We start from the raw sequence: 112,251 nt of genomic DNA on the forward strand, positions 1-112,251 counted from the left end.
GTGAGACTCGGTATTCAAAATAAAGAATAAAAAATAGGGCAGGAGGTATAGCTCAGAGGTCGAATGCCCCTGGGTTCCATCCCCAGACCCGCAAAAAAAAAAAAAAAAAAAAAAAAGGCGCAGGCCTGCAGGGGCCACAGGTGATTAGTCTGGGTGCTGGGTGAGAGCCCCGGGGAGGGTCCTTTGAAAAGAGTTTTCTTAGAAGGGATGTGGGGTGTTTAAAACTTCCTTTTTCCTCCTTTTAGTGGGGTAAAGAGGAGAATTTTAAACTTAAATAAAGGATAAAGAAGCCCATAGGAAGTCTTGCTTGTTTAAGCATGGATGTTATACGAAGGTTTTATTTTGCTTTTTGACACCTAGTTTTTAAGGGACTATCGCAAGAGGTGTTTTTGGTTATTTATTTAACAGGAATATTTGCACCTATGTGGCAAAGAGGGTGATTATGAATATTTTCTAGAAGGCTAAGTCACCTCCTCACCTTGGTTGTTACAGTTGGGTTATCAGAAGAAGTTCTGCTGTAGAGCTCTGACATAAATCCAGAGACAAGCCGGGCGTGGTGGCGCAAGCTTGTAATCCCAGCATTTGGGAGGCTGAAACAGGAGGACCATGGTTTGCAGACAGCCTCAGCTACTACTTAGGCCCTTTGCAACTCAGTGAGACCCTGTTTCGAAATAAATTAAAAAAAAATAGGGCTGGGGGTATAGCTCGGAGGTAGAATGCCCCTGGGTTCCATACCCAGTACTGAAAAAAAAAAAAAAAATCCAGAGACTACCCCCTTTTGTGGTGCTGGTGATAGCTTTTATTTTTTAAAATATTTTAATGCATTATTTTACACACAGAAGTTCATGGCTACTTTGACTTAAACAGTGCTCAAAGAGGTACCATCAGACATTATTCTAATGTATTCATCAGACATTAAAAATAAAAGTTCTGGTGTCCCAAGCACTGGGATATTTGTGGCTGAGGGAGGGATATTTTTACTGGCAGTTGTTTTCCTGGTGTTATACTCTCATCCTTAGAAGGCAACATCAGGGCAGGACCTCGTGCCCATCCAGGGAATGCTATAGAGAAGTGCTATGAGTTCATTGTCTTTTTAAGTCAGTAGCTTAATTGTTTTATCATTCTAGGCTTTTTGTCTTGTTCAAAGATACACAGATGCCTCATTTGAATTACTTGGACTTAAACAACAAATTGGTTGAAAAGCCTCTACAGTTGCTTTTTTGGGATCTGGGATCCCACCTGTGAAACATTTTAGGAGATACGGTCTCACTAAGTTGCCTAGGCTGGCCTTGAACTTGCAATGCACCTGCCTCAGCCTCCCTAGTAGCTGAAAAGTGGCACTGATTACATCAACCTTCTTCATGGCTCCAATAGCACTGACAAGGGCAAAAGGAATTCCTATCTTATTACCTAGCCAGCCAAGCCCTTTTCTTTCACTTAAAACAAATTTCTAGCTTTTTTTTTTTTTTTTTTTTTTTTTTTGGTGGTACTGGGGTTCCTGGAAACCCTTCTACCTCCGGGCTACACTCCCAGACCTATTTTAAATATTTTTTTGGAAACAGGGTCTCTTAAGCCAGAGAGGCTGACTTTGAACCAGCTCAATCCTCCTGTCTCCGCCTCCCAAGTACAGGGATTATAAGCGTGCACCACTACACCCAGCTATTTTTAGCTTTAATTATATAAGTCATGTATAAATATATTTTCCATGCCAGGCATGGTGGCACATGCCTATAATCCCAGTACTTGGGAGGCTAAGACAGGAGGATTGCAGGTTCAAGGCCAGCACCAGCAACTTAGCAAGATCCTGTTTCAAAATATAAGAAAGGTTCAGTGTTGAATTTCAGAGGTAGAATACCCCTGGGGTTCAATCCCAGTACACACATACCTGTATACATACATACACACACTCACACACACATATATTTCTTACAAAAATTAAAATATGGCAGATCACAAATCTTTTCTATGATCTTGATATTAGCTCCCTTGCTGAACACTCCAGTTCTAATAATTGAGTCTTGATTTTCTAGGGAAATATCATGTACAGGTAATGATAGTTTTGTTTCTTCTTTTTTCTTATCATTTTGCATTGTCTAGGCCCGCCGGTGGGTTTTTTTTTTTTTTTTTTTTTTGGTGGTGCTGGGGTTCCTGGAAGCCCTTCTACCTCCAGGCTATACTCCCAGACCTATTTTATATTTTTATTTGGAAACAGGGTCTCTTAAGCCAGCGCGGCTGGCTTCGAACCTGCGCGATCCTCCTGTGTCTGCCTCCCAGGCTCGGGGATTACAAGCGCGCGCCACCACACCTGGCTGCTGGTGTGTTTTTTAAAGTAGCGGTAATAACATATATCCGGGTCTGGTTCATTGACTGAAAGAACTTTATCACCATTATAGTCATAATGGATGTATTTCCCATGGGTCAGTCTATCAGGTTAGAAACGCTTATTTCTATTTCTAGATCTCTAAGAATGGTTGCTATAATGTTCAGATTTATGGTTAGCTTTTTCTACTTCGAGAAAAAGGTTTTTTCCTATTTTAATCTGTTATTGTAATAAATTACTTATGCATACAATTTCAATCACCAAACTGCTCTTTTAACTCCTAAACTCTATTTGGTCACACTACATCATTTTTTAAACACTGCTAGATTTCATTTGCCAATATCTTATTTATGATTTTTTTGTATGTATGTTCAAAAGTGATTTGCTTCTCTACAAGTTTTGTATATCAGAGAAATATTAACTTTATCATAGAAAACCCATATTTCTAACCGGCGTGGTGGCACACGCTTGTAATCCCGGAGCTTGGGAGGCGGAGATAGGAGGATTGCGCAGGTTCGAAGCCAGCCGCGCTGGCTTAAGAGACCCTGTTTCCAAATAAAATATAAAATAGGTAGAAGGGTTCCATCCCCAGTACCACAAGAAAAAGAAAAGAAAACCCATATTTCTCAAACGTTCACATTGCTCTCTTCATAGTATTTTCTTATAATTAAAAAAAAAAACACCTCATCAGATAGCTGGGCGTGGTGATGCACACTTGTAATCTCAGTACTTGGGAGGCTGAATCAGAAGGATCACAAGTTTGAGACCAGCCTCAGCTACTTAGGCCCTCTACAACTTAGTGAGGCCCTGTTTCAAAATAAAAAATAGGGTTGGAGGTGTAGCTTGAAGGCAGAATGCCCCTGGGTTCAATCCCCAGTGCTGCAAAACAAAGCGCCGTGCTAGTAGCTGTGCTGAAGGCCTCCTTTTCAGTCAGTTCTGCTATTTTAAATCAGCTTAGGTTTCTTTTCATTGCATTAGTCCTTTTAATGAGCCAGAATTTGGTTTTGTCATTTTTCAAATAGACACATTTATGCTATGAAATTCCTAAATTACTACTTAGGCAACCTAAGTATTGGTATTTTCTTTTTCCTGTGAATTATTTAGGAGTCTATTTAACTTCTCAGTATTGATTTTCATTTTTCTGTACACAATCAGTTTCTATAGATGCCTCTGATGCATTTAGTACATTAATTATATATTACAATCCTCTTTCAGCCCTACCTAGTTACTTGACGTAAGGAGGGCTCAGGTCTCCTGCTAGGATCATACCGTGTGAGTCTACCTGTTTTTATTATACAGATTTTGAAGTTCAGTGTGTTAATAACAGAGACATTTTGCCCTGCAGATAATTTTGCCAAGCGATTCCATGAAATAAAAGGAAAATCCAAAATACAAAGAACATTTTAATAAAAAAATTTAATTTTTTTAACCACTGGGTAAAGGTCACCAAGTGTCTATGACATACGGAAATAAATGCCCTGGGATTAGAAAGACAATACAAATTTGTAAAAGACCTTTTCCCCTCAGGAACCATTGTTAGAGAATCCCCAGAAATGAAGAGGGGTGACAGATGAAATGTTTCAACCTGTGTTAACAAACAGTGCCATTGCGGGAAAAGAGAAAACAGCACAAAAAACAGCACTGCCAGTTTAAGAGAAGAGGGACGTGGCCCCAACCCCAGGTCACCACTTCATCTTGCAAGGGACGGACGGATGTTAGAACAGGACCGGACTTCAAACAGGGACCGAGAACATTAAATAACTCTCCCCTTAAAAATGGTCTGACCACAGGAGTGAATCTGTAAACACAGGGTAATTTTTTTTTTCTACAGTCATATAAAAAGTCAGTTAAATCTCAGAAGTTTTTCACTGGCCCTAAGTGACAAGATTCTAAACACTTTTTTTAAAGACCTATATAATACAGCATTACTTACAATTTTATTTAAAGGCAATTGATTCAGGCCTGCCTTAACTGGGAAAAAGGTCCTTAACCTAGTGGGATCAGTGCTTCAGCTAAGTCCCAAATATTTTTTCCTGTTGAGGTTTTTCAAATTCCTGTCTTAGGTGGTGGGTGGTACAGAGGAGCTGCTGATCTGTTTAAAATCACCAAAGACTGGTTAGTTGGGCCCAGTAATCCTGGAGAGGACAAACTTGAAGGCAAGGACAGCTTAACCCCCGACACAGCTAGGCATGGAAGAGAGATGATGGTCAGGGGCTTGAGTTTTTCTCAGTCACCAAAGCCACGTGGCCAGTGGAACAGGGCCCTGCGACCTCTATTTCTCTTCCAAAGGCTAAACATCGGAGGCTTTTCACTACTTAAAAAGCTTGATAGAAAAATTGATGCAAACTTCAAAAAGGAAACAGAACACCCCTAGGTACAACACTGTCCCGATGACAGTCCAAAGCCTTCGGTGTCCAAGAATCCTTTTTTGGTTTTTGTTGTATTGTTTCCTTCCGGACAGAGCCAACTCATAGCGGAAGCTCCCCAGTCCTTGCTTTTTCTTCTAAACAGACTCACCCTTTCTGAGTTGCTGTTTGAACGAAGACTTTACTGAAGCAGGATTGTCACCAAGGTCCGCGCTGGAGTGAGAGTCTTTAGCTGCTGCCTGTTTCTTAACTTGCCCCTTTCTTCTCCCATTCCTAGAGCACCATTCAAATACCACCACCCACCCCACCCCAAAAAACAAAGTTAGTCTCCATAGCAACCTTTATACACATAGGGAAAAAAAGTCCCAAATACTTTAGGCACAGATGCAGTTGGGGATCGAGAGGTCAAGAGTGCTTCTAACCCTGTGTGTTGGTGCCTGCATGGAGCACCCATTAAGAGATGTTGAGCTCTCACATACAGAGAATGCTGCTGGGGATTCGGGTGTCTGGCAGGGGAGGCTCACGGGGATTCGTATGGTGCCTCCAGCGCTAGGCGGGCCGGGAACAACACTCAGCGTCTGCCCCAAAGGCAGCTCCTGGCATGTTCCTTATTGTACAACTGAGTTAAGGACTAATAACACTTCCTGTGCAGCCCTCAGGGAGAGAAACAGCCACAGGATCCAGCCCCTTGTTGGCGCCTTTTGCCACCAGCTGGTTGGGTGACTTTGGACAAACCACATCACCGGTCTGAATCTGTTCCTTTGGTTTTCATAGTTGAAGTCCTTTTTGAAGTCTCTGCCTCTTTTCTTTCTTCCTTCCTTTCTTTCTTTCTTTCTTTCTTTCTTTCTTTCTTTCTTTCTTTCTTTCTTTCTTTCTTTCTTTCTTTCTTTTTTTTTTTTGTACTTTGAAAACTAATCTGTCCCTGAGCCGCAGCTACCCCCGCATAATCTGATTGTGAATGTGGGCAGGATAAGGACCTATGTATCCTCGGGCTCAGTGGTAAGAACACTCCAGTCAAGGGCAATCATTATTGGTTCTGACTCTTCAGGGCCAAAGACACTGTCCCAGGACTGGCACCAAAAGCCACAAAGTGCCACTTGCATTCACAGAGGGGTCCTGGTTCCGCTGGGCCCGAGGGAAGCCAGGAGTGGCGCTTACCTTGGCTTTCTGGAGGACGGTCCCTTTGCCCGTGACCATGACCGAGAGGGGCCTGCTTTTGAGTGCGGTTGCGGAGTTGACCGGGGTGCAGTCTGGGGCAGAAGTGGGGGCGGCAGCTTTGGGCTGTGGTTACAGGAGGAGAGCGAGGGTTGGGCGGAGGGGAGGGAAACACAGCCGCATCCCCCAGCCCTGTCCCCGTGGCCCTGCGGGCAGCTCCACGGGGCCGGCACTCACGCGGGGGCTCGTGTCCAGGTGGGTGGTATCCACGGTGGTGCCCAGGGTCACGGGCCCGGCCTCGGCCTTCCTCAGGCCCTCCTTCACCTCCACGATGTGGAGCTCCAGGTCCACACGTCTGCTCTCCTCGACCCGGCACTCCTCCTCAATCTCCTTCAGCTTTTGCTCCAAGCTGGCCAGGACGCCCCTGTCTGGAGAAAGAATTAAGCCACTGCAGATAAAAGCCTTTCAGCCAAGGCCTGGGGGCCTCACTGTGGAGAGGCAGGCTTTTTACAAACCTGGCTAGAGAGGAGCCCAGGTCCAGGTGGACCACAGGCCTGGCTCTGCCCCTTGGCTGGATGGGCCTGTCTGTGCTCAGGGAGCGCCTCACAGCCCAAATCTGGTGTTATCATTCTGCAAAGGCTGGGGAGGTCCCAGGGAAGAGCGCCCTGCCTTCACAGGAAGGCACGATTCCGAGGCCCAAGTCTTTTCTGGTGGGTTCTGGGAGGCCCTTGATTGTTCTAATATCTGTTACTGTTCCAGCAACCCAGAAGCATCAGAGCAGAGGCCCTTGGGAGTGGCTGGACTGCTCTGATCGCCCCACACAGCTCCCTCCAAGCCTCGAACTGGGACCTTCGAGCCCTGTTTCTCACACCCCAGGGTTTAAGAAGTGACAGTGGGCCCCAGGAGTCCATCGCCAGGGGGAGGCACGACACCATGCGTCTTCTAGAGTCAAGCACATCAGAAAACCTCCTGCTGACTCCAAGCTTTATGGCGACAGTTATCCATCAGCCCCAGCCAGAGGACAGGCAGCAAGGGGGCCCATTGTTGCAAAAAGAATCATAGAGAAAAAGGAAGTTGAGGACATCTGTTAATGATGTTTTTTGGTGCTAGGATAGGTAATAGACACAGTTCATATTTAGTGGTCAGTATCAGTACTTGAAGAGGCTGTGTGGTATCTGATCTACAGGACTCATTTGCCAAGGGAATAAACCGTACAGTCCCTCTTCACCCACGTAGGCTATCAGTGTTGGAGAAAGGGTGGGAACCTCTGGCCCCGTCCTCACACCCCAGCCCAGCACCTTCCGGGGTTTTCAAGGACTGTCACAGATGAGTCTCTGGTCACCTTCAGCAGCTCATGTTCCCACACTCTAGTCTCAGCTGGGCAAAAAAGGAAGCCCAGCCACTGTCTCCTCACCGCTTGCAGCAGCAGTGTCCAAGGACACTAGGCCCTCCACACCAGAGGACACCCACGTATAGCAACAAGGCTGGTCAGTGCTTGCCTAGGGCTGGGTTTGTGGGAAGTGGGGAGCGACTGGTAAAGGGTACAGGCTTTCTTTGGGGTCTAAACATTGATAGTGAAGATGACTGCACAATTCTGATTATACTAAAATCACGGACTCCTACACTTTAAATGGTTCTATTGCATGAGGACCGTATTGCAATAAAGCAGCTATTAAAACATGGGTGACTCTGTACCACCTCCCCCACCAGACTTCCTTCACCAGGAACCAGCTACATTTATCCCTAAACCTGCTACACCAGTTGAGCTTCCCAGGAACCAGCTACATTTATCCCTAAACCTGCTACACCAGTTGTGCCTCAGTACAACCCTGCAATTTATTAAATGAACACAAAGCTACTGGAACAAAATCCAAGCCCAGTGTTTTGGAAAAGTTCTACAAGAGATGTGTTGCAAGAAGCAGCTGTCAAATGACAGGATGATTTGGAAGAACACCTCAGGTTTCTTTGCACAGGTCTTAAACCTCCGTTCACTTTAAAGGGGATGGAGCTGGGAATGAAGGAGGACCCTCTTCAGGTATGGCTGATGTGAGCCGGTTGCCATAGGATGCCAGTCAGCTGACCCGGACCATAGACCAAGGCCATGGCATGACATTAATAGGTGGGCCCAGGAATGTACTCAGTTTTTAACTAAAAAACATCTTAGGCCTAAATTGTTAAAAGACGCCGCTTTTGCCTAGCCTAGCTACCTGCTGGTCCTGCTGACATGGGCCAGGGGGCTCTCTGTGCAGGTATCAGCCTTTCTGACAGAGTCAGAGGGGCTAGGCCAAGGTGGTGGGGCTTGGGCCCGGGGTCTGGAGGCCAGAGACAGATCTAGGTCCTCGCCCCACAAAGCGCGTATGTCCCTGAGCAGGGGGCCTGCCCTCGCCCCCTCCCTGCCCCCACCACCGGAGGTCACTCACCAGTACATCTTAGCAGGGTCTCCTTCAGCTCCCGCTTCTCTTTTCGGAGCTGAGCCAGATGTCCCCGGATCTCCTCCTTCTTCTTCTCCAGTCTCTCCTTCTCCTCTGTGTACCGTTTCACCTCGGCCTCTGTCCGATTCTTGCCCAGTTTGATCTCTGCAGACCCAGGGAGAGGAATACCCAAGTCAGCTGCACTGGATCATGAGGGCTGTCCCCAACGACCCACTCCGAGGCTCAGAACCCAGGGCTGGGCCAGGAAATCAGAGCTGGATGCCAGGATAGGCCAGTCCAGCCCATACTTTCTTCACTGTGTAACCGTGGGTAAGTCCCTTCACCTCTCTGAACCTCTATTTCCTCATATGAAAGGGAGGGACTTCACTTCTCCAAGCCATGTCCGAAACATTAAGCTCTGATCTAGCATAGGCACCTGCGCTGGGCACCCGTGGCCTGTCCTTCACGAGTGGGCTGGTGCCCATGGGGACGAGAGCCACGGTGTCGGGGCAGTTTTGAGGGAAGGAAATCCTCTGCTGCTCAGTCTGGAGCTTGATGGTGGTGGTTCTTTGGCTCGGCTCCTCGGGCTCCCAGCTCTCTGGTGGTCTCTATATGGGGAGAAAGCACAGAACTTGGACAGCTGGATCCTGGGGGTGGGGACTGGCTCCCCGCTGAGGGACTGGCCTGTACCTGCTGCTCGGGGTTCTCCGGCTGCTCCTCTGGGGCAGGACCTGGGCCTGGGTCTGCAGGGGGGCCCTCGTCGTCAAGGAGTGGCGCCTGGCCCTGTGCTCCGCTGGGGCTGTGCAGGAAGGACTTGACCGGCGTGAGGTCCAGGTACACGCGGTCGGGCTCCTTCTCACTAGGGGCGGCCAGGGCAGGGGCGGCTTCTTCCTCAGGTTCTGCCTGTAAGAGAAAGAGAGAGAGGTGACATTTACCGTTATGCCCGCTCCTTTGGCTGTGGATGGGCTCCAGCCCTGCCTCAGATCTCAGATCTGTCCCCACCCCTGCTGGGGCCTCCCTCCTTCCTTCCGGAGCTCCCAGGCCCCAGTCCTGGCTGTGACACGTAAGAGGTAGAAGATCCAGAAAGTGAGATCCAACTTCCATGACCTTTATTTACTTGTCTACACAGAGAAAAACTGCAGTGTCTTCCTGTGGGGTGGGCAGGACTGAAATCATCTGTGAAGCCACAGCACAGCACGGCTCAATGCCCAAACCAGGGGCCTTCTATGGGTAGGATCGTCCCACCCAGCCATCAATGTGAACCTCAAGACCCAACCCTGTCGCCCCTCCCGGTCCCTGCACCACACTCACACCCCAGCACTGACCAGGGCAGCCAACCAGCTGCTTTACCTGGACAGCTCCCCGGGCAGGTCAGCGGCACAGCCTGTGCACAGAAGATGGGCCTGCTGCACCTCGGGGTCTGCGGGCCACTCGGGGCCTGCTCAGTGCAAAGCAGACTGACCAGCTCTGGATGCAAATGTGCAGGACCGGACAGTCCCGGGCCACCGCCCACGGAGTCCTTACCACTGGCGGCGGCTCCGACATCTCCACGTCGTCGTACAGCTCCTCCTGGCAGTCCTGGCTGGGCAGGCCGTCGATGTAAGTGTTGGGCTCGGAGAACTTCCTCTGCATCAGTCTAGGAGACACAGAGGCAGTGAGCACCTGCCTCCAGGTGTCTCGGACATCTTCTCCCTTTTCTCCTGAGCCTTCTTCCTAGTGTTCCGGAGTCCTGATTCCCCTCCATGAGCATCCTGTGGCCGCCTCTCCCTTGGCGCCTCCCTTTCCAGATCCCCTTCCATGGTGGCCACAGATCCCGGCTCATTTACTCTTCACGGTACACCTGAGTAGCTCTGGCCAGACAAACCCATTTTGTACAGAGTGGGTTCTGTGTCAGTGGCTCAGCTGGCTTCCTCTAGTCCTGGCTCTAACACTTCTTCTGTAGCTCATATTTGCCCATCTGCAGGGTAGAGTGGCACCCCTGCTCAGGGAGGGGCCCTGGAGGCAGCGATGCATTGGTGGGTAAAGGGAAGGCCAGGAAAGTGCCCGCGCTGCGCTAGGGAGGTGGAAAGTTGGAAAGTGTCACCCAGAGCTGCAGCTGCCCTGGGCCTGGCTCAGCTCCAAGCTTGTGGCTGTGGCTTCTTGAGGGCTGCCCCTTGGCCTCAGACTTTGCATCTTCCTGCTGCTGGACAGAGCAGGGCTGCACCCCAAGCTCTAAGTGGCCGACCTGCTTGGGCTAGGCTCAGGGTCTTAAAAGCTGGGCTGGGAATGGGAGCGTGCACACAGAGGGTCCTGTCATACTTACAGGAGGGAGGTTTTGGCTGCGCTCACGATACAGGAAACTCTGTCTGCATCTACGTAGTCATAGGTGAACTCTTCCGGGTCTGTCTTGGAGCCGGACTCGGAGAGCAGGAGGCCCAGCCAGTGGCCCATCTCCTCGGAAGACTTGGCCTGGAAGCAGGCCGGGAGAGGCCAGTGGGAGCCCGGCCAGCATGTGCTGCCGTGTCCATCCTCCCGCTGCTCGATCCCAGCTGTCATCACCCGAGACAGCCTGTCCCGGGCTCTCTCACCATCAATGGCATATCCCACCCCAGCCCCGGGGCCTCCAAATAGCATTTCCCACCAGGGACATCTTGATGCTACTTCAGGGACACCCTGCATACTAGTTCCAAGTTTCTCAAATGACTCACACACATGTCCTTCTAGAAGGGGACCAACTACTATTAGCTATCACATGGTAATAGCTATCAACGGCTCTTAACTTATCACTGGTTAATAGTTATTACAATCAAAATGCTAAACTGAAATTAAATGTGTTAAGTGCTTAAATTAAATCCTAGCTATTAAAAGTTGCCTGTATTGTAGGTTGCCACTTCTATTTCAGGAAGAATCACCTGTCGGTTTACATTTCTAATCCAGTCTAATCTAAGACTGCCTAGTTCCTTGCTAAGAAATGACAGTCAAATTCATTTTTGTTTGTCTTCAGTAAAGTCAAGGTGTCTTAGGGTTAAGGAGGTCTGCTTAGTTATCAACAAAATTCCAGTATATGTGATACTTGTGTTTTTCTAGGGTAGAATGCATTTTAATCAAATGCATACATTGGCTATCTCTATTAAAATGCCAACACTGTTTCTTGCCCTTATGTGAGAAAAGGCCTGGGATTCCTATAAATGCTACACGTTTACTTTTGTGGGGAAACCAGTTCTCCAGTGGCCTCATACCTTTACCGCCATCACTGCTACTTTCTCTTTAAATCCAAGGGGCTGTGGCAGGATGAATTTGACCTCCTGTTGATTTCCTTTATCCACTTATTTTCAACTGAATTTCTTAGTCCTGATTTCCTTCCTTCCTTCCTTCCTTCCTTCCTTCCTTCCTTCCTTCCTTCCTTCCTTCCTCTTACTTCTTTTTTTGTAGTGCTGGGGATGGAACTCAGGGGCATTCTACCTCGAGCCACACCCCCAGTCCAATTTTTTAATTATTTTGAAACAGGGTCTCACTAAGTTGCAGAGAGCCTCACTAAGTAGCTGAGGCTGGCCACGAACTGCAATCCTCCTGTCTCAGCCTGCTAAGTACTGGGATTACAAGCGTGTTCCACCACACCTGGCTAAATCCTGATTTTCATGGGCGTCCCCTAGGCTGGAGGAAGCATCTTAACATCCAAATCTGAGCATCCCACCTCCTTTGAGACCCTCCAGGGTTCCACTGCCCCTAGGATACCTAGTAGCCCTGACTACTCCCAACTTTATGCCAACCACCATCAAATATTCATAGCAGCCTCCTGCTCTTTTCTAGCAACTAGAACTAAGCGAGTAACTGGGAAATTAGCCAAATGTCATCACATCCTCAAACTAGAATATAATGTGTATGAGGACAGGGAACCCCTCTCTCTCTCTCTCTCTCTCTCCCTACACACACACACACACACACACACACACACACACACACACACACACACACATTATGGTTCTGAGTAGATAATTTGCCTAAATACAAGCTTGTTTGGGGGAAGTGGGTGTGATGTGGCCTTTTAGCCACCAGAGAGCAGTATCAGAGCAAAATTTGGAGGAAGTTCCTGGGATAAAGGACTAAGGGAGCCTGGAGTTCACAGGGCAGAGTTCTGCTTCTGTGTGCAGAGACCATGGGCTCCGCCTATGGGGCCGTGGCAAGGCATTATGTCACCTCTTATTTTTGTAAATGTCACATCAAACAGGGTGGGGAGTGGGAGAAATACTTGTGTCACAGAGTGAATCCTGCCCTCCAGATAAGCTCTGATTATCGTCATTTTTATGTACCGGGCCTCCAGGCTCTCTGGGCGGGAGACACACAAACTAAACTGCACCCATGTGAGTCTCAGAAGCCTTTCTGGCAGCACCGGGAGTTATAAATACTCCGACTGCCTTAAGTACAGGAAGTAGCTCATAGCCTCACTCCCATAACACAACCACCCTAAGGTCAGAACAGGAATGGACAATTTTTTTTAAAAATGCAAATAATCACAGGCAAAAGAGGTAAAAATAACAGGAGGCAGCCGAGCGTGGTGGCGCACGCTTGTAATCCCAGCCTTTGGGAGGCTGAGACAGGAGGATCACAAGTTCGCGGCCAGCCTCAGCTACTTAGTGAGGTCTTTTGCAACTCAGTGAGACCCTGTTTCAAAATAAAAAATAAAAAAATAGGGCTGGGGGTATAGCTCAGAGGTAGACTGCCTCTGGGTTCCACCCCTAGTACTCCAATAAAATAACATAAAAATAAATAATAAATAATAGAAGGCTATGAGGCTACACTGATTCTCCCTGGGTAGGATTAGGACACCCAAGACTCCCCCAGCCGCCAGCGGTCAGTGACCACGGTACCTCGAGCTTGGCCAGCTCCTCCCCGCCGTGGAGGATGCGGAAGGAGTAGAGGTGGTCGGGGCTGGGGTCCGGGATCACCTCGCAGCCCAGCAGGCTGAGGGGCTGCTGGGCCACCTTGCTCCGGTTCCGGTCCTGGTAGAAGTGCAGGTGACTGTCCTTCACGCAGCACCAGCGGGATTTCCAGTGGCTGTTCACCAGCACGTTCAGGTAACCTGCGGGAGGAGATGCAGGTGCGGGGGGCTGAGGCTGCAGAGGGGACACACCTGCGGGAGGGGACACGCCTGAAGGGGGACCAGGCCAGCCAGGGTGTCTAGGGCTGGCACCGGCTCTGGGTCCCGTGAGTCTCCTCAGGCCTCTGTTTTCCGATGTCTCATGCCTTTCTGATTGCGTGAAAGCTGCGAGTCTCAGTCCAGGTTTTCCTTCCTATTTATGAGTAGCTGGTCCCTTCGAAGGTGGGCAGCACCCCAGCAACCCTCTCACGCCTCCAGTCATCCAGGCCACCAAGGTCCCCTGGGCGGGAAGCTCCCTGCCCGAGGCCCCTGGATACAGGTGCAGTCTGGCTGCTTCTGCAGCTGTAGCACCGTCAGCGGCCCTGCCAGCCTGCCCATCCCCGGGCTGTTCAGCAGGCCCCAGCTGGGCTCCTCTTCCCAGAAACCACTGCCTGCAGCCTGCCCTGGGTCCCCTTCTCCTTGCTCTGCCTTTTGTTAGAACACCTGGATCCTGGTATGATGAACTCTGCCTCCACGTTGGCCTCCCCACTGGACACATGCTTCCTAAGGGCAGGAGCTGCACCTTGTCCTAAGGTCCTGGTCCTCTACACCAGGGTCCCCACATCCTCTAAGGCACACAGCAGATGCAGGCACCAGCACCAGCATGCTGTCCTTTCTTGTTCTCAAATGGCCACAAGTGTCACACTCAGCATCCTAAGGAGAGGACAAGCCTTTTCTCACATGAGCTGATGCCACCTGCCACAGTCAGCCTTGTCCCTAGGATGACAAAGATGAGCAGAACCCAGTGCCAGGACCATGTGTATGCAGCAGGTTGATTTCTGCGCACCATCCTATCACATGCGGGTTGAACTCTCCGCCTCACCCTCTCACATGCACTGGCTGACAGGCCCCGTCCCTGCTACAGCTGCTCTGAAGCTTAGCCAGCAGAGCCCCCAGTGGGTGATAGTACATGGACCTTCCTGCCCTGCGTAGCGCTGGACACGGGGGATCACGAGGGGTCACATTAGCATCATGTCACTGTAGCAAGTGACGGAACCAGAGACCACAGCCTGAAACTCTGGCCCATCCAAGCAGAGAGGCCACCCTGACTATCACCACCCTCTGGACTAAAAGAAATTTGGGTCAAGAGAGAAGTGATAACTTAGTTCTAAGCACCCAAGCCCTGGGAAGGAGAGCAACTGTGTCCTTTTAGGGTTGTTCTCAGGGGATGGGAGGCTTGGCTGCAGAGAAGATTTCCAGTAATAACTCAGCCGTATCTCCCAGAAGTGACGCATTGTGACCAGGCTCCCGGGTCACGCATCCTGCCTCCCAAGGCTGCAGGGACAGGGGGAATGGGGCTGCTACTCAGCACCCCAGCAGAGAAGCAGGAGGTCCTAAACGGGACCACTCTCCAGCACCCTGCCAGAGAAGAAGGAGGTCCCAAAGCTAAGTCTCTGTGGGCTACCTTCCCATGCCAACCTGCCAGCCTTGAGCAACAGGAAAAGAGCCCAGGGATGGGACATGGTCCCATAAAGAAGAGGAAAAGGCCCAAAGGCAGGCAGCGATGGCCTCCAGGCCCAAGGGAGGGCAGTAGCCCAGCCTGGAAAACAAGATACCTCACACCAGGCAAGGCCATCTCTCCTCCTGTTCTCCATTTCCTCACGTATGACAGAGTGCAGTGGAGACTACCTCTAACAACCTACTAGCACCCACCCACGTGTCCTCTGACCCAGGCACACGGGTTTCTTGTTTCCCCCTTGCTGGCCCACCAAGTCAAGTCCGAGCAGAGAGCGAGAAAGGTTCTTCCTGCTCCTGAATCCAGACACCCATGAAAATGACCCAGTGTACATAAGGGACAAAGCCCTGTCTCTCTGGGGCTGAGGCTTTCAGGACCATGCTCTGCATCTGCCTGAGTCACTGTCTCACACCTGTCATACCCCACAGTGCAGACCACAGGAGCATCCTTTTTTTTTTTTTTTTTTGTGGTACTAGGGGTGGAACCCAGAGGCTTTCTACCTCTGGGCTATACTCCAAGACCTATTTTTTTATATTTTATTTGGAAACAGGGTCTCACTAAGTTACTGAGAGCCTTACTAAGTAGCTGAGGCTGGTTTCGAACCTGTGCGATCCTCCTGTCTCAGCCTCCCAAGCGCGGGGATTACAAGTGTGCGCCACCACACCCGGCTGTGACCATCTTTTTTTAAGACACCCACTGGTCACCCCTCACCTTCACAGAAGACCTGACTTCACGGCAAGACCTGAGTCTGGTTAGGGGTAAAGTAACTTCCCACAGTGGAAAGAAACAGAAGCCTGGGGACTGCACATCCCCTCTCCCTCCAGATATCTGGGCTCGCCTTCCTAGAGACAGACCCCAGCCCAGGCTCCCGGAGGCGACTACGATTCTTACTGGATGTCTCTAGGGACCTCTCCGAGGGCTCCAGCGAGGTGGATTTCTTCCTGCCCAGGCTCATTAAGTTACTCAGTTTGAGGCCGGCAGATGATTTCTTCTTGACTGTAAGAAAGAGAAAGAGGACCATCAACGCTGCACGCAGCCCACCCGTGTGCAAACTCAGCCCTGCCGAACCCCATCCCCCTGCTGACACATGCACGCACACACAATCTGCTCCCCCAGGCAAGGATCCGCAGGCCAGAATCTGCTGTCCCAAAGTCACCTGCTCGAGGGGGTACACAGACTTCGCCTAAGAACAGGTAGACACTCGAGAGTCTTTATGGGCTGTGTGGCTCAAAGGGATTTGAAATAGAGCTGGCAAACAAGAGACAGAGGAAACCTCTGTCCCCAGCCTTTCCTGAAACTTGGCTTCAGCTTGGCCACCTCCCCTTTTCCCCAGGACCTCTCAGCTCTAGTTATTTTCAAATCATTCGTAAGCTGGAGGCCATGTTAGAATTAGCTGCTAAAGCCCATTAGTGCTGAGCCAAGCAGCCAAGCCTCTCACCCACCGGGGAGCAGGTCACCCTCCCGCCCCGACCCCAGGCCGAGCCACCGCTCCGTTACCGTCTTTGGTCTCTGGGACCTCGGGGTGGCCATCTGTGGAGCTCCCATATTCCAAAGGTGACAGGTACTTCTCCACTATATCTGGCTGCTGCCAAAAGAAGAGATGAATGGGGGCCACTGGCTGGGGACGATCACATAGGGAACAATTTATGAGAAAATAGATGAATCCTGAGCGTAGACCAGAGGTCACAAGACAAACCCAGTGGGGGGTTTTCCCCTCCCGACAAGAATCCCAGGGACTGGCCAGACGCTGGGGAGCTTCTCTGGGGACGCTCGGAGCACCTGCCTCCACCCTCCTTCCTGAGCTCCCCGCTCCCCTGAGCGCCTTCCCTGACTTCAGGCCCCACCCATCCTCCATTGCAAGTTCTCCAAATGGCTGTTCAACCAAAAGGGTCAATGGCCCCATAGTGGGGAAAGAGTAGCTGAGGATGCTGAAGGCTGTTGAGCTGGGAACCACCCACATGGGTGTGTGTGTGTGTGTGTGTGTGTGTGTGTGTGTGTGTGTGTTTTACGGAGGAATGGAATAAGGAATGGGTTGAAAGTCTCCCTTTATTGCTGAGGCTCAAACCTGCAATCCTCTTGTCTCAGCTTCCCAACTACTGGGATTACAGGTATGCGCCCTCATGCCCAGCCGGGGTAAATCTTTTGAGACCTGATCATCCTAGCAACGTGCGGGCTTCAGGGAAGACCCGGTTCATCAGCACGGTATTATTTTTCCTTTCTTTTTTTTATTTTTTATTTTTTGGTGGTACTGGGGTTCCTGGAAGTCCTTCTACTTCCGGGCTACACTCCCAGACCTATTTTATATTTTTGAAACAGGGTCTCTTACGCCAGCGCGGCTGGCTTCGAACCTGCGCGATCCTCCTGTTTCTGCCTCCCAAGCGCGGGGATTACAAGCGTGCGCCACCATGCCTGGCTATCAGCACGGTATTAAACATGGTCGAGCATTCTAAAGCCAGAGCGGTCAGCGCCTGCCTGAAAGGAGCTGTCTTAACCTCGCTCTGTACATGGGTCAGAGAGGGATAATATCCCCGTGTGCATTCGTGGGGCTGGTGGGGACCGGGGATGACCTCTAGGAAAGTGTAGCTGCTGTTGGCCAGACATGAAGCTCTCAGAAGCTTCCATCAAGCTTCTAGAAAACCACCTGCTCCAAGTGGCTGGAAAGCAAGCTGATACCCTGGGGCGGCGGATCCTGGCCAGGGAAGGGCAGAGAGGGCTCTCCATTCACACTGGGTGGGAAGGAACTCAAATTCATTCCAACCTTTGTTTCCCTCTCAGTGGCCAAGGAATGAGTGAGACCATGAAAACAGCTCCTCCAGGCACTGTGAGGCTATGGCGCTTCTCTAAGAGGCTGCGCCCCCACCCCAGAGAAGAGAGGGCCTTTCTCCTGCCCAAGCCCTCCCCGAGCCCTATCGCTTTCCTCTCTGCTGGGGTGGAAATGAGACCTGGTGCCCTTTGGCAGCTCTGTGCATGCCCAGCATTGGGGCTACCTACCTGCAGATCTGTAGGGATGTGGTGCACGACCCCTCACCCCAACTTCTTCAACCTGACCCTTAAGCCTAAAACTCTCTGCAGAAGAGCTCTGGAGCCCTCTGGGGAGACCAGCATTGAGACAGCCGGAAGAGACACATAAAATAAACCTCCCGGCTTAAGAATGTAGGGCAGAGTGACTTTTGCTCCAATAACACTTCCCTCTCCTCAAGCAAGAAAATATTTTAGATCTGTATCCATTTAGTTCAGTTTCCTGCCAAGCCAAAGTCGCTGCTCTTATCCAAGCATTGCATGTTTCTTATTAATTGGGCTGAAATACAAAAAAACAAAGCTCCCAATTTTACACTTTACATTTTTACAGAGAAAAGATGACAGACTGGGCCCTTCTCCAGCGGGGCGGGGCCTTACTTTCTGACAGTTCAGGCGCTGGGCATCTGGGGTGTACTGGTTTCCCTCGGACGCGCCTTCCGAAGGCAGGCCGCTTACCTCCTGGATAACCTGCGGCAAGAGGAGGGCTATCAGCCATGGCCAGGGTCCCCGAGATGCCCTTCCTGCCTGCACACACAAGTGGGGGCCCCAAGATCGGGGACAGCAAGTGGGTGGAGGTGAGAGAGAAGACCCGCAACTGCCAAGGAGCAGAGAAGCACCTCTCCCCCGGCCCCCGTGGTCTGGGTGTACAGAAGGGCAGGCAGCGGAGGGGAAGCGGGGTGCTCAGGCCCTTCCTGCTGGACCCCGCAGGTTCCAGGCGGGCGAGGGGGCTCTTGCATCAAAGCCCAAAGACAGACAGAGCCGCAGTCAGCTCCATGAGCTCCTTCCTGCTGCCATTCCGAACAGGGGCGTGGACCTGCCATGGGGACGACCAATAGTGGCATTTGATGGAAGGTCCCTGGCATCTAGGGGCCACACGCCTACTACGGAGTCTCCACGTCACTTGGGAGCAGGCCTGCCGCTTGCCTGGATCTGACTATGGGCTCTCTGGACTTGCTGGCTACTGTGCGCCCCACCCTCCCCAGGGAAGGAGCCTTTTAACTGCACCCAGAGCCTGGGCTGGGATACACAAAGGGGGTCAGAGGTGGCTCTGACTTCACAGGACAGCAATGCGCAGCATCCTTCTGACCAGGGGCCACTTCGGGGATTCCCAGAGGGGAACAGTCAGGCGTGTGCACACACACACACACACACACACACACACACACACGCACACATGCACATACATACACACACGCACACACACACACACACACTGCCCATCCAGAAGCCGTTTGGAGAATTAGCGAGAGCAATTCCAAGGACTCTCCTTTTTTCAGTCTCTCCCTGAGCAGTTTGTGGAAATGGGTTTAAAATCAGAAGAGCCAATGAACAAAAGGAAGAGTGGCCGTGGGGGGCTACAGGCTCTTTTCCCCGACAGACCGCCTCCAGTTAGGGGCTTCGGTCCACGAGGACTATCCAGTGTGCTGGGAAGAGGGCAGCTGCTGGAGTGAGTGGACTAGCTGCGTGAGCGTGGTCCTGAGCCCCGGCGGTGGCCTCTAAGAGACGGGTCGACTTCATGTGAAGCTGGGAGACCTGTGTGTCAAGCACCGGCGCAGGGCAGGCTGGTTTATCCCTGTCCCTGCTGGGCCTGAACGTGCCATGATAGGATTATGCAGACTCGGGGGACAGAGGTCCAGGGAAGGGGGCAGGTGCCAAGTAGGCAGGCGGAGCTGTCCCGTGCACCACAAGAGGGGCTTCCCACAGTCAGACTCACATGGCCAAGCCCACCTCTGCCCTCTCCATGCAGGCTAGACACAGGCAGGCTGTGCCTTCTGAAAGCCCCCTTGTCTTTGAAGCCACCAAGAGGGATTGTGGGGGCTGGAGGTCTTAGGAGAGAGTGTGGGAGCCTGGGGAGAGAGGCTGGGGGCCAGGGGAGCAGAGGTGGGCTTGAGCAGTCACAAGAACAGCGCTGGGAACTGGGCACTAGAGCAGGAGTGTGTGTGTGTGTGTGTGTGTGTGTGTGTGTGTGTGTGTGTGTGTTAGCACATACCCATAAATGTGTGTGCACATGCAGTCCACGTGTGTGTGTGTGTGTGTGTGTGTGTGTGTGTGTGTGTGTGTGTGTGTACATCATGATGGGGAAGGAGAGGAAAGGCTGGTTTAGGCCATAAGGGAGCCCTGGACAAGACAAGTTTGAAATTGAACCTGCAGCTCCAGACCAGCCCCTCGGACTCTCTGGGCCTCCGTGGTCCTATCCCTGCTAGCTGGGTTTCACACACCTGGCATACATTAGGAACCTGGGTGCTGAGCACTTTGCTACATTAAGGAACCAACCCCAAGTCACTTAGCAGAAAACAGGTGAAGCCAGAGCCCTCACTCTCAAACACTGAGTTCAGCCTTTCAGAGCCAACAGACTCTCAGGAACCCAATAGCCACAAAGCTGTTATGCACAGCCCTTCCTTTCTATGTGGGTGTCTTTAACCACCTGAAAATCTTGCAGTAATGCTTGGGGTGCCTGCCAGCTCTCCTAGAAGCTTGGTTTGGGCATAAATCTCAAAACATTTAGTGGTTTCTCCAAACATTTAGTGGTTGCACGTGCAAGCACATACACACACACACACACACACACACACACACACACACACACACACACACACACACAGCTCACCTGCTTCAAATCTAGGGTACCCAACACTTGGGCGGGGCAGTGCCCGGAGGGGGCAGGCACCATTTTTGGTCAGGCTTTAGTAAGATGTCCGGGCCTGCTTCTGGCAGGCTCGCCACGGTGGTTACCTTCAGCCAGGGTGGTGGGTGGGGTGGATACAAAGCCAGGAACACGTCAATATGGCCACAACACTGGATGGGCCGCAGGAAGAAGGCCGAGGGTGGCTCTGGCCCTCCCTGACCTCACAGGGGCCCTGTGGGTCGAGACCTCTCTGGAACTATGGGCTCCTTTTAGGGAGGAATCTTTTACTTTGGGGACTGGTCAAGCTCATCTTTAATGTGGGGCAAGCAAACCTTTCCCCCGTGGCTCAGCACTGGGCATTTGTGGTGGCAGAAAACCCAAGACTGTGGTCAGACAGTCTGCAATCCAGCATTGCAACTTAGGTGACCTTGCCAGGTGACCTTGATCTGTCACCTCTGCTCTCTGAGCCTGCATCTCCACTCCTCTATATGGCAACATCCACATGGCTCAGCCGCCACCGCCAAGATTAGGTTTGCTAGAAGTCCATAGCCCATGGTGAATATGTCACAGATGCAGCGACATATGTTATTTACTGAGGAAGCCAGTGAGGTTCACAGGAGACAAAAAGACCAGTGAGATCCACCAGCGCCACAGCTTCTAGGAGGGATTCAGAGAGAGCTGGAGCTGCAGCAGAACGCTGCGTCTATTTCCACCTGGACACAGGAAGCCCTGGACATGCAAAGGACCACAGGCCCTCCGGCCTGGACTGCACCCTCCATCCCTCCAGGGAAAGCCAGGGCTCGAGTGAGCCCTGCTCGTGGCTGCGGCCGGCGCCCTCACCCGGAGCCACTGTTCGGCCTGGTCCTTGCTCTGCAGGCCCAGCACGATGACGTCAGCGTTCATCGGTACGATCTTCAGCTTGTGCTCCTTCCGCCGCACCTGCTTCCCCTTGTGGACGACGCTGCTGCCCAGCAGGTTCACGTCCAGCTGGGGGCTGTGGTCCTTGGAGGATTTGTAGCACTGCAAGAGAGAAGAGGGTACTTTGCCAGAGGTCCTGATGGGGCTGTTCAAGAGGATCACCTGAGATAACGTTTCCTCGTCCTGACTGGAGAAGAAAAGATGTTTATAATAATGCCATGGCACCTTACGTCAGGACATAAAATTATTTTTAAATTTTAAGACAGGGTCTCACTGTGTTGTGTAGGTAAGCCTTGAGCTCCTGGACCCAAGCATCCTCCTCCCTCAGCTTCCTGATTAGCTGAGCCTCCAGGTGAGAGGTTACCCTGCCCATCTCAAAACTGAATTTTAATATAAAATAAGACAATGAGACTGTTGCTAGAGGAAGATCTCTGGTTTCTTTGTGGGCCTTGTCTAACAACGAGTAATTTAAAGTATCATAGCTGCTTAGATTGGGCTTACAATTCTCATGCCACTCAGACCAGAGCAGTAGCCAGAACTGAGGCTGGGGGCTGGGCTGGGACCACTGGTTAGAATGTGACAAGGACAGAAAGATGCATCGCTCTCAAAATAAGGTGCATGGGATAAAATAGAGTTGGGCAGGTGGTGGTCACCACAGCCTCCTTTGAGAATCTGATTAAAAAAACAAAACAAAACTAGCAGATCTTTCCAGTTTGGGAAAAGCACATCCATCCACACAAAGTTCTGCATATAATTTCAGGTGAGGTTAACATCTCTGAATAGCAAAAGACTTGAAGGCCCTGGGAGCAGCCCAGGACCTTCGTGAGCACCCCATCCTCTCCCACTGTCCCCCAAGGACGGAGGCGGGAACTGACCAGCAGCCTGGTGTCCCTGATCACACAGAGTTGCTTGGCCCACTGGCCCAGCCACTTCTTGCGCCACAGGAAGGCGCAGATACGGGCGTCGCGCATCAGCTCGATGCTGGCCTCCGGGGACGGCCACTGGTACGTCGCTGCCTTGCCCTTGTTCTCCTCTTCGTCGTAGGACTCGTATGAGCTGCTCACGGCCTCTCCATCCTCTGCAAGGAAGACCCACTGGGTCAGGGCCCCGCCAGGCAGGCCGTCTCCCCAACAAGGTAGAGCACCCGCCCACCCGGTTCCCTCAAAAGAGCCCCATGGCTGCCAACCCAAGACCAGGGCCAGCTTCCCACCCCAACTCCTTTCCAGAAGCGTCTCAGATATTGCCTCGGGCCACAAAACACAAGTTAACTTTTATATCGATTAAAAAGGATGTCTCTCCCTGTCCATCCTCAACCCAGGAGCAACTGCGTGCTCCCAGGAGCTCGGCTTGACATGCTGGCCTTAAGTCAGGACCTCAGTTTCCTCAAATGAAGGATGAAGCCCATGTGCAGGATGCTTCTGGCTTCCTCTGGGCCTGACACTCTGTTATGCTTAAGGGTCAAGAGGAAGGGGTCCCCAGGGAGCTCCAGCCATGCTTTGCAGGCCTCTGGCAGCCACTGGCCAGGAACTGGTTCTGCCCCAGGTCAGGGAAAGGGTCTGTGGCTCCTCTGAGCAAGAGTGAAAGGCCACATAAACCACACACAGAAGGAAACGGCATTCTGGGGAGGCGGCGCTTCCACCGCAAAGCGCCCCATCCTGATCACATGCGTTTTAAACAAATCCACACTTACCCTTGCGACTCTACTCTCCTTCCCTCCCTGCTGAACATCCCTGACCACACTGAGCTCCTCTGTGACCTCGCTCCTACCTTATACCCTTCCTCTGCGTCCAGTGACGGCCACTCCTCGCACTCCTGTAGTGCGGACAGAGTCGACAAAGTCGCCACAGCAAAGCTGCACACGATTCCAGGAACCCTCTGCCCGCCTCGGCTTCGGTTCCTGCCCCCCACTGCCCTCAGGACTGGGTCCCTTCTCCAGGCCTCACTGTGTATTTAAGGCCAACATAAATCAACCAACCATCCATCTGTCCATTCGTCTACCCGTCCATCCATCCATCCATCCATCCATCCATCCATCCATCCACCATCCAGCCTTGAAATTCAGGGCATGGAAAAAAGACAACCCCAGGGTCTCCAGTCCAACCCCTGGCCCAGCACAGAAATCCCATGGGTTGTAACCTTGATGACTTGTCTGAATTCCCCGCGGACGGGGAGTCCACTACCTCCTGCTCACTGGGCACTCCACTCAGGAGTGGACTCAACACCTGCGTCCACATGACCTCAACACAGCAGGCCTGGCTCTGTCCCTAAGTCAGGCTAAATGACATTTCTCTCCATCTGTCCAGCGACACCCTCAGGTAAGGGAGAGGGTCCACTGGGCTCCTAAGTCTTTCCAGGAGGATCCAGAAGCCCCTGTCCTGTCTGATAGCTAGCTGGGTTCCTACAAACTAAGAAAGCAGAAATTCATTTGAATTAGAATATAGGAAAACAGATTGGGGCCACTGCACTAGTTATTCTTGCTATGGGGCCAATGAAAATATAGTTTGTTTTAATATTTCTAAAAATAACTCTTTAAAAATTTTAATACCAGTTTTCTTAAAAAGCAGTGTGGTAGCACTCTTCTTTCTAGATTGATAAAAGAAACCGCACGATTTAAAATTTTATATCTATTAAATAAGCCAAAACGGAAAAATCACAAAATTACCCAGTGGGGGTCCCTAAACTCTTATATTGCTGGTGGCAACATAAATTCACAGAGCCTCTCAGGAAGCAATCTGGCAGACTGTTGTTCAAGAGCTGTAAAAACACCTATACTTTATACTCTTTGATACAACAGTCCCAGGCCTCAGAGTTTATCCCAGGAAATGAGCTTTTTTAAACAGAGGAGGAGGGGCTGGGTTGTAGCTCAGTGGTAGAGCATTTGTCTAACATATAACAAGACCCTGGGTTCAATCCCAGCATCAAAATAAATAAACAAAAATTAAAGAGTAGAAGGAAGAATGTTACATACATAGGTATTTTCATTTGAGTGCTAACTAGCAGTTGTCGACAAAAGGAGACTAGCTATAAGAAGTATGATTTCTCCCACTTAGGAGCATTCATGTGACCAAAATCAATTAAAAGTTTGAAAGCTAGTCTGCAACTCAGTAAGCACACTAAGATACAATTAAAGGGCAGAGCGCACAATTGGAATTATATATGCCAACGGACCATTTCTCTAAGGCAGCTAAAGGACCTAAAGCAGTCGATTTGATGGGAAGGTGGAATCAAGCTAATTTAAACAATGTCCTCTCATTGTCAATATTGTATTACCTGTACAAAAAGTGAAATAAAAAGAATGATATAATCTCATTGAAATTTTTCCATCAGGAACAAAAATTAATGGAGGAAGGCTACAGGGCTTAGTGTGAAGAAGTTGGGTGAACCCCTAGATTGTGCCTTTGAGGTGGTCCCGCGTGTTTCACGGAGAATTCTGACACCAGCCCGTCCTCTTCCAGGGAATGTCCTCTTTATGGGAAGCTAACTGAGAGGTGTCAGCCAATCACAGTAGCTGGCAGCTTGGAGAAAATCTAGGGCAAATATATTAACAATTTCATTTATCCCTAAGAGGAATCAGAGCGCACCATCAATACAGCATTTTCCTAACACAGATTCTTGGTTTCCAGGAGTACAGAGGAAGCAGGAAAAAAAAAAAAAAGGCAGAAGGTTCCGATAGTTCCATCAAAATGACAACCAGCCGTTTCCTGCATAAAGTCTTCAGGAACCAAGGGTAGAATCTCCATGCAGGCTCCGAGCCTCTTATCCATGCAGTACCCATGCAGGGGAACGGGGAAAGGGCAGCGCCCCCTGGGGCATGCACCCGTCTCTGAGAGCCAGGCAGCAGGCAAGGAATCACTGGCATTCCAGCTCTAAGAACAAGCAAGTACCCAAGGTGATTGTGGCGTAAATGACTCCTTCCGGCACCTGCACCCATCTGGGGAGTCCAGCGGGGAGACATCTACCAGAATGGCCTGCGCGATGTCCAGAGGCACCAAGGCAAGAAGAGAAAGAGACAAGATGAAGAGAGGGACACACCCAGGGCCAGAGACCCGGATGTGGCAACACTCTGCCCTCCAGAGGTTAGTGGTTGCCCCTCTGAGGTGTGAGCTTGTCAGAGGAGGCCACAGGATGGCCAAGGACATCATTTCCTGGTCCTCATCCCATCCAGAGGGGACCATGGAACTACCAGTGAATGAGGGCAGAGCGATGTGCGTCAGCACTGGCTGGCACTTTTAGGGAAGATAGGGGTTCTCTGTTCTTTCTTTCCAGAAGATTCTATAGCCCTAGAGGGTGACCAAGACAAATAGGGAAGGATCCTGGATCCCTAAAACTACATGGGACTAGAACTACTCCATGGAGTGCTCTGTGAGTGTGAAGCAGATTTGTATCATCACTATAAACAGACACTGGGGAGATATTTGTTATAGCAGCAGACATTCCCTCAGCCTGAGACATCATGACTGCAGAACCTCATGTCTTGGGCAAGCAGAGAGACCTGTGTCTCCAGCACAGACCATCATGATACTCCTGAAATACATGCTCAGAGAGAGGGTTATAATGCTCTGGATCAATGTTGGGGACTCTGCTGATGGAGCAGGACAAGAAACCAAGCAGCCAGCCCTTTGCAGGACACCAGCAAATTCGCTGCTGGCTGACCAACTGGAGGAAGGGGTGGGAGCCCAAGCTCCTTCCTCCTGCTACAACCTGTGTGTCACGCTGCTCGGTCAGGTGCAGGGACAGCAAACAGGAAGAGAGGACAGGAGGGCTTGTCACGAGGTGATAGTCTCCTCAGTATAAGTATGGCTACTTCTCTGCAAGTATTCCCAACCTCATCCTGGCAGGAGACAAGGCGCCCTTCCTACCCTTGCACTTCCTCTGCCTCAGGCCTCCCTGACCCACCCATGGGTTCACACTGACCTTGTGATAACCCCTGGTCCTGGCCACCACCACCGAGGGGACTCACAGGAGAGACACAAACACCAAGAAGCTAGGTCTGCCCGACCACTTGTTTGTGTCAAGATGAAGTGTCTGCCCCACAAACAGGCCGTGGCTAGCAAGGGCCACACCCCAGACAGAGGCAGGGGCTTAAGCTGCACGCAGGAGCCCAGGGCAGTGAGTCACCGTCTCCACCTTCAGGATGTGCCCAGACAGCAACCCTGCAGCCTCAGCTCCCGTCTGAAGTCACAGCCCGGCCGGAGATTCGGCAACACCTCATGTGTTCAGTGGCTGGGACTGAGAGACATCTGCCCACAGGCCAGTCTCTTAGAATATCCTCAGGGCCAACAGTCCCTCACCTCCCACACAGTTCCTGCGACTGCGAGTAGGTACGACGTGAAGGAAGAGAAGAATCCGATGGGGCTGCGAGACATTGGTCCCACGTCATACCTGCTCCTTGCTGTTTATGGAACCAACAGTGGCCCCTCCAGCCAAGTTCAGTCCTGCTGCCAGGGACCTGGACCTTTTATGTTTACAAACTGCTTTAGGCTTTCAAAGCCCTTTCAATTACAAGCAAGGAAGAGGAGGCGTGGAGAAGGTGTAGTTTGGATGTTCACTGTCCCCCAAAGGCCCGTGTGTTGAAGGTGCTACTGGAAGGTGCTGTGGACCTTTAGGAGGGGCCTTGTGCGGGGTCCTTAGGTTGGGGGTGTGTCTTCAGAGAGAATTACGGGACCCCAGCCCCTTCTTCTTCCATTCTTTTCCTTCTTAGCCATGAGGTGAGCAGCTTGCCCAGCCAGGTGCTTCCTATCACTGTCACCCAGTATGACCAACAGAGGCCTGAAGCAACCCATCTCCCCGATCTTGGACGGGGGCTTCCAAAACTATGAGTTAAAATAACCCTTTTCACCAGGCATCATGGTGCACGCTTGTAATCCCGGCATTTGGGAGGCTGAGAGAGGAGGATCACGGTTCGTGGACAGCCTCAGCTACTTAGTGAGGCCCTTTGAAACTCAGTGAGACCATGTTACAAAATAAAGAATAAAAAAATAGGGTCTATGGGCCGGGCGTGGTGGTGCACGCTTGTAATCCCCACGCTTGGGAGGAGGAGACAGGAAGATCGCGCAAGTTCGAAGTCAGCCGTGCTGGCGTAAGAGACACTGTTTCAGAAATATAAAATAGGTCTGAGAGTGTAGCCCAGAGGTAGAAGGGCTTCCAGGAACCCCAGTACCACCAAAAAAAAAAAAAAAATAGGGTCTGGGGTGTAGCTCAGAGGTAGAATGTCCCTGGGTTCCATCCCCATACTGAAAAAAAAACCCTTTTCTCTTTATAAATTAGTTATCTCAGTTATTCCATCATAGTGAGGAAAGGTATTTTGTGTGCATATGTGTGTGGTACTGAGGACTGAATCCACTGGGCTACATCCCCATCCCTTTTTGTTTTTATTTTTTACTGTGAGACAGGATCTCAGTAAGTTGCTGAGTTTGGCCTTGACTTTGTGATCCTGGAATTTACAAGCATGTGCCACCATGCCCAGGAGGAAAGCTAACTTCTGATCCATTTTCTGTAGCTGAGAACACTGGGAAAGACCAGATGGTTCCAGCATTAAGCCCTATCTGTGTAGTCTGTTCACACAGTATTCAATACTTAAGTTAGGCCAGTCACTAATAACCCTCTAAAGTCTTCCAGATTCAGAGAAAAACAAAAGTCCTTACCAAGGCCTGCAGCCCCTTCCTCATCCACATCCTCTAACACTCTCCCCGCCTGCTCTTGCCACACTGGTCTCCTTGTTGTTCCTCAAAAAAATCATGAGCCCCGCCACCCTGCCCCAGGGCCTTTGAATACACTGTGCTCTCCCTCTTTGGAATGTTCTTCCTGCAGGTATCTGCTGGATCCATTCTCAAGGGCATTCGGGAACCTGCCCAAAGCCATGTCGTCAGAGAATACCGCTCCTCTCCTGCTGTGATGCAGCCCCCACTCCTCCCATCCTAACACTTGCTGCAGCCCAACACATTCTGGGTCTACCTGCTGTCTGTCTTCTCTACAATGACCATGTGTGTGCTCTCTCTGGCATGTAGTAGGAGCACAGCGACTATGAGGCCAGTGAGAGAATGCAGAAGCTGAGCTCATCTCAGCCTGACCCGCATTTCTGTTGCTCCCCAGGGCCTTGTGCCCTTGGCCAGCGCATCTTTCTCCATTACCACTCTGGGCTGAATGCAGCAATGTCCAGGTGGGAAGAGGTAAGCTGCTCACCACAGGCCACCCTCACCCTGCTGGAGGCTCGGCTGGGTCTCCATGCTCTGTGGCCAGTCCCCGATCTGGGCCATTTTCTCTGGTAATGACAGCTCACCCTGCCCTCTGCCTTCCAGCTGGGATGAGCCAGTTGGTCACCACCAGGTGAGTCAGTGTGGCTCCCGGGTTGGAGCAACTAGACCCCTTCGGGGCTGGCTGCTGGGACATACCATTGACAGACGTGTCGTAGGGCTCAGCCTCTTCATAGTAACCTTCTGGAGACTCAATCTTTGTGGCAGTGAGCTGTTTCTGTTCTGGAATCTGTGGCATGAACAAATAAACATCTTCAGATATGGCCCACTGGGAGTTGCTGGGACTTAATCCCTTGGGTGGAAGGAGGAGGGGGTCTAGAAGAATGGCCGCCAGGGCTTTCAGCAAGCTGGAAGAGCGTCTCAGCCTTCATTTGCACTGCTGTGGCCCTCACGTCCTGATGACAACTTAGAGGAAGAAAGATTTGCTCACAGTTCCAGAGATTTCAGGGGCTTAGTCCATGTTAGGGTGGGTTACATTGGTGAAGCTCAGGGAATGGCAAGGGGAGCAGAGAGAGAGAGAGAGGGAGAGAGCAAGGGCCTCACATCACAGAGCCCATACACAAGAGAGAGGGCACGCGAGGGGATTCAAGGACACAAACATAGTCCCCAAAGCCACACCCCAGAGGCTTGCATCCTCCTGCCACATCCCACCTCCCTGGGTTACCACCCAATAAATCCATTACAATAGAGTCATCCACGGATGAGGTAACAACCTTCATGATTTAAGTCATATCGTCTCTACATGAGCTCTTCAGAGGACAGTCTATATCTAACCACAGCGGAGGGAGGGCAGGGAATACCAGGAAGCCCAGGCTGAGCTGTGTGATGGCCTCCCTGAGCCTCACTTCTGTGCTCCATAAAATGACAGTCCTGCCAGGGCTGTTCTGAAGATGCAGTGAGACAAAATGTGATCAAGCTTTCACAGGGCCTGGCCCTTACTAACCACAAGCAGGCAACTGTCATCATGGTGGGGATCCATCACCCAGGGGTCTGTAGGCTGGGCAGAATGGGCAGGTGATGTGACAAGAGTCAATCTCTGGGCTGCTGTCCTGGGACCGAGGCGGGTCTCCATGAAGAGGGTTGGCAGAGGCCAGGATACAACCTGCACCAACACCTAGACCTCCTTGCTTGACCCATGGAGTTGAAACCAAACCCGGAGGAGGATCCGAGGGCCTGAGCCCTAGCAGGAGCAGGAGCAGTGCCTCCCAAGGGTGCAGCACACCATGCTGGAGGTAACAGAATCACCTGGCCATTTCCCCAGCTGACCAGGTACCACATGGCCGCAGATGTGGCCGCTGAGGGGTGCGGTGTGAAGGGCCTCACATGCAGGGTACACAGCCCAGAGCCGATGGCCTTTCTCTTGCTGCTGTTAGCCTAGCCAGAGCCTCTGCTCCCTCTACTGTCCCTGTCACCTGGCAAACTGGCAGGCTGAGAAAGAGGTGCCCCCAAGGCCTGGCTGTGGTTCTCTGGGACCCAGCTTCAGGGGCCCAAGAAGAGACTGTCCTCCCAAGGTCTCCCCAAAGCGGGTCCTGGGCTCCTCTGTCCTGAGCTGTCTCTGGCTCTAGCTTCAGCCTCTGAAAAGTCCCCAGACTCCCAGAAGGTGGTGTGGACTCTCTCCATGAGGGGGTGTAAAGAGAGGGTTCCATAGGAGAAAAATTCAGGGCACCCAAGGTCTGGCTCTGGGTCAGGATTGAGCAGTTGGAACAGGACACAGTGGGGATGAGCCATTCTACAAGGGCTCCCTGGGGGTCGGTATCCAGGGTCAGTCATTGGGGACGGCCATCCTAGCTAGGGTGCAGCACGGCGCAGCATTTCACAAGAGTCTCTCAAGAGCCTCTTTTTGAAAATCACTGTAAATGGATCGGGACAGAGAGACAGCACAGGGTAGTGGTGGAGGAACCCCGCTTCCGGGTCCAGGCTCAAATCCCAACCTCGGCACATCCTGGCTGTGTGACTCTGAGCAACCAACCAGACCTCTCTGGGCCTCAAAATAAAGTGGAGTAGAAGGATCTGCCACATGGGGTCGTCGGGAGGATTAAACTGGGCTCAGAAATATTAAGTGCTCAATACGTACTCGTTTTCATTAATCTAAGAATAAAAAAATTAATCTAGGACTATCAAAGGGAGAACGTTTCATGCATATGTGTTTGGTGGAGGATTGCCAACAGATTATGGGAAGACATAAAGGGATTCGACTGAGCCTGACCTGGCACCAACCTACTCTCTCCACTCTGCTAAAGAGGAGCAGCCCAGCATCCCAGCTGCCTAGGCTGCTGGGGCGATAGCACTAAGGTCAAGTTCAAAGGTTAAATGACTTGAGTGACAGTTCCATAGAGTCCTATCATTTCAGAGGCCAAAGGAGAGAGGTCCTGACCTAGCAGGGGTAAGGACAAGGGCTGATATTTTAAGGATCAACATCATATTTAGCCGGGTGTAGTGGCACATACTTGTAATCCCAGTACTTGGGAGGCTGAGACAGGAGGATGGCAGGTTCGTGGCCAGCCTCAGCTAATCAGTGGGGCCCTCTGCAACTTAGTATGACCCTGTTTCAAAATAAAGAATTAAAAAATAAAGCTGGGGTATAGCTTGGAGGTAGAATGCCCCTGGGTTCAATCACCCAGAACCACACACACAAAATTATATGTGTATGTATACATATACATATACATATACATGTGTGTGTGTGTGTGTGTGTGTGTGTGTGTGTGTGTGTGTGTGTACTGGGGATTTAACCTGAGGGCATTTTGCCTCTGAGCTACACCTTCAGTCTTTTTTTAGGTTTTATTTTGAAATAGGGTATCACTGGGTTGCTAATGGCCTCACGCAGTTGCTGAGGCTGGCCTTGAACCTGGTCTTAGCCTCCCAAGGACTGGGCTGACAGATTTTAGCCACCACAGCTGGGTCAACACCATTTTGAGGGTGATGATAGTGAATATTAAATAAAGCGGCAGAAGCGATTTGACTGCAATAATAGAAATAACTTTCTGACAGTTCCAAGGAAGAGATGGGGTAAGAAAGTTACCTGGCTCAGTGGATTTACCAGAGGCTCAGCTTTTTTCTCCTGCAAAGGGTGGAGTACTAAGCGAGCCATGTGGGACCTCTCATCTCAGCTGTCCAGCCCTGCAGCTGCAGCGCAAAAGCACGCGTAGCCATCCCTGCTACGCCAGCATGGCTGAGTTGCATCCACTCTGTACTGACTGAGGCAGGAGGCAGCAGCGCTGCCCGAGGGCTCTCGTGCCAATGAAGGGGAGACAGGGAAGAAGATGCGGGTGGCCCAGGTGACTTGGGACATCCTTGCAGTGCCCCCTAGACTGCTCGCCCTGCAAAAAGGCCCCAGGTGGGGGTGAGGGCCCAGCCCCCCCACCCCCAAGATGCCCATACTGACTGTGGCGACGCCCTTTAGGGGCTTAGCAGCCACTCCCAAAAGCAGCTCTCATGCGTGCTCCAGCCTCCAAGGGGAGCTGGGGTGGATATGCCTGTGCTTGCTCAAAGCCCAAACTGCAGCCAGCACACATCTGCTTCTCCTGCGGTGACCACAGCACCTGGCTGTGGACAGCATCCTGGAAAGGCCTCAGCAGCCTGAGTCACTGTCCGCACCCGAGAGGCTGCTCCAGACCTCTGGCTGCCCTTCCCTGGCTGGACAGGCCTGCTCTCCCTTGAGTCCGTGAGGCCTGGGGTGAGGACCTCCAACCGTGGAGGGAGTCCAGGCGTGTGGCTGACAAGCATCTTGGTCCAGCCCCTAGTACTAGGAACCCCACACACGTGGACATCCAGCTTCTGCCATGGTCCCCAGTGGGTGGCAGTGCCATGGGGCCCCTGTGTTCAGGTAGACCAGCCCCCGTGGCACCTGGATGCTCTAGCCAGGCTCGGAAGGGAGGGCCTCTCTGCGCAAGGAAGGCTGTGGGGTGGAGCTGCCACCTCCCTTGCAAACTCGGGTTCTCCGCCTCCTCTGAGGACCTTGGACTAATAGGGATGGCCACTTCAGGCCAGGCTGGACAAGAGAGGCCTGTGGGAATCAGGACATGCACACGCTCCTGGGCAGGAGCCAGAGTCCCAGCCGTCACCCCCAGGCCACATCTGGAGCCCTGGGGGACAGCAGGCACCTAGGATAGAACTAGGAGCAGCAGTCCAAGCCCCTCTTCCTTCAGCAGAGATGGTCCACATGGGCAGGAAGTGTGCCTTGCACGGTAAACTCACTGGCGCGGCCAGGACTGTCCCAGGCCTGGACTTTGTATGATTGTCACACCTCAGAAGGCTCCCAGAGCCTGCATTTAACACCAGGTTTCTCTAACAGCCACAAGTGACTAAGCATAGCAGCACATGTCTGTAATCACAATACTTTGGAGGCTGAGAAAGGAGGATTGAAAGTTTGAGACCAATCTCAGCAATTTAGCAAGACTATCAGCAGCCTAGCAAGACCCTGTTTCAAAACAAAACAAAATAATAATAATAATAATTATAATAATAATAATAATTAAAAAGGGGGGCTAAGGGTGTAGCTTGGAGATAGAATGCCCCAGGGTTCAAACCACAGAAACACACACACACTACCCCAGGGTTCAAACCACACACATGCACCACAGTGACTGAACAGTCCCAGTCACAGACCACAGGAAGTCTCTCTGGAGGGGCCACTTGCCTCTCTGTCCTCTCCTCCCGGCTCACCTCACTCAGAGGAACCGTCCTGCCCTGCAGTGGGCAGAGGAGACAGCAATGGGACACAAAAAATCTGCACTAGGCTCCCAGGGGCCACCAGGCTCACCATGATTCTATTAGAATAAAACTAACACGGTCCCAGACCCTGAGTATCCCACCATGGGTACCATGGGTGTAAAACACAGATGTTGGCTGGACACAGAAGCATGGGCCTGTAATCCCAGCGATTAGGAAGCTGAGTCAGGAGGATCACAAGTTTGAGGCCAGCCTGGGAAACATAGCGAGATCCTGTCTAGAAATCAAAAAGGCTGGGGTGTAGCTCAGTGGTAGAGTACCCCTGGCTTGTATCCTTTCTTTTCTTTTTTTTTTTTTTAACCAAATCCAACGAGCCAACAAAACCTCAGAATACTCAAAATCACAAGCAGCTTCCCAGGGCATGGCAATGGGCACTTCATTCTGCAAACAGCAAGGGCATCTGTGTCAGAATCAAATGCAGGATTAAAAGAGAGGAAAGAGAGAGAGAGCGAGGGCATGTGTGTGAGGGGGTACTAGGGATTGAACTCATGGTGCTTGACCACTGAGTTACATCTCCAGCTCTCTTTATTTTAAGACAAGTTCTCACCAAGTTGCCCAGGCTGGTCTCAAACCTGTGACCCTCTCTCCTTAGCCCCTGTAGTTGCTGGGATTACAGGTGTGCACCAATGCATCCAACCTGGACTCAGGATGGGCAAGTTCAGCCCTGGCTCTGGGCCACCAAGTTCCATCCACCTCTAGCCTGGGACATACCAGAAAACCTTTCATCAGAGAACCACGGCTTCTTTTGTCTGGTTAAAGCTCTCAGCAATGGGTAGAAGAACAAAAGGGAGAGGACCCCCAGCCTCCCCCAGTACTGGGGTAAGAGTGGAGGAAGCTGCCTGACTGCTGGAGACGGCAGCAAATTGCATGCAAATCCCAGCCCTGTGCCACCAGCTGTGGGGCCCTGACTAATGCCTCTCTCTCTCTCTGAACTTGTTTCTTCACGTGAAAAACCATCATCAGAACATGCACCCTTGATGGGTGGTGGGGTTCGTGTTTGTGCGGGTGCAGTGGAGTGAAGGCTCAGGGTGGGGCAGTCACTAGCATCATCAGCATCACAAGTACACCCAAGGACCAAGGATCCATCCATCAAGCCGCACCCAGCCCCAAACAGAGTCCCACCAACTGTCCCCCAGCCTGAGGGACCTCCCGCAATGGGACAGCGTCTCAGGCACTACAGAGCTGCCCACACCCCACATGGTGGAGCTCGATCCCAGAGCCATCACGGGGTAGGATCCCTTCAGCGGAGACACGAGCCCACGGTTCTGTGAGGGGTCACCGGCTGGGGGCTCGGAGACTGTGGAGTCAGCTTCTTGCCAGGCTAACCCCAAGTTCCTTGATTCCTACACAGTCCTTTTCAGCTACAGCCCTGTACCTTCTCCAAGAAGCTTCCCCAGCCTGCACTGTGTGGGAGATGCTGGATTTGGTCCTGATGCTCTCACCTCGAGGCTGTGAGATGCTGGGCTTCTCCCGTTAAACAGCAGCCCCACTGTGGACCTCCCCGGGCCCTAGCACATGCACACACAGCGCTGTGTGGGTTATACCTGTGGCTCAGGGACTGCGACCATCTCGGGAGACAGATGCCACCATCGCTTTCACTTAAACACCAGGAAACAAAGGGCTAGAGATCTTAACTAACTTTCTCAGGGTTAAAGAACCAATACCTGGAAGAGTTGGGCTCAGCACCCAGGTCTGGATGATTCTCTAATTCTACATATCCACCAACCAAATGAATGGTATTTTTGTATGGCTTCCTGTGCAGGAGTAGACCAAAGACACAGTCTCTGCCCTGGGGGGCTTACATCTGCTGGAGGAGATGAATAATAAAAGACCAGTAATAAAAATCCCAGTATACTTGGGAGGCTGAGAGAAGAGGGTTGCAGGTTCACAGCTAGCCTCAGCAACTTAGTGAGGTTGCTGATCCAAAATAAAATAGGGGCTTGGAGTATAGCTCAGAGATAGAATGGCTCTGGGTTCCATCCCTAGTAAAATGCACGCATGCACACACACACACACACACACACACACACACACACTCCAAGTCCAGTGCATGGAGGGGGGCAGACAGTAGCCAGGGCAGAGCAGGAGCGAGATGGCCCACTTAGCTAGGCCAGGGAAAGTCTAAGAACCTCTGAGAGATGGAGGCAGACATCCTTGAAGAGCCCGTGGCACAGAAAGTGCAAAGCCCATGGCATCAGGAGAGCCCTGCAACCCAGGAGCAGACGAGGCCGCTGCAACATGGTTGCACCTGCAGCTGGGCAGGACCTGCAGACCCTGGGGCCACACCAAGAACAAAGTTTGTTTCCATATGAAACAAGAAGCATTGGTGGATGTCAAGCAAGGAGTGAACTGTGATACGATTTACATCTTTAAGAGGCCACAGTGGCCTGAGTGGTGATCGCAGCTGTGCCTGGCCTCCCTCAGGTGACACTGGGGAAAGAGCCTGGCGTAGTGTTAAGGCACACGGGGGCGGTCCTTAAAGGCACTTGGCAAACTCTCCCAAGCCCGTCCCCTGAGCCTGGGAGTCCGGTGGCCTGTGCAAAGGACGAGGCTCTGCTGCCCTGTCTCCCACACGCCGCCCTGCATACCAGAGGCTTGGCAGGTGGATGCCTCTGAGGACAAGTAGAAGTTCCAGGGACCTCAGTGGGGGATTCTGGGGTCCTGGGTGGACACTTACCGTCTTGGGTGGCGGGAGGGTCGGAAGGCTCTTCTGAGGGGCCGAGGCGTGCTGGCTGGGCTCCCCGTTGCTCAGCGGGCCCTGCTGCTCAGGCACTGTGGGCAGCAAGAGGAGAAGCTTCCGTGAGGGCTGCCAGCCTCTTGTAGCCAGGTCTCATTACCCAGGAATGTCTGGTCGCTTGCCCTGGCCCTGGCCTGCGAGTTCTATTTGGGCAGGTGTTAATTACCCAGGCAGGCAGTCCCGGAGCTTGAGTTGTTTTTCCTCCAAGAATAGGGCACAGCAGCACCCCGGCCATGGGCAGACTCCTTGGGAGGAACCAGCCTGGGGGTTCTGGCTGGCTCGGCACCCCCTATATGCGGCTGCCCTTTGGTCACTATATCGAGCCACTTTGAACACTACCCTGTGATTATGGCTCCTTCCTCCCACAGTCTCCCCAGAAGGCAAACGACCCTGGTCAGGGTGGCCACTGACATCTGGATGGGTTCTGCAATCCCAGGCTTGGGAGTGGTGTGTGTGTGTGAGGGATGGGGTGCCACACTGAGGAAGTAAGGCCATCACCCCTCTGTACACTTTCTTTTTTCTTTTCTTTTCTTTTCTTTTTTTTTTTTTTGCAGTACTAGGGATAAAACCCAGGGGTATTCTACCTCTGAGTGACACCCCCAGCCCATTTTTATTATTTATTTTTTGCAATGCTAGGGATGAAACCCAGAGGCATTATACCTTTGAGCTACACTCTCAACCCTTTTTTTTTAATTAATTTTTTTTTTTTTGTGGTACTGGGGTTCTACCTCTGGGCTACACTCCCAGACCTATTTTATATTTTTATTTGGAAACAGGGTCTCTTAAGCCAGAGAGGCTGGCTTTGAACCTGCGCGATCCTCCTGTCTCCACCTCCCAAGCGCAGGGATTACAAGTGTGCGCCACCACGCCCGGCTAATTTTTTTTTTTTTTGAAACAGGGTCCACGAACCGTGATCCTCCTGTCTCAGCCTCCCGAATGCTGGGATTACAAGCACGAGCCACGACATTTGTAATCCTAGTACTTAGGAGGCTGAGACAGAAGATCACCGGTTTGAGGCCAGCCTCAGCATTTTAGCAAGATTCTCAGCAACCCAGAGAGACCCTGTTTCAGAAACAAAAAATAAGAAGGGCTGGGTATAGCTCAGAGGAAGAATACCCCTGGATTAAACCCCCAGTACCCCCCAAGAAGAAAGGCTTCCAAGGCCCTTCTGAGCCTCACTATTTTGGCCATCTCTGGGACAGAAATTCAGGGGATCTGCCCCAGAGCTCTGGTGCTAACATTAGAAATATAAGGCCTAAGGAGGATACCAAGTCCCCACCTCTCTCTAAACCTTCCCATTGAGTCACAGGCCTGGGAGCTTAGAGGCAGAGATTCTCTGTCCTCTCCTCTGCACTCTGCAACGGGGCAGCTCTACAAACCTCTGCCCCCACAGGGTCCTGCCACACCCACTCTGGGGGTTTTTGAGACAAAGACAGTGACCAGAAGAGTGTGGGGAGTGGACACCACACAGGACAAATGCTCTGCTCAGGAGAGGCCTTCAGAGCATCATCCTTGAAGATCAAGGCAGTTGCTGACATCACCCCCTTTCTCCGCCCTCCTCCCCAGATTTTTATCAAAAGACGCCAAGCTGGACCTGTGGGATCAACACCAGGCACAGCTGCTCTCCTAGAATGTCTGAATTATGACTTCCTGTTTTGGGGATGGTGCTGAGAAAAAGCCACGAGATTTTAGGGACAGATTCCTCATTCAATGGGCAAGGAGGTGGCGGCCCGTGGAGACATCCGAAAATAAAGCAACCCAAAATACCACCAACCAAAAATGTGTTTTCCAAAAATACCTCCTCCAGGCCCATCTGTGTGCTGGTGAGAGAGAGAGAGAGAGAGAGAGAGAGAGAGAGAGAGGGAGAGAGAGAGAGAAAGAACACGAACCTCCCCCTCTGGAGAGCCGGCCATTCCAGAGCCGTCCAGCCCCGTACCTTTGTCCTGAGCCTCTGCATCGTGTTGCTTGTGTACAGTCACCTTGTTCATGTAAATGTACTCCTCATCCGAACCTACGGAAGGAAGATGGAAGACACAGGCTTCGTGTGACTTCAGGGAGGGACAGACCCTCCCGAGGGCAGTGGGATCCCCACCAGGGCATTTATTTTCCAGTAACAGCGCTTGGCATTTCACGTTGATTAAGAGTCCACCATAGAGAGTTGACATGTTTCCAAACAAGAAATGACAAGTTTGCTGACTGCTAGTTTTCCAGCCTGGGGTGGTGGAGGAAGGGCGAGGTACACAAGAGTAGCTTCCGGAAGAAACATCAGAAATTGAAAGGCACCCAGACCTCCTCAGCTGTTCCATGGAGAGATGCCTCGGGGTTCCCTAGCATTCCATTTAAGTTACACCTATTTCTGCCGTTCCCATCCTTGTCTGAATGACCTAAAGGGACTTATCAGAGAGATGTCTAGATAAGACAGGTCACACTGAGGACCCTGAAGTATATTTATCTTGAAGGCCCCATTGGGTGGGAGGAGCTGAACAGTTGAATTCCATGAGCTCAAAGTCTAAAGAGGCTGGAAATGGGAACCGGGAGCCACCAGTCCCTTGCTCTGCCCTGTAGATTGTACACTGCAGTGACCGCCCCCTCTTTAAAGTTACTTTCTGCAGGTCACATCACCTTTCCAGCGTCCGTGGGCAGAGCAGGTAGCCTCCTGTTACCTGGTTCCTAACCCCGGCGCCATTCTTCAGCTGCTGAGAGGGAGCTCATCGTAGCAATCCTTCTCTTCTCGATTCTCCCAGAAACTCTTTCCACCTCTATTTGCATTTCCTAGAAACTTGTGGCTGATAAATTCCAGTGGCTGGGAGTGATCCCAAGCCAAGCGGCCCAACTCAAACCCCTGGCAAAGGAGGCAATTCAGTGTGGGTCTCTCCCACGGCCACAGACCGCCCAGACTCCAGCCAAAGGCCCACAGAACAGACCCAAGGACCACGAGGGTCAGGAGGAGGCCGCGGGTCCTTGGCCATGGGCCCACGGGATGGGCTACAGGGCTCAGCTCTACCAGGAACAGTCGGTAACTGTCACCATATACCAAGGATCGCAGCAGCACATGGAAGGAAAGTCTCGGGGGCTCGGCCAAGCTCTGCCTTTGGTGGCATAATTCTGAGTAAAACACCTAACCCTGACACCTCAGTTTCCATCTGTATATTGCAGAAAACAATCACAATAAAATACTGGCTGTTTCTAAAAGTGAAGGGTCACAGGTTTCTCTAATACACAGGGGCTAGGGAGTAACGGGGACACAAGAGGCTCTAGATAATGGAGGAGAAGCCCCAGGAGGATGAGGACAGTGGTTCAGGGAAGGTGATGGGGGCAGAGAACTAATGAAGGAAACACTTCAATGGATAGTGTGTGCATATGTGAGGGTACCAACGCCAACCTCAAGGTTATGTATGGAGAAGGGGAGAAGTGGGAGGAGCTGGGGAGCTGTGCACCTGTGTCCCCATCACTCTGAACTACACTGTGATGTCAGGCTATAAACGTGCATGAAAATAAAGTTATAGCCAAACCTCCAAACTGTTAAAAACAAAACAGACTTTAAGGAATAAGGCCTATGGGAATAGAGTATCTCTGCACAAAAATAGGAAGAATTAGTTTTTTTTTTTTCTTCTGAGATAGAGAAAGGAGGGAAGAGAAATCAGTTAGAGAAAAGGATGGGGTCTTCATAGCACAGTGACCAAAGGACATTTAAGAATATAGGTTTGAAGCCGGGCATGGTGGCACATGCCTGTAATCCCAGTACTTGGGAGGCTGAGTTAGGGGGATCACAGGTTCCAGGCCAACCTCAGCAACTTAAAAAGACCCTTAAAAAAAAAAGGTAAAAAGGTAAAAAGGTCTTGGGGGTGAGGCTCAGAAGTAGAATGTCCTTGGGTTCAATACGTAGTTCCACCAATAAAAAAAATAATGTAAGAATGGGGATTATTATCATACAAATTTAGAACAGTTTGTGTTTCTGAAATGCAAAATTTATTTTACCTCCCCAAATCTTGAATAAAGTTAGCACTATACACATGCAAAAAAAAAAAAAAACCCACAGAAATATTGCTTTTTTCCCCTCTAATGTTGATATTTTTCAAGCACACAAAAATAAAAAAAATTAGGGGCTTTGAAAAAAGTAAGATAAGCTTACTTACAGTTAACAAAGATTAAAAATAATAGCCTAAAAAATGGCAAACCATTCAGAGGCTCAGCAATAAAAAAATGGTAAAAATTAACCACGGTACAGCAACATGCAGAACAGAACAGCTTGTCACCTTTAAAAATTAAATGGATCACTGGAGAATGTGTTAATTGGCACAACCATTTTGAAGGTGGTTTTGGAGGATAATTTAATTTTACATGTTCATATTTTGTCCCAGCATTTCCACTGCCAGAAATTTATCTTATTTTATTACAGATAAACTCAAGCGTATAAGTAAAAATTTATCTGAAGATGTTCACTGCAATATTGTTCGAGGTTTTTTTTTTTTAAAAGAATACAAGTTAAATAATATGCCCACTGATAGGGGGCTGGTTGAACATTAGGACTCTTCCTTCAGTGGGCGCTACCCAACTGTGAAAAATAATGAGGTAGCTTTATGCCTGCTATTTGCAAAGACAGCCAAGACTCAGAGTTAAATTAAACCATTAAGTTTCCGAACAGGGCGAAAGAAATGTTTGTGAACTGCCAGCTCATGGAAATGTACACATGCAGCAATTCTAAATGTAAAAATACTGTAGAGCAGAAATGTGGCAGCAACAGAAAAACTAAAAAAGGAGATATATTTGCTACTGTCTTAACTGTTTGATTACAAGCAGGTGCTTTTCCCCCAAGATGATGAGTTGTAAGTTACAGAGAAAACTCACACTGGCCAACTTGCAAAGCTGTTTGTTCTTGCCTTGGGCCCTCTGGACGGTGGCTGATGTGGTTTTGATTCATAGAAGGTTGCTAATCCAGGACTATCTGGGCTGGGTATAAAAGGCTCCCAAGACCCTTTGTAAACCCGGGGAAAACACAGTGGGGCTGGCCCTAAGGGTTCCCAGGTGGGACCAGCTCAATGTGGCAGCCTGGAGCTGGACAATGTCCTATCTCCCATTCAGTTTTAAGGAGTGTGTTGAGCCTCAGCAGTGTGCAAAGTGGTAGGATACAGCAGAGAACTGCTGAGAGGTTGTCTGTGCCTTAATGAAGCCAACAGCCAGGTGGGGGAAAAAGAATCTGATGGGACAGTGACTGGGCAGGTAAGAAACAAGGATGGCCACAGGTGTTATTAAAACGAGGAGCTGATGGAGCTCGGAAAAAGTGTGTCATTCCTGGGGGATCTGGCCTTATCTAGAGAGAATGGCCTTTTCTCACAGAGCTGGGGTGGACAAGAGGAGGGATATGAACCTCTGCTGCAGTTGGGTAGACAGAGCATTTGAAGTGCTTCCTGTCAGAGCCAGTGAAGCATCTGGGAGCCTCTGAGCAGGGAGATGGGGGCATGGCTCTTGCTGTCAGGCATGAACAGACCACAAGCAGCCAAGGCCCTGGCAACAGACCTCAGTCTTGACCTCACCACCCAAACAAAGAGCAAAGAGAGAAGAAAATTTGTGTTGTGCTAAGAAAATAAAAGCTCAGAGCCAGGCATGATGGCATACACGTATAATGTCAGAACTTGGATGGCTGAGAGAGAGGCAGATCACAGGTTTGAGTTCAGCTTCAGCAACTGAGTGAGACCCTGCTCCAAAATTAAAAAATAGCTGGACATGGTGGCACATGCCTGTAATCCTAGTGCTTGGGAGCCTGAGACAGGAGGATTGCAGATTCAAGGTCAGCCTCAGCAACTTAGCGAGACCCTCCTTGTTTCAAAATAAAAAATAAAATAGGGATGGCCTATTTTACCTGGGGGTATAGTTCAGAAGTAGAATGTCCATGGGTTCAATCCTCACAGAGAGGGGAGGGGAGAGTGGAGAGAGAAAAATGCTGGCAGGGTGGAGGAAGGGAGGACCAAATGTACGCGTGAGAGGATGGGTGAGTACCTAGGTCAGCAGGCTCAGAAACTCAAACAGACGATGCCATTTGAACAGTATAATGCACTTTTACACAAGCACTCACACCCTGTCCCATATATGTAAATGACAGCTCGGCCTGTGTGGCCCACAGGCTATCTTGAAATGACCAGCTGACTTTCTATAAGTCTCCCAAGATGAGCTAGGTTCCTGGTAGACACATGGTGAGGCGGGCCTGGTCAACCCCGATGGAGATGGATGCTTCAGTGTCAGGGTGTTAAGGATTTGGACCTGGGCAGCACAGTCACGAGTCTGGTGCAGCAGATCCTGAGGAGGCTCTGGGAATGTAAAGGTTAGGTCCACATGTGCTGGCTTCGCCAGGCACAGCCCTGTGCCTCTGGGCAAGTCCTTTCCAAGCCTGGATTCCTTTGTTGGTAAGACAGGGATAAGGGGAGCTCCTTACTGCGTTGAGATGAGGACCAAGTCACCTACTTTATGTCACTGGACACATCAAGCACTGTGCCAGGACACGGTATGTACACAGTCAGTACTGGCTGTGCTTCGACCCACTCTGTAGTCCAATGGGTGCGAAGAGAGCAGAAGGGAAGGTCTCTGTCAAACAGCAGCTATAACAAGTGGGCGTCACTCCTGGGAATAGTAAGTGGTGACCATGGGCCTCGGTAGGGGTGTACACACTTACCAGTGGTACACACATTGCCCACTTGTGGTGATACACGTTGAGGAACTCCCTGACCAGTTTTCGGCTGCCGCCCACCACCAACACGCTGCAGAGGCCCAGGATGGGGAAGCCTGACTTTCTTTATAAGGGCAGAACAAAGGTCCTCTAGAGGAAGCCCTGCAGCTCATCAAGCCAAAAAGTGGCCCAATCGAGGAGGCTCTGCCAGAACGCACACACAGAGAACCCTGGGTCACAAGGAGGTGTTTTCCAATCACCATCACAAGGAGGTGTTTTTCAATGCCGAACAGAGCCGGGCCTTATAATTGAACGTTCTCAGGTCGAAGCACATCTTGAAAGGTCTGGGGCGTGCTTGTAAAGGATTCCACAGATGAGACCTTGTGTCTGGTGAATCATCACTCTCTTAACTCTCCTGCCTTGTGCTGGGCAAGCCCCCTCTGCCATTCTCACGGAGCGCTTCTTTGAAGTGCAGCCGGCTACAAAGCCAGGGGGGAGCCTGGGAACTGTGGGGTAGCCCTGAGAGCACAAACGTGAAGGGGGCCCCAGGGCACCCCTGTTCAGAGTAGGGGGCAGGGATTATTCCTCCAGAGAAGGGGCTGGTGGCCATATAGCTACAGGCTTCAGCTTGACCACTTCTCTGTCATGCAAAGAATAGAAATACTTTCACCTGGGAGCCAAGCAGAAAGGGTCCTTGAAATGCAGCCTGGCAGATTCAGGTTGGATGCAGGGAGCATTTCCGGACTGTGATGGCTGAGCAGGTGGAGACTTCCCTCCCCTGGCATGGCTTGGGCTGCTCCTGCCAAGAGGCAGATGGATTCGATGCCCTCCGATGGTCCCTTAGTGTCCCCAAACAGCACTTCCAGTTTTCAAACACCTGATATGAAATTCAACTGGACTTGGCTATTTTGACTACACAAGATTTTTATTAAAAAAAAAAAAGAGAATGAAAAAAGAAAAAAAGAACCTGAATTTGCTAGAAATGAAATTATATGTCACAAGATGAACTTGTACAAGAATGCTCACAGCAGGCTTGAAGCCTGATAGCTCAAATATGTGAGCAACTCAAAGGCCCATCAAACTGGGTACCGTGCAATCAGAGAACGGAACACACACACCTCAGCAATGTAGGGAACTCCTGGCCTATCTACCAGCATGGAGGATTCTCCTGAGCAAAGGAAGCCGGCACGAAGTACACACCATATGATCCCATCCAGACAAAGCTCTAGGATGGGAGGCCAGTCTAGGGTGACAGACCTCAGAGCAAAGTTGCCTTGGGATGGGGCGGGATAGGGCAAGAGAGTACTTTCTGGATGATAGAAATGTTCTATGTTTTGCTTCAGATGCTGGCTACACGTGAATATATATAATTATCAAAACTCACTGGACTGCATTCTAAAGATCTGCCCAAATCTCTGCTGCAGTAAAAGACGAGAAATTTATGAACTTGGGATTATGTGATTTATAATCTTAAAACTATGTTTTCCTTATCTTCCCGTGGGCTGCTTACTACTATCAAGTGACTTAACTCTCTAGGGCCTCAGTTTCCTCTTCTGTAACACCAGCACCAGCCCTGTAGGGGCATCTTAAAGATAAAACAAGTTCATACGTATGTTCAGTTAGCCTTAGGTATTATTATAATAGTTTATTACCTCTTCTCGACTTTCAACCACGAAGGAAACCCACTTTGAAAATACGTCACTCTAAAACTTTCTCACGGTCTGCTGTGTCCAATGTTCAGAGACAGTTGGGCTTTCACTTAGGTCACCCCTAAACTGCTGTTATGGACTGAAATGCGCCTCCTCTAAATTCGTTATTAAATCCTAGTCCCCAAGACCTCAAAATATAACTGGATTTAGGCATGGGGTCTTTAGCTGGAGAAGAAGTTACAAGAAGATTGAGCCCTGCTCCCAGAGGAGCTGTGTCCTTACAAGAAGAGATCAGGAGCCAGAGGCATCGCCAAAGAGGACCATGTGAGGACAGCCACTGGTGAGCCCAGGAAGAGGCCTCAGAAGGAGGCAGCCCTCACAATTCCTCCATCCCACACTTCCAACCTCCAGATGTGTGGGAAATAAGTGTCTGCCATTCAAGCCATCCTATCTGTGGCCCTTGGTCCCGGCAGCCTGAGCTGACCAGCACGGGCATCTCTCCACATCCCCAGGAGCTCTCCACACCCACACTTCCCCGGGGGGCCCACACTTACTGCTGTTCTTGGTGTAGAGCCGGAGGAGCTCCGCCAGGCCGCTCTTCTTCACCACGGCCGTGCTGCTCAGGTTCTCCTGGTCCAGGATCCTGAGGAAGTCATCCAATTCCGTCAGCAGCTGCTCCAGGGCTAGACAGGAAACAAAGAAACCTTGCAATGGCTGCTTCTCTCCAAAGGTCCAGCTCAGACACACCTCTAGACCCTGCAGCGTCCCACCAAGGCCCCTTGGGTCTTTTGGTGGCACTTGGGGAGCCCCAGCCAGCTGGTGGGACGCTCAGCCTCAGGGTTACAGTAGGAGAGGAACAGAGATGGGACTTGGATGTGGACAGGTCTACCATTTGCAGGTGGAGGGACAAGTTGGCCCAATATTCTGAATGTGTCTCCTCCATCGCAAGTTCCTGCCATAGGCACGGGGCTCTGTGGGCAGATAGCACGCGGCCTCCACACTGCTCTCCGAGCTGTGGTTATAGGCAGGGTCATTCTCATCTTGATCCCTGCCAGGTGACTGGGAGACTGTAACTTAGACAAATACTTTACAAAAGTTCCTTCCAGTGCTGAACTTCTATGACTCTAAGCCTGATCTTGGTTTAGCTGCAGGGCTTTCTAAGACATAAATCTATTCATAGATACCCATGATTAAAAGCTGCTCCTGGTTCTCCTGGAGCTCTGCTGACCTGCCTGTAGACTGCTATGTCACTCCCACAAAAGTGGCTACATTCCACAGCCTAGCCGCTGGCTACACTCCTCTGGTATCCACACACCGTGGTCTTCTCTTCCCCTAGCAAATCCTACTCTTCCCTCAGGTTTGGGTTTTGATAACATTCTTACTGGGATGCCTTGTCTAGGTGTCTGGGGCAGAAAGGGCTCCTTTGACAGATAATCCCATATTACTGCCCTGCAGAAGGTTGAATGGTAGCCTCCAGAGATGTCTGTGTCCTCATCCCTAAACCTGTGAATATGCTACTTTTCGTAGCAAAAGGAACCTCACACATGTGGCTGAAGTAAGGAGCTGATTCTGCAGCATCCAGGTAATCAGAAGAGCCCTTGGGAGAGGCAAGAGGGTCAGTCAGAGACAGAAGACAGGAGGTCAGAGGCAAAGATGCTTCACTGTTGGCTCTGAGGCCAGAGGGAGCACCAGAAGCCCTGGATGCAGGTGACCTCTAGAAGCTTAAAAGGCAAGGAAATAAATTATCTTTAGGAGCTTCCAGAAGCGTCCTGGGTCCTGGATGCCCAGAATCTGATCTCCAGAACTCTAAGTTAATGAACTTAACGTAGCATGAATCACTAAGTTTGGTAATTTGTTACAGCAGCAATAAGAAACATATCCCCTCTCACAGTTCTGACTATGCTTTACTATAGCTGCTTGTATCACTATTTACCTATATGCTCCAAGGACAAGCTCTGTATCTAGCTTACATTTCCAAGGTCCAGAATAATGTCCAATAAATATCTTTTGACTAAATGAATGAACGAAAGCAAAGCCAACCCATTCACTTATCGTGTGCCCCAAAGCACTCCATGGCCAACATATACAAAAATAAATAAATTCCTGGCCTGGATCAGGCCTGAAAAGAAGTCCTCTGAAGATCCAGGTATCTGGCAGGTACCTAGCTAAAACACTGGAACAGATGGTCGCTTTGAAAAGATCCTGTCCTACTTTTCTAGTTTACATAATACACTAACGACACTGGGAACCCAAACAGTTGGTAGAAATGAAACCAACTCCTAAAATTGCCCACATTGACTAGCTGTGCTATAACTTGCCCCAGCAACTGGCCACCATCTGGAACCTCTGGTGGTTCCAGACCCCCGTGACTCAGACTGAGCCGGGCTCCTTGTCTACTGGGCAACTCCTCCTTGGCAGTGTCCTTCTGAGAGCCAGTTGATGCTGGAAGAAACAGGTGCATTGCTGGAAGTCCCTGCTGCTTTTTCTCCACCCCACCCCATTGTCTTCCTGGAATTGCTGGTCAGAGCCATAACCACAGTGAGCAGATTTATAAATAACCAGAGGGAGGGAGGCGGGAGCATTGGGCATACCACAGGACACAGCAGAAACTAAGCTCTTCCAGGTGGTTAAAGTTTGCCCAAAGAGGATGCCCACAGGGACGTCTAAGCAGACAGAGAAACAGAGGGTGTCAGTTCCCATGGGCATCATGAGAGGGTGACCCGGCATCTCGTCAGCCTCCACAGGTAGGGGCTCATGCCATCTGAGCCAGTGGGGTTTCTCTGCTGGAACCCTGACATCAGCCCTATTCCCCATTATAACCACACTGGCTCACAAAGACCAGGGACCTGGAGCCACAGTAAGAATGTCACCCTGCCCTGGTTTAAGCAATGGTGCTGTTGGGTCTGCACAACTGAGGTGGCATAGAGCAGCCCTACAGATGGCCCAGAGCTGGGGAATAGAACTGAGGGAGCGGAGGGAGAGAGATGGCAGCAGCTTTGAAGTCGTGTCTGAAATAAAGTCAGGAAGGCCTGTGACCCAGGTCCATCACCCTGAGCTCGAGTAGTTTGCGAACAAATCTTTCCTGCTATCAAGACTACACGGGTTTATTCAGGATCCACCTATCCTGGTTCCAGAGAAGGTTTAAAAGAAAATAAAACAAGGTCCCCAGACTGAAAGGCTTTCCATTGGGTCTTGCTTTGTTTTTAACAGCTATTCACGAGTTTCCTGTGGGCTGCAGGAACTCAACATGCTTTAGCAGTGAGTTTAAAGAAGCCAAAGGAGGGAAAACAATGAATCGGAGGGAAATGACTCGAGCCCTGCACTCAGCTAAGCGGACAAGGAAAAGCGAAAGGGCCTTGCAGGGCACGGGGTCTCCGCCGCCTCTCCCTGGCCAACTGGACGGTCCAGGCTGAGCCTCCGCTGGCTACTGCTGATCTAACCAAAATGAGAAGACAGCACAAAAAGGGAAAGTTCCTCTTCACTGGCACATCCGTAGCTTTTCCCCAGAGCTGCCGGATTCCTGGAAAACAGCCTTTGTTTACACTTCATGTGAGTAAATGGGTACTAAGCCAAAGGGGAAAATGTGTGCCCCTGGCTCTGGGGAGACAAGCGGCCCAGACGGATCCTCAGCCCCTGCAGGGGCCCCGAGTCTTTAGATAGGGCACCCAGTGAACACACAGGATGAGAATAAGCCTGACTCAGGAATGCCTCCATGGGCCAAGAATGCATGGAGCAAAGAGAGAGAGGGAGTCTGGGGTTGTCAGGGAGAGGGGTTTATATGCTGGCCCCTGAGGAGTGCGTAGGAGCTCACCAGGAATAAGCAGAGGCCTTCCGCAGATGGCCCTGTGTACTGGGGGGAACGGGGTACAAAGGGCAGCAGGGGTGGGCCTCAAAGCAGAGAAGATGGGCTCTTAGGCCAGAACAATAGTCTGGGCAGAAAGAAAAATGGTGGGAGCCTCATATGCTTTGCTGAGGACTTGGTGTCAAATTTTGCAGCCTATTGGACAATGTGTTGGGCAAGATCATATAAGACTGTTCTTCCAGTAGGTGAGAGACATAAGAACTCTTAAGACAGCAAGGAGGACGGCTGGGAGGGGAGGCAGGGAGGTCAGCTGCACAAGCACAGGGCAGATGAGGTGGGTATGACCTCGTCGGGCGGGTGGGCGCCAAGCCATCAGCAGTTCCCCCGCTGTTTCCAATTCTCACACCACCCTGTACATACGCAGCTGTGGGAATGGGCTGCTGAGGCCAAACTGTACCCAAACTCGGTCACATCCCTGGCCAGTGGTGGCACTGGGAGTCCAATCCAAGTACATCCAAGTTCAAGGACTTGCTGCTTGTGATCTGTGGGCCGCAGTCATGCCCAGGGAGCTGGAGAGGTCGCTGTGAGTCACAGCCTCTGCTTCTTGGTCCACAATATTTCACAAGGGAGACACAGAGAGGAGGTCTTGGGGGTTATGTGACAGGTAGAGCCATCTACATTAGTTAGATGTAGAAACTACACAAAGCCCAGATGCTTAGAGCTGCAGGCTGCCCTCAGATGTACAGCGCTGGGGAGGCCGTGGTGTGCCTGGCAGCCTGGTCCTAGACACAGGGGACCTAGCGGGCTGGGCAGACAGGTAGGGAGAATGGTACTTGGGGTTCATTCTGCTCGGGACAGTGTTGATACCTTCATTTTCCTCTAGACCAGTTGTTTTAGGTAAAGGCTAAGTACCAGGATGGAAGAAACACTAGACAGGAGACCAAGGGGCGACACCAGGGACCAGAGGGACTCATTCCCTTTCCCTCTAGACCCGTATCATTCTTCAAGGTCCAGGCAGCTCCCTCTCCAGGAAGAATGGCCAGTAGCGCCCAGGCTCCTGCCAGCTCTGCCATCTAGATTTCTTTCCGCCAAACTAATCTCTGTCAGGGCTGGGCATAAGCCCTTTCTGGCCACCGGTCAGGCCCTGTAGGTCTGGGCATCTAAGGAAGTGCCGACACCCAGGCCGCTGCCAGGGATTCCTTTGCAGAAGCATCCTCTCAGAGTGCAGCCATAGGCTCTTGGAAATAACCCCCAACACAGGCAAGCCCCAGTCTACACTGCCTCGGTAATGACATTTTCCAACCCTCAGGGCTCAGAGGGAGGAATGCGGCTACTCCATTGAGCTTCTGGAACCTGTTCATCTTGCTTCCTCTCCCCCACCCTCCCCCACACTTTTCATTTTGGTCTCTTCCTCGTCCTCCAGGGGAAGGAGAGGAAAATAAGCATGTTGTTCATTCTGGGAAACTGTGGGCCCTTGTGCGGGCTTTCCATCCCGGCTCTGTTAAAGTGCAGAGTTGTCTGCTCCGGGTCTGACAGACCATCAATAAGGTTCTTGTTTAGGTCTTCCAAGGCCCACGCAGAGCTGGCGGGCTCAACTGCTGGATTCATGGCAGGCTGCAGCGGCTGGGCCCCGCCTCCAGAGGACCTCCTCCCTGGCCTTTCTCATCCGAGGCAGCCTTGCTTCTTGCTCACTAGGTTCCCAACCATAAACGTCTTCCCGACACCCTGAGAAAACTGCACTTCACGGTTCCCCCACTGCCTCGGACACACATTTTTATTTACTCAGCTGCTTCTGCTGACGACCCACGACTGAGCAGGATTTTCCTTCCAAACATTCAACTGAGCTGACCTGTTCTTTTAGCATAAAGACAGGCATCTCCCAAACAGCTCCCAAGGCCAAGCCACTGTGCGGAGTGTCCCTAAGAACCCCACTGCGGGGGACCCACCAACACTGAGAATCCCGTGAATGGTCCTATGGGAAGCAACAGCTTCATGTGGATGCAGCAGAGATAGAAGAAGCGGGAGAGATCCCTCCTGATCAGAGGATGCCCAAGTTTTCAAGGGCTTTGGGAAAGCATGAGAAGGGAGAGTAGAGACCAAAGGCTCCTTTCTTCAGGCTCTTGCATGAATAGGAGATGGGATCTTTTCTTTCTTTTTTATGGTGGTAACATCACTTAACACTTACCATCTTCAGTGTGTGTGTGTGTGTGTGTGTGTGTGTGTGTGTGTGTGTGTGTTAGTTACTGGGAATTGAACCCAGGGGCACTCTACCTTCGAGATACACCTCGAGCCCTATTTTTTAATCTTTATTTTGAAACAGCATCTAAGTTGCATAGGGTCTCACTAAGTAGCTGAGGATGGTTGTAAATCTGCGATCCTCCTGTCTCAACCTCCCAAGCACTGGGATTACCAGCGTGTGCCACCACGCCCAGCTATCTTCCACATTTCACAATTCTGTGCCATCAAACACATTCATGATATTGTGTGACCATCATCATTATCTAGTTCCAGAACTTTCTTTTATTACCTCCAATGAAAACTCATAAACTTGTTAGGCAGTCCATTCCCACTCCTGCCTCCTCCTCCCAACCCCTGGCAACCACACATCTTTCTGTCTCTATGGATTTGCCTCTTCTGGATAGTTCATATAAATGGGATCATAGGATATGTGAATTTTGGCATCTGGCTTCTTTTGCTGCGTGCTAGGCTTTCAAGGTTCATCCGTGCCTGTTGCCGCATGCGTTCATATGTTGTTCCTTCTGGTGACAGATACAATTCCACTGCTTGGACAGACTACATTCTCTTCTCCCATTCATCATCGGTGAGGGGTGTTTTCTCTTTCACACAAAAATATTTTTATTGCAATTTAATCTATAAAGAGGCAAAGCCCCATTTTTACTGCACAGGTCTCTGTTTTAGTTGTGCTAGCCACCACCACAAGCAATATACAGAGCACATCCATCACCCCAAAATGTGTTTCTTTGTACCTTCTTAAAGTAAACCCCTTTCCCATTGCCGAGCATGGTGACCACGTGGGAGCCTTCGGAGTCTGGAAAGGTGGTCCTTTTCTTAGCTGTGTAGATTGCCACTGGATAGACAGAGGGTATGCTTTTACAGCTGCTCAGCTGGGCACTTCTGCACAGGCTCATCAGGTTCCCATGTCCCACACCAGCGTGTCCTGCTCTCGAAGGTGCCTCAGTGATCACCTTCAACGACATGCCCTGCCTGAAGTCCACTCAGTATGCGGCCACTCAGACAGGTACATAAAAGGTAAAGCAGTGGCCACACTCTGGGGTCACAGTGGGGAGCGCTGGAAACAGTCCTGATGCCGCCGCTCCCAAGATCCCGCCCTCATCGCCTGTCAAGCTTCCCGGTGACGCTAAGGTCCAGCCACGGTCAGAGACCACTGAGCTACATAGAAGTTGGATGAACCACCTTATGTGGAGTCTTTTTCTTTTATAAAAATACTTACAGGGTTCCTTTAAACTTTCAATGTGCGTCTACGCGACTCAGTTCTGATTTACATGGAGAACTTTGTAGGTTTGTGCTTATTACATGAAGGCGGATACACGTGAGAACATTCGTCCCCTCCCTGTGGACAGTAAGAGTAGGAGGCGCAGATCAAGATGTCCATGTGTTTTCCGGCCACTGAACTCAGATCCCTGTCCTGCTTCAGCAAGTGGAAACCGTCAGCAGTGCTGAGCAGCACCCGGATAGATACTCACAGTCTACCCCATAGACCTCCGGAGACCGAGCCAGAAGTGTAAATAACTTGTCCCGTGTAAATACTGCAGGAACTGCTCTTTAGCTCCAGCTCCGAGAAATGGGAGGAGGAGGAGAAGGGCTTTGTATCATTTACTAGCACTGCACAAGCTCCGCTCCCCCGCTGGGCCTGACCTTCCGGGGTCATCTTACCATCATTTTTTTTTTTTTTGCAAGATCTGCTTTTTCTCACCTATCTTTGAGTCTCATCACTTAAAACACTTTCCCCAAGAACAGCCCGCCCTCGGCATTCCCAGATGAGCTGTGTGAACGGAGGAGACAGGACAGATGCTTAGCCGCGGCTCACACTACTGAAAAAACAACTTGAGTTGTGTGCCCTGCTGACCTCTCCAATGGAACAAACCTCCCCACAAGCAGAATTCCAGCCCCAGCCAAGGAGCCAGCTGGAACCAGAGCCCCTCAGAGAGGGCCCTTCGGAAATTCACACAGTCACAGCCGAAGACACCAAACCCAGCCCGGCAAGGCAGAAAAGCCCCCAGGCCTGCCAAGGACCACCTCCACTGTGTCTCGCTGCCCAGAAGCACCGTCTGTCCACACGGTCCGACGGCACAGGGCTGTTACTCGGTGACTCATGCTGCTTCTATTTGCCCCACGAACGCTGGTCCTTTGTTCGCAATGAAACCGAGAGCACTTGTGTAGGTAGCACCGCATCTTGTGGTTTGGTTTTCCCCACTCTGCCTAAACAGAGCTCTGTTCAAATCCAGTACTTAAAAAAAATACTTGCTGAAGCTGGGCTTGGTGGCACACGCCTGCAATCCTAGCACTCAGGAGGCTGAGATAGGAAGACCACTGGTTGGAGGCCAGTCTCAGGATTTAGTGAGGCTCTCCACAACTGAGTGAGACCTGTTTCAAAGTAGAAAATAAAATAAGGCTGGGGGTGTAGCTCAGAGGTGGAAGGCCCTTGGATCCAATTCCCAGTGCCAGAACGAAATGGAATGAAATGAAATAAAATAGGGACCTGGAAGTGTGGCTCAGAGGTAGAACTCCCCTGAGCTCAATCCCTCATCAACCACCAGATGACACCTCTGGCTGCTCACCCTAATGATGGCACCTGGCCCAAGCAGGGACTGGCCAGGGAGAGACTGGTAATTCCTTTCCTTTGCCTGGGGCTATTGGCTGTCCTGACTGCATAGTAGAAGGAGCTTTCATCTGGAAGCTTCATGTTTAGCAAAAGAATAGTAATAATAATCATAATCATAATAATGAAAATAAAACACTTGCTACACATGAGAAACACACATGTGTGCACACACACACGCACACACACACTCAGAGTCTGATGAAAGCTCCTTCTACTATGCAGTCAGCAAAGGACAGTCAGTAGCCCTTAGGCAAAGGGAAGGAATTACCAGCTGCTGGCCAGAGTTCCCACCCCTGCTGGAGCCAGGTGATATCATTGGGATGGGCCCCGAGGTGTCCACTGGTGGCTGGCGGGCCGGGAGGACGTGCGGCACCTCACTCCTGGATGGCACTCTGGTGGGACGACCTCCTGCAGGGCACAGCAAGAAGGGTCTGAAGGTCACTGCTCCCTCAGGGGCTGGGAACGCAAATCTAGGGCCAGGCGGCCTTAATTCCCCAGCCCAGTAAGGACATTCCTTAAATGCAATCTGCCAGAGAGTGGCCTCATTCAGAGCCAGCGGGGACCTGTCATGCGCTGGGAGGCACAAAGGTCTAGCTGGGCGTCTCCCTGCCTGGCCAGTCTCATAAAGCTCTTGGACCACTTCAGACTCAGAACCAGAGGCTCTTGGGGGTCACTCAGGTTCACATGGGAGCTTGGGAAAGACTGTGTCTATAGGAGAAAAATTGGGTGGTGAATGCAACAGTGGTGACAGTTGGTGGAAGGGACACAGGAGAGCTGTCACTCCTTACCACACCTTCCCATGTCTCCCAGGTATTACACGGAGAGAGGGGACTGCCAGTGACACCGCACATGTAGATTGAGCTATACATTTTGGCTTGTTTCTGTTCACTTGACACTTAACACTAGAGAAAAGGACACAAACTAAAGATGTATGGTAGCCAGGCGTGGTGGTGCACACCTGTCACTCCAGTACTTGTGAGGCTGAAACAGGAGGTTTGCAGGTTCGAGGCCAGCCTCTGCAACTTAGTAAGATTCTGTTTCAAAAAAAAAAATATATATATATATATATAAAAGGCTGAGGGTGTAGCTCAGCGGTAGAATGCCCCAAGGTTCACTCCCCAATATGCCCTCAAAAAAATATGTATGGTAAGAAAAGAATCTCTGAGCTGGGTGTGATAGTGCATACCTGCAATCCACTCACTGGGAAGCTAAGACAGGAGAGCCACAGGTTCGAGGCCAGCTTCAGCAACTCAGCAGGACAGTTTCAAAACAAAATGGGGCTGGGGTTGGAGCTCAGAGGCATAGCATCTTTGGGTTCAATCTCCAGTACCACAAAAAGAAAAGAAAAATCCTGTTGTATGGTCCAGGTTTACTGTTGCTTTTCAGGCCTTGGGCAAAGTACTAAATGCCATTGAACTGGTGAGCTGCAGGATGGTCAGGACTCCGCCCCCACAGAGGTCAAAATCAGCTCAGCAATCTAGCGGTCGTGACGTTAGAATAAACCAGCGGGCTCCGATGTTAGCCGATGGCCCCGGCATCGGCCTAACCCCTCGGCAGGCTCCGGTCCAGATCTCGGAGGCCTCAGTAGTGGCCTTGCCTCACGGAAGGCTCCGATGCCGGCCAGTGGCCCCAGCACCGGCCTAACCTCTCAGCAGGCTCTGATCCCAGCCTCGGAGGCCCCAACACCGGCCTTTCCTCATGGCAGGCTCCGATCCCGGCCTCGCTGGCCCCAGCACTGGCCTAACCCCTCGGCAGGCTCCGATCCTGGCCCTCGGAGGCCCCAGCACCGGCCTTGCCTCACGGCAGGCTCCGATTCCAGCCTCGCTGGCCCCAGCACCGGCCTAACCCCTCGGCAGGCTCCGATCCCGGCCTCGCTGTGAGGAAGGCCAGAGCTGGGGCCTCTGAGGCCGGGATCGGAGCCAACTGAGGGGTTAGGCCAGTGTCGGGGCTAGCGTGGCCAGAACAGGGGCCTCCCATGAGGCAAGGCTGCTGCTTGAGCCAGCAAGGTCTGGATCAGTCCACTGGGTAGCCAGGCCACAACTAGGGCCGTCAAGAGTGGGATCGGTATTTGCAACACAGCATGCACAGAGAAATATCGCAGAAAATTAAAACCAGATGCTTCCCCTAATCAGCAATAACTAGGAGGACAGGGGCAACAGGAAGTGGTCGAGCTATAGAAAGGGCCCTATAGTGAAGCAGTTAAGGTGACCAATCAGAGGGTATGGAATAGGGGAGGATGGAGCCTCTTTAAAAAGCAGGAGGTACATAAACAAATGTATCAAAGTTAATCACCAAACAAGCATGGGATCAAGGGAGGGGGAGGGAATGGGATGGGGACTGGATGAGGGCTAATTGGATGATGTGTGCTTATATATCCTCTCAAGTCTTATATTCCAATGTGATGTATGATTACAATGCACCAATAAGAATAAATTAAAAAAAGAATAAACCAGCTGGCAACACCAGAGGCTGTCCTCCTTCCTCCGACATGACTCAGTGTCCCCCGTACCCCTGGGCAGGGGCCCTTCTTTGGAACTCCACAGAAGCCGGGAGAGAAAAACAAAGGCTTCCCTGGCCCCCTCGAGCCTCTTTGGCCTGGACCCTGGTGGCCCCAGAACCAGGAGCATCTCTCACCTGCCCTCACACTCCTCCTAAGCTGCGGGAGTGCCCTCTGGGTTGAGCTCCTCTTCCCTGGGCTCCTGATTCAAAGAGGATGGTCACCGCCATGCTCTCCCCACCTGGGCCAGGTACCAGGGTCAAAAGGCCCAAAGCTTAGTCCCAAATCTTGGTTCACTCTTGGTTTCACTACACACCTGGCTCTGTGGCTTTGGGGAGCTTGATTAACCTCTCTGCCTTGGTTTTCTTGGTGGTACAATGGAGTTAATGATAGTACCTACTTCATAAAATTGGTGTGAAGCTCGAAAAGAAGCCCCCTAAAGTGCTTCCATTAAGGTAAATGTTAGCTGCTAAATACAATCCTTCTATCACATAGATATAAAAAAAAATTCCCATGCTATCTTAAATATGCATACACATTATAATTTTAATAGGGCAGCTTCTACAAAGGGATTAGAGATAGCCCTGTTTGATTTTTGTGTGACTACTAAATTGTATCGCTGCAGAGGGCACCAGGGCAGCAGGGGTAGAATCTGGGTTAAGCCCTTCTGGGGAGATACCTTCACAGCAACACACAGCACTGGGGACCGACAAGGGAAGGCTTCCAGAGCTTCCTATGGCTCAGCCCAGGCCTCAACAGGTTAAAACCACACCAGAAACAGGTAGAGTCAGATCTAGCACTGGCTATGATTAGAGAGACAACTACCAGGTCCTCTGCTGTCTGCCTTGCCCCTGCCTGCCTTGATAACTACTGCAGCAACGATCCTTTGAGTGAAGAGATGAATTCTATGAGCAACACTGCCCAGGAGGGAAGGAAGACCCACGAGCAAGTGCGGTGCACACCTGTGACTTTTCCTCTGCCCCAGCATCCATTCACACTTATATGAAACCAATTTTCCTCTGGGAAATCCCATTTCCCCATTGTTAGTCTTTGTGGTTTGGGTAGAGCTGGAACCTTCACCATGATGCTATGGGCAGTCACATGACCTATGACTCAACCAATCAGAGCATCCCATCCCACCAGCCACAGTGATTGGCTTAGGATGAACAAGTAATCAGAGCCAGGCCAATGAATTTAGGTATTTTCATCCAGTCATGATGGTGCATGCCAATAATGCCAGTAATTGGAAGGCCGAGACGAGACAAAAGGATTGCAGGTTCAAGACCAACCTTAGTAACTTCACAAGATTCTGCTTCAAAATAAAAAATAAAAAGGGCTGGGGGAATAACTCAAACACTGGAAAAAAAAAACTCTATTTTATAAGGCCCTTGTGGGTGATGGTGAACCTACATTAGCCTTTCAATAGGTTAATGCAAAGATACAAGACCCAAGAAAGGCAGGTGGGCCACTTAACCACGCTGTTCAGATGAACTGTGCTTCTAAAAAGGGCTTACTCAGTAATCAATGGCATAGAATGAAACTGTCTAATTATTTGGCCACTGGCCCAATTTAGTGATTGAGAATGTGAGAGATATGTGCTGATTATGTTAAAGTGATGGTATTTTAGAAGTACCGAGTTAATGAAATATATTTTTAAAATAAAAATTGTGCCCTTTTTATGAGTTTTAAATTTTTATATGTGATTTGAAATTATATGTGTTTTGTACTATATTTCTGTTGGATAGCCATGGTCTAAAACATCTATTACATGCCAGGTGGAGTGGTGCATGCCAGTAATCCTAGTACTTGGGAGGTTGAGAAAGGAAGATCACAGGTTCAAGGCCAGCCTCAGAAATTTAGTGGGACTCTCAGCAACAGAGCAAGAGTCTGTTTCAAAATGTTAAAAAATTTAAAAAGGGTTGAAGGTGTACCTTAGAAGGTAGAATGTCTCTGGGTTTCATCTCCAGTACTCACATACATACGTACAATATTAATAGAGCACTTTTCTGCTGTTACGGATGCTGAAGATGGAACCCAGGACCTCATGCTTGCTAAGTGTGTGCTTTACTACCCCAGCGCCTAGACAGAACATTTTAAAAAGTCATCTTTTTTTTTTTTTGGTACTGGAGGTTAAACCCAGAGGCATTCTACCTCTGAGCTCTACACCCAGCACCATTTGATGATGATGATGATGATGATGATGATGATGAAGAAGAAGAAGAAGAAGAAGAAGAAGAAGAAGAAGAAGAAGAAGAAGAAGAAGAAGAAGAAGAAGAAAAGAAGAAACAGGGTCTCACTAAGTTGCTGAGGGATCTCGCTATGTTGCTGAGTCTGGCCTCAAACCCTCGATCCTCCTGTCTCAGCCCCCCATATACTGGGATTACAGGCATGCGCCTCAATGCCCAGTTCAAAAAGTCATCCTTCTGATAAAAAGAAAACAACATTCAGAGAGGGAAAGGGACTTAGCCCAAGCAACACAGTGAGTTTTTAAGAGACCCCAAATTTCCTTGCCCAAGATGCTCTAAACTTAATTTCAAGTAGCTCTTTAATCATAGGATCCTTTTCTAAAGCGAGTTTCTCAGGAGCAGGGAGCAGGGCTTGGAGGGGGCTTTTCAATGTGCTGGTCATGGTTGACCAAGGTGAGAAGGAGCTAAAAAGGGAGAGTTTTCTGCTCAGGAAAACAGGCCTGACCTGGATGAAGAAGCTCCGGTTACTCTGCAGGCTGAGCTCTGTTTACATGATCAACAGCCAGCCATTCACCGCAGCAAGATTCTCAATTAAACCCTCCAAGCCTGCTGCATACACATGTAAGGGTATCAGAGTTTTGAGCAGAATCATTGTTTTTGTTTAATATTTCGGCCAAAGCCCATCAAAAGAAACTGCTGATGTACAGACTCTTCCTGTGCATTTCATTTGCAGGGAATATTTTAAGTTTTCATTTGGCTCTTTGTTCAAATCTGCCTTTCTTCCTCTGGCCAACCTCAGAGGGACCCTCGGCTGCTTATCTCCCTGACCTGGCCTCCTCTCTCAGCTCCGATTTTTCCAGCAAGAGTTGTGGCCTCCAACTCAAATGCTCTGACACTGTTTTTTTAGCCCTTTCTTCTCTCTGGTGTAACTACATTTTCTAATGTAACACCACGCACGCCCCGATTCTCTGGAAACCGCTGTCCTTGTGACCCTGAGAGCTGGCTTTGCCAGCACCCCAAGGCCTGGTCAGTGTTTTAGGCAACCGACAACCCTGCCTCAATCTGACCAAATCCCACTGCAACCCTGACTGCCCATAACAATTGCTCAACACGTTCCCTGACAATTGTTTAACAAGTGTTTCTCAGGCGGGGACTGTGCGCCAGTGGTCCAGGCAGAGATGAGCCGAGCATCTACTCCCCGGCCAGGGCTGGGCTAAGCAACGCAGGGGCAAAGACAAACCAGCAAATCCCGATTCCCCTGCTTCCTGAAACCTTAGAGAAGAATGCATGTTGCAAGTCTGTCTGTATGGAAAATAGTTAATGATTTTTTGTTTCTACCTCTCAAGTGAGGGGCTGCTAACCTGAGGATAATTGCTTATAATCAGCGATAGCTTAAAACCCATCATTCTTCCATCATCTCCTTCTGATCATAGTTATCTTCTATTCTGTCACGCGCTTCCTTGTGACCGTAGGCCACTTTCTACTTGTTTTCAAGCCTCTTAAATGTTAAAATTGTGCCTGTCTCCAATCTCAAGTCAGCTTTCTACAAAACAAGCGTCAAGTCTTGGAGTTCTGCATCCCCCAAAACAATCCTAGCTCAGAATCCTGATTGAGAATTTGCTTACTTAGAAATGAAGCTGATTTTTTTTTTTAACCCTAAGAATAAGCCGAGAGTGATGTAGCACACGTGTAATCCTAGTACTTGGGAGGCTGAGACAGGAGGATTGTGGGTCCATGGCCAGCCTCTGCAAATTAGTGAGACCCTGTTCCCAAATAAAGAATAAAAATCGGGCTGGGGGTGTAACTCAGAGGTAGAATGACCCTGGATTCAATTCCCAGTACCGAATAAACAAAAGAAAAACTTAGGGATAGAGTTGGTTGTGGTAGCACATACGTGTAATCTCAATATTTGTGAGGCTGAGACAGGAGGATCACAGGTTTGAGAACAGCCTCAGCAAGTAGTGAGACTCTCATCAACCTAGTGAGACCCTGTTTCAAAATAAAAATAAAATAGGGTTAGAAGTATAGCTCGGAGGTCGAATGCCCCTGGGTTCAATCCCTAGTACCACAAACAAAAACAAACAAACAAAGAAGTAGGAATAATGGAGCCTTCTTTTGCCTTATAACTTCTGAATGCAATTTGGCTTAAAGTAAACATACAGTGAGCTTTACATTCAGACGTGACGTAAGTCTAATACATTTCATGTTGAGCAAGAATCTACTGGAAGAAACTATGAAGACACAAAATGCTATTAACAATAAGCTAGAGAAAGAAAAAGATGCAATTCAAAAGAGGAAAATGACTTTTGCTAATAATAAAGTCATTCAAAGGATGGTGGTTCTTACAAAGCTCGGGCTATTATTATAAGTCTTATAATAAGGCTGCATGATTTTATACATATAAAATCATCCCTTAGGTGAAGAGACAGACCCAGGAAGGTTGAATAACTTTCCCAAAGTCACACAGCTCTGAATTCAGCCCAGACCTGAATTCAGGTCACTCTGTCCTCTCCCGCCACCAACCCAGCTAGCCTCTCTTGTCATTTCTTCTTTCGTGTCCAAGCAGCAAAACAGAATAATCCATAATGACTTTAAAATAGAGCCCAGAAACCGGGCATGGTGGCACACGCTTGTAATCCCCGCGCTTGGGAGGCTGAGACAGGAGGATCGCACAGGTTCGAAGCCAGCCTCAGCTACGTAGTGAGGCTCTCAGCAACTTAGTGAGACCCTGTTTCCAAATAAAATATAAAATAGGTCTGGGAGTATAACCCAGAGGTAGAAAGCCTCTGGGTTCCACCCCTAGTACTACCAAAAATAAATAAATAAATAAATAAAGTAAAATAAAATAGAGCCCAGAACAGCAGGTGTCTCCAGGGGGAATATTATCTGCCCCGATTAGTACATAAACACAGAAGAATCTTGCCAGCCCGCTTCAATCCTGCTTATCAATACAAGTTGCTAGTGACCAAATCATATCCTCTGAGAATAGTAAAACAACAACAACAAAAATGGTCAAAGACGCAGGAAATACATCGCAAGAGGCGCTAAGACCACTGTTTTTACAGCTTCTGGTGGGTGGCATTGAGTTGTTCAAACACTTGACAAGTTTATCAGCGGTTCTTGCCTGGTAATTATTTTGTTTGCATAATATCTGCTAAGCATCAGCGGCCAAGTTGCAAAGCGTCCCTACATTATTACTGACTTTCAGATGACTTGCTTGGGGTATTAGCAAGACTAAATGACTTCTCACACGGTTAGTTAATTAAAAAACCCGCCACTCAAATGCATTTGGCGGGTCCTGTGTGTGAGGACGCCTTGTGCGTCTCAGCACAGCAACTGGGAAGCAGAGAGCAGAGGAAGGAGGCTGCTGAGCCGCACAGGCCAGGTGTGCTGGTGCAGACCCTCTGCTTCGCCTGGAAACGCATCTTGCTTCCTTCATACCTTGCACAGCAGGTAGCCTCTGCTGAGTGGGTTTCTGGCGATTTGGGTCTGTTAGAGGAAAGGTGTGGACTGCCTAATGCGTGATGCTGTAATGAAAGCCCACCTCTGGTTACTAGGAGTAGGTTTCCAACAAGTGCCCTCTTGGCTTCGCATAGACCTGGACAAAGCAAGCCACGCAGCTATCTGTTCTTTCATCCCTTTCAAAAAAGAGTGCTGACATGGTCAGATCAAGAGACAAAGGCAGTGGATGGAAACTCAGAAGACTAAGAAAACACCCCACCTCAAAAGTCCACTTGAATTCCTGCCTCAGCTTCTCCAATCCTGTTTCCGCTGAGTGTCACTTCATCAAGGACACCAAAGAGGGTCATGTGTAGCCGGGTGTGGTGGAGCATGCCTGTAATGCCAGTACTTGGGAGGCTGAAATAGAAGGATTGTGGGTTTGAGGCCAGCCATAGCAACTTAGCAAGCCCCTCAGCAGCTTAGTGGGACTCTGTTCCAAAATAAAAAGTGAAAAGGGCCGGGGATAGGACTTGGAGGTAGAATGCCTTGATATTGGGTTCAATCGCCAATATCAAGAAAAATAAACCAAGAAAAATAAAGGAGAGGGTCATATATGTGACACTGCTACCTTACCAGAGAGAAGAATAAACATTTGCCAGCGACTGTGATGGTTAACTACATGCACTGATTTGCGTGGGCCACGGAGTACCCGGGTGTGTCAAAGTGTAGTTGGGCAGAAAACAGTGGCAAGCTTCCGTCTGGAAAGGCATGGAGTTCTACAGCTGCGGTGACGTCTCCACCAATGCTGGTTCAGAAATATCAACAAGGGAATCTGCCCACTGTCCCCAAATTCCTAGCACCTGGCTTTCAGTAGAGACTCCTACCCAGAGGAATTCTGCCAAGCACTGAACTGAAAGCCGAGGGACAGGGTTCACTGAAGACAGCACTTCTACCTGACTCGTGAGATCACAATGGACAGGGCTGGGGTAACTTTGGGACTTTGTCGAGTTCTCTTTGGCAACTGAGACATCATATCCCATAGCAGGGCATTGTCTCTTGTGAACCTCAGCGAGTTGTGTCCCGTGTTTGGGCCCTAGTTCTTTCCATTAAAGGGAAAGTGAGGGAGAAATCACATCTATTTTGCAGAGCTGGCATGAAGAGTAAATGGATAACACAGGAAAACAAGTAGATTTGATAAATGTGGTTCTTATTCAACCCGTTATTGTGGGTCGAACTGCACTGCTCCAAAGTAGATGTCTAAGTCCTAACCCTTGGTGCTTGTGAATGACATCTGGTCTGCAACTGGGATTTTGCAGATGTAATCCAAGTCTCAAGATGAGATTAATAGGGAAGGCCCTAAACCTGAGGACCAAGGTCCTTTTTTTTTTTTTTTTTTTTTTTTTTGATGGTACGGGGTTCCTGGAAACTCTTCTACCTCCGGTCTACACTCCCAGACACCTATTTTTTTTTTAATTTGAAAAAAGGGTCTCTTAAACCAGAGAGGCTGGGTTCGAACCTGCACGATCCTCCTGTCTCCGCCTCTCAAGAGCGGGGATTATAGGCGTGTGCCACCACACCTGGCTCCGAGGTCCTTTTAAGAGAGAGACAAAGATGATTTGAGACTAGAAAACAGAGATTGGATTGATGCTAAAAAAAAAAAAAAAAGCCAATGGAACACCTGGCAAAGGTAAGGTGCTCCTTACTCAGAGCTGAAGGAGGCAAGGAGAGGCTCTCCTCTAGTGTCACTGGAGCAGGCTCGGACCTGCTGGTACCTTGGTTTTGGGCTTCTGCTCTCCAAAATTGTGCGAGTATACATTTTGGTTATTTTAACCCACCATGTAATACAGGTGCAGTGGCACACACCTGTAATCCCAGCACTTGGGAGGCTGAGGTAGGAGGATTTCAGGTTCGAGGATAGCCTCAGCAATGCAATGAGTCTCTCAGCAACCTAGCAAGACCCTACTCCAAAATTAAGAAAAATAACAAGGGCTGGGGATGTAGCTTGGAGGTAGAATGCCTCTGGGTTCAATCCCTAGTGCTGCAAAACAAACAAACACACCAAAAAGCCCCACCAAACACCCTTGTGGTCATTAGTTACAAGAGCTCTGAGGAAACAGTACCTCCCCGCTGGACTTCTGGAGTTAGGGCAGAGTGTCCAGAACGTTTTAGGTCAAAAACAAAGGGCCTCTGTAAGAAACAGGCTTCCAAAGACTAACCTGGTTGAAAAAGGTCTGCTTTACCACCAGATTATAAGAATCTGATTAGGTTTAAAACCAACACAAAAATTTTGGAATTTGAAAACATTCTCTCTAGTGGAACAAGGCCCTTCAATTTTGCAACAGATATTTGCCAACTTTCCCATAAAAGCTGAGCCAGTGTTAGGTCCCGAGCTTCCTTAGAGGAGCCTGACAGGTGCCATGGGACAGCTGCACAGAGCCCTGCGGAGAGGATGGTGCCCAGGCCTCCCACGGCCAGCCTCGGCCCCTCTGTTGGTTGTTACCATGAGATGTTAGGAGGCCCTGCTGGGCTCCCAAACTGTAACAGTGAGAGATGTAGCTGTGGGTTCTTGTTCTGAGCTATCTGTAGAAAAGAATAGCCCGAACTCTGTAAGCTTAAGCGATTTTATTATTACAAAGATGGAAAGATAGGACAGAACTCAAAGCACTGTGCCATAGAGGGTGACAGAGTGGGATGACTTGAAAAGAAGTCACCGAAGGTCTTTGGATACAGAACAGTTTTTATAGATACATGGTCCTTCATCTTGCTCTACCAATTAATCTTCTGACCCAACTAGATCCGCCCGTTCTCTGTGGCAGGTCTTTTGATGTGGGGATTCCTTCCTGTAGGCCTGCCCTGTCTCTGGTACAGACCCCAAGCCCTTTGTTCTACCCCAAAATGTGTTAATTGATTATCGAAGTCTGGGATCTCTTGAAGGCTTATGGCATCCCCCCATATCCTTGGAAAATTTAGCTTATTTTTACAATGAAAAAGGCTGTGGGCTCCCTCTATTTTCTTGCTAATCACCCTTAGTGCCTGGAACTCTACAAGGTCCCTTCCCTCTCTGAGTTCCTGCCTGCACTCAAGCTTCTGCCTTTTTTTTTTTTTTTTGTGGGTCTGGGGATGGGACCCAGGGGCATCTGACCTCCAAGCTACACCCCCTGCCCTATTTTTTATTCTTTATTTTGAAACAGGGTCTCACTGAGTTGCGGAGGGCCTCACTAAATAACCGAGGCTGTCTGCGAACCATGATCCTCAGGTCTCAGCCTCCTGAACGCTGGGATTACAAGCGTGCGCCACCATGCCCGGCTCAAGCTTCTGCCGTTCTAATACCAAAGTTATTTTCAAATACATTTTGAAGCCACTTACCAATACCGGCACATTAATACCAAAGCTATTTTCAAAAACATTTTGAAGCCATTTCCCAATACTGATACATTGGTGACAGCAGATATCCAGGGACCCAGACTCTCAAGCTCCCGTCCACTTGAAGGAGCAGGTTCTGGACACACAAACAGCAGATGGGGGAAACAAGGGCTTCTGGGAGTCAGGGAGAGGTGATTCTTGGGATGTCCCAGACTTAGAGAGTCCAATGGGCCCAGAATCAGGCTAGTTGCCTACTGCTCCAGACTGGAGGGCTGGTTCACTGGCCCCTGCAGCTCTGCAGGAGAGTGAGGCTCAGTCCTGGATCTCTGGTACCACCTCCTGCTCCTGCCAGTCTTACTATGTTCCAACTAGTGCTTACTGTTTACAAAAGTCTAGTCTGGGTGCTTGTGCAATTCATTTAATCCTCCCCAAACTTTTAAGGCAGATTTTTATTACCCAGTCTTGATATAAAGGACACTGAGGCAGTAACTTTCCTAAGGCTACAGAGATTAAAAAATGGCAGAGCTAAGCTGGGTGTGCTGGTGCACACTTGTAATCCCAGTACTTGAGAGGCTGAGACAGGAGGATCGCGGTTTGTGGACGACCTGAGGCCGCACTTAATGAGGCCCTTTGCGACTCAGTGAGATCCTGTTTCAAAGTAAAAAATAAAAAATAGGGCTGGGGGTGTTGTTCAGAGGTAGAATGCCCCTGGGTTTCATCCCCAGTGCTGAGAGAGAGGGGGGGGGGAGGGAGGGAGGGAGGGAGGGAGGGAGGGAGGGAGGGAGGGAGAGAGAGAGAGAGAGAGAGAGAGAGAGAGAGAAAGAGAGAGAGAGAGAGAGAGAAAGAAAGAAAGAAAGAAAGAAAGAAAGAAAGAAAGAAAGAAAGAAAGAAATGGCAGAGCTAAACCTAGGCCCAGCTCCACGGTCCACCCCTACCTCCTGGTCCCCAGGCACTCTCCTCCCATTACTATTGTCTCCATCCTCACTACAACCCGTCCTGAATACATTCAGCTTTATCCCTATTTTGCAGATGGGGAGACTATGGTCTTTGAAGAGAACTATGGTCCTTATGACCTTGCCTAAAGCCACAGGCTCAATGCAGAGCAGGTCCTTCTCCGTGTCCCTGGGGTGCTGCTGACTGGGTCACAAAAGCATCTTGAGCAGCTGTCGCCAGGGGGCTAATTGAAGGAAAAGGGGCCTCGAGCCAAGCTGCCACTTCCATTCGCTCTGGGAGTCCCTTTTTCCAGGCGGACATTCTCCATGCAGGCTGCTGTTTTGTGAAAACCTCAGTAAAGTCACAGCTGGGACAGCTGTAGAGTTTACCCCTGGGATCCTGCTGCAGGCTGGGCCAGGGAAGAAGAAGAGAGCTGGCAGTCACCCTTCGCGTGGGCCAATACCTTGGAGGCCTGCATGTACTTTTGAAGGCTGTTGTAATGACATTCAGGCCGGGTTGTTAAAACAACAGAAATTCATTCACAGCTCTGTCTGTGGGCTGGAAGGTCCAGGTTCCATGTCCTACAGGTTCCCAGCCATATTCCTTCTGAAGGACTGGAGAACCCTTCTTAGCCTCATCTAGCAACCGGTGGTGGCCAGCAGCCCTTAGCAGACCTCAGTTATAAGAACACCAGTCTTCTGCCAGGCATGGCAGTGCATGTCTATAATCCCAGTACTCGAAAGGCTAATATAGAAGGATCGCAGGTTTGAGCATAGCCTCAGCAATGTAGTGAGGCTCTCAGCAACCTAGCAAGACCCTATTAAAAAAAATTGAAAAAAACATAAAAAAGTGCTGGGGATATAGCTTGGAGGTAGAGTGCCCCTGGGTTCAATCCCTAGTACTACACACACACACACACACACACACACAATAAAAACATACACAAAGACACCAGCCTTTCAATAAGGACCCATCATAATCTAGTATAACATCATCTTGGCTTGATTACATCTGCAAAGACCTGATTTCCAAAAAAAGTCCTAACCCTACTCCAGGATGAAGCTCTCACTAAGACCTCCTCTTTCCCATTGGGCTGTGATCTTTGTTTTAATATCCATGCCCCAGATCGATACATCATACTCCATCTTGGGGAGTCCTGGCACCTGGAGGCTCCCCAGTTGATTCGAATGACAAGACAAGACTAAGTGCCAGGGTCCTGGGTCTAGGTTTACTAAGCCGTTGAGATAGAGGCTTCAAGAGAGGTGGCGAGTCACAAGGAATACCATCCACGTTCCAGTGCTCCTCTGCATGTGTGACGGGGTTTCCCGACTCCATCCATCACCGTCTCTGGGGCACTGAAGGTGTTGAAGGTCGGCCTCTCCTACTCCCCACCCAGCCCATCAGCTTGATGAGGAACAGCCCTTCGTGTCTGTCTGTGGTGGCGCAGACTCACGGTGCTGAATGGCACGCAGCAGCTGTTCCAGACTAGTCTATCCAATGAATGAGCAAGTGGATGAATGAGCCAAAGGGCGAGGGAAGGATGGGTGCAGGTGTTATCAAGGGTGTTCTGGAAGGAGACAAAGCCCTACCGGGAGGGGAAAAAGAGCCGTGCCATCCATCCAACGGTTCAGAACCCAGGAGGTAGGAAGAAACACACCCACAGTCCAAGTGTCCATGTGCTACATCTGCATGACTGTTGTTCTAGGCGGAGAAAGAAGAGTCACATGTAATCACTGTGCCAAAAACAGTAGCTAAATTCTCCAAGCCTCACTTGAGTCTCAATAAAGTCACCATGAAGACTGACATAGACAAAATGTCTAGGAGTGTATCTTGTCCTTTCTTACACCTAAGCCAACATGCAACCAGGAATCCCCAAATGTGGAGTCCAAGTGAGGAAGCAAACTCTTGGTCCCAGGGTGCTCATGCAGATTATCCAGAAGATGTTCAAAATAACTCTTAAAATTATTACAGAAATGAAGAATATAAAATTTTAAATTCTCAGAGGGAACTCAGACAGAAATAAATAATATCTAGGGCTCAATCAGAGAAACATCTTTATCCTCCATAGAAAACTTTCATTGGTGGCAGCCTCCAGTGAACTGGTCCCCATCGTTAACTATAGCTCCCCCAAGACTTGCAATCGTCACAAATATTTTTTCAACCCAAGTTCATCCAAATCCTATCACCACAGCCCAAATCAGTGACAGTGTCTTGGCGTATCCTTGATATTCTAGATTGTAGCCATATATTGCCTTTTTCTTTTAGCTGGGGATTGAACACAATGCATTCTATCTCCAAGGTATGCTTGCAGGCCTATTGTATTTTGTTTTATTTTACTTTTATTTTTAAACGAGGTCTCACTAGGTTGCTGAGAGCCTCTCCAGGTTGCTCAGTCTGGCCTTGAACCTGCAATCTTCCTGTCTCAGCTACCCAAGTACTGGGATTACAGGTGTGTGCCGCCTCACCTGCTATGTATTTCTAACTGTATCTTTGGGGCTGAGATTGATGGCAAGGTTAGTTAGCATGTTCCCTGGGCAAACGTTCAGTCATCACAGGGAAGCCCTGGGTCTTAATCTCCAGGAACAAGATGCTACCTCTTAGCAAAAAGGGCAGTTTCTCAAATGTTCGTGAAATATGCAAGTAAGCAGGCCTGGGCCGTGAAGAGCCAGACCTGGTGGGGATTCTGTCATTAGGATGCCCACAGCGGATCCCAGCAGGAGGGGCTGTGCGAAGTCCTCAAAACAGAGGTGGGGGCACTGTACAGGGCGGGGGGGTGGGAGCGCATTTCCTTGTGCCCTGTACACTTCTTATGGGATTTCTGAAAATCAAAACCAAAACGCAAGCCACAAGAAGGGTGAAGAGCATGACACTGAGCGCCACCTTCCAGGGCCACCAGAGCAGGAAGGGGTGCAGAAGCAATCGCTCTTATTTGCAAAAACAAACCCTCAGGAGTTCTTCAGGAGTGACCAGCTTTCCCCTGATACTGAGCGGTAAGAAGAGCTCCTTCCATCTGATGGACCAGGCGTCCCTCGTGCTTCTCCATATTAACACAAAGCCCGGGGTGGGGGTAGCTGGTCAGCTAAGGTGGCCAGGCCACATCACACCCAGGACTAAGGCCCAAATGTGGGAGGTGACAGCCCACACATCGCTTACTGGCTCTGCCTGAAGAAAAGCAGAGCTTTGGGTGACTTCCCATCTCTTCTGGGCAACAGAAGCCGTCTTCTTCTTTTTTTTTACAGGTCTGGGGATGGAACCCAGGGGCATTCAACCTCCAAGCTACACCCTCCCCTGCCCTATTTTTTATTCTTTATTTTGAAACAGAGTCTCACTAAGTTGCTAAGGCCTAAGTAGCTGAGGCTGTCCGCGAACCGCGATCCTCCAGTCTCAGCCTCCAGAATGCTGGGATTACAAGCATGCACTACCATGTCTGGCTAACAGAAGCCTTCTTGACAAAAGGCGAGAAGACCAAGAATATCTGCGAGCACCCTGCCTGTGCACACTCGGCTCTGCACAGACACACGGGGGTTTAGAGTGGCATCAGGCCAGCCTCACCACCTCTGGGAATGTGGTACAGACAGCAGGTTTCAAGGTGCATTCCATCCCCAAGATGCCAGGTCTGGGGGGCTACCCAGTGACTCGAACCATCTGTCCACGGAGTGTCCTCACTGAACACCCCTCCCCAGCTCCCACACTGCACAGCACACAAGAACAGGATGTGGTTTAAGGCAAGAGCTAAATGTGAAAAGAGCTATCTGCAGAGTAGCAAGAACTGACCAATAATGAGCCCAGACCCCGTGGCAGCCGATAGCAGGTGGCCAGAGGCCAGGCCAGAGCAACACCCCCAGTAAGTCACTGTTAATTGCCAGCCAGAGAGGAATGAAGGATCTGCTAATTGCCAGGGAGAGCAATCGGCTTCAACTTGCAAGCGTGCATTTCACGTTCTTCCAAAGCCTTCCCGGGCTCCTTGGCAAGGAGGCGGAGGCGAGCAGAGCCAGAGAGGGTGGGGTGGGGCGGGGAGAGGAAGACCACTCTCCACCCCTGTCTAACTGTGGGATAATGTTTTGCAACATCAACAGCAGCAGTCAAGGGCTGTGGGAATGCACACAATTTCAGACAAACAGAAAGTTTACTTATCCTTGCCAGGCTGGAGTATGGCATGTGGTATAATTCACTGTATGGACATGTTAATATACACCACGCACAGATAAAGTGCAGAGATAAAGGCATGAGTCACAAGAAGCATGATTCCACACTTGATCACTAAGAAGAGCAAGTGGGCGCAACACTGTCCTACTTGGCAGAGGAGATAGGAGAACTGCAAGGTAGATGAGAGAATAAAGGAGGTGTGTGGCATCTCTATACCATGGAATATTATTGAGCCAAGAAAAAAAAAAAAGGAATCCTGCCATTTGAGAAAACATGGAGGGGCCTGGGAGACATTATGGTCAGTCGACTATGCCTGATACAGACCCACAAACTATATTACTTCACTTATAAGGGAATCAAAAAAAAAAAAAAAAACTTGAATTCACACAAGCAGAGTAGAGCAATGGTTCCAAAGGCTGGGGATGGGAAAGATGGGGAGATATTGGTCAAAGGACGCAAAGTTATAAGATGGGTAAGTTCACTCGGGAGGCTGAGATGGGAGGATAACAGGCAGCCTTAGCAACTTATTGAGGCCTGGTACAAATTAGAGAGACCCTGTTTCAAAATTCAAAAAATAATTTAAAAAAATAGGGCTAAGAGTGCCGCCCAAAGGCAGAATGCCCTTTGGATAACCTACACACAAAGATGGATAAGTTTGGGGGGATCTAGTGAATATTGTGGTGATGACAATTAATAATGATGTGTGTACTAGGAATTTGCTACAACATAGTTCTCAGGTATCATCACTGCCCCCCCCCACACATGTGTGCAAACTCTAACTACATAAGATGATGGCTGTGCTAACGAGCCCCACTCACAATTACACAACATCTGCATATGCCAAATCATTGCACTGTGGCCTAAAGACATACAATTTTTGTCAATTATGCCTCAGTAGTGCTCAGTAAGGGGTCATATGGGGGCTGAGCCTGCACCTTCCCTTAAAGAGCCAGCCAGTTCCTGACCAATGCCACCATTTTAATAATCAGAACATAAGTGTGTCAGGAATTTGATCTTTCAGGAAAACTGAGGAGATTATGGGGCAACTACAGGCATTCCTCATGACAGCAGCTTTCTTGGCCTGTTTATGAGAGAAAAAAAATCCCTTCTGATTTTTAAAAACTTGACATTATGTGAATTTTCATACATACCAAGTGGAGGATATAAAATGAACTCCCATGAAGCCAGTTATAAACATTCTGCCATCCTGGTTTCATCTCTGCCCCCCCACCTTACTGAAGTATTTTATTTTATTTTATTTTATTTTATTTTATTTTATTTTATTTATGGTACTGGGGCTCCTGGAAGCCCTTCTACCTCCGGGCTACACTCCCAGACTTATTTTATACTTTTTTATTTTTGGAAACAGGGTCTCTTAAGCCAGCGGGGCTGGCTTTGAACCAGCGCGATCCTCCTGTCTCTGCCTCCCATGCGCAGAGATTACAAGCGTGTGCCACCACGCCCGGCTTGCTGAAATATTTAAAATATTTTCATTCAAAATATAGTATGTATAAGCACAATACATGTAGATACTTCAATGTGCCTCTATCAGATAAAAACCTTTTTACATGAATTCAAAGCCAATAGTCACATAAAAAAATTAGTATAACCTAATCATACTCTTCAATTTGGAGTGCACCCCACCCAAATACCGGATTCAGAGAGGAGCAGGGTAGGAAGAGAGATACCTTTAGCTAAGATACCCAGCGTTCTCCTACCTCCATCACGCAGGGTGACCCGGGGCCCTGTGCATTAACCCTCCCATTCTTAGTTTTATCTAATAGAAAATCAGAGAGATTTGTCTCTCAAGTTCTATCCCAGCTCCAAACACCACCTATGATTCACTTCAACACTCCTCTTTGAACAGTGCAATAAATATGTGCCTACAGGCCAATTTAAATCCATACCTCTGGGGTGGAGAGCTAATGTTTAAAGTTTCCTAATCAGATGGCCTGCATCAGAGACTGCTGGTGAAGTTGAAAACAATCAGAAGTCCACACCCCAAGGCAGCTACTACAAAGGCTTCAGCTATTTTTGTGGATGCTAAAAATGTTTCTTTGCTGAAATGAGTGGTATTCGGCATAGACGGAGTGACTGGAAACTCAGTTCCAGCATCTCCGCCCTCACATGACCAGGATATAAAAATCAGGTTAAGTCCATCCATCTCCACCATTTCCATTCCAAGCTCAAGGAAAAACAGTGCACGCTGTTTCCCCAGCATGGGCAGATTCTGCTGCCTGCCCCACATGGGTAGCTATATGTTGCTGCTACTGTTTTCTTGCACCTGCTGGAAGGAAGGTGCTTCTTGAGCAGAACATCTGAACACCAGAGAGCTGAGGCTTCATTGGGCCCAAAGACAACACAGCAATATGACTGTTCTTCGGCCTGCTTGCTAACAGATGTTTGGGGTGCAAGTGGGTTTAGCCTGAGGCTTGCTTTCATTTGAACACCATTTGGGAGTGAAATTGTAGAGAGGGGACCTATATACCTTACCACTGAAGGTCACCTGCGTTTGCCAAGAGCACCCCAGAATTATTATTTCCCCATTCTATTTACTCATATAACTTCTACCTGAAATTCCCTTCCCCCCACTTCTGCACAAACCGTATCCATCTGTGATAGCCCAGTTCAAGTCATGCTTGCTATAAAACCTTCTCTAGCCATGGGTTCTTAGGGCAATGAGGCCATATGCAGCTTAATTTCACATTTCCATGACCATGAAACACACACACCCGTGGGGACCACAGGACTACTGCACATGCCTCCCTAAGAAGCCAATGTCTCCCGGGCTCCTGCCTGGCCACAGATAGCGCCCAGCTCTTGGCTGTTGGGGGCCAAGCTGGAATTGTACCTTCTCTCTCATTTTTCCCCATTGGATACTGGACAGAGTGGCTAGATAATACTGCAAACTCTTCTCAGTCCAGTTGTTAGCATGCTGAGTTCTCCAAGGGGAGAGGCAGGTGGTTTGTGTGAGGATGTGGATGGGGATGGAAGGGGCTGGACTTGGATGCCATCTTGGAAAATAGAAAGTCAGCCTTCTGGCGTGGGTGGGTCTAAGTGCTGATTCTGAAGAAAGCAGACTGGAAAGGCAAAGCCTCTCATCGGAAAGACAAGATGATTTACCAAGGTCAGAATCGGGGCCATGAAAAGTTCTCTGTTTCTATCTTTATTTTTTTAACAGCACAAGAACAGAAGGAAGATTTGTGGAGGGGAGGACCCCCTTTATGGCTCATGAACCTAGTTAGCTACATAGGGCTCCAGCATGTGAGTACTATGGGTGAATCCTATCATATTTTATCAGAGAAAATGAAATGGAATGCCTCTGCCCTGGAGAACCAGGGCATTAACTCCTCCCTGGCATGTCCTGTCCTGTAGAGAGAGCAGCAACAAAACACTTTCTTTCCTTTCATTTGGATGAAACAGCCAAACGCTTGACTAAATTGTTCCAAGTGGAAGTGTCTCTCTGGCTTGAGGGCTGCTGCTGGAAGAGTTGTTGTGTGGCAGATCTCAGGATGCTGGAGTTTGACCAACAAGGACCCCTGGTCTTGTGCCTTGGTCCCTGAACAGTCACCTGAGCAGGCCCTGGGGCTGTCTTGAGACTTCTCCCTCCTCACCCAGGAGCTTCCAGCTCCATTCTGCATTCCAACAGGTTCCCAGATTTCCCTTCTGTCAACACTGAGCCCAGCCCCAGGCTGACCAGCCATTGTTTGTGGCAGAATTTATGGCTCCGATAAGGGAAGCTGAGCAGGCTTGGGTGGGGTGGGAGGGGCAGGGCTTGCCAGGAGTGAAACAGCCCAGTATTTTCTTTTGCTTTATTCTCCATATCTCAATGTCCAGAATAGGCTGAGGCCGGAAGCTTTAATGATGCCAAATACTTTCTCAATGACTTCTTTTGTGTATTTTCTTCTATTTATTAATTTAAACTTTAAATGAAAAAAGGAAGATATGTGCATGGTGAATATATATATTATATATAATTATATCAAGCAGATACAGAGGTAGGCAACAAACTCTTAGAACCTTCAACAAGCTGAGGGTGCTAGCATACACCTGAGGGATTCCTGTTCTTGGGAGGCAGGAGGATCGCAGATTCATGGTCAGCCTCAGCAACGTAGTGAGACCCTGTTTCAAACTAAAAAATAAAATAGGGCTGGGAGTATAGATCAGAGGTAGAATTCCCCTGAGTTCAATCCCAGTAACACACACACACACACACACACACACACACACACACACACACAGTCCCCTTTCTGAAAACTATTATCAGCTAACTGTAAATCCTTCTGGAAATATATACAGCATTTTGTACCTTGCTATTTCTTTTCTTTTTTTTTTTTTTTTTTTTTTTTTGCGGGTCTGGGGATGGAACCCAGGGGCATTCGACCTCTGAGCTACACCCCCTGCCCTATTTTTTATTCTTTAATTTGAAATTGGGTCTCACAGAGTTGCAGAGGGCCTCACTAAGTAGCTGAGGCTGTCCATGAACCATGATCCTCCTGTCTCAGTCTCCCAAATGCCGGGATTACAAGTGTGCGCCACCACGCCCGGCTTGTACCTTGCTATTTCCACTTGCCAATGTCTTTTGGAAGCAGCATATGATATTTTATTGAACAGATGCAATGTATGTGTTGTATTTGTTGTGGGGTGTGTGTGTGTGTGTGTGCGCGCGCCTGTGTGTGTGTGTTACTGGAGATTGAGTTCACATGCTCTATGCCACTGAGCTACATCCCCAGTCCTTTTTATTTTTTATCTTGAAACAGTCTTGCTAAATTACCACATGCTACTTGAACCTGTGATTCTCCTATCTCAGCCTCATAAGTACTGGGCCTGGCTGCAATGTATGTTTCAAAATATACAAAAAAGGTACAACATATGTCTTTGCACCTTTAAGAGCAAAGGTTATCATATGCTAACAGAATTTGAAGAAAAAAAAGTAGCTGTGTATGAAAAAAAGAGGGAGAAATTGTAAGAATATAATTAGATATTTTCTATTAAAGGAATAGTTGGACTTAGGTTCCATTTTGTAGAACCGTCATTGTGTAATCTTGTGTGCGTTTGAACTTTTTGTAAATATAGCATTTTCTGGAAACTGCGAATGCCAATCCCTCCCCTGGTAACACTTCAGCCAATGGCATAAAGATTGTGAGGCCGCATTCCCACCAATAGAAGTGCAGCACAGGGGCCTTGTGCTGAAAATAAAATACCCAGCAGTTTCCTACTACGTTGCTCCTGTCTACCTAACTTCACTGGTAGCAGGATCCCTTTTTGCAAAAAGTAAAATTTGCCTTGCTGAGCAAAAACAAAACACATCTTTGTTTATAAAATATTAAACAATTGTTATTTAAGAAAACTTGCATGACGGGAAATGCATGTAACAAGGAAAATCCCTTCCTCCTTCTCTTTTTTAAAACTTTTAATCCCAAGGGTTTGTTTAGACCTGTAAATGATGACACTCAGACGTTCACTTGGACACTAGCAGAGAGGTGACGAAGGCGTGCCTCAGAGTTTTGCCTCTATTCCTGGTCCCTCTCTTAGAAGTCCGTAGACCTCTGTCACCATGGTTACCCCCCCCCCCATCAACTCCAGGTAGCGAGATAATCTTGCCTCTTCACTGCTGGTGAAACCAGCAAGGCCTGGTGCACAGTGGATAGAAGGTGCTCACTGGGAACGTGCTCACTGGATAAGTAAGGTCCCCAAGACCCCACCTGCCTTGTGTTGATAGAGAACTCAAAAAGTGTCAGCCTTGGCCCTCATGGAGCTTACATACAATGTCTAAGAGTAACAGGACATAGTCCCATAGATTAAAACCACCTCCCACGAGGAGGAACTCTATCCGCCCGGCTCCTCCTCTGCCCTCTTAGCATCCTGGGCTTGGGAGGCTATTTTTCAATGATTTCACAGGTCTCCCCAAGCTCACTCCTTAAGTCTCCCAGGCAACGCAACTCCAAACATCGCAGCTAAAGTTACAGATTTGAAACGCCTGCACATTATCATTGGATTTTTCTGAAACTTGGTCATTCAAGCAGAAACAAAAAAAAGTGTTTCTGGAAACTTCCCCTTGAAGACAAAGAGCACAGCTGGCTGAGCCTCTGGCATGGGCCCATCATGCCAGGACAACGGGCCTGACAGTCGGAACAGCCGTGCCTGGGGAGGGGCTGAAGATGCGTGTTCTTCACTCAGGGTCTCCGTGGACACCCGGCTGTGCAGCGGAGAGCCCTATTGGGTCTCTGCAGACCCTCTTCCCTGTCCTGAAAGTAAAGCAGATGTTCCAAGCCCTGGCGCGGCAGCCTCTCTCACTGGCTTGGGAGTGGCAGCGTTTGCCCCAGATGTGTTCCCTGTCTTTAGCTGCTTAGCATTTGCATAGGAGCTGCCAGAGTCCTGAACTCACCCCCTTAGCTGGATGATTCCAGAAGAAAAAAAAAATGCAGCTGTTTCAGCTTCTCCATCCTTGGAAAGAGCTTCCAGCTAAAAGCTGGAAGCAGTCCAGGGCTGATGCTGCATCCTGAAGAGACTCTTTCCTAGACAGACGTTAGCGAATTGGACCTGCGAGGTGTGGAGGGGCTGTGTGGACGTGGTGGGGAGGGGCTGGGCTTCTGTCCCTTGGAGTCAGGGAACCCGAACATGGGTAGGTTGAAAAGGGGAGTCTGTCACTAGCCTAGACATTGTCTGTGTATCCACCCAGGTTCATTAGAGTGACCACGCTAACCTGATCACATAAGCCATGACTGCGGACATCTTTCTCAACGCCTTCAGCAGGGGTCAGCAAACTAAACCCCCCAACCCAAATCAAGACTGTCACCTGTTTTTGTATAGCCCTTAAGCCATATAAATGTGGTTATTTTTCCATTTTAAATGTTGGAAAAATCAAAAGGAATATTAGATGACATACGAAAAATATACATGAAATTCACCTCCCCGGGCATGGTGACACATGCCTGTCATCTCAGCTTCTCAGGAGGATTGCAAGTTTGAGGCCAGCTTGTACAACTTAGTAAGATATTATCTCAAGATGTTAAAAGGGCTGGGGATGTGGCTCAATAGTAGAGCATGCCTGGGTTCAATTCTGAGAGGGGGGGAGGGAGGGAGGGAGGGAGAATACTGTGTGAAATTCAAAATCTCGGTGTTCATAAATAAAGTTTTATTGGAACATAGCCATGCACATTTGTTCCCACTGAACCTATGGCTGCTTATGCAACACAAAGCCAGACTTAAGCCATTGCTACATAGACCATATGGCCACAAATCCTAAAATATTTACTGTCAGCCCTTCGTAGAAAAGTTTGCTGGTCTGTATTCCAGAGCAGGCCAGCTGGCAAAATCAAGGGTATTATGTAGGCACTACTATAACAAGAGATACCACTAAAGTCTATAAACTTGTTACTGACAAAACTGATAAAATAGTTGAAAAACCTGAAAAAATATAATAATAGTTAGGAATAATGCTCTATAGTATAGTCTACTAATGACAATGGAAATCTTTTTTTAGTGGGGTTAACATTTTGTTTAACTGGAGTTCAAGCTTAGTTTCCCTATCATCAAATCAATTGCAAATGTTTATTTGTAAAAACCATTCTTAGCTTGAAGGTCACTGGCCTATGGGATATAGTCTGCCAACTCCTGCTCTAAGATAAAAAAAGGGAGGTGGCTTTGATTTTAAAATTTCATATTTTAATCCCTGAAGAGTCTAATTAGAAACAAATGTAAATATTTTATATTGGATTTAGGACAACAGAGAATTATCCGAAACCAAAAAATGTCACCCCTGAAAGGGAATCACATACACTAGACCTTGTTCAAGAGATTGTGAGATCTTCTGTGCTCTTCCAGAAGGACCATGTTTATTCACTGCTGAAAATGGGTTCTGCTTTGTGAAATAAACTAACATAGAAGGCACATTGACCATGAACCAGACCCTGGGCTTGGGGCTGGTGGACGTGTGGTAGAGGTAGCAAGTATGATTCAGAAAAGTATGATATTTTATTGCATTTAAGGACTGTCAATTTAGAGGAGAGAGGGAATAAATGCCAGTTAAATAACAGAACTGAACTCAGACACTGACAATGGAACTGGGTCGCATCAAAGTAGCATTTAGACAGTTTTCACTGCCTCTTATAAGCAAATATAAGGGCAAATGTTTTATTTATTTATTTATTGGTGGTACTGGGGATGGAACTCAGGAGCCTTCTACCTCCGGGCTACACTCCCAGACCTATATTTTTTTATTTGGAAACAGGGTCTCTTAAGCCAGCACAGGCTGGCTTCAAACCTATGCGATCCTCCTGTCTCAGCCTCCCAAGCGTGGGGATTACAAGCGTGCGCCACCAGACCTGGCTAAGGGCAAATATGTTAAACCTAGAGTACAGAGTATTCAGTTTCTGTTACTCAGAACTGAAAGAACTCTAGGATCATGGCTTCCCTTGGAAGAGGATTACAACATTACCTAACTCAAAATCCACAAAGAAGGGCATTCTGGAGTGATACCAGGGGCTGAAGGGACACGGGAGATTCGGGCCTTGATAATGCAGTTTCTGAACTTGTTATATCCAGATCTGTCAACACTCAATTAAAAACACGCACCACAACTTTAATGCTATCCGAGGGATAGAAACACTGGAGACTTAAGAACAGAGAAACATGGGAAGAATAATAATAGACCACCCAGGCAGAATCAGCTAGAGACCAAGAAACCACTGGGGCTTCCAGGCCTCCCTAGAAGTCACCACCCACAGAGCCAGGAGCCAGGAGGGATGGGAGCGCGATGTAGAGCGATCCCAAAGGACTGGGCGGGGCATATCCTTCACCTGCCTGCCCAACACAGCTCAGGAGAAGGGCACGCAACCTGGTGTGTGCTTTCAAATATCACTAGGGGGCAGTACACATGCCAAGGCCACACTACACATTTAAAACGTCTCCTTCAGTCCAGTCTACCAATCCACACCTACCCCCCTGCTTCCCATTCCCAGACTTCCCCCGTCAAAGGAACATCTCTGAACAACCAAATTTAGATGTTACCAATTTCACCTTAACTAGCAGGTGAAGAGTTATCATTTAAGTTTAGCAGAGGGGCTATTCTACCAGATTATCTGAAAAGCCTAGCAGAGACATACCTCCTCTAAAACTCTTCAGAGAGACCGATCCCAAGGCAAGAATCAAGTGTGACAACACGCACGATTTGTCAACCAGACTCTTCTGGGTGAAATCCAACCAAAGACATTGGTGTGCTTTATGGAAAGAAGTTCTGACTGTGTCCATTAGGTGTGGTACAGTGGCAGACGGACAAGACACGAGCATTGTTGCCATTTTCTATACTATAGACCCAGTACCGTGTGTCATATACATTTAATCAAGGGAGTGCAGTTTATGCCTCAGCAGATGATGTTATTAACAGAACCAAGTTCTTGGCAAGATAGTGGTCAATGGTATAGAGCGGTGACTGGTTTGCTTAGTGTGTAAAGAAAGTTTATTCAACAATTCTTTTGTGTGTGTGTGGGGGGTCTGGGGATGAAAACCAGGGGCATTCAACCTCTGAGCTACACCCTCTGCCCTATTTTTTATTTTTTAATTTGAAACTGGGTCTCACTGAGTTGCAGAGGGCCTCTCTAAGTAGCTGAGGCTGTCCGTGAACCACGATCCTCCAGTCTCAGCCTCCCGAATGGAATGCTGGGATTACAAGCGCGTGCCACTGCACCCGGCTCAACAATTCTTCATTGAGCACCATTACTCTTCTAGACACAAAAATGAGCAAGAGATTTTTCTGCCCTCAAAGGGCCTGATTCAAATTCAGCAAGAGACCTATGAACTGAGCACGGAAAAAGCACAAAAGAAGGAGGGCCCACTGGCCCGAGAGGCTTAGAGAGAGAGCAGGAGACAGCGTCACCAGGTCAAAGGGACAGTGGGATCCTCCACGTGTCTGAGGGATTCTGCAGAGGGCTCAAGTATGCTTCCTGCCAACATTTCCTAGCAGTACTTCCCCCTAAAAATGGAATCATAGGTTTTCTAAGTCTCCACTAACACCACAGCTACAATGGACTGTGTCCGGATTTGCTAGGAAGCCCCTCGGGGAAGGAGGGCTAACACAGCAAAAACTGAACCCATCAGGAAAAGAGACCTTCAGAACGACAGCACAAACTGCCAGGTGCGCCAGCACTGTGAATGGACCGCTCTGCATGCAAAGAACCTGAAGCTAAGCATGTTGGGTGTGTGTGTGTGTGTGTGTGTGTGTGTGTGTGTGTGTGTGTGGTGCTGGGGATGGAACCCAGAGGAATTCTACATCTGAATGACACCCCCAGCCCTATTTTTTATTCTTTATTTTGAAACAGGGTCTCACTGAGTCGCAAAGGGCCTTGCTAAGCCACTGAGGCTGTCCCCGAACCGCGATCCTCCTGTCTCAGTCTTCCGAGTGCTGGGATTACAAGCGTGTGCCACCACCTCGCCCAGCTTTATGCTAAGCATGTTTCTAAAATACATGTTAGCTTTGTATTGCCACAAGAAATGGACGAGAGGGATTTTCAGTTTCATGCTATTGCTGCTTATACCAATGACAACCTTTACCAATGGATACTATTTATTTATTTATTTATTTATTTATTTATTTATTTATTTTGGTACTGGGGATGGAACCCAGGGACATTATCTACCTCCAAGCAACACCCCCAGCCCTATTTTTAATTCTTTATTTTGAAACAGGGTCTCACTGAATTGCATAGGGTCTCATTAAGTAGTAACTGGGGCTGTCCTCGAACTGCAATCCTCCTGTCTCAGCCTTTCAAATGCTAGGATTACAAGCCACCATGCCCGGCATGGATACCTTTTAGATACCTAGATGGAATCCAGAACAGGTGGAACACATCCTAAAGCCAGAGCCCTTCCTAGGACAAGCTGACAAACTTTCTGTTTCCTATTTAAAATGCTGGCATTGTCTGCATTTGATCCCCAGAGAACCAGGCGATTTAGAACGTGTATCTTCCAATACAATGAACCACAAGTTCTACGTGAGAAATGGTGGCTCTCCGTGAAGCAATGTTCTCTTGTTTCTCCTGAAAATGTAATCGTCCAGATTGTCAGAAACCTGTATATCCAAGATGGTACCTGAAATTAAGTTAGCTGGCTTCTCAAAGACCAGAGCTGAGGTAAGGGCCCAGAAGAGGAGATACAAAGCCCTCATCCTCCTAGCTGCCCAAGATAGTTCAGGAAGTTCCCAGAGAGGATGCGCGGAGGAGAAAACTTGGTCCCCAGGGCTGCAGAAGTGGTCCAGACACCACTGCCTACCACTGAGGGATAATGGCCCATGGAGCTCCAGACCCACCGACCAAGTAAAAGCACCTGTCCCTGGCTCAGGCCATGTAGCAGAGACGTGACCACCTGTAGCAGGTCCCCTGTAGTGGTAGTGTCTGAGACAAAGTCAGCAAAACTGAGATTTCCAAAACGACTTTGCTCTGACCTGGGCTAAGTGCCCCCAACTATTTTCCCATGGTAAAAAAAAAAAAAAAAAAAAAAGACGAGTCATCCACCACCCGGGGGAATAGTTAAAATTTTGGAAAAATTTGTCCCACGAAACAAGTGATTTTGGGAGAAGGAAAGGGAGAAGGAAGAAGAGAGAGGCAGACTAAAAGTTTTCTCCTTTAGAAGAAGTTCTGAAATAATGAGGCAATAGGGTCGCATACTTGCTATTTCTAGGCAAGATCCTTTTGAGGTTTCTGGTGCCGCGTGGGTTTTGTCCACATTCCTAGAAGCGAACGCATCCAGGCAGTCATGTGGTGCTCTTCTAAGCCCATAACCCGAAGTCCAAGTGTTTGATGAAGTCTGAAGCTCTGAGCATTAAGAAGGACTCTGCCTCGAGTAAGCCAGTTAGTTCCCTTGCCTTACAACTCCCTGGGGAGGGGAAGTCAGCCAAGGTCAAAGACTGGGTCAGCCCAGGAAGACAGGATGATTTCATTGGTTGGGACTTTATGGGGCTGTGTATGTTTTATGTGGCAAATACTTTTGCTATTCTTTTGCAAAGGGGGAAAAAAGAAAACAAAACTCCATCACAGCCAGGGATCTTGAATCTCACAATCTGGGAAAAGAATACAGCCTAAGTCAAATCCCCATTTGCCCACTATCTAGATTCGCAATAACATTATAGAGCTGGATGATGACCATCTTTATGGCCAAAGGCTTCCATTCCAAGGCGCAGAGCTCTCTTCACAGGACTCTGTCGTCCCAGCCATCCTACCACCCAGGAGCAGACATCAGCTACAGGAGGACCCCCCCAAAAATGGAAACTCTCACCACTCCATACAGAACAGTCCCACTACTGACAGGGCACCCAAGGACACTATCTGACGCAGTGCTATGCCTGCGTGTGTGTATGTGTGTGTGTGTTTGTGTGTTACTGGGGATTGAACTCGGAGCATTCTACCTCTGAACTATACCCCCAGACCTTTGTGTTTTTTTTTTTTTTAATTTTAAAACAGGGTCTCACTAAATTGTGGAAGACCTTGCTAATTTGTTGAGGCTGGCCATAAATCTGTGATCCTCCTATCTCAGCCTCCCAAATACTGGGATTATAAGCATGTGTCACCATGTCCAGCTGACCCAGTACTTTTAGAAAGACAATTCAATAGGCTTCTGTCTCTAGCTTTGTCTCAAAGCCTCTTTCTTAATGTCTACAGTACGGATGAAAATTCTACCTACCCTCATAGACTTGTAAGCTTCAACAACTGGTGGGTGTACTTGTTAGAGGGCACGGAAACAGAACCAGTTCTTATTTACCATGAGCTTCTAGGCAGCAGGCGACAGGAACAATGTTGGATTTGATTTACACAATCTATAACTCTGTGCTCTATATAAAGGTCTAAAAAATGCTTATAATGAGTGGATTTTTAAAAAAGAGCGAGAGAACATGTCACACAATCATGGTATAAGGATCAAAGCAGTATGCCAATGGCACATAAATGGGCAGATCAATGTCGAAGATTACAGACTACAGAACAGACTAGCATATAGATGGATACTGATATAATTTATGACAAAGACACTGGGAACAAAAGATAATGGAGAGACACTGTTGGTACAATGTGGGTAGCCATCTAAAAAGTATTGATTTGGACTTCTAGGTCATACCTTGTAAGGAATTTCAGTTGGTTCAAACATTCAAAACATAAAAAATAAAGATCACAAAAGTATAGCGAAATATACTTGGTGGGAATATAAAACGATGTGGCCACATTAGTAAATAATCTGGCAGCTATCAAATTATAAAATTTAGAGTTACCATATGACCCAACAACTCTACACTTAAATATAAATATATAGCTAGATATACCCAAGAGAAATGAATACATGTGATCATCAGAAAAAAAAAGCAAACCCAAACAAACCTTTGTATACAAATGGTTAAATGGTTACAACAACAATATTCACAATAGTCAAAAAGGGGAAGGAACTCAAATTTTCAACTACTGATGAATGCATAAACAATATGTGTTATATTTATGCCTATCCACCCAATGGAATATTATTTAGCCATAAAAATCAGGGAAGTACTGACAATAATCATCTAAGAACAACCTTGAAAGCATTATGCCAAGGAAAGGGAGTTGGTAACAAAAGTATGCATGTTCTATAATTCCATGCATAGGCAAGTCCACAGTAGGGAAATGTACGGAGGCAGAAAGTAGATTCGTGGTTGCTTGGGGATGGAGAGAAGGTAGAGTGTATGGAAGGACAATGGGGTGATTGCCAAAGGGTATGGGGTTCTTTTGTTTTTGCAGTACTGGGGATGGAACCCAGGTGTTTTCTACCTTCGAGCTACACCCCCAGTCCTATTTTTTATTCTTTATTTTGAAACAGGGTCTCACTGAGTTGCAAAGGGCCTCACTAAGTAGTAGCTGAGGCTGTCCACGAACTGTGATCCTCCTGTCTCAGCCTCCAAATTCTGGGATTACAAGCATGTGCCACCACGCCCAGCTGGGTTTCTTGATCTGTATAGTGTATGAATAACATTTCAATAAAGTTATTTAAAAAAAACAAAGCATAAGAGATCTTTTAAAGTATAATTTTAGGGAAGACTTTCTAAGGATAAGCAAAAGCCAGAGCCATGAACGGAGATAAATTCAATCACACAAATAGGAAAAAAATATCCAGTTTTGGAAAAGCAAAATAAAAGCCGGGCAAAAGATAAGTGAGGAAAATCTTTGTAGCTCATAGCAAAAGAATTAATTTCCTTAATGCATAAAAGTTCTTACAAAATTAACTTTGAAAGAACAATAATTCAATAGAAAAGGGATATTGCATATAGAGAATATGTGCATATTATAGTATATAGGCATGCATACACACACACACACACACACACACACACACACACACACACACACATAATGGCTCTTGAATATAGGGAAAGATGTTCAATTTCACTCTGAATAAAAGCAAGGCAAGTTAAATCAGGAAGAGGCACCATAGAGACACCTTTGCCTTAGGAGGAAGGATGATGGAGATTGAAAATATTGTGCTGATGAAGATATGGGCAAACAGATCCTATGGCATTTTGTCAATGAGAGTGAAACAGGAAACAAGCATTGCAGGCATGGTGGCATGCGCTAGTGTTCCCAGCTACTTGGGGGACTGAGACAGGAGAATGGTTTAGTTCAGTTCAAGATCAGCCTGGGAAACACTGCAAGATCCCATCTTAAAAAACAACAACAACAAAAATACAACCTGCCAAGAGCACAATCTGGCAATATCTATACAAATAATAAACACATGCATCATCCCAGCCAGCCATTCTCTTCTGGGATTTGTTTTCTTTTATTTTTGTGGTGTTGGGGATTGAACCCAGGAACATTTTACCTCTGAACTACACCCCTAGCCCTATTTTACTTTTTATTTGCCAACAGGGTCTCGCTAAGTTGCTGAGGTTGGCTGCAAACCTGCAATCCTCCCGTCTCAGCCTCAGGAGTACTAGAATCACAAGTGTGCACCACCATATCTGCCCAGCTTCTTCTGGTATTCAAAAGTACAGATATCCTTCACATGTCTGAAATGATCTGAAATGATCCATGTGCCAGGTTCTTTATGGTGCACTGTTTCTTATAGAAAAGCCTTGGGGAAACAGGAACTGCCCAATGATTATGTAAATGGTGTGGTCTTTACATGAAGGCAATGCTCAGTAGCAATAAAAAAAACATAGTAGCCTCATTAGGAATTAGCCCCAAGAAGTATCTTCAACTTAAAAGGCCAACAGTGGAAGGTTCCACGTGGGGGAAACAGGATAAACTACACATATATGGCTGCTCATAGGCAGATAATGTTTTAAAGGACACAAAATAGACTGGGGTGAGGGAAGGTAAATGAATAGGGGCAGGGTTCACTCTTTACTATAATCTTTTGCTTTTTAAAACTTGGTACCAGGAGCTGGGTGTGATAGTACACATCTGTGATGTACTTGGGAGACTGAGACAGGAGGATGGCAGGTTCCAGGTCAGCCATAACAAGACCCTGTTTCATGATAAAATAATAATAATAATAATAAAATAAATAAATAAATAAATAAATAGAAAGGGCCAGGGGTACAGCTCAGGGGTAAAATACCTGGGTCCAATTCTCAGTACCACAAGAAAAAGAAAAAATGAAAGCTTTTGTGCCAGAAAGGTTGGAAAAGACAAGGAAAGGAAGGAAAAAAAGGGGAGAAAGAAGAGAAGGACAACGAGGAAGGGCAGGTAGGATCATTACAGAGAAGAGAGAAAAAATTTAGGTAAAGGTATCCTTGCCAGATATTATAATTGGGGGTAGAATTCTAGGGATTTTCACATTCCAGGTTATAAATTTATGCTGGGCACGCCTAAGTTACAATAAGCATGTATGACTTTTGCTTAAAAATATTGATATGAAAGTATCTGTGCATAAAGACACAGATGTGAATTTACTACTGCGAACTCCTCACAGGATAAAATAGCCATTTGAATGGGTAGCTGTTGTTTATGTTCTTTTAAATTATTTAAAATAACTCCATTGGAAGAAAAACAAAAATAACAGGAAAAGAAAAACTGAATTAGCCCAGCTGGACCCAATCAACTTGGAAACCTGATCTTTTATCTTTGCCCTGGCTGAGGGAAGGGGCTATCGAGGGAACTGGGAAGAGAACTTGGTGGAGGTTACGGAGAATCATCTGGAGGTCACGGAAGCCAAGGTTCTTCCTCCCAGCTGCTGCTGAAGCCAAGGCTGGAGCCCTTCTGGCTCCACCTGAATCCCTAGCTCACTTTTCTCTCGCACCACCCTTCCAATCTGGACTACAGGAAGGACAAAGATGGCTGATTTGGGCCAGGAGCAGGGCCCCAAGGTCAGTGATGGTCCGAGTCTGCCCTCTCTCTCAGCCCCAGTTCTCTGGTTGCTCATAAGGCGACCGTGGACCTGGTAACATCAGCTGCCCTGAGGTCAGACTCTCTGCGACTGGATGACGACCACAGAGGGTTTTGCAAACGTGTCCCCAGGATGAGCTTCCTTCCTGTAAGTCACCAAGAAGACGGCATCCAAGAGGCAGAATCGTCGGCCCTGACGTCTCAGCGTCCACACTCCCGTCCCTCCCTGGGCCTCTGTCTTCAGCTACACTCTCTGCTTCATCAATGGTCTCTTGTCTGCCGTCCCGACCCCGCTCTGAGCGATGAACCGACTTCATTGGGATGTCTGCTGAGGGCTCTCTGAGAAGGGCCTTTGTTCTGCCACACTTGTCCAAAGCCTCCATTTAGGGCCGGCTGTGAGCCTGGATGGGGGCATTCATCACCGGGAACATTTGCCAACAAATGAGAGACAGCTGCTGGCCTCGCATGGCGTGTGGCTGAACGTGGCCTCTGCTGAGATTTATTTTCCGAGTGAGAACATCCTCACTTATCCTCTTTTCTCCCAAATTGTAAGAAACGGGAAGGATGTGCACCTTTCCTTGCCAAGCTGGAGCCTGCAATCATCCACTGAACCTGCAGCACGGGAGAGGACACCGCAGCACGTCTGCGCCTAACACACTTCTACCTCTGGGTCTGCAGAGAGGGCCCGGGTCATGGCCTTGCTCACAGCTGTGCCCACATGGACTGTGCCTGGCCCCTTGCCCTCCACATGCGTGTGGTAGGCCAGGCCCCACATTCTGCAGGAATCGCCAACAATTCTGGGCCTCGTGCGAGGGCTGAGAAACCCTGGGAATCCTCCGGAGCAAAGTGAACACCCACCTGCATAGTAAACACTCTGCTGTACATTTTTTTTTTTTTTTTGGTGGTACTGGGGTTCCTGGAAGCCCTTCTACCTCCGGGCTACACTCCCATACCTATTTTTACATTTTATTTGGAAACAGGGTCTCCTAAGCCAGCGCTCGCGGCTGGCTTCGAACCTGCGCGATCCTCCTGTCTCTGCCTCCCAAGCGCGGGGATTACAAGCGTGCGCCACCACGCCCGGCTCTGCTGTACATTTTAAGGAGAGCTCACCATGGGGATAGACAGCCACTGCAGGAACTCGGGGAAGTACTGACTGGGTTCTGCATGACGTAGGAGCAGCTGGGGCCAGATGTGCGGGAGGATGGCCTCCTGGAGAAGGGTACAGTGATGGAGGTGGGGATGAGCGTGTTTCCCATTGCAGGACAGAAGCAGGAGAGGCCTGTGGACCAGCTGCCAACAGGATGGACAGACAGGACTCCTGAAAGCCAGGCATATGTGTGTGTGTGTGTGTGTGTGTGTGTGTGTGTGTGTGTGTGTGTTGAACCCAGAGTATTCTATCTCTGAGCTATATCCCCAGTCCTTTTGATCTTTATTTATTTTACTATTTTATTTTATTTTGTATGATAGTAGAGATTGAACCCAGAGTATACACCCCTAGCTATTTTATTTTTTTATTCAGAAATAAGATCTTGCTAAGTTGCTGAGAGCCTTGCTAGGTTGCTAGGTTTCTCAAGCCTGTGATCCTCCTGTCTCAGTCTCCCAAACACTGGCATTACAGGCATGTGCCACTACACCCAGCTTATTTTTTAGTTTTGAGACAGGTTCTCATTAGGTTGCTAAGAGTCTTGGTAAGTTGATGGAGCTGGTCTCGAACCTGCAATCCTCCTGTCTCAGCCTCCTCCCAGGTACTGGGATTACAGGCATGCACTACCACACCCGGTTTGAGAAGCTTCCTTTTAGGAAAGGCTATTATATCAGGCCAGGGCTCTGTTCTAAGATGGCCCCTTGGTCTCAGCCTCAGCTAAGAGCAACACTAGGCAATCCCTTTCCCATCCCAGAGGGTTACCCCAAGATGGCTGGACTGCACCCCACTTAACATCGTGCACAAATGTGGCTGCCACCCAGGTTGGAGGCCATCCAAGGATGGAGAGCATGTCTAGTTTGATCAGACTAGACCAGAGAGTAGAATGGAGCTCGATTAGGATCCCACTTTTGCTTGGCTACCTTTGGCTTCTGTGTCTGGCCTTGATTTCCTCCATCCTCAGAATGAGAATATTTACTGTTGGATTCCTGCTTCCCTGCCCCTCACCCAGTCCTGATCCCATGGGCCTGGAATAAGAAGAAAGTGTCTGATAGAAAAGCGTTGGGAAGCCTTTTATTAAGGCTCAGCCTGGCTCAGGCGAACAAGCCCCTGCATTCCTGGAGACTTCTCCCTGAGCAAGCAATGCCAAGAATGTCAATGAAAGCTTCTAAGATGTTTTTCCTATGTAGGGAGCCCTGTGGGTATTCAGCCAACCCGGGAGGTGCAGGTACCCGGTGGAAGTGGGTGTTGGGTACCTCAGGGTCCCTTGGGTTCTTGCCACCACCTCTTGGGACTCTCAAGGGAGCAGATGAGAGCAGGAACTGCCCATAGGAGGACACAGCCGATGAGCCATCAGCACGGTCAGTGTGAGACGTGGGCAGCAAGGCTTGCGTGCGCCTCTGGCAGCGATGGCTTCCTGGTCAGTAGCTCTTTGGCAGGCAAGTGAAAGCCCCTGGCCCATAGGAAATGACCATCACAGGGCTTCTGACATACCTCCCTGGGGTATTTGTTGAGTGATGGAACAGATTTTGAAATTAAAAAGTAAAAGGCACTTTAAAGCATTACTTTAAATAAAAAAAGGTATTTTAAATAATTGTTCTTGATCTCTACTTAGCATCAAGAATGTAGCTATAGGCAGGAAGATGTAGCCAGAGGGGGCAGGTGGGGGGCTCTTCCTGTGGCAGAAACTGCACTAGAGATAGCAAGTAGCCCAGCCCTACCCCAGCAGCAGCCATGCTATGCCTGCCGCACAGCAGCTGCCAGGGGGCCCCGGGTTCCTTGGCCCAGGGGGATCCCATGACCAAGCCAAGGAAGCAGCAGTCAGGCATGATCTAGCAAGGCACACCCAGCGGCATTAGTTATAACCTTCTGGAGTTATAACTAATGCAAGGGCGCATGGGCATAGGTCCTGTGAGGGCACAGGGCTTTATGTCCTGGGCGCCTGGCAGAATAAAGGCACTTACACTGTAGACGGGCACGCTGGCATGGAAGGGTCTGTTTCTTACAAGATTGCAATGCACTGCACTGGTCTGAGTCTCTCTTTCCTATCCAGCACAGTGGTCCTGCATCTCATGGTTCATTTCACCAGCTAATCTCAAACAAGATGCCACCCTACCCTGGGTCTCCATTACCAGGAGAATATGCCCTCCAACCGTAACTACTCCAGGGCTAAGCACGAGCCAGTAGTAGACACACACTGGCTATAGTGGCACTATCCCCTTAACCCGGAATTGCAATTCCCAATACAATGCTGATATGGTCTCCTTTCTATGTATCCAGGGCTCTCCAGTTTTCAAAGCACTTATGCATAGGTTTTCAGTGCTCTTCCCCAAAACAGGAGAGCAGTGATTACTGTAGATGGGGTAAATGGAGGCTTGGGTGATGTGATGGTTAGCTTTAGAATGCCCCCTGAAGAGCTCGGGTATTAATGCTCAGAGTTGATACAATCAAGTTGAAGATTATAACCTCATCACTAGACAAATCCACCGTGGTGGGTTTACTGGGTGGCACGTGGGGTGTGTGTGAAGAAGGTGGGTTCCTGAGAGTGTGACTGTAGGGACTATGCTTTTGTCTCTGAATCCCCTCGCTTGCCTGTTCTTGCTTCCAGTCTCCATGATGTGAGAATAGAATCCTTGCTGCCTTCCTTTCTCTGCTTCCTGCGTCCCTGCCCTGAGACCCCCAGACCTGGGCTCACATGGACTGAACCTGAAATCTCCAAAACCTGTGAGCAAATAAATCCTCCCTCCTCTAAGTTGTGTGGTCACTTTTGCAGTTACAGAAGAATGTCAGCCGAGACAGGTGATAAACACTAATGAGGTACATTTATTTATCTTCATACTGATGGGTTCAGAAACATGAGACTCACTCTCTCTCTCTCTCTCTCTCTCTCTCTCTCTCTCTCTCTCTCTCTCTCTCTCCACCCTCTCCCTGCCCTACTTTTTTTATTCTTTAATTTGAAACCGGGTCTCACTAAGTTGTGGAGGGCCTAAGTAACTGAGGCTGTCCACAAACCACAATCCTCCAGTCTCAGCCTCCTGAATGCTGGGATTACAAGCGTGCACTACCACGCCCGCCTGCGACAACTCTCTTTAATGAATCAGCCTCCTTCTTCCCACTCACAATCTCATGGCATCATTACAGAAAGCCAAGGTTTGGGGCATCAGAAATAACCATGGCAGAGCCATGGCAAATTCGGCTCCATGTCTTGTCTCACATGCCTAGCATTTTGAAGCTCTGATCTTCTGCTAGACCTACCACCAAGCTCTCTAGGTACAACATTTCATTCAGTCCTTGCAAATCCTCCAGGAAGATAGTATCAGCCCTTTTCTGATGAAGAAATTGAGGCTAAGAAGGAGTAATTACCCAAGGTTGCAAGTGTCCAAGATTAATATGAAACAGTTCTATATAAAGCCAAACGCTGCAACGTGTGAGCATCATTGTATCCCTCACAACTAAACCCAGACCTCAGATAATCCAAACAGGAGGAGAAGCATTCAATGCTTCTTAAAGAGAGAAGTCTTTTGGAGATGGTAGCTTGTTCCCAGGCCAAATGGCTGCTTTCTTCCCTGGCTTTACCTGGTGGGAAGAACACAGCCCACCACTCAGGGATCTCAGGCAACTGACCTACTCCTGCAACCTGGGGGCCCCAGAGCTTCTTGCATGCTCTCTTGTGCCCTGAGGTCCTTTCAGCAAAATGTGGACAACTGCAATAAGTTTACAACATCTTGGCCTGTTTGTAGCTGAGGCTGGCCTCATACCTGTCTTCCTATCTCAGCCTCTCAAGTACCCAAGAACTAGGATGACAGGTGTGTGCTAACATACTCAGAAAGTGCCATAAATGGTAGTGGGTTGTTGTTGGTGGTGGTGGTGGTGGTAGTACTGGGAATTAAACCCAGGAGCATTCTACCTCTGCCCTATACTCCCAATGCTTTCTTTTTTTTTTTTTTTTTTTTTTTGAAACAGGGTCTTGCTAAGTTGCTGAGGCTGGCCTTGAACCTGTGATCTTCCTGTCTCAGCCTCCCAACTACCTTGTAAAGAATGAAGAAGGATATTCTTTCTAGATGTGCCTGAATTTTTCCTACAGAGAGAAAAAAATAAATGTTTCAAACACAAAGTGGTCCATCTGGTAGTGACCTACCCATTTGGGAGAGGCAGCGGCCACTTGGGTGTGTAGCTGGAAACCTAAATCTCACTGCGTGTGACGTGCTTTCAGAACAAGATCCAAGCTCCTCTGCATGGCCCAGCCCTCTGCACCCTCCTCCTCACCGCTTAACCCCTCCCTACACACCACCCCTGTCCCCCACAAGCACACACTGTTTCTGCATGTGCTGGCCCCAGAGCGTTTGCACCTGCAGTTTCCTCCACCTGGAATGTCCAACCTGGGTTGCCAACGAGGCAACTTTCTCTTCTCCATTCAAATGCTACGTCAGACAGCTCTCCGTGGTCGCCCTGCTGGTACTGGACACCCCATCACCACCAAACTGCTCTAGTAACACCGTTTTATTTCTTCATGATATTTATTACTATCTGAAATCACTTGTTTTTTAGAACTGTGTTTGCTTGTTTGTGATCTACTTTCCTCCACTAGAACATAAACTCCATCAAGACAGGGGCATGCCAATACTGTGCCTGGCTTACCACGGCACTTAGACAATGCTTAGCACATAGCACAGCTTTCAAAATGCTTCTTGTTGAATACTGGGAAAGTCTCTCATGGAAGGGGCTACTTAAGGACATTAGCAAGTTCATTACAACATCACAAATGCTTTGAACCAGAAAGGACCATGGGGTTGACATGTAAACTTGAGAAAACAGAAATGAATCTTTACTGTCCCATCTCTTGAACAATCAACATTCCCTTGGATGCGGAAATTGGGCGTGCAGGTCCAGAGACGTGGGACAGAAGCAGAATGCTCTGTCATCAAATGGGTTGGACGCCGAACAGCTAGAAGAAAGAGATATCAATAAGTAGCATCCGTGCCTAAGGATGAATGGTGGGAAAAGAGTCAAACCTCCAGAGCCAACCTCGGGGTTGTTTCCATCTTCTGAAAACTCTTTTAGTTCTTGGCTTTGAAGGCAGTTAGATGCGCTGCCCACCCCTGGGCCCACACCCAAAGGGTTAGCTCTGCCCTGCCCACGCTCCAAGACCCCAGCAGCTCCAGGACCTGCCTCCTGGGCCCAGGCAGAGCACCTCACTGAACAAAGCAAACAGGGGTACCACTCATCCTGGTCCAAATGGCTCTGTGCCACACAAACCTTTAAAACTCAAAAAAGGTTTAAAAAAAGGCAAAGGAAAAGCAAAGCAACTATTAATTCAAGTAGAAATAGAGAGGATGTAACAGAACAGAGACCAACTCTATCCAACTCAAACAGACCCAAGGTCAGAAAGGAGTGTTCAGATGCAATGATTTTGAGAGACTATTTCCATCTTTCAGGCAGAAGGGGAGAACATGGACCCCTAGATTGCATAGTCCAGTGGTCTTGTCTCCAATGAATCAGGTACCAGAAAAATCCAGCTCCACTGCTTCCTACTCACGTGACAAACATTTGGATGCTGGCTCTTGGCCATGACCTGTACTTAGCAATGCAGACCACGGATGACTAAGAGACCAGGCACTCCAAGTGGCTGACCGCGACTGCAAAGTCCACGACTGAAAGCCAGCCCAACCATCGCGGGCTTAACGGAGCCTGGGGAAGACATCCTCTTCCCTAGGGGATGATGGCAGACTACTGTCCCCTACTGCAGCTCCGACAGCCAAGTGAAATATGGAGTCAAATGTAAGGGTGGCCAGTTATCACGGCCTCCTGGGAAAAGGGCCTTGGACAGTCCAGCAATTAATGAGAAGGAAAATGTCTCCTCTGTGGAGTGGGTGCTAGGCAGAGCAGCCTCCTCCCCTCTCTTCCCAAAGTGCACCGCTTCAGTGCCTGGCACTGGCCTAGTGTGCTGAATTCTTCTCCAAGTCAGGATTATCCGTAGGCACCTGGCATCACGGATGGACTGAAAGCAAACTCTTCTAGCTTCCCTTTCTCCCCCATACCCATTCTCCTCCCTGCCCAGAACCTTTCCAATGGGGCACCTTTTTGTTTATATGTGTTCTGCCTAATGTGTGTGACTCTGTGAATTTTTTATTTTTTGTTTTTTTGGTGGTACTGGGGTTCCTGGAAACCCTTCTACCTCTGGGTCACACTCTCAGACCTATTTTTTATACTTTTTTTTTTTTTTTGGAAACAGGGTCACCTGAGCCAGCGCAGCTGGCTTCGAACCTGCGCAATCCTCCAGTCTCCACCTCCCAAGCACAGGGATTACAAGCGTGCACCACCACGCCCGGCTAACTCTGTGAATTTTTAATCGCTATGAATGCTACTGTTAAATGTTCTATTCTGCTTCTGACTCCTCAGTCAGCACTATGTCTTAAAGATCTATGTAAGCTGCTGGACGAACATCCAACCCATTGCTTCTGCAGCCGTGGAATCCTCTACAACATGTAGCCACCAGGTCTTCTGTCCCCTTCCTTAGATCACACAAGGGCTGCTTCCTGCTCTGTCCCACAACAAGTAATACTGCCAGGATCATCCTGAGCCCCAACCCTGGGGACCTGCACAGACATTTCTTTGGGAATTGCTAGGTCACATGGTAAGAGGATTTCAGCGGCACTGAGAAGTGCTTGGGCGTTCTCCAGACTGGTGGCGCTGGCCTGTGCTCCCAGGCAGGGCACACGGGTTGCCAATCTCAACATCGCTGAGAATAGCTGGCATCATGTAGCTTTTGAGTTTCTGCCAGCTTCCCAGGTGTCTGTTTCTGTAGGGTTGCCTCTGATGACTATAGGAACCCAGCATTTCTTACAATGTTTGTTAACTTTTTAGTGGCATTCTTTCTATTGAGATTTCTGCCTTTCACTGGTTGATCTACAGAAGCCGCTTGTATAGAGGTTTCCTATACTGTAAACATCCCTTTCCTTTTTGCCAACTGCCTATTGAGGGTCTCAGGGCGCCCACAGGCAAGTGGAGCCCTTCACTCTGATGTTATCCAATTTCAGAAAATTTGAGGGCAACAAACAACTTCCAATCATTCAATTCCTGTTTCTTGAGCACGCACAATATATGACACAAAAGATAAGGTCTTTGACCCTTAGAGAGTTAACAGCCTACTGGAAACAGATCTTCCATCCACCCAGTTACCATGGCCGTGGAAAGCAGTTCAAGGTGTGCTGAGGGTGAAGAGCTGGGGTTGGGAGGCTGCTCAAGGCCCAGGGGTCAGGACCCTTTAGAGAGGGCGTTTCAGGCCAATGGAGCAGCCCATTGAAGCCACTGTGGGTGACTAGGAAGAGTCCAGCATGGCTGGGACCAGAAGGAAATAAGGACCAGCCACAGAAGCTGTGCACAGAGGAACAGGCCACGCAACGAGGGGGCTCAGAGTTCTCCAGTGAGTACAGGGCACGGCACACCTTGCCACTCTCCCCACAGCCGCTGGTGAATCATCCTAGGCATTGCCTATACTCAGGAAAGAAGGCCTGGCCCAGGGGCATTAAGAAACTTGGATTTAGCTAGGCATGGTGGCGCACATTTGTAATCCCAGTACTTGGGAGGCTGAGACAGGAGGATCTCGGGTTTGTGGACACCCTCAGCAATTTAGCGAGACTTGGAGCAACCTAGAGAGACCTATTTTAAAACAGAAAATAATGCCGGGCGTGGTGGCACACGCTTGTAATCCCCGCACTTGGGAGGCAGAGACAGGAGGATTGCGCAGGTTCGAAGCCAGCCGCGCACGCTGGCTTAGGAGACCCTGTTTCCAAATAAAAATGTAAAAATAGATCTGGGAGTGTAGCCCGGGGGTAGAAGGGCTTCCAGGAACCCCAGTACCACCAAAAAAAAAAAAAAAAAAAAGAAAAGAAAACAGGGCTGAGGTTATAGCTCAGAGGTAGATGCCTCTGGGTTCAATCTGTAGTATGAAAGAAAAGAAGGAAGGAAGGAAGGAAGGAAGGAAGGAAGGAAGGGGAAAGAAAGACAGAAAGACAGACAGACAGACAGACAGACAGACAGAAAGAAAGAAAGAAAGAAAGAACGAACGGAGAAATCTGGACTTGTCTTAGATATGGTAGCAATGTTTTAATATCTCTGAATCTAGAAACAGAAAATCCTAGAAAGGAAAGGGACTGTGTACATCCAAGCTCACGTGCATCGAGACGGATAAGAGACATTCACTGGAGAGGTCTGGATTGTCCCGAAAGAAAGTTTTCCTTCTTGGCCTCAGTTCTCAGCCATAAAACCATTGAACTTCCAAGTATACTTGTAGCGGAAATGTACCAAACACAGCCATTAGAGACACAGAGGAATCTTACCCAAGACCCCACCCGGATCCCTGCCAGCCAGCTGTTTCCTCCTGAATCTAAACCATTTTCACACTCAATAATGGGAATTTTTAAAAAGTCATTTGTAAATATTTTGCTCTAAGCTACGTGACCGCCCTTATTTTTTTGTTTCCCAACCAGAGAATAAGTCTACACACAGAGACACATGGCAGCCACACATGACACCATGGAGGTGACCACTGAGGAGCCTCAAATCCCTCCATCCCTTGGCGTGGACCTCCTCTCCCTGTCGCTTCATCCTTCCCTCGGCAGGAAATTAATCTTGTCACAGGCCAAATCTCGTTATTTTATTTTTAGTACTGGAGATTGAACCCAGGGGCATTCTATCTTTGAGTTAGACCTCCAGCCCTATTTTATTTATATTTTATTTTTTAATTTTTCAGTACTGGGGAGGGAACCCAGGGGCATTCTACCTCTAAGCCACACCCCCAGCCGTATTTTTTATTCTTTATTTTGAAACAGGGTCTCACTGAGTTGCAAAGGGCCTAAGTAGCTGAGGCTGTCCTTGAATTGCAATCCCCGTCTCAGCCTCCCAAATGCTGGGATTACAAGTGTGCACCACCACACCCAGCTTATTTATTTTTTTTTTTTTGAAAGAGTGTCTCACTAAATTTTTAAGGATTTCACTACTTTGCTGATGTAGTGGGCCTCAAATCTTCAATCAGCCTCCCAAGAACTGAAACTACAGGTATGAGCCACCATACCCGGCTCAGTCTTATCCTGTGAGGTCATTAGGTAGACAGCTCAAAATAAAAGGGGTTCCTGTCATCTGACACCTCATCTCCCCAACATACATATACACAGACATGCACACACGTGTACCTCAAGCATAACTGGTAGCTGTAAATAGTCAAGGATGCAAGGAAAGGAAGAGTCCCCAAAACAGGGACTCCCCGTATTCCTCCAACCTACCAAAGGCACTTTCTAACACTATGTCTCATCCACTGCTTTTGCTTTGACTCCCAACTCCGTTGCTTGGGACAGGGGAGATAATAAGTGTCCAAGGCCACCCACACTCTCTTGACGCCTCCTGCCTAGGCCAGGAGACTCCCACTTGCATACTACCATGGCGTGTAGCAGGCTGGGAGGGATGGAGTCCACACTCTTGCCCTGATTAGAGTCCCACGGCCTCCCACAGAGAATGCGAGCCAATGGTTTATGCTCACTGTCAACAACAAATACCCTCCGGCCTCCTGCCTCCTGGCTTCCTTGAGAGCATCAGGGCCTTCCTGCCCTTACCTGGGATCCCAGAAGCAAGAGCCCCCTCGGACACTCACTAACAAGCCGGAGACCCCTTGAGCAGGCGCCTGTGTACAGAAACGGGGAAGGCTGCCTGGATCTCAAAACCCACAGCCAGAATTCCCCCCTCTGAGAAACAAAGGGCCTTTCCACTCCAGAGGGAAGCGGTGCGTGGCCGGCCCAGAGCGACACCTGGATCCCATAACTCACGGAGATCTGCTCCCAGGCAGAAGTGTTTACAGTTGCACACACCAAACCAACATCAGATGCTGGAGATGGGCGCCCGCCCGCTGGGAAGCAGGGAGGTCAGTGGGAAAAAATTATTTTAGTCGGTGCTACGCCTTCATGTTTGGATGTCTCATCCAAACAATGGGAGGTTCTCATGTCCCCCCCGTGCAGTGCCCGCCTAGCCCTGCTCAGACACTCCAGTTTCCCGGGAATGATGGATAACAGCAGGAGGAGCCATGCACAGGCTGGGACTGTGGGTACCACCCTCCATGACTTAAAGACACACTGACAGGAGTAAGGACTCCTAGTTGCCTCGCCACCCTGCAGGGTTAGCAAACAGCTGGGGCCTGAAGGTTGCAGAAATCCACAATCTGCACAGCAGACCCTGTGGATGGATCGGGCCCTGGGCCACACAGAACACGTTTTTACACGTGCCTCCTCTTCCAAGGCAGACATGCTGAAGACAAGCCCAGGTCCCTATGTCAAGTCTGTCATCACCAGGCTCTCCTGGGGATGCCTAGAATTCTAGCTGTGGCATCTTGAAATGACAGCCAGAGGCTACCAGAGGCCTGGGGATGGTACTCTGGTACATCCCAGAGGATGAGGATGGTACTTTCTCTTCCTGGGTCTTTCTAGTCTTTTGGAGAGTCCCTTTTCTGGACTCAAGATCCATTTTTTGAATGAAAGGGGTAGGTTGAGAGGATGTGAGGAGCAGTCAGGAGGGGAGGATGAGGAGGAAAGCAAGCAAGAGAGGAGGGAGGTGAGGGAGATGACCCAAGTCTGCGCAGGAAGTGCCCGACACCCACATCTGTGCATCTGTGTGGTGGTTTTGTGATCAACCTGCCTGCTTTGCCCCAGGCCAGCCTTGGGGCATCCAGGATGTTACTGACTTGAACCACACAGGCTTCCACTGATTCCTGCAAAACAGAAGCCTCAGCCAGCTCTGGTGCGTGCAATGGCTCATCCCAGGAGACCCCCGAGGGCTCCAGACACCTGGAACTGTCACAGTACCACTGCTGCAACCCTACAGACAACCATACTTGACTGTCTGGCACCCCATGACCCTCGGCCTCCACTTGATAACACACAGTGGGGACCCCAAGGCGTCATGGCTCAGCGAGAGTGACTAATAAGCTTGCCAGGCAGTCCTGAGGGAGGGCGGTTCAGGCCAAGGGACCAGCAATTGCAAAAGCCAAAGCGGGAAACCACAAGGGGTCAGGTACCGCTGGGACAGAGCGGGAAGCGAGAATGGCCAGCTCTGCTGTGGCTGGTGAGGACAGGACAGGCATAAGGTTGAGATATCTGTGCTCCTGCCCCCATCTGCCACTCCCATGTGTGCAAGAAACAGCCAAGCAGATGCGGCAGGGGGATTCTGTAAACCATACTTTAATTTCTACAAAGTATGTGCTTAGTTAGTAAGGGATGTCCCAACGTCCTGAAAAGGCCAAGGGCAGCAGAGAGGTGACCACCTACAGTCCACAAGGAGCCTGGGACTGTACTGAAGATTTGCCCTCGGGGAGACCCAAGACGAAGCTGAGATGCCCCAAACACACCTGCCACCCAAGGGACCCCAGCCCTGCAACCAGGGACTCGGAGCGCCCTGGCAGAGCCCCTTCCAAGAGGACAGTTGATATTCAGTGAATCGGCCCAATATGTTCTAGGACTGTGGGTATGAAATAAAAGAAGTCAGTGAATCCCCTGAACAATAAGCTCATTCAGTGCAATCTTTTTTTTTTCTGCCCCCATCTGGGGGCTTGAATGCAGCAAACATGAATAAATCCTGTTGTATAAAAAGTGGGCGGTGGAGGGGGGGAGAAGAGAGAGGCTACAGGATGGGAGGAAATGGTAAGATTCCCACTTGTTGGTCTAACAGAAAGGGCGAGACAGCCCTCCAAACCCAGAAGGATGCTGTGAGCCCGGGCAGCCTGGAGGTGATAGAGACAGTATGTAGATCAGGTACAGAGCTTCTGGAATCCCCTCACCCAGGCTCTCCCAACTGCTGCTCTGTGTAAGGCGGCCCGCCCACTCTTGCACAGAAGACAGATGTGGGCCTCGGGGCTGCTGCAGACGTGGTTCTTCTTAGGTGGACAGGCCATAAGCCAGATCTGACTCTGTGTCAAGGAATTTCCACAACAAACATGCCCCAAAATGACTTCCTGCCGGGCTTGGTAGTGTACACCTATAATCTCAATACACGGGGCTAAGATAGTAGGATTGCAGGCTCAAGACCAGCCTTAGCCACTTAGTGAGCCCCTCACCAACTTAGCAAGACCTTGTTTCAAAATTAAAAAAAAAATAGGGCTGGGAGTATAGCTAAGAGGTAGAATATCCCCTGAATTGAATCCCTAATACAAAAAAAAAAAATAAAGACTTTCTGCCTTTCCAACTTCCCCCCTTTTCCCAACAAAGTCAAGACAATTAGAACTAAGAACGGTACCAGCTATTACTTTGTTATTCTTCCAGAACACTCCAAGACAGGCGGAACAGAACTGCCTTTGTGGGTGACTAGTGGCTTGGATATGTTCGTGGGGGAAAAGATTTGCATGTGTGAAATCCTGGGTAATTTATGCCAAATAGTGCGGTCCTCAGGGATGGATGTTCCACAGTGATCTAACACACTATTTAAGGCAAAGACAAGCCCCAACTCCCCAGGGCACACAGCCAGACAAAATTCACCTGAAGAAAGTCGGGCGTGGTGGCACCCGCTTGTAATCCCAGTACTTGGGAGGCTGAGACAGGAGGATCACGGGTACAAGGACAGCCTCAGCACGTACTGAGACTCTCATCAACCCGGCGAGAGAGACCCTGTTTCAAAATAAAAATAAAATAGGGCTGAAAGTTTAGCTCAGAGGTAGAATGCCATTGGTTCAATTCCCAGTACCACACACACACACAAATAATTCACCTGAAAAAGAGCTGACATGAGCTTTGATCTTTTAAAAACATGGAAACCACCAAGATCTTAAGATCCCACAAGGACCACCAGAGTGATGCCCCTTTCTTTGTGGGGGATTCCACACCCCTCCCCAGGTGCAGTGGAGCTGATGATCCTGCCCTTGCATCATGCAGCTTCTCCTTGCCTGGAAACAAGGTACTGACCCCTGACATCACCCAGGACTTGGTGTGATCTTTTGATACATGCTGGGTTCTTTCTTCCCAGGACTGCCAAAACCAGAAAGCCAACCAGGAAGTCATTATGGTGCAGACTTGGGCACTCAATTCCAATTCACTAACTTTACTGGCGAAAAGACGACTTGCAGAAAGACTGCCAAAGACGATGCATCAGATCCGTGTGTGAAGAGCACGCAGCTGGTGCTCCCCTCTTCCAAGGCCCTCGCAGGCTCATCTGCTGCCTGACTTTAGAACTCCTTTTCCTTTTCTCTAAATGGAGGGAGAGCTTCCATCATTCCAGTGACTGTTCGGCCCGGAAAAGTCTCTGACATTTCAGATACCACCAGCCTTCGGTTTTACACCAGAATTCTGCACCCTCTTCTGCTCCGTCTCTAGCACCACTGAGGGCAAAACCACACCAAGACTCAGTTTCCACTTAAAAGCTGTAATGATCGGTTTTGTTCTTGATGGGTCTTTCATCCAATACCCTCACACAATGTGACAGAATCATCTTCTTCTTCTTCTTCTCCTCCTCCTGGTACTGGGGATTGTATCTAGGAGCATTCTATTTCTGAGCCACACCTCCAGCCCTTTTTATTTTTATTTCTATTTTGAAACAGGGTCTTTCTAGATTGCTGAAAGTCTTGCTAAATTACTGAGGCTGATATCAAACCTGCAATCCTTCTGTTTCAGCCTCCCAAGTATCAAGATTACGGGTGTGTGCCACCATATAAACCCAGCTAGATAGGGTGAGTTTATTTATTTTTTTATTTTGCACTACTGGGGATGGAACCCAGGTCATTCTACCTCCGAGCTACTATTTTTAGTTTTTATTTTGAAACAGGGTCTCATTAAGTGGCAGAGGGCCTCGCTAAGTAGCTGAGGCTGGCTTCGAACCTGTGCGATCCTCCTGTCTCAGCCTCCCAAGCGCTGGGATTACAAGCGTGCGTCACCACGCCTGGCATACAAGAGTTTCTTAACACGTTAAGAGCCTGTCTTCCATCTCATCATAACATATAATGCTATAATTAGTCACCTACCACCTCCAGCCCTATTTTATTTTTTATTTTGAAACAAGGTTAAATTGCAGAGGACTTCGAGGCTGGCTAGGAACCTGCAATGTTCCTGTCTCAGCCACTCACATCTAGAATTATAGACATGCACCACCATGCCCAACTTGATAGGATTTTTTTTCCTGAAGTACTGGGATTGAACCCCAGGGTCATTCTACCTCCAAGCTATACCCCCAGTCCTATCTTTTATTCTTTATTTTGAAACAGTGTCTCAGTAAGTTCTCACTAAATAGCTGAGTCTGCTGTGAACCCATGATCCTCCTGTCTCAGCCTCCCAAGTACTAGGATTACAAGCATGTATCACCACAAGCATGTATCACCATGCCTGGCTTGATAGGATGTTTTTAAAAGGTAGCTTTACTGGGGTATAATTTACTTAGAGAAAAGGGAAAAAACAAACACTGCCCTGCCCTGTTAGCTATACAGTTCTGAGTTTTGACAAATTCATGTTCCTGTGTAATCACCATAGCAAAGATACTAAATATTTCAACCATTTCAAAAATATCCCTCATGCCACTTTGTGACCACCCCCAAGTCCCAGCAACCACATACTGGCGACTTTCTTTTCCTACAGGTAGTTCTGTCCTTTCCAGAAAGTTGTGTAACACACAGCATGGCGGCTCGGGTCTGGCTTCTTCCACTGAGCATCCTGCGGTGTATTCCAGGCAATTAGTTATAATCTACTGGGTTTTCAGCCTCAGACTTTCACTTTCTTGTCAAAGAGACTAAACAATCACTCTCACTCACCTTTGCTTTGGAGAAACCAAATTCTTTTCTTTTTTTTTTTTTTTGTGGTACTGGGGTTCCTGGAAGCCCTTCTACCTCTGGGCTACACTCCCAGACCTATTTTTACATTTTTATTTGGAAACAGGGTCTCCTAAGCCAGCGTGCGCGGCTGACTTCGAACCTGCGCGATCCTCCTGCCTCTGCCTCCCAAGCGCGGGGATTACAAGCGTGTGCCACCACGCCCGGCCCCAAATTCTTGATTAAGAGGTATTTAATAAAGAGACCTCCCAGGCAAACCGGGACCACTGGTTGCCCAATTTGGGAAGGGCTACCTCCCAGGGAAGGACTTCCCATGCACCCCACTGGCACACAGCAGGGTGCAACTCCGGCTGACCCCTGGCTCCTTTCTTGTTTAACCAGGAGCAGAGGCTAACTTGCAAGGCGCTAAGGCTGAGCTGTCATGCACACTTAGCACCCACTGCCAGACCTGCGGCTGCCCGGGAAGTCCCTCGTGAACGTCAATGAAGGAAGAAGAGAACTCTCGGGGTCAATTTAGAAGACAGCAGAGCAGGGCTTCTGTAGGCATGGGCACTTCTCCTACACCACCCAGGTACTCAACTCTGCCATCATTCTGCAGAGTGCCCCGCCTCATTCTGCAGAGCGCCAGCCCCCAGCCTGATGCAGAGTATCCAAGGTGAGGCTGACTCTTCCTGTGTGTCTATACCTTCCCCACACCCTCCATTCACTGGAGTCTGGGTTCCTTTGTTTTGAAACTAGAAAGAAATTAAGAACTAAGTCATAGAAAATTAGTAAAGAGCTCAAAGCTATTGTGAGACCGTAATGATCTCTCCTATGTAAACTTACTGAGACATCAGTAAAAAGTCAAGCAGGATGGGGACATGACTCTGCACCTGAGGCTGAATGATGAGAAATTCCTTCCCTACCTCCGTATCAGCTGTCATAGAAGGGCTACCCTGAGGCTGTCTCTGGGAAGCAAGAATGCCCAGAAACTGGCCGAGAAGCCCCAACTCTGAGCTCCCAGATGCTTTGAAAATGACAGCCCTAGTTGGTACCCAGCTCAGCTGTGAGGATTCCCACCTGAAGGGCAGAAGCACATCACAGGGGACTTGCAGGGGTAGCTGCTCCCCCAGGTTAACTTAGCATTCCCTTTCTCAGGGTGTTCGCCAGTAGCTTACAAATTATTCCTCTAAGTGGCCTGGGAGGCAGATTAGTAGTCATTATTCTCTTTGTACAGAGGAGGAAACAAGGCCCAGAAAGATTAATTGACTTGCCCAAGGTTGCACAGCAAGTTAGTGGCAAAAGCCAGATTAGAAGCCCCCGAGCACCCAGGCCGGCTCCCGGCTCTGCGATGTCCCCAGCCCTCTTCCAGACCATGGGCCCAGCTGGGACTGCACCCTAGGGAGCCTGGCGCCAGTCCTGTGAGCTGCGGCAGAGGCACGGACAGGCTCATACTCACAAGCAGAGACCTGCAGGATCCTTCTCTGCACCACCAGACAGCAGCAGGCCTGTGCTGGAACAGACAGAAAGAAGGCTCAAGTTGGGCGGCCAGGGGCAGCCGCCGGGATCTCGTCTCCATGGCCAGGATTTGGCTTGGAGATTTTGCTTTATTTCCCTTTGCGAACCACTCTGTTCTTGCGGGCTGGGGCGTGGGTGCTCTGAGCCTGGGGCTCATCCATTCACTCACTCACCAGTCATATCCCAGACCCCTGCTATGAGCCTAGCTACATGCCAGGGATGGGGAAAGTCACTTGGAGGGGAAAGATTAAGTCCTGTCTTTGTTTTTGTTTTGATTTGTTTGTACTGGGGCTTGAACCCAGGGGCAGTCTACCTCTGAGCTATATAACCAATCCTTTCTAAATTAAAAAAAAAAAAGATGTTATTTTTAGGCAGGCATAGTAGCTCATGCCTATAATCCCGGTACTTGAAAGGCTGGGATAGGAGGATCTCAGCAACTTAGTGAGGCGCTCAACAATTTATTGAGACCCTGTTTACAAATAAAAATAAATAAATTAAATAGGGTTGGGGGTATAGCTCAGAGGTAGAATGCCCCTAAATTCAATCCCCAGTAACACACACACACACACACACACACACACACACACACACACACTTTGAAAGAGTCTTAAGTTGCTGAAGGTCTCACTTAAGATGCTGAGGCTAGCCTCAAACCTATGATCCTTGCCTGTATCAGCCTCACAAATACTGAAATTACAAATCTGGGCTATCAGGCCAGGCTAAAGCCCCTGTCCTGAAGGACCTCAGTCTAGCAGGAGAGATAAATATATTCACATAACTGTAAAGCCATGTGTCTTTAATTCAACAAGTATTTGCTTAATTCCTAGGACGCATCAGGCACTGAGGAGGCTGAGCCCCAAGCAGAGAGGCCACAGGGGCACAGGTGGGGCAGCTTTGTGGAAGAGGAACTGCGGGCGAGGTCTGATGCTTGAGGGGCGCAAGGAGCAGCCGGTCCCTTCCTGGATGGAGGGACACTGATGAAGAACGCTGATGACATCCCTCGAGCCCTTCTTTCTCAGTCAAGCCTTGAGCAGCAAGTCTCCCTGTAGAAACTCAACTCTCGGGCGTAGTGTTTCCCGTTTAACACTCCGAACTCTCTAAGGGCTCAGTTGACCTGTCTCTCAAATGGGGGAAAATAAATCTGTGTTTCCGACCAAGGCTCCGAGCTAACTAACAATCTTTGGAGACAGAGGCCCACACAAGTCCTTGAGATCCGAATTCCTCACATAGTACAGGGCATTCCCTTCCCCACTAAGTCTGCAACTCTCCCAACGCTCAACAGGAAATTGGTTGTATTTAGAAGAATCACAATCCTAAACTGACCCGGCTGGGTGACCCATCCCCACTCCCGCCCTCGCCTCCCCTCCCCAAGACGCAGCCTCCCTTTTCCCAAAGATTCCTCGGTGACCGCGGAGCGTAGCTTGGAAGAGTCACAGGGGAGAGCCCCGGAGGGAAACTGAGGCCCACAGAGCTCAGGGGCTCCCTGAATCCCCCGGCTCAGGACAGAACATGCCACTGTTCTCCTGCCTGGGCTTGGGGAAAGTCGTCTTTCCCTGAAGGACAGAAGTCTTCAGAGAAACATTTCCTGTCATTAAAGGGATTCGGAAGAAAACTGGCAGGGCTTCCTCAGCTTTGAAGCTGCAGGGCCCCTCCTGGCCCCTTAACTGTACTGGAAGCAGCTCAGTTCCCAGAGCTCCCATTCTTTCGGGAGGGGAAGGGCCCACTGTAAAACTCCCCCACTGGCTGGCCCCTTCAGGCCCCAGGGTGACCCTACAGTCGTTGTGACCCAGACCATTTCATCGCCACAGCACCCGGGGCTCCCACACAAAGAGCCTCAAAGTCAGGGAGCTTGGGGTCAAGAGTGTGCGCCAGCCTTGAGCTTAGGATTTTAAAGCACCACGTGTAAGAATGTTCCCCCTTCTTTTCTTTTGGTTTTGCGGCATGAACTCAGAGGCATGCTACCTCCCAGCTATGTAATTTTTATTCTGAAACAGGGTCTCACTAGGGTGCCGAGAGTCTTGCTAGGTTGCTGAGGCTGTCCTCCAACCTGTGATCCTCCAGTCTCAGCCTCCCAAGTTCTGGGATTATAGGCGTGTACCACCCCTCCCGGCTTTGAGATTGTTTTTGAAACAGCGTTCTCAGAGCCTAATGGCTTGAAAGGTGAATTACATTAGATTTCTCGGGCATCACAAGATTAAATTAAGGTCCATCGTGGGAATATAGAGAAGGGCTCTGCTTCTTTTTTTGTTTGTTTTGTTTGTTTCTGTTTTTTTCCCAGATGAAGCAGGTGTGTATATAATTACCATCGGCCATGCAGAGCCAAGAGTTCTGCTTTCTCAGATTCCATCAACCATAGGTCATAAATATTTAGAAAAAAAAAAAAAGCTATGTTTCTGACATGTCCTACGTAGTCAGGCCTAGGAAGGTACATGTGTATTAAAAACAGACTTTTTTCTCATCGTTTCCTAAACAATACAGTATAACAACTATGCATGCTGTGTTTGATATTATAAGTAATGTGGAGATGATTTAAAGCATACAGGGGTTATGTTTATGTACAGGTTATATGCAAACGCTATACTACTTTACATAAGGAACTTGCGAGTTCTTATATTGTGGTCTTCAGGAAAGGTCCTGAAACCAACTCCTCTGATGCTAAGGGATACATGTGACTTTTTACTTTCTTACTGCGACGTTTCACCTTGTAAAAGAAAATATGGTTCTCAGTGTTGGCTGCTCATTAGAATCACATGAGGATCTTTTACAATGGCAATCCCCGAGCCGCACAACTAGAAAATTAAATCAGATTAGCAAATGGGGCCTGTACATCCATCCCCCCCCAACCCACACATTCATATATTTTTGAGGGGGCTGCTGGGGATTTAACCCAGGGGCATTCTACCTCTGAGCTATACCCCCAGCCCTAATTTTTTTTTTTTTAAATTAGGGTCATATTAAGTTGCTGAGGTCCTCGCTAAGTTGCCGAGGCTGGCCTTGAACCCATGATCCTCCTGTCTCAGCCTCCTAAGTACTGGGATTACAGGCACGTACATTCATATTTTTAAAGCCCCTTGGATAATTCCACCCAAGGCTAAGGTCTCTCTGAGTTTGTTTCTCCTTATCGGCCCTTCCCTGACCGCAGATCCCTAGATTCCCAGGCAAGATTCCTCTCTACCCCTGTGCCCTGGAGCTCAGTGGGGAAGCAGAGGTTTAAACTCAAACCAAAGAGCCTAGGCAGTCAAGGATTACCATGTCAACCAAAGCCTCTGATCCCAAGCGAAGTCTGACTGTCAACCAGGCCGGTTTGGGTCCAAATGTGATGCGAGCTCAGGAAGCTTCGACACGCCATTCTAAGCGCAATCCACAGATAGTAGGTCAGTCGCATTTGGCCCTGGACCCACTCGCCAGCTGGGGCAGCAACAGGAACCAGAATCCTTGACTTCACGGGGTGAGTTCAGCCAATGGGCTCTTGGGCAGTGATACAGGATGCTCTTAGGGGAGTCATCAATATGTAAACGCCCAAGGATGGGAACCTTTTCAAGGCACCCTGGAGGACTTGGCACTGCACCCCGGCCACTTGAAAGGGTCTTACTGCTTATATAACACCAAAGAGATTCACAAATGAGACAGAGCAACTTTACCATAACTTTTTATGACAACTGCCACAAAAGCTCCATCCTTCTGGGAAGAGACCCCCACAGACTCCCACACCCCTTGTTTTTTTGCTTAAGAAAACCATATCTATCTAACAGATGGGCTTGCAAAGAACTGAGAAAAAAAGTCCGAGACCTTTTCTATATTACGCAGAGGGTGATGTTCCAACCACCCTGTAGCTACTAGCCTCTCTTTATATACTACGAGACAATGGAAAAACCAGCCCAGGGCCTTAAAATGATAGTCTGTTTTGGAGGGTGCACAGTGTGTAACAAGCAGGCTGGGGAACAGGGAGAAACAATCTCTTACAGCCACGCCTTCCGAAGGTTTACAAATCAGAGAAAACATTTCAAGACTCTCAAGATAGCAGTGAGGCATTCTACCTATGTGGGAGAGGGAACATTCAAAATTGGAAATTTAGAAACATTTGAAACTTAAAAAGTGCACAATAAGATGTGTGTGTGTGTGTGTGTGTGTGTGTGTGTGTGTGTGTGTATTTTAACCCTCAGCCCTATTTTAGTTTTTATTTTGAAACAGAGTCTAAGATGTTGAGATTGGCCCCCAACTGGTAATCCTCCTATCTCAGCCTCCCAAATTCTAGGCTCCTTTATAATTTGACATGGGTTTTGAGAACCCAAAGAAACACTGCTTTTCCATCTAACTTCATTGTTTAAACCACCACACCTTCCTTATTCCCTAGGGAGGAAAAATCCCCAAATTCCTCCATGAAAGGTAAAGGGAAAATATTAGAATCGTGGAACCAGTGAGACGTGAAACAAACATTTTTCTCCTGAGTCAGTGCAGATGAGTTAGATTACCCTCTGCAAGAGACGGGTAATTCTCAAGCTTATCCACCTATCACTCTGCAGCCGGGTTTACAGCAAAATGGTGGTGTTACCAAAAATATAAACACCCTGAGTTGGAAACTAAGTTTCCCTCAGTTGGCAAAGAGCCCCAAAGGGATTCTCTAGAGTGGGAGGATTCTCAACTCCCCAGAAAGATAAACTGAATTGATTTCATCAGGTTGAGGGCCAAGTCAGAAACCAGGAGCACAGAAACCTGTTGATGTTTAGCGGGATCTGGGAAGACCCCACCTGGAACCACTGACCCTCAATCTGCTGATTGGAGAAAGTAGCTTACAACCTGGACCCGAGATTATGGGGCCAACATCCCCTCCCCCTCCCTGCAGCGCACACTTCAGGGCACCAAAGGGACCTCAGAGGCCAATACTTCTGGTCAGGAGATCAAAGGCTTGAATTCCCTTGGGGTCTCTACAAAAGGCAGAAGATCCAGGGGATGGAGGGGGTTCGCACACTGCCATTTTGCTTGGAGAGACCAGAGGCTTCTCCCCGAGTTTGGGACTGCAGATGGACACACCGGGCCATTGAGTCACATAACGTACTTTATCCCAGCAGAATTCGAGACAAAAACAGCCACCGGCTTAAAAACGTGAGAGAAGCTTCTGGGAGAAGGTCAGAGAAAGAAATCCGTGGTTGCTAACGAATTTAGCGCTACCGAAGACCCTAAACTTGACAGGTGAAGCGCTGGCCAAGACTGGGGTCTCTCACCCCCACCGGTAACCAAATGACCCTCCTGATAAAAAGGAAAGCCCAGAAACATTACCGGTTTAGGGAATTAAAGCCGGTCCCTCAAAGGTCTCTATGTCAGCTTCAGAAATAAGAAAACAAGGAGGCTATGATTCCTTGGGAATCAAGGCATTCGCCTTTATTACTCACTCCCCAGGGAAATCAAATATAGAAGCAGTATTTCTTCTCCCAGGTTTGGCTGAAACCAGCCCGGCACCAGAGAGCGTTGGGCTTTTCCGAAGGGAAAGCGGGAGGGGGCGAACCCGGCCAGCCCCGGGGTCCGAAAGCGCGAGCTGGCTGGGACCTGGGCTCACCCGGGCCCGCCCGCCAGCGTTGGGCCAAGCTCCCCCAGGGCCCGGGCCAAACCCGAAGCTCCTTCAGCTGCGCACTGGGCTAAGCCCTCGGGCCGGACGCCGCCGGGCGCTCCACCTGCTGGGCACCCCGTCTGCCCCCAACCCCCGCACCCTCACCCAGAGTGGGGGCGCGCGATCCGAGCGCTCGGAGAGACGCGCTTAGCCAACCTGCGGGACCTTTGGGGAGCCCGACCCAGCCTGGACCTGCGCATCGCCCTCCCCACCCCGCCGCGCCAAGCGCCCTCCACTCCGCGGGCTCTTTGGGGGTATCTGTTAAGAAGACCTCGATGGGGCACTGAGCCCGAGGAAAGAACCCAACACCTCGCCCCTTTGCCCTCAGCAGCGCGACACGGCGACGACCTTACTTGGGGCCCCCTCGACCTGAGGCATCTTTTTCCGGTGGCGGACGGGGTGGGGTACGCGGGCGCACCCTCTTTTCTTCTACAGGTGGGAAGCCTCGCCCCACTCGGATGCCGACCCTCGTCCTCCGCGCCCGCGGCGGGCCAGGCCCCGGCTGCTACCTAGGAGCCCGCCAGCCCGGCCCGCGGCGCGGCGCGGCGGTCGCCCTCTCTTCGGCCCGGATGCCCCGGGCGGGGGCAGCCAGCTCCGCACCCCTGCGTCCGGCGGGTCCAGACCTAACCGCCTTCGCGCTGCGGAGGGTGGGAGCGCGCTGCGCGGGGAGCCCGAGCCTCACCTTTGTACCGCTCCATCGGGGCGGCGGCGTGCGCTCCCTGCGATCCGCGGCGGAGTGCGCTCTGCGCTCCCGGCTCCGCGCCCAGCCCCGCGCTGGCCCCTCCCCGTGAGGTCACGCTCACGGCCGGACCTCCCGGAGCGGCCCGGAGCCCGCGGCCCTGGGCCGGGTCCCCGCCGGGGCGCGCCGCCCCCACCCGCGCAGGGGACCTCGGAGGCCCGCGGCCAGCGCTGGTCCCCGCGCACCGCCGGGGGGTGCTCCGCGCCCCAGGCCGCCTCGCACTTCCTTCCAGCCCTGGCTCGGGAGACGGCGGGGGGGACGAGGCTGAGACTACAGGCTTAGGTCCTGTAGGTCCGGGGCTGTTTTTCCAACTGCGAGGGCTGCAAACCCACTGCTGGAGGAGGAGACTGAGGTCGCCGCGGGGAGGTGGAGACGGGACTCGAGCGCCTCCTGCTTGACCCGCGAGTCAGCGCGCTCGGGCGCTCGGCCTTCCTGGAAGCGAGACTCCAGGGTGCCCTGGCCCTCCCGGGCTCCGGGTCTCCGTGTTCTTTGGGAATCTCTCCCTCCCTCCCTCCCTCCCGCAGCCTTTCCGGGCAGCCGCCGCCGATCGCACACACTTAGAGCGCACGAAAGCGTGTAGTTGCTGCCTCCTACCTGCTCCCGGGTTCGTTGGGGGCGCCTGCGCTCCAGGTTTTCCAGAGAAGGCTGGAATGCCTAAGGCCACCTCAACAAATGCGGGAGTGCCCCGCTTCCGGCGCGGCTCAGCACCCGGCCACGCCAGAGGAGGCACCTGTGCCTAGTAAGATCTGACTGCACCCTGCAGCCTCCACCAAGCAAGGCGTTCCCATCCTTTCTCCTTCGCCACGGGTCTCTCCAGCACTTTAACACCTTGGAATCATTCCCCTCTGTCCCCCCAAGTCATCCACATTTTCCTTTGAACTTTGGGGGCTTTATTTCTAGCAACATAGTTTGCGTTGGATGCCTGGTTTCTTGACCAATCACCCATCTTTCTTAAAGAAGCACTTGGGAGGATTTGTTGTTTTCTGAAAGGGTTCTTAATTCTTCTTTGCAACAGCAGATTCCCCTGAAGTTTGGAGACTTTCTGCCCCAGCGGTCTGTAGAAATATTTTTCTTAGCTATAGTAGCGGCTAACCTGGATGGAGCCCTTCTCACCAGCTACCCACAGAGCTTAGGGCTGAGCATGCACTGCCCATCCATTTCCTTGCGGTGTGGATATTATTATTATCTCTATCCTAGAGTTGAAGAAACGGGCTTAAAAAGGTAAACAGTGTGTCCAGCAACACACAGGTAGAGGAGAGCAGAGCGGACATTATACCCAGGGCCGTCTGCTCCCCGATGTTTCCCGGCATACTCTTGGTGGTCATGGGAAGTACCCGGCTGTACATACCATCTCGTGGAGCACACAGACAGTGAACACTGACAGCCCAGCGGGTAGGGCCTGTGACCAGTGGAAAGCGCAAGGGACTCTGGGAACCAGGGGTCCAGCCTGGAGACACTGGGTAAGTCAGGAGGAGGCGAGTGCTGAGCTGAGCTGGAGTTCACCAGGCGAGTACAGCCTGACAGGCAGGAAAGGCTGCAGGGACAGAGGCGGGAAGGTGAGCCATTTCAAAGTCCAACAGCCCTGATACTGAAGCCCAAGGGCAGAAGCCAGAAGGAAGGAGGGGAGCTGGAGAGGTGGATGCAGGACTGCAGAGGGCTCAGGATGCTGGGCAGAGCACAGGAACTGGCAGCACTGGGGAATCTGTGCACCCTGGGGTCCCTCGGAGCATAGTAAAGGGAGGAGTGCGGAGGCCCAGGTCACTGCCTGGTGGGGAGTCAGATGGCAGAGACACCCGGGAAACTGGTTCCTGAGCTCCGGGTGTGGGGGAGGGTAAGAGCCAGGGTTGACCCCACAGCAACTTGGGTGACAGGTGAATAGTGTCACCCAGTCCTCACATATTACCTGAGGCCCTGTTACCTGTCAGGTGTTCCCAGGTACTGTGGAGAAAGCACCAGGAGAAGACGGACACAGTGCCGCTCTCATGGGGCTGCTGCCGGGACAGGAGCGGAGGCCGATGAGCAGGCAGAGATAAGGGTCCTGAGTCAGAGAGGAGGCAGCAGGTTGGGGTGTCACAGGAGGGAAAGTGAGGGGCCCACAGTAGCTTCCGGGGAGGTAGAGCCCTCAGCTCATCCCACACACAGCCCCTTTAATGACTTCATCCCTAAGTCCTCTCCAGACAAACAAAAATCAATCAGAGTGAATTTGAAACCAGAAGTCACCACCCTTTCCAAGAACAAAAGTGGTAGAATTCTGCTGACAGCCACGGACGGGTCCCCTCGCCCTGTACCCTGGGTACCGCTCGGCCCCTTATCTTACGTGACTTTGCAGCTTGCTCCAAGACACTCCCACTCTGTTCAAAGGCATTGAGCTGCGGGCTTCTAGGATCAGTGGGTCTGGTTTCCAGTTCACTGTCAACCTCTGGGGGGCTACAGCTGAGGCACCCTTGGAAGGGAGCCCTTTTGATGCACACAGTCCTGGCGCCAAACTGAATGAG

General features: G+C 49.4%; 1 protein-coding gene across 2 annotated transcripts; it reads right to left on the bottom strand.

The window, feature by feature from the left end:
* Positions 1 to 4,932: 4,932 nt before the first annotated feature.
* AFAP1L2 (actin filament associated protein 1 like 2) lies at positions 4,933 to 109,715 on the bottom strand (the record flags this gene model as incomplete). 2 transcript variants are annotated; one of them, XM_080695213.1, is made up of 21 exons in its annotated part: positions 4,933 to 4,959; positions 5,845 to 5,967; positions 6,079 to 6,269; positions 8,262 to 8,417; positions 8,689 to 8,860; positions 8,943 to 9,155; positions 9,777 to 9,888; positions 10,555 to 10,700; positions 13,100 to 13,311; positions 15,716 to 15,820; positions 16,322 to 16,406; positions 18,221 to 18,310; positions 21,309 to 21,488; positions 22,262 to 22,464; positions 25,271 to 25,354; positions 28,778 to 28,868; positions 36,048 to 36,142; positions 38,044 to 38,118; positions 44,972 to 45,100; positions 103,354 to 103,407; positions 109,700 to 109,715. In XM_080695213.1, the coding sequence occupies 21 exons, from the start codon at positions 109,713 to 109,715 to the stop codon at positions 4,933 to 4,935; spliced, it is 2,559 nt and encodes an 852-aa protein (XP_080551339.1). The 2 variants fall into 2 exon arrangements, with proteins under 2 accessions (XP_080551339.1, XP_080551340.1); XM_080695214.1 differs by lacking the exon at positions 25,271 to 25,354.
* Between the last annotated feature and the right edge of the window lie 2,536 nt (positions 109,716 to 112,251).

This window comes from Muscardinus avellanarius (assembly GCF_963383645.1).
Source record: "Muscardinus avellanarius genome assembly, chromosome: 4".
Lineage (NCBI taxonomy): Eukaryota > Metazoa > Chordata > Mammalia > Rodentia > Gliridae > Muscardinus > Muscardinus avellanarius.